Source organism: Acromyrmex echinatior, chromosome 8 (genome assembly GCF_024713525.1).
Source record: "Acromyrmex echinatior isolate Ae372 chromosome 8, ASM2471352v2, whole genome shotgun sequence".
Taxonomy (NCBI): domain Eukaryota; kingdom Metazoa; phylum Arthropoda; class Insecta; order Hymenoptera; family Formicidae; genus Acromyrmex; species Acromyrmex echinatior.
Genome location: NC_141859.1, coordinates 14087661 through 14231839, shown reverse-complemented (window position 1 = coordinate 14231839; position 144179 = coordinate 14087661). Strand labels below are relative to the sequence as shown.

General features: G+C 31.5%; 2 protein-coding genes and 3 long non-coding RNA genes across 8 annotated transcripts in view; 3 read left to right on the top strand and 2 right to left on the bottom strand.

Moving 5' to 3' along the window:
* LOC147908847 (uncharacterized) overlaps positions 1 to 17624 on the top strand; it is a 21605-nt gene extending 3981 nt beyond the window's left edge. The window contains exon 2 of the long non-coding RNA XR_015545982.1: positions 10021 to 17624. This is a non-coding gene — a long non-coding RNA (uncharacterized LOC147908847). The remainder of the gene's footprint in view (positions 1 to 10020) is intronic.
* A 23727-nt stretch (positions 17625 to 41351) lies between these two features.
* On the top strand, positions 41352 to 81274 carry LOC147908846 (uncharacterized). Its single transcript, XM_087408808.1, has 3 exons — positions 41352 to 42712; positions 73127 to 73961; positions 77917 to 81274. Exons 2-3 carry the CDS (start codon positions 73306 to 73308, stop codon positions 77972 to 77974), a joined length of 714 nt encoding a protein of 237 aa, XP_087264934.1. The 5' UTR covers positions 41352 to 42712; positions 73127 to 73305; the 3' UTR covers positions 77975 to 81274.
* Positions 68325 to 73116, bottom strand: LOC105146287 (uncharacterized). Its single transcript, XR_015545983.1, has 2 exons — positions 68770 to 73116; positions 68325 to 68703 (listed from the first exon to the last, which is right to left on the bottom strand). It is a non-coding gene; the product is annotated as an uncharacterized LOC105146287 (long non-coding RNA).
* A 4237-nt stretch (positions 81275 to 85511) lies between the features above and the next one.
* On the top strand, positions 85512 to 132251 carry ATP8B (ATPase phospholipid transporting 8B). 2 transcript variants are annotated; one of them, XM_087408805.1, is made up of 17 exons: positions 85512 to 90994; positions 91027 to 93874; positions 109907 to 110491; positions 115314 to 115836; positions 122570 to 122628; positions 122775 to 122987; positions 123200 to 123405; positions 123485 to 123640; positions 123821 to 124463; positions 125052 to 125222; positions 125790 to 126531; positions 126626 to 126818; positions 127874 to 128025; positions 128089 to 128441; positions 128678 to 128903; positions 129001 to 129236; positions 129865 to 132251. In XM_087408805.1, exons 3-17 carry the CDS (start codon positions 110348 to 110350, stop codon positions 130282 to 130284), a joined length of 4437 nt encoding a protein of 1478 aa, XP_087264931.1. In that variant the 5' UTR covers positions 85512 to 90994; positions 91027 to 93874; positions 109907 to 110347; the 3' UTR covers positions 130285 to 132251. The 2 variants fall into 2 exon arrangements, with proteins under 2 accessions (XP_087264931.1, XP_087264932.1); XM_087408806.1 differs by lacking the exons at positions 85512 to 90994; positions 91027 to 93874 and having other exon boundaries at positions 110362 to 110574.
* LOC147908845 (uncharacterized) lies at positions 102569 to 110208 on the bottom strand. Of its 3 annotated transcripts, none has more exons than XR_015545981.1 (3): positions 110106 to 110208; positions 103234 to 109919; positions 102569 to 103164 (listed from the first exon to the last, which is right to left on the bottom strand). It is a non-coding gene; the product is annotated as an uncharacterized LOC147908845 (long non-coding RNA). The 3 variants fall into 3 exon arrangements; XR_015545980.1 differs by having other exon boundaries at positions 102569 to 104469; positions 104531 to 109919; XR_015545979.1 differs by having other exon boundaries at positions 102569 to 109919.
* Positions 132252 to 144179: the final 11928 nt, after the last annotated feature.

Here is a 144179-nt window from a genome sequence, read left to right as displayed (position 1 = left end):
TATCGCAATTTCTCGTTGCGTTTATCTACCAGCTAATTATTGCTTAGGCCAATGTTAAAGGCTTCTTATTAATTGTTTCAATTATCTCATTGTCTCCAAAGTACATGCGTTGCATCAACATCCTTTAGCGAAAACATTGATAAATCGTGGACACAGCAAATGCATCGTATTAGTGATGCCATTTATATTATACCCACGTGAAATATCGAGCACTTAAAAAATACCCCATATTATTTTTCAATCTTTAATGGACTTTTTACAATAAGCCATTAAGTTGTAATCACACTCACTTACTGATTGGATTACGATTGTGATTAGCGATTGTTGATTACTTTTCAATCATACAAAGCAAAACTGTCGGCGATTGCTTTATTTTTATTAGTTGAAAATTAATTATTATTCACAATCACAATCGGCAATCGCTAGTTTGATTACAGCTTTAGTTACCATTTATATCACAATGATAAGTATAAGTCATAAAAAAATCTTAGGAAACTTGCATTCAGAATAAATTTTATTAGATCGTTGTGTCACAATATTTCAGTCAATCAGATAGATGGTAGTTCTCAGAATAAATAACAAGACATTATGTTCGTACATTTGATTTGTCAGTCATTATGTAATCTACGTTTTAAATCTTAAGAAATGGAATTTAACTATCCCTTCACGCAATTTCTGATTACTGACTTATTATTGACTTATAACACTGTACTGACTCGCTTATAATTACGACCATACATCCTTTATTGTAAAAGACAGTCCTTTATCATAAAAGATAGTCCTTTATTTTAGGTAGCTGTCCTTTAGATTTATTTGTTTCTTCAAAACTCAATTTTATCAGTTATTTTTCAATATTGTTCTTTATTTTATTTTGACATTACGAGAAATTCTTTTCTAATTAGTTCCAATGTCTAATATTACATTAACCTTTCATGGTCACCACGGGTTAAAACGAGCATCATCTTTCTTGCAAGATTTCAAAACCTTCCTGGCTTCGGAAGGTTCGTATACCTCCCATCTACTGAAGGTTTGAAACTTTAAAACTATTGACAGAGATGCTTAACTTTCTAATTGGACCGTTAGTATTCGCGTCATTCGCGCAAAAAACGTTTATTTTTCTCGAATCAAATTGTCAACAAGTGTGATACGTTATTTTTGTTTAAAAAATATATGATTTATATTTTTGCATTAAATTGCAAAAATAAACAAATTGTGAGTTGCGTGTGTTCTTCAAGTAAGAATAAAAAAAACGATGAGGGAAGAATATCCGTCGTGCCTCATCCATATGTAATAAACACAGACTCTTATAGATGAGATTGCAGCGGCAAAGAGGAATGTTTTCTATATATTCTTTGTATTTTACGTTTTTTTACTTATATTTGTCTTCAATATTAATAATAATAATTTTTACATTAATAATAACTTAAACCAATAATAAATAGCCTCTTATCAGAATTTAACATCTTTTTTTACACCCAAAAAGCGATTATCTACTGTCAAAATAAATATCTTTTTTAAACGCGTATAACTATACTATTTTTTTGAAGTACATCATCTCAGTATTAGAGGTTAAAACTACATTTGAAAATATTAGAAATTTAAAAAGTTATAATTTTTTTAAGTAAAAGTACTCATTTTCCCGAAGTTAACACGTTTACGATTGTTTTTTTAGTACTAAAATTACATTTTTCACTACAACGCCATTGTTTCATTTTTTTTTAAAGAATGAAATTATATAGTGTAATTTTTGGAAATCAATGGAACTGATATTATTGATTTAGTAACATTTCAGAAATGGTTTAGGTCATTTTAATCCAAAATAACTATCGTTTGGCTTTTTTTAAGTGTGATCAAGAAGTGTTAAGGGTAATGAGCAAATTTTTATCAAAAATATTTTACAATTTTATGCATATAAATGCAATTTGTTTCTGTTAATTATATATATTTTTTAATTTATTCAAACTATAGGTTGTTTTCATTTTTTATTATTTCGGACCTTTTATTATTTCAGATCAAGGATTTGTTCCAATGTAGGTAGTCGAACCAATTTCAAACTATCAGAACACTGCGAATTATTTCAATTCGATTATATTGCGCTATAAAATTGTATAATGCACAATTTTTTGACAGTCACAAATTGGGTATCGATTATGTAACTTTATCTAAAGAGGAAACGCGAAAAGTGAAAATTTTTATGTATGTATGTTTATATGTATATACACACACACACATACGTACAAAAAATTTTCACTTTTCATATTTCTGCCCTAGACAAAAAGTTACATGATCGACATTCTGGTTTGAAAACATATAGAAGCAAAGTCCTAAAATTTTCAAATTTGTCCTTTATTTTTTTTTTAAATATGATCATCGTATTTATAATTCGCTTTTGACTTTTGATCTATTACTAACAGCTTTTATTGTGGAAAATTCATTATACATCCTTATCGATATATCGGCAAATTTAAATAAATTTGAGGTATTTTATAAATTAATATGTATTGTGATACATGTTGTATCATGTACAATGAAATTGTGCGTGCAACAGTCATAACTTCCTCTAGATTTTAGTTTTTGATTGACATAATAATAACCTTTGATAAATTAATTAAATTAAATTTAAATCAAAGTAGCAATACAAAATGGATGTGACCATAGATTTTTCATACATGTACACGCATCGGCAGGAATGGTGTCCCCTGGCATTCGGCGCGCGGCGCTACATACTTGTACCGAAGCGCATACGTACGTGTTACTGGAAACGAGGAGGCGAGGAGCGCGAAGGAAGAAAGTAGTAGGGGATACTCCGATATTTTGTCCTTAGCGCAAGACGCATGATTGAGAGAGAAAGCGTAATTGGACGTAATGCTGGCTTGTGGTGCCCTTCCGCTGTCTCATATATATGTTACTGGTACAGGTGAGATACCCGGTGTCTCTTGCTTACCAATATTCATAATAATACTTTTATTATGCACAAAATGTTGTAATTATGCATAAAAATGTTTAATATTGTAAAAAAATTTTGTTCGTAATTACAACATTACATGTAATTTTGAAACTCATTGTAATAGCTTTATATGCATTTATAAATTTGCAGTGTGCAAATGAAATTAATATTTTGTATCGCAAGATTGCAAAATTAAATTTACAGTTAAATATAAGAACATATAACAAAATAAATAAAAAAATATGATATAATGCCGCGCACCAAACACTAGGAGATACCATTCCTGCCGGTGCGTATACAAGTATACGATAAAATATGCGTTTAAATATCATGTTGACATTTTAAAATATTTTCGCGTAGACTACAACAATATGAAAGGCGATAGTCCTCAGAATGATTTTCGGCCGGTATCTAGTACATTCCGAAGTATATGTACATTCCGAAAGCGGCCTCGGTCTGTTTCGTACGGAGATCCTTTCTCCCTGGCGAAGTAAAGACGTCGCATGACCTCGGACTCGTCACGTGCGTTCTCGCTGAGCCATAGATATGTCTCGTCCTTATGCAAATCCGTCGTCGCGCAATCTTTGTCGTCGCTGTCCGCCTTCGTGAACAAACCACCTCCACTCACGAATCTTCGGCGAGCGCGCGTTTTCGCTGGCGATAACAAGAAACTTCTTTGTTGTTGCTAGGTGAATAATCACAGAACAAATATAGAGATAAGTGACTCGAAGAATAAGATCGCGACTGGCACATAGGCAAACAATCATCGATCTGTTTAACACGAAATCCTTGTAACCTTGAGGTCGTCTACAGATTACTCTATATTTTTGCGAAACTGCAGAAAATGGGAACAACCGCCAATGATCTTGACCTTGACAACATATGTTCAAGGTCAAGATCGTGGAATGGAAGTCGTTTTGCATAGAAGTCATATGCTTCCAGGCAGGAAAAAGTGAGGGAATTGCTTCGCATGAAAATTTATTACGTAAGCAAGGAAGAGTATAGGATAATTTTTAATATTATACATAACAGAAATAAAACGATTTTTCAAACTTTTTTTTGTTAATAACTTTTTAACGAATAACGAGTGACGATTAAAACGATGTTGCTTAGAGTCATGACCTTGACAACATGTCAAGGTCATCGGCGGTTCTCCTTTTCTGCAGTTGCCTTTTACCATAGTTTCTGCAGTTTTGTATATTTGTACATTGATATTGTTATTTTTGTTATCTTTGTTGTATTTTTTTGATATATTCATTAAGAAAAATTTCTGGTTAAAAATAAACGAATCAGTAAATTCCGTTCATATAAATCAGAATTTTAGTTATTATAATTGGACATGTGCAATCTCAATTACAATAGATTTAATTATAAAATTCTGATTTGTCCATTTTTCACTGAAATTCCAGTTAATGCAATCAGACTCTTTCCAATTTTGTATTAAGGTTTATAATATACTATGTTAGAATTAATACAAATAATAACATTATAATAATAACTAAACACTTTGTTAATCTGTTTAACACATAATCGTCATAGCTTTAGAATCTGTAAATTACTGTGATTACGTCATATTTTTTTATATTTGTACACGCTTTTTCGATATATTGCGTCGAAATTTACAGTCATTACGTTCGAATTAATACAAGTATAAAACAATAATTAATAAATTTGTGTTTATTTATTTCATTGTAATTTATACGATAGAAATCATTTCGTATATAATTTGTATAACATGACCGTTTACAAATTGATCACGTGGCCTTATTTTAGTAAATAAGGCCTAAGGGCTAAATAACTGCAATCTCTTTGATTGTTACTTTGCGTCGTTGAAGAAGTATACTCTTCGGTCTGCAGTTATCGCGCCTAACGATCGCACGGACAGCATTAGGTCACACATCGATCCCCTTCACCCCTGGCGTTCCTGAATAATGGATGCATTTATACTACTCGTCCGCGTTAGGGGTGCAATTCGCGAAACGCTTATCCCACTGTCGTTTTCGCACGGCTTATCAAGAGATTCTTTATAACAAAATTATTATGATAATTTTCATGCACGCGCCACTTGACCTAACACGTGTTCTTTTGTTCCTATGTACGTAATATCATTATTTAATTACATACTCGGACGTTAATTATTATAATGTAAGGTTGTTAACGCGTGCGTTATAAGCAAAGTTGCTTTATCGTTGTTCTCATTGTTGCCTCTTTTAAATGAAAATTAAACGTCGAATATTTTATATTTAAACAATATTAAGATTAAAAAAAGATAAATTTATTTGAAACACGCACACACACACACACACACACACACACACACACACATGTATATGTATTATATATATATTAATATCTAATATCTAATAATTTTGATCATGATTCACTTTTCATATTTAGTTGATTTATTTTTATATTTAATTTTATTATTTTTATTTTTCCTTTTATTTTTGACGTTAATTAATATATGAATTATTTATTTTTAAATTTAATTCTAAAGAGTTACGAAGCGACACTTCGATTGCTTATGAAACAGTTTTGACATCTCTCAAGAACGGTCCAGCCATAAACTATTTTGTGGTACAAATCGAGCTTGAATACTTAATATGTCGAGATTAGCAGCTGTTGTGAAAATTTATATAAGAGAATAAGAACACTATGTTTCGCATAATTATCAGGAATATGAAGGCTATGATTACGATTTGCAGCGTAACAAGCATAAAACGCGTCACATTGTTTACATTTTCGAGGAATGAAATTACAATTTATCTGATTTATATCTGTCACGGAAGTTGATTTACGAATTTGTCGAGTATATTCCTATTTTGAAGATGCTAGATTGTTAGAATGTTCGCCGCCATACTCTCAGAGATTATCAAATATAAAGAATATGTTTTTTAAATTTATAATAAATCTGTAGGTAGGTAATACATTTTTTTATTATCATTCAATAAATATATTCAATTTTGATAAGCCAATTTATCAATAATATCTCGATCTATAATTTTCTTTTTAACTTCATATGCAAGTAATTACAATGACTTGTAAAATTCTGTATTTTGGCCTTAATTACTCACTGGATCTAAATGTATAAATCAAACATATTAAAGAATCTTATAAGTTGCAAAATTGTGCAAAAATTTTCTTTTTTTTTTTGTTTAGAAGTATGAAAGTTTTAATGTCTGACCAGTACGTAATGTACTTTCACAGTTTGAGTAAAAGGAACGATGAAAGCAGGCAATCGTTCGCTGTGACGTAGTTCAATCACTTTCTCATGTCTACTATCGGCCTTGACCATCATTAAAAGGTCGACGAAAAGTCTCTTCTAGAGAACTTAACTCGTCATGTATTTTTTATTTCACTACTAAGTACTGACTTTTTCGAATATATTTTTCATGTGAGAGTAACGTATGTAATTTAACAATTGTTTATAATTGCTTCTTGTAAAACGATTGTTAACATAAGGTATATTCAGCATAAGTAGTTACTTTTATATTTTAAGACGAAGAAATAGCGTCGCTGTACGTAAGAAAAAGTGCTTTTTCTTCTTATGTATTTTACCTGTTTATTTATGGCTCAGCATAGCCCAATAGTATTTTCATACACATTGCAGTCGTTAAGTATTAGGTGTTGGAATTAATTCGTAGCGTTTTACAAGTGATGGGAAGTACTTTCATTAATGTATTTTTTAATGCTCATGTGAAATAAATAACATTCTTTCATTAAAAACGCTACGAATTAATTCCAACACCTAATAAATCACGAGATATTCTCAATCAATACAAAACGCATTCGAATGTAAGAACTTTGTAAAAATATCTTACTTTATTTCTGAAAACATTCTTAGAAATTCGAACTGATATATCAAACGGATCAAGTAATTTGAAACAAGGTATACTCTTCTCTTTTGTAACGACTATATAGTCGTAAAGTGCGATTACATAGAGACAAGATGCGTATATGACACGCTTGTCGTTACTTATAGAGTAAATGTTCACGGCATAGTTGTGAATTCTTCGTAGAATTCTCATCGCGCAATGAAACCAGTTGTCTCATTCTACCAATTTTCAATGTCGCGAACCTTTAACTCGACTCGATGATCTTGCATATTGCATTCTTTACGTAATCGTTTTTGTACAAAATATCTCTGATTGAATATGGAACTGGAATATTTATGGAACTGTTTGATTACTTTAGATTTTCTTTTTTTTTTTCTTAAAAAATATTGAAGAAATTTAGATTTTTTTTTATAAATTTTGTAAAATGTTATAATCGAGAAAAATATCAAATTTTATCAAGGAAGATATCAAATTTAAATCAAACGTACGTGAAGATATATTGTTTGTTTTGAAAATATTAAATAAAATTACATGTGTCGATATACAATAATATCGAAGGAAATTAACTTTCTTATCACATTTTTCTTGAAAAAATTTCATAGCATTTCGCTCTTTCGAGTCTTGACATTGCCTAGCACAATGAAGATATCGATCCCGCAATACAACGTTAAGGGGATTAATTCACCCTGAAACTTTAAAAAAATCGAAAATTATTTTTTAAATCAATAGTTTAGGGTCTTAAAAATATAAAATTTTTTATCTCAAAATTCCCTATATTAATGAAGATACAGTTGATTATGTCGAGCGGTGGACAGCAATCGATGCCTCCTCGCAGCCGTTGAACTATTTCGTTTATGAATAGTTCCGTCATTATTTGACGTTAGAGTTATATATCAGTACTGTAAATGACATTAACACACAATTTTAATATAGATTATATCGGTTTTTAGAAATCAGTAAGTCCATGTGCTTAAAATACGATGAAAAGGGATTGTTATTGAAACTTTAATCGCGTTTTTTTCATGGTGTTTTTAAAAATGATGGACTACCACAAAATTAATTCAAATGCTTAGAAATTTGGCTCAGTTATTATCAATTGAATTATGTAATGAAATACCTGATTTTTGTGATAACTTATATACTTTTTTTGTTATCCATATTTTTATGTCGAATTTTTACATAAAAATTGAAACTTTTCACGCATGCACTATTTTTACATTTTTCAATATTTTTTAATTCTGCCAGATATTTCTCTAGCAAATTTAATGTAGATTAAAAATAATTTTTTAATTTTTGGCTACAGCATACCTTGAACCTGTTCTATTGTCCACCGCGAATGCCTTTATTACATGCAGGTCTCCAAAAAATGTACTATGTTTTTATATCATGTACAGGGTGCATTATCAAAATCCGGACAAATTTCAATTTAAATTTTCCGCTATATTGTGCCTCCGCCAGATGTTGGCGTCCGAGAAAACCTGATGCTTCTAGTAAACAGTCATATTCTCAAAATGGCCGCGATGTTGAAACCAAGTGCGGAGTATAATCGAAGAACCGCGATCATGGACGTGAAGGCCTTCGCGCTGGGCGCTCAACAACGGAAATAATACGGTTCTTTGGATACCGAGATCAACCGTTTATCGCAACCGTTGTGGCAAAATACACGGCTTTAGAACAACGAAGTATGCCAGCGAGGAAGAATCACTCGAAAGAACGCATCGCGAGGACCCCCGCAATCGTTGAAAGAGCTCAAGCGTTGATTTCGGATGACCCAGGGCAATCATTGCGCGTTCTGATAGATGTAGTGAAGCCGTGGATGGAAACTGACGTCTGGAAGGTCATATGTTTTTCAGCAGGATGGTGCACCAGCTCATACGAGTCATTTGATTCAAAATTGGCCCTCTCAGACAACGTCGATATGTTTTGGTCTAAGGAATTCTGGCCTCCCAACAACCCAGATTTAAATCCCTTGGACTATTACATATGGAGCATAGGGTCACAAACAAGTTCGGGCATTTCAATGTGACGTCATTAAGGACCACTATTGAGACAGCATTCGTCGGCATGAACAGCACTACATTACAGCGTGCGAACGCTTCAGACCGAGAATAGAGGTCATTCAAGCTAATGGGGGATATATCGAATAATTGTGCTCTACAAGGATCCCCCAAGTGCCATGTAAAAGGATTTTTTGTAATATTTATTATAATTTTTCATTAAAAATATTTTGTTTAAAGAAATTGTTCGATTTGTCCGGATTTTGGTGACGCACCCTGTATAGTTTTTTAATAATTACCTCTCAAAGTAAGGTATGATTTTGAGGCTTTCAAGATGGACTAACCCCTTAAGATTCATTAAATTCGCATGATACGTACATCGATAAATCCTTCTGTGGTAATGAAAATCGAGTTAAAATCTATTATTAATGGCATCGCGAATACCGTTAAGACATCGATAGAATAAAGCACAATAATAATGAGAAATATAAATTTTCTGTGGTTGTTAAAATTATTAATTTTTCCTTGATAAGTATAGCATTCCTGTCAAAGTAAATGATTTTAACTTGATAAAAAATGAACTAATAAAATATTTCAGGTAGTATTAGATATCTCTGGTAATTTATAACTTATTATTTAATTATTTTAATTAACCCTTTGAGGACGGGACTGGCCAATATACTGGTCAAATATAGGAATTTATTTTATCTCTCATTTACAAAGTATAAATATGCATATTCAAGTTATAAAAACCAAAATTTACAATGAATCTGATTTGGCGGATTATATTGTAAAGCAACTTTTATCTGACAAACACTTCAGTATTACTAAAAATACTGTAGCGAACATGTTTTTGATGCATATTTCCGACAATATCTCCAGGGATATCTTACACAAAAATTAAAAAAAAAATATTTTTTCGAGCTCCTTACAACTAGCCCTTTCAAATTATATAAGCTACACAAGTCAGAAATTGAAAAAAAAAATTTTGGGTACCATAACTTGTCCCCCCTAAAATTTCCATGTGGATATTTGTGAATGCTTACTTTTGTGGGTCAATATGATTTACTATGCCAAATTTCAAGTTTCTACGTCAAACAGTTTCAGAGAAAAACGGTTGTGACAGACGGACGGACACGTGAGTGATCTTGTAAGGGTTCCACTTTTCCTTTTGAGATACGGAAACCTGAAAACACCTAAAAACGGTTCTATTGCGATTTACGAAAATTTTTTCTTTTAGACTTTTTCTTCTGGACGGGACTGATCAGTTTTCTGGCTATTCACAAACTTGGCGACTCTACGCAAAATGTACATTCAATATATAGATGAATTTTCTGTAGAAAAAAGGTCAATTTTAAAGGAAAAAATCTCCGTCTTCAAAAGGTTAATAATATTTAGTTACATAATTTAATTAACATAAGAACTTATTATTTAGTATATTAATATATTAGTTAATTTTTTGATGTTTTTTATTTATTAATATTTTTCTAATCATTTAATCGAGTTTAATTAGAATGAAATCTTTACCAGGCGCTAGTGTCGCGAACTCTCTACACTTTCGGTACACGCGCACTTACACCACGCATTCCATTCGTATAGATAAACGTGACTGGCATCATTAGTCTCATGGAATCAATTAACGGAGCAGCCGAGCGTCTCTTGCGATAACCACTAACGAATACCGATTGTGCACTACTGTGTTAGCCATTACTGTATGTTTTATAATGATCCGTTATTTTTCAATAGACAAAAATAACAATAATTTTATTAAAACAATGAGAGCTATATGAGCCAAGCAAAGGTCTTGATGTTACATTATTAAAAAATAAACAGTTTATTACGACGTTTCGACCCCAATCGGGTCATTCTCAATGTTAAAATATTAACGCAATTTAAAATCCAACGGAATTAATTAATCATTCCCATAACAATAAATTATAAATACATATAACGTAATTATATGAACAAGAATTATAAAAATATATTAATTAAAATCATCGTTATGGCTGTAAAAGTTCATCGCTATGACTGTGCAATTGTAGATACATTACTAAATTGTTTAGTGTTCGTTAACGGTTGTCTTATAGTAGAGTCAACAGTAAAAAGCATAGTACAGATTTTGTAGTATAAAAAATGACTGACAATTAAACCAAATGCAGTTCAATCTAAAAAACAATTTTAATATTAAATAATAATAATTTTATTATTAAAATTTTAACATATAATTAATTATACGCTTTGGCTAATTCTGCTGTTTTGATTTAAAAATTAAATTAATAGGATTTTCTTTCTGCGAAAGAAGTATGGAATAGAGAAAATGATTTTTACACAAGATAGCATAATGAAAAAGCTCTACTTTTTATCCGACTTTTATGAAATTTCTACTTAAAAATTTGTTTTTATGAAATTCATGTTTTTATGATAACATGAAAGAAAATTTTAGTTTTGAAAAATATAATTACTTGAATCTTTCTTCTATATTCAGAAACAAATGCTGAAGTAGTAAACACATGCATCTTCTCTAAACTTATGCCTTAAAAGGAAAAGCTGCCGTATCATTCGTCTAATCGCGATAAGGTATCGGCTGAATGAAATTGCAATGTTTTAAGGTGACTACACGGTCAGTAATATTGTTAGTATTAACAAAGACTGATAACATTATTGATCGTATGCGATTAATATTATTGCTTGACGTAGGGTACTGACGACGATCTAGATTTTGATTTTCAAATATTAATATTGCCTTACTAGTATTTATGTCACAGTATATGTCACAATACAATAGATAATATACGTAAAACTAAAGTAAAATATATTGTATATATACAATAATACTATTCATATAAGGTTGTAAAAATATTCATATATAATGTCAATATTATTAATCCAATATAACTGATCAATGTATTATGAACATCTAGGATCACTTTTACGATTTTCATGTTGAAATTAGAATAATATTTTCTTCTTCTTTTTAATATTTGAATTTAATTATCTAGTCTTGTTTAATAAACTGATCGACATAAATATGTGGCTTATTTTTTTGAAATCCGGCTATTGATTGATTAATAATTGAGAGAAGCAGTTGTATCAGAGCTTAATAATAATTAGTAGCACAATTTTGTCGTGAAATTCTCGTTTTATTAATCGACCATCTGATGAATAATGTTCTTAAAATCATAGAAGAAATATCTGTTACATTTTTTTCGTGGCCGATTTTACATTCAGAGTAATATTAAGCAAATGCATATAAGTTGGAACATTATTCTTTTACTCCATTTCAATTCTATTTTATTTTACTTTATATGCTTAGTAAAAAAGTTTTTTTACAGTAATTTTTAATTTAGAATTTTATTTTTTATCTTTGTTGTACAGAGAATCGAAAATCATTTCGCGAGATATAATTCTTTATTCTGTTAATGCTCCATGGAACTTTTATCATCCCATCGACGTACAATTTATCTTATCTAGTAGGCACACCTCTCTCCACTGAATCCTCATAAATATCTCGAATAATCATTGTCGAGAAAATGTGCATTGTCATTTCGTGCATCAAAATAGATAACTACTGTGTTATGAATTTGATGTTAAGGTTAAGTCATTCTGGTTTAATGCGATACGTATTTAAAATATAAGCATATAAAAAATGTATAAATTTATATATTACTTGCTATTATAGATTCTAATTATGTTCAATCTTTTTTAACTATTGTATTTAATCTTCCTCGGATATTTCTGCGGAAATCTACGCGCAAATATTAACACGTGATGTGCTTAAGATACAGAGCAAACAACTCACTATAAACACATTTATTTGAACTAACAAATTCAATGTTGCCACAGACCTGGAAAACCAGGAAAAGTTGGGGGAAATATAAGTCTGGAATTTTGAAATTTGCTCATAATTTCCTTAAACTCCCTACTCCTATTCTAAATAATTATTATAATTTTTTAAATATGTCTGACTTCTTTATAGTCAAGTACGTTTAAAACTCGCGAACTTAAATTTTTAACGATTTTTATGAAATAATTAAAATTTATACATACTTTGTTCAGAATTTTTATTTAATAACCCATTTCCATTATAACTTTATTCTTTTGTCCAATACTAATTTATTTTTTTGTTGGTTTGAATTTGCACTCAAAATTTTATTACTAAGCTTTACTACTAACCTTCTTTTACATTGTTTTTAATAACATAGACTAGTTTTCCTATAATTCTTTATTCTAAATGTTACAATAAGTCAAGTAAGAGCATGGTCGGCCTTACTCAAAGCTATTATTAATAAAAGATATCGCTCTAAATCTATCATGAATCCATAGAGGGCACCTTTGTCCTTAATGCACTATCAAGGAACATTCAGTTGTCATTGAACTTTCTTAAGAGAATCACATTAAGCGCCATGAGAATACGCATCACACTGTGTTCCTCTGCGAAACTATTCGAACCTATCTCAAGGTTAATAACATGAAAATGGTGCAACACAGTTTTTTATAAATTAACTCGACTACGCTCTTACTTGACTGTAAAATTTACATATTCTATATTGATCATGGAAAATTTTCCATCTAGAAAATCTGGAAAAGTTAGAGAAGTATAAATTTATTTTCTAATAACTTTCTAGCAACTTCAAAATTTTATAAGGCAATGTTTATATTATTTTCTTTAAGTTCTTGACACGATAACTTTGGCCCCTCAAAATGAAAGTAATTTTCGAAGACACTTTTAGCAAGAAAAATAATAAAAAAGTTCTCCAACTAACAATTACAAACAAAAAAATGGGGTAGATCTTGCTTCGCATGAAAAGTCGTGTACCCCTTGACAGGGGAGAGGGGGGGGCGGGAGAGGTGGGATGAAATATTGCTTAACAAAGAATTTGATTTTGACAGTAAGAACAATTCTGATTCAAGCTTCGATCCATAATATTATATAACATATGATTTATAATATACTTTATAAAATATATGTGATCTATAATATGTTATCAAGTTTATCTTCCATGCTTTCGCTTTTTATTTATGGACTGAAATCCTTTCTTTTCCTTTTTTCGGTTTGTAATTGTTAGTTATTTTGGTATTTGTAGTTTAGAACATTTTTTTACTGTTTTTTTTTTCGTGTTCCTCGCTAAAAATGCTTCCGAAAATCATTTTCATTTTGAGCGGCCAAAGTTATCGTAATCATCTCAAGTTCCCTATTTTAAAAAATTTATGTGCGAGCATAGCATTAAATTATTATTATGTGCCTATTGTGGATGCGTTCCAATATTCACCAGCCAATGCAAAAAATCTATAGCGCACATAACGTATACTATTGGGTGAAAAAGTATCCGCGGTTTTTTGTCACTAGATGGTGTTGATGATCAATATATAACTTCGTCTGTGTGCGTGCGTGCGTGCGTGCGTGCGTGCGTGCGCGCGCGCGCGCGTAATGCGCGCATTTTGCATTATGAAATTATGAACCTTAAATAGAAAAAAATAGAAAATTGTTATTTTATTACATGATATAATATTTCGCTCAAGCCCACTTTTATTAAAATATATACAGGGTTGGGCCATATTCGACGGAAAGACCTTGAACCCTATTAAATGATTTTTAAAATGAACAGCAAAAAATGTGTTTTTTCCCATGATTGAAAAAAAAACATCTTTCCGTCGAATATAGCCAACCCTGTATATAATTTTTGATTGCGTAGTAATGTTAGCATTTTACAAATTGTCGATGAAATCTTTATTACAGTAATAGCGCACATTAAATTATCGCATCAGTGGAATCTCATTTTTAATCTATAATGTACGTTCGTGACTAAATTAATAATACATGTTTCATGACCTCCTTTACGAGAATCCCTTTAATAACATTCGAGTTATAATAGCAAATTATTCTTAAAATATGTTACTAAACATTTATTCAATGTTATTAATATTTAATATCCTTAAAATATTTGAAATATAAAACGACTAAATAACTTCAGAGGATTTTGATGCTATTTTTAAAAATTTTAAACAAATATATCGGAATGGTGGAATGGATATGCTTTACATATGTCATTCTTTGTATCATAAAGAGTTTCTCAACTTTATTTTTATTATGATGCAATCGAAGTTATGTTTGTATGAGAGAAAGAAAAGAAAAAATCCAGATAATTCTTCATTTACATTAACTTATTGAAAAATCGCTGGTATAAAACTAATTTATGCGCAGTAGTAAATTCTGATTTAAATCAGACGCATCGCGTGAACTTTAGACTCACATATCGACGTTTATAACACTAGGTATAATATTATGACTTCACAATGAAAATATTATTTTTTTTTTGCGTTGTGGGCAATAATATGAGTTCTAAACTTGATGCTTCACTTAAAAGAAAAAAGTTGCGAAACTACTAATGTGATTTAAATAGAATTTTATCTTTTCCTTTCCAAAAAGTTTTTTGTACATATGGGAAGCATTATTAAATCTTGAGGAATTTGTAGATTAAAAGAGTTTAAAGATTAAATTATTTTTCATTAATAAATTACGAATATCTAACTGCTGTGTTATGATTGTTAGTATACAAATGATACCATGTATCTTTGCGATTGCCTTGTTCTTCTGATGCTAATCTTTCGTTATCGCGCGTGTAATAAAGAAACCACAGGTTAGGTCGCATTTAGCTTGAATAAAGTGAGTTAAGTTAAATGGGAGAATACTTATCATTGGCTGCCGCACCCTTCCTATCTCCGGCCCTACCCTTTCTGTCATCACATAGGGGGTTGTCCCGATTACTTTGAAAATCGCCACTTTCTAGAATCTGATATTCTCACATTACCATAGGATCTTTATTGAATACAGTCACGGCAATTTGAGACTTTCTGATTACCTATATTGTATTAAAGATTTGAACATTTATAAAATGTTTTTATTGCATAAATTTTATAAGTTTACACGAATTACCATACTACGAGGGTCGTTTGAAAAGTTTTGAGCCTCAACATGGCATTACTCGTCAAAATTGATATTCTGGTACTACAATCGTACATGTTTTGCAAGATACCTATGAAAATTGTAGCCATTGTGGACGCTCAGTTGTTGTTTGACAGTTATTTGTGCCAGTCGATGTCATTTTTGTAAAAATGGAAAAAATCGAATATCGCCATGACAAAAATTTACAAATTGCGATTTAAAATGATGCGATTTGAATTAACTACCCACCGTATTCACCATCCCCAATGATTTTTTCTTGTTTATCCTAAGCTCAAAGCTAGGCTCGGAAGACACAAATTTTCAAATGAAAAATTGACATCGACTGGTATAAATGACTTAAGCAACAACTGAACGTCCAAAATGGCTACAATTTTCACAGGTATCTGTACTTTCACAAAACATATACGATTGTAGTATCAGAATGGTTTTGACGAGTAACTTTTGACGAGCCCCACAGACTTCTATATATACTACTAGACTAACTCCTTAGGACAAGCTTATGTGAAATAGACCCCGAAATTCTGCGCATGCATCATGAATATAGGAATGCAGTATGGCTGTGTTCTGCATCAACTGTTTACATGCTAAACGTATAACTTTATGAAAGTGATTTGATCTCATAGCGAAAAATATTGTTTCTTCTGAAAGAAAAAGAATTCAAGTAAAAAGGTAAAGGTATTGGAAAGATAATTGAATATTAATAAACGTAGGAGATATGATGATATTATTCAATTTCTTATAAATTAGAATAATTTACAATAACTGGATTATAGAAATAATAAGTATTTAATGGTTTTAATAATGTTAAATAGTTTAATAGTTTTAATACTGTTAAATATTAACCTGTCAAAATAGTTTGCTGATGTGTGCGCACGTGCAGATATACGTCACGCGGTCACGCGGAGCGGTTCTCGATACATGCGTATATATAATGTTACATCAAAATTGGGGACCAAAATTTTCAAATAGGTTAGCAATTTAATATTAGGTGTTGGAATTAATTCGTAGCGTTTTTAATGAAAGAATGTTATTTATTTCACATGAGCATTAAAAAATACATTAATGAAAGTACTTCCCATCACTTGTAAAACGCTACGAATTAATTCCAACACCTAATAGTATATATAGAAATAATACCATCTTTATGTTGAGGCTCAAAACTTTTCAAATGACTCTCATTACAATATCAAAATTAAGTTCAGATTAAAAACTCTATACGTAGTGATGTAATTGTTGAAAATATCGCGATAAACCAAATAGTTTAGAAAATGATACAAATTAATTTAATAAAATATATTAATAATTAATGTTAATCACATGTTAAAAATAAACAAAATTAATAATATTGTTATGAAAACAATTACTAAAATGTATTTTGGAAGTATTATAGGATAAACTATAACAAGTGCAATTTTCAGGACAGATGATTCATGAATATTAAATCACAATTGATTTATTCGCATTCCTGCGATGTATTGACGGCTTACTTTATAGCCTGTATTATAGGATTCGCGTGCTTGGCGTCATGACGGACGATTGACTCGCTATCTATAAATCGTACATTAAGGGTAGATTAGCACTTTTTCTTACTATTAGTAACGCGCCGAGGTGCTATTTACTACGCAATGATTCGCTGGCGAATCGCCATTTTTTCGTCGTAAAGCTGAACTATCGCGAGCGTTATCTCGCGCAGGATATCAGAGTGGAGATGATATTACTTTGCAAGGTTGTATTATGAATGCGTGAGAGTTAGGGGCACACCTCCGTTACTCGCATCATTTTTTGCATCGATTCGATGTTGTATGTGTCACTATTACTTTATTTTCGACGCGTTAAAGTCTTATTTTCGAAAAATATCACATACAAAAGTATTAGAAAAATTTGTAACATAATGTATACTATAGTATTTTCATATATTTTTATGTACAATATTTTTATTTACGAAAATATGGCCTTTGGTCGTAAATTTCACTAATTTTGCAAACCATATCGTTTGCTAACTTTTTCTAAGTGAATGACGTGCCTTTCGATGTCCATTATATGTATAATATATGGATGTGATTTTAACATTACACGGAAAGAACGATTTTGCTAAAATATATTTAATTAAATAAAGATCTGAAAATAATTTTGTCGGATTATTACAATAATTATGTAAAACGGTTAAAATGTCAAAACTTTTCGCAACGCGAGATACAGATTACTAAAGCAAGCCATCTATTGGAAAAATAATGGATTTCTTTTTACATCTAATAATTATTTTGATGATTCAACAAAATTATTTTCAAACTTGTTTCTAGCTAAATTTTTGTTATTATTTTCAGATCTGTATTTAGTTAAATATTTATATATTTCAGTAAAATCATTCGTTTATACACGTCCATTTATAGTAGGTTTATATATTATATTAGGTGTTGGAATTAATTCGTAGCGTTTTTTAATGAAAGAATGTTATTTATTTCACATGAGCATTAAAAAATACATTAATGAAAGTACTTCCCATCACTTGTAAAACGCTACGAATTAATTCCAACACCTAATATTATATATTATATAATATATTATATAATATAAACATACTAAAAGATTTTTAGTTACACTAGTTAATTTTAAATATAATTAGTTGGTCTAATTTAATTATATTAATTAATATTACATCACATTAATCATTATTACTATGATTTTAGTACGTATTCCGAACTATATATGCTACTGATGGTATTAAAATACTATGTGTAAAATGTTCTGAAAGTTGCATATCTCATTATTAGAGGGAGAATTAATGCGAACATTGTTACATGCAAGAGATCGACATAAATATTATGTAATAACATTCTATCGTCATATTGAATATATGTGTGAATAGATCATAAGAGCTCTAAAGCTAGTTGGTCTATTATATACTTTTGTATATATATCTTGTCGATTTATCTGCTGTTATATACGTAAGACGATAGTATCTATCTGCATTGATAATTCTGAAAATTCTATGAGACAGTATTCTGTATAGACATTAAATGTTTGTTTCGGATATGTTCTCTTTCAAATGAAAAAATTGTGTATTCATTGATTATCACTTTTCGTTACTTACGCTATTTATTATGTGAGTAAAAAACGAATCAATATTCTATTAAGAACACAGTTTTTCGCACATTTAACTTTTTATTTCGTTTCACATGACATTTCATTTAATCGTTCACTTTGTACAACGTAAGACTAACAATACGCGTTTTTATTGAATAACTCTTCTGTATTATTTGCTAATTGATACAACTAGTTTTAACTGATATAACTAGTCCTTCAATTGAGAGAAAAATTTTTGTGACTATAAATATATGTTAAATAGTTATGGTTAGGAGCTCCATTTTTATAGTTATTACTTTATAAAATTATAATTGTTTTTGAGGATAATTATATATTCATTCACTCTAAAAAATACCGATGTGGATTTAACATCATGGATTTTAAATTTACACTGATATCGATATAAAATCACCAATGGTTTATAAATCCATGTTAAGGATACATTCTGGTGTAAAATTTAATTAAAAATCGATTTTTTTCGTATATTCCGATTGTACAACATTTCCAGAATACACTGTCAAAATTTCAGAAAGAAATTCGAAGAATTCTATAGCCAAAAGTTCTTTTTTTTATAGCCAAATGTTTGAAGAAGTTGAAGGCTTATTTTGTGGTTCAAAAATCGCTGATTAACGCGATAATAGTTTAATTATCATTTTATTTAAAAAAAACTAATCATTTTATCTGTAAAAACAAACTTTAAACGCATTTTTCTCGAAACGATTTTTTTTCTCGACACGTTTTTTTGGACGGTTGACACGATTTTAGAAAAACTAACCGATCGATTTAAAAAATTCTTGCAGCGTTGTATTCGTAGATTGAATAGCTATCGCGTAAACCAAAATAAATCGGTTTCATTAAAAATTAAATTTTTATCCAACTTTTTTGATGAAATATTTGTTAACTCGCGAATTTTCAATATTTTTCAATAATTTTGGTTTACGGGATAGTCACAAATAAACTTTAAGAAAAAAATTGTTTTTTATTTCGAGCTATTGATTCTCGAGATATCGTGTCAACCATTTGGTCATCTTATTTTTTCAACGCCTCTCATCTAATTTCTTGGAATTTTGAAATGAAAATAGTGCTGTAAAAATTTTTTTTATATATTGTGTATTAATAAATATGTCAAAAATTAAATTTGTACGTCTTATAGTTCTCTTTACGAAAAATTTCAAAAAAAGCCTTATTTTTAATTGTGGTTGCATCAGAATGTATCCTTAATATGAATATTAGCATGATTAAAATTATATGACATTGCATAGGGTTAGATACACACTGAGTTTTTTTAGAATATATGTAAAACTATAAATATATTAGGTGTTGGAATTAATTCGTAGCGTTTTACAAGTGATGGGAAGTACTTTCATTAATGTATTTTTTAATGCTCATGTGAAATAAATAACATTCTTTCATTAAAAACGCTACGAATTAATTCCAACACCTAATACAAAATCAAGACTATAGAAATCTACGTTGTACTTCATGCGCTAACAATTGACAAAAATATATGAATATAAAAGATGTTAGGTCAATAATAAAATTAATAATACAATGTCATCTCTTAAAACGAGACGAATAAAATTTCGGTTAACTTCTAGCGGTTAACTTCTAGCCTTCTTCATCATTATAAAAATTATCCTTGGTCTCAGATGATGAAATAACATAATTGTCCGCTCACTTCTTCACGCAATTGTCAGGCAGAAAAGAGTTCATCCCAAACCAATTCGCAAGCTGGATATCTGTAGTAATTAGTTTAATGTGTTAAGTTTATTCGGAATGAAACAAAATCGCAACAACTAACCTGAGAAGCGCCGACGGATGCGGTCATTTGAAATATATCTGTATGAATTATAAAATTTCTCCAAAGTAACATGATGAGTAATATGTCTCGTAATAAGCGACAGGACCAGAGGCTCCAAGTCTCGCAGTTACATTTGAACTAACGGTGACAATCTAACATAATCGAGTCCGATATGTCAAATACATAAACATATTAAAAGTCCAAATAACAATGTATAGTTAAGTAATTCCGTGTTCAAATTGATGCCGTTCCTTTGTTATTTGATTTCAGAAATTAAACGCTTCTTATAATTTACTAAGCTTTCTTATAGCCTCTACATCTAAAATTTCAACTTCGCATTTAAAATCATGTCCAAATTGCAATCGGTGATTCGTTACGACAGAATTAGTGGTATCTTTTTATGTGATTCTTATGTTCAGAAATTCTGGTCTTTAACTGTTTGCCAGTTTGCCCGACATAAGTAACGTCACAATTATTGCAAAAAATTTTATATACTACATCTTTATAAGAATAAGTGAGAAGAGGATCTTTCTGTGCTTTAATAAAACAAGATAATTTGTTGAGACTGTAAAAAGACAATAGGATAAATTTGCATAATTTTTGAAAAATATTGCATTTTATTTTTATATATATATATATATATATATATATCAGTAAAAAATATAAAAAAGCCCATCAAAGCTGTCATCAGCTGTTCGGAACATGTTTCTGTTTTGCACAGAAAATTCTTTATTTTCATGTGAATAACAAAACGAATAAGATATATACTCATCAATTCGAGTTCTTATCAATATAAAATATAAATCGAAGTTACATAATTAACGCAAATTCCAAATTGATAATTCCCAACAATTTAGTTCATTCTTTTCTATCCAACTGCCAAATTAGCTATGTAATGAATTAGCCCAATGATCAAAAATATTATCAAAAATATTAACTTATACAATAATATTATAAAAACTTACATATAGTAAAAACGAAGTCATATACATTGCGTCACTCGATAGAATCACATTGCTCATCAGATTGTCAGATTGTCAGCTGTGTAATCATTCAAAAGAAACACGAAAACGAAAAAATTAGAGAATTATTAAAATCATCTGTCTGCGTTTTTTATATATCACCTTACATGTAAGCGTTTTCTCGCGACTCGACGTTAAAGGTCTTGTGATATCGACATTAGACATCAGAGATACAATGAGAGTCAAAATAATAAAGTTAAGTAGTTATTGGAATAAAATAATATAAAAATAAATATAAAATAAGAACAAAGGGGGGAAAAATCCATGTCACACTTTCGCAAAAAAATCCATGTATAGTGGATGTCCAAAAAATACGTATTATTCTGTAAATTCAAACTTTTGATGCTTTATATGGCTCGCTTCCGAAATCAATCTTTTATTAAGTACCTTTTGCTCGTCTAATATCTTAATATTTTCCCAATCAAAATTATGTTGATGGCTGATCCTGTGTTCTGTTACTACGGAATGCTATGTAGTTTCCAATTTATGTGATTTCTATGTTCACTTATGCGTGTCTTCAAACATCTACCTGTTTGGCCCACATATGATGCTTCACAATCTCGACAATCAATTTTATACACAATGTCTGTATGAGATAGCTTAGGACGAACATCTTTGTGATCCCTGATGAATCCGCTAAGATTATTAATCCCTTTATATGCCATGTATATTAAGGCATCTTTTTCAAAAAGTTTTTTATCTTTTCTAATAAAAGTGGTATAAACGGTATAAATTGTGAAAAACTTGTGATTAATTTTTTTCTTCGTTATTATCCGTTATCTTGTCTGTAGGTGTGTTACCCTGTTCATTCCATTGTTTAAATTTTTTTGGCAACCTATTTTTTATTTCGGAGAATATGAGTTTCAGTGACATCCATTGTTTAAAAGAATTGTAATAATTAATTCAAAATTCTCTTGATGGTAAATAGAGTGGGACAAAGAAAAAACTCTATCATTTAAACCGACGATTGTTCCCATTTTTTGGCATAAAGGATGTCTGGATTGTCTGGAAAAATAATTAAGATAACGATCAGAAAAAATAGATTTGTGGTATCAATTATGCGTCATTTAGAAAAAAAGTTGATAAATCATCTTCCACTCAATATTTGTAACAGATTTTTTAGCACAATACAAGATTTTGCATAGATTTGTAAGGAGTAAATCTCGGAGATTAAATAAAAAATTTTTATGGTTACAAAAAAGACATAATTGTGATAAAGGAAAAATGAAGAACATTATTACGTAGTAGACAATATAGCGGAGACTAAACTACCTGACATTGTTAGCAGCAATTCTCAAAAAAAATTTCAATTTCACGAACCGAAGAATAAAGACACAAATAACGAAACGATTAAAGTAGAACTTTCTGCTTCTCAATTTAAACACATTTCTTATGACATCTTTGAAGTAAATGATAAATAGTTTAAAAATCTTAACAACGCAATTATACCATGGGAAATCAAAGCACTGTTGCAATTAGGTGACAATTTCTGCTTGCCAACGTTCAACATTAGAAACACCACGAATTTGTAAAACACATCGAACATAATTTTGTCAGATTAAAATTACCCAACATTAAAGAATTTAGGAACAGAATTTTTCCTTTAATCAAGGGGATAAAGCAGGCACGTGCTAGTAGGACTGACATAGAGATGAGTATTTTTTCCTTAATCAAGATAACGAAATCATTTGTTAAAAACAATCTACATATTCTTTTTACAAGGGTAACGTGGTGGCACTTGACAAGACAAGGGTAACGTGGCACTTGACAAGACGGAATACGTACAAAAAATGGAAACTTTACTGTCTGACACTGAGACTTATAAGGCATTGACACATAATCCAGTTAATAAAATGTTAACACAACTTAGACGTTATTAAAAGGATGGAAACAGCACGGTTTCGTTGAGGACTCTGTATAACAAATTGAACGCTTCTAACTTTTGTTGCGCCTCTTGCATATGGTCTTCCAAAAATACACAAGAGAGATTTTCCACTTCGTATTATAATTTCTTCAGTGGGAGCCCTCTATATAATCTAGCCTCTTTTTTTAAATGACATACTTCACGACAGTGATAGCTTATAGTGATCAGCAAATAGTTTTATCAAGAACAGTTTTCATTTGATTAAACACATTTCTAATTTGACAATCTCTGACACTGAAAGTCCTTTGATGTGTTCTTCTTATTCACAAATGTACCTATTGATTTGGTTTTTGAAAGCATAGAGAGGAGATGGCACCTCATTGAAAGAAAAACGAGCATTCCCAAAAAAGAATTTTTTAAAGCGTTGGAATTAGTTCTTAATTCAATAATTTTTAGCCTCAACGATTTTTTAAAATATATTAGGTGTACAAATAAGTTTCCGCCGTTTTTATAAAAAATTAAGCATTTATTGTGAAAGAACGATACATAATGTTTTATTGATGTAAGTCAAAATGTAAGTGCAAGTTCTTTTTGCGTTTGGCACGAATCTTCATTCAATAATGCTTCCAATTCCGCATCTTCGTACACTTTCGGCCTTTCGCTACGTTCTTTGTCTTCGACGTCAAATTCACCGTTCTTAAATTTTTGAAACCATTCACGACAACTTCTCTCACTTAAGACAGCCTCACCATATGCTTCTACAAGCAATCGATGAGCCTCAGATGCAGATTTCTTCAAATTAAAGAAGTAAATCAAAAGTTCCTGCAAATGACGCTTATTCGGCTCAAAACTCGGCATTTTCGCACAAAAAAAATATATGATGCTGATACAAAATCGCTAGTATTTCAAGGTATGTTGTTGACAGATATCCAATCTTACGATATAATGTTTTACATCAGACAATTTTAACCATAGCTTGCTAGTGGCGCCGTCTTTTGTCAAACGGCGGAAACTTATTTGTACATCTAATAAATTTTTATGAACAGACCTTTGGTATTCCGATGGGCTCACCATTATCACCCATTGTGACGGATATTGTTAGGTAAGATCTTTTGAAATGAAAGACTTCCAATTTCATTATCCATTTATGTGAGATATGTTGATGATATTGTGTTAGCATATGATGCGTCATTGATACATTGGTAAACACCTTCAATTCATTCCATTCTAGACTAAAATTTACAACTGAAATAGGTGAGGACAAGTTAGATTTTCTGGATGTCAGTTTAATTAAAGGGAGAAATTCATTTAGAACCTACAAAAAAAATTTTTTTATTTCATAAAGTAAAAGTATCATATCTTAAAAATATGTATCCGAAATTTTAGAGCAAAATTCCAAATATTTTTGAAGTTAGAGTCTGTGACTCATCTTCGCTCTGCGCCGCAGCACGCTACAGACATATTCGGGCGCTCGGGTAAGGAGACCTGTTCTTTGTAATCCCCTCTTTTTAAATCTTTAAACTGTTATTTCGATTAGAGCAGATGTTCTGACAAGGATATATGTGTAGCATTTCGAGTGAAAAAACCTTTATACATAACAAAAAATGTTTCCATTGCCTTTACAAGCAAGCCAGTTGCAATCAGTTTAGTCTCAGAATTCGGTGTGTATACGGATCGTTTTTGACAATTTAAAATACAGTCTTATCCTAAAGGAAGCAAAGAAGTAGCTTCTCGAAACCACATAAAAGACATTTCCATGATAATCAATTCACGAATAAGCAAGGCGAAACAGTTGAAGCAAGTGCAAGTACAAGAAAACTCAGTAGCACCAGCAGTAATCGTTTAGAATCCTTTGCACGCTTACAGATTGATTGAATTTTTTACTGTATTCACGGCTCTTTCAGATCTCGTAATTTGTTCTGAATGTAAAAAAAAAAGTGAAGTTTGAAGAAGATGGAAAGGAAGAATCAAAGGCTCGGATTCAAGCTTGTGATATTATGTTGTTGTGGTCGCCGAGATATAAATTCCGGATCGTTGATCAATACTGAATATGAATTGAATCGTAGAATTGTATTTGTTATGTATCTCTTAGGTGTTGGCAGGGAAGGGATTAATTTATTCTGTAATCTCATGAATATTGTGACGAATTATCTGAAAGTTCGTATAACAACATTATAGAACAAGTATACTGCTACAAAAACAGGCAAAAGCGGCGCAGCTTGGATAGCACTAAAGAGGCTCGTATAGTCCGAAAGGAACAACTTTTGCAGCAAAATGAGTTTTATAAAGAAGTAGAAGGATTATTGTATGGACCTAGGATTGCTGACTAGTCGGTAAGTTGATGAAAACATTATCTTTCTACTACTCGAAACTTTAAACTCATTTTTCTCAAAACTCTTTTTTCAAAATTGGCGGAAAATCTCACTCAAAAATTATAGAACTAATCACTTTGAAAGTTGGCACATATTTTAATAATATTTATAATTCATAATTAAACCTAAAAGTGTCACAAAATAATTGTTTCAAAGTACTTTTTCAGAGCAAAATTGAGCAAAAATTTGGCTAAAAATTTTTTTTCACGAGTAAGTTTCTTCAATTTTCAAATTTTTTCATTTTTTTTAGGTTTAACGAGAAATTATGAATATTAGCAACAATACCTCTTTTGCGTTTTTGTTTCAGACATCACAAAAAATTAGAGAAATCCCGCCATTTGACAATTCGCTTCGCGACCTTCGCCATAGACTGGCACGTACTGTAACTCCGCCATTTTTTAATTTTTTCCGAAAAAAATATTAATGTAGAAAGTAACAATAAATTATATCTTAAGTTTCAAAATAATCGGATGACTCTTTCTTATTTATATATATAAAAAAAAAAGAGAGAGAGAGAGAGAGAGAGAGAGAGAGAAGATTGTCTCATTTTCACCCTAAATGAATTTCCCTCCTTAAAAAGGGAAATTCTATTGTTCATAATTGGTACACAAACTTACTTTTTCTGGTCGTTATCTTAATTATTTATCCAGATATCCTTTATGTCAAAAAACAATCGTCGGTTTAAATGATAGGGTTTTTTCTTTGTCCCACTCTATTTACCATCAAGAGAATTTTGAATTAATTATTACAATTCTTTTAAACAATGGATGTCACTGAAACTCATATTCTCTGAAATAAAAAATAGGTTGCCAAAAAAATTTAAACAATGGAATGAACAGGGTAACACACCTACAGACAAGATAACGGATAATAACGAAGAAAAAAATTAATCACAAGTTTTTCACAATTTATACCGTTTATACCACTTTTATTAGAAAAGATAAAAAACTTTTTGAAAAAGATGCCTTAATATACATGGCATATAAAGGGATTAATAATCTTAGCGGATTCATCAGGGATCACAAAGATGTTCGTCCTAAGCTATCTCATACAGACATTGTGTATAAAATTGATTGTCGAGATTGTGAAGCATCATATGTGGGCCAAACAGGTAGATGTTTGAAGACACGCATAAGTGAACATAGAAATCACATAAATTGGAAACTACATAGCATTCCGTAGTAACAGAACACAGGATCAGCCATCAACATAATTTTGATTGGGAAAATATTAAGATATTAGACGAGCAAAAGGTACTTAATAAAAGATTGATTTCGGAAGCGAGCCATATAAAGCATCAAAAGTTTGAATTTACAGAATAATACGTATTTTTTGGACATCCACTATACATGGATTTTTTTGCGAAAGTGTGACATGGATTTTTCCCCCCTTTGTTCTTATTTTATATTTATTTTTATATTATTTTATTCCAATAACTACTTAACTTTATTATTTTGACTCTCATTGTATCTCTGATGTCTAATGTCGATATCACAAGACCTTTAACGTCGAGTCGCGAGAAAACGCTTACATGTAAGGTGATATATAAAAAACGCAGACAGATGATTTTAATAATTCTCTAATTTTTTCGTTTTCGTGTTTCTTTTGAATGATTACACAGCTGACAATCTGACAATCTGATGAGCAATGTGATTCTATCGAGTGACGCAATGTATATGACTTCGTTTTTACTATATGTAAGTTTTTATAATATTATTGTATAAGTTAATATTTTTGATAATATTTTTGATCATTGGGCTAATTCATTACATAGCTAATTTGGCAGTTGGATAGAAAAGAATGAACTAAATTGTTGGGAATTATCAATTTGGAATTTGCGTTAATTATGTAACTTCGATTTATATTTTATATTGATAAGAACTCGAATTGATGAGTATATATCTTATTCGTTTTGTTATTCACATGAAAATAAAGAATTTTCTGTGCAAAACAGAAACATGTTCCGAACAGCTGATGACAGCTTTGATGGGCTTTTTTATATTTTTTACTGATATATATATATATATATATATATATAAAAATAAAATGCAATATTTTTCAAAAATTATGCAAATTTATCCTATTGTCTTTTTACAGTCTCAACAAATTATCTTGTTTTATTAAAGCACAGAAAGATCCTCTTCTCACTTATTCTTATAAAGATGTAGTATATAAAATTTTTTGCAATAATTGTGACGTTACTTATGTCGGGCAAACTGGCAAACAGTTAAAGACCAGAATTTCTGAACATAAGAATCACATAAAAAGATACCACTAATTCTGTCGTAACGAATCACCGATTGCAATTTGGACATGATTTTAAATGCGAAGTTGAAATTTTAGATGTAGAGGCTATAAGAAAGCTTAGTAAATTATAAGAAGCGTTTAATTTCTGAAATCAAATAACAAAGGAACGGCATCAATTTGAACACGGAATTACTTAACTATACATTGTTATTTGGACTTTTAATATGTTTATGTATTTGACATATCGGACTCGATTATGTTAGATTGTCACCGTTAGTTCAAATGTAACTGCGAGACTTGGAGCCTCTGGTCCTGTCGCTTATTACGAGACATATTACTCATCATGTTACTTTGGAGAAATTTTATAATTCATACAGATATATTTCAAATGACCGCATCCGTCGGCGCTTCTCAGGTTAGTTGTTGCGATTTTGTTTCATTCCGAATAAACTTAACACATTAAACTAATTACTACAGACTATCCAGCTTGCGAACTAATTTGGGAACGCTTTCCTGCCTGACAATTGCGTGAGGAAGTGAGCGGACAGTCACGTTATTTCACCATTCAAGTCTAGGATAATTTTTATAACACTGAAGAAGACTAGAAGTTAGCCGAAACGTATATTTTTTTCATTTCGTTGTTAATTTTAAGAGATGACGTTATATTATTAATTTTATTATTGACTTAACATCTTTTATATTTATATATTTTTATCAACTGTTAGCGCACGAAGTACACGCAGATTCCTATAATCTTGATTTTGTATATTTGTTGTATTATGAATTGAAGGAATCATTAATTAATTTTGTTTATTCTTGGGTTAAAACTATAAATATAATTATTATTTACTAATATTAAGGGGTTGCATTGAAAGTTGCTGTTCACGTCTAGATGGTTCTAGCTGCTGTGGCCAGAGAGTGGCATCTGTTATTTATGTCGTTTTGAAGTGTGAACATTTTCCACTAAAATATAGACAAACGTCATCTTTTATTCACACATGTGCTTTTCCAAAATGGAATGTAATAAGTTGTTTATTTCGATGTGTACTTCTACATTATTTTGATTTGAAAAAAAGTTTCAAGGTTCAATCCTATTGATTTTTGATATAGTATTATTTTTCTTTTTCTTTTTTATTTTGAATTGATCCTGCCAGCTTAATATTAAGCTAGCAGCGCCACGATTTTTTTCGGAATGGCACACGGTACAAAATTATCATTATGGTACAATTTAGTACGTAGACTGCTGGAAAAGTTTCTGCAATCTAATACTTTCAGTGGCGCCAACGTTCTGTTACTATCATATCCGTAAAATTAGACGTTTTTAACCTATAATTCAGTTGACAGTTTGTATCCAAGCCAATTAGTTTTGTTTGCATAGTATTTTAAAAGAAGTTATTTTGTGAGAAAATGAAAATTTTCGAGCAATGATTTTTTACGATTACAAATGTAATCTAACTCCGAAACAATGCATCAATCGATTTCATTTAGCTTTTGGGGGCCATCCAATAGGACTGTTTACAATTGATTTGCCGAATTCCAGCGTGGACGTACCGTTCTTTGTGACGAATTCCGAAGGTCGTCCGTCTATTGTTGCCACTAATGTTGATGCTGTGCGTGAAATGATTGAGCGAGACTGGCATATGACATACCGCGAGATTCAGGCATCCTTAGGTATTGACATGAAAGCAATACAATTTTACATGATCATTTGAGCGTACGGAAACTTTGCAGTCGTTGGATCCCACACAATTTGACCGAAGCTTAAAAACAGGCTCGTGTTAAATGGAGCAAAGAAATGCTCAAGAAATTCAACCGAGGTCGGTCAAATTTGGTCTACAACATCGTTACTAGGGACGACGTTACTACGAAACATGAATCTATTCATATGAGCCCGAAAGTAAACAACAATCCACTGTTTGGAAAACATATTGTATTTCAAAATGAACCGAAACCAACAAAAGTTGTTCGTTCACGCAGTGCTGTCAAGCAAATAATTGCTTGTTTCTTCAGTTATACCGGACATGTGGCAACCGTAGCTTTAGAGGATCGAAGGACTGTAAATACTGATTGGTATACAACAATTTATTTGAAGTCATAAATGAATTGCGTAGAACAAACCGAAATCGTCACATCATCCTTCATCATGACAACGCCAGCTGTCACACAGTATGTCAAACCGTTGATTTTTTATCCAGTAAAAATGTCGAATTGAAGACTTATTGTCCATATTCACCTGATTTATCACCTAATAACTTCTTTTTGTTCCCAAACACTAAAAAGAAGATGCGTGGTGAGCGATTTTTCGTCTGAAGCAGCTGAAACATTTCATACACTGATTTCTGAGGTTACAGCCTCAGAATGGAAAAAATGCTTCGAAAATTGGTTCGAGCGTATGCAAAAATGTATCGATCTTAAAGGCGAATACTTCGAAAAATAAAGCCATTTACCGAATTTTATATGTTTTTTTTTTCATATTGTTTGCAGAAATTTTTTTAGCAGCCTACGTACAAAATGAGTACTAAAACTTCCGATAGGTCCGATTTGATTCTGCTGATTTGGTCCTGCTAGCTTTATAGAGCTGCTCGAATGAGAGATTCTCTCGCACCCAACGAATTCTTCAAATTTGACACCAAGCGATTATCTACTCCGATTGATACAACATGCTCTGGAAGATACACACTTCCGTAATTACAGCAAAGTCGAAAATTGGGTTGCTGAATGAATTGGCTCAAAAGACAGATCATTCTTTCATCGCGGAATTCAATTTCTGCCAGAAAAATGAGAAAAAGCAGTTTCTGAGGACAAATACTTTAATTGAGGTATTCATACATTTTGTTATTAAAATAAATGCTCAAAAAACACAAAAACGTCTTTCAATGCAATCTCCTAATATTATAGCAGTAATAAAAATGGAACTTCTTGGCAATTATTATTTAATCATGCAATTATAGTCACAAATGTCAAAAACATTTCTCTCACGCAACTAATTAACGTCTGTGATGTTGGCACTCTCACTTCCATAAAACACATATAGAGTACTATAAACAAAAAAATTTTTTGCTATTTTTTTGTTCTAAGATTTTTTTGTTCCAAGAAACATCAAGAATTTTGAATAATTATATTTATACCCATCGGTCATAATACGCCACACCTCTAGTGAGATTTTTTAACTTAAACGGCGAGCAATAAATTCGGAATTGGGATATTCTCAGAGCAATTTCAGAAATATTTTAAGATCGAACTTAGCCTAGTGATTAATTGATGAAATTAATAAAATAAATAAAGGGCATATACCACAATGCAAGTTCTTGATAGCGGGGTAATATTTTATCATGTTTAGCATATAATTCAAGTAATAATAATTATAAATGTCCTCGATGTTCTTTTTCAGTATGTAAAAATAACAGGAGGGGAGGGGGGATTAGTCACTAAAGTAGATTTTGTATAAGAACTAGGTAATTCAGCGGTAACCCAACGAAATTTTGAGTAATCCGAGATAATTTTTGAATTTTTTAGATAATTTATATCTAAATAATCTAAATAATCTTTAGCGTTCTCAAGTACCTTTTTATATTTAACTTGATTAATCGCAAAATTTTTAATTTGATACTAAGTTGTGATATCGTTTAACAAAGAATCTGTAATTTAACACTAAGTTGTGGTCGTTTAACAAAGTGTCTGTGTTACTACTGGTTTTTAAATATTTTTTTATTTTATAAAACATTTATTAATTTATATTCAATTATTATTTAGTATTAAAAAATCTTAAACATTATGAGTAGTCGAACTTGTTACTATCTACACATACATATAATACATATTCTGTTAAAAATTTTTATATTTTTGTGTTCCTGTATGCAATAAATAATTGTTTTATAAAATTGTGTTTTTTTTCTTAAGCAATGAAAGTCTAAAATCGATGTTCTCGAAGATACTTATTATAGTGATTTATAAAGATATGACTGATCTGAAGAAATACTTTATATACTTTAATATTTGTATAAGGTAATCATAGGGTAGTACTCATAGTCCGTTCTTATTTCAAGACTGTCTTAAATAATGTCTCAAGACGCTAATACGGTCCTCTGATTGGTTCGTGACTTCTTAAGATTGTATTTATTCGACTACGAATATCGGCCTTAAATGAGTAAAGTAAATTTGGAAAAATTTCTGGTAATCTCAAGAAAATATGACATAATTTTAAATACTCTAAGGTAATTTTGGGTAAGTAATATGAGATGGTACTTGATAATCTGAAATAATTTGAGGTGGTATTAGGCAATCTTAAGTAATCCGAGGTAATTTAAAGATAATCCCGACGTAATCTGTATCAAGGATAATTTTTGTACACTATAAATGCTCGTGACCAAATCCTCCCGAAAAACAACAAATATAAATGTCGGATAATTGTACAAATTACTTCGCAAAATCAGAACATTAAGAGTTCAATTAATTGCAAAATCGAATTAGATATGAATCAAAAAGATGATAACGCAAAACGCGCTTGTTAATAAAATTTTTTTGTGGTTCGTCAGTGAATTTGGCAAGTTTTTATTTCTTCTTAATTGTTAAATGTATTATTTTTTCACTTGATGGAACTGTAATTCTTGCGAGATACAAAATTTCCAGATTCTATTACATTAAATAAATCATTTCTTATTAGAAATTCACTAGCACAAATAAAAATTCCGTGTCTCTACCTGTGTTCAGGTTTCTTTACGTTAACAACCAGATTGTGAACCGAGAATGGAGTTATGTGTAGTACTGAAATCGTCTACGAATATTCATTGCATGGGTATCACATATATTTGAATCAGAAAAAGAAAAATTAGGAGAAGATAAAAATATTAAGTGGGAACAGAAATATTCAGTACAGGTAATAAATATCAGGTATGTAAATATGAAACCGGAATTTTTTTATAGAAAATACACGTTTATTGCATAAAAATGATAAAAAATATAAGGAGTATGACTTTGCTCATGCGGTTTTTTTCCGAAATTCGAGGCTTTATTGTAAAAAACTGATTATACATTTATGATTCAAAGTATTGTCCATCGCTGGCCACTACTTTTTCCCATCTTTCGGGCAGCATACGAATCCCGCGTCGAAAAAACTGGTCATCTTTTGAGGCGATCCACGAATCGATCCAATTTTTTACTTCTTCATAAGACCGGAAGTGCTGGTCAGCCAGGTCGTATGCCATTGATCGAAACAAGTGATAGTCAGAGGGAGCAACGTCTGGAGAATACGGCGGGTGGGGTAGGACTTCCCATTTCAACGTTTCCAAGTATATCTTGACCACTTTCACAACATGGGGTTTCGAGCATTGTCATGCTGCAAAATCACTTTATCGTGTCTCTCGTTGTATTGCGGCCGTTTGTCTTTCAATGCTCGGCTCAAACGCATCAATTGCGTTCAATACTGATCGCCTGTGATTGTTTCAGTCGATTTTAACAGCTCACAATACACTACGCCGAGCTGGTCCCACCAAATACAGAGCATGACTTTGGAGCCGTGAATATTCGGTTTGGCCGTCGACGTGGAAGCATGGCTGGGAATTCCCCATGATTTTCTGCGCTTGGGATTATCGTAATGAACCCATTTTTCGTCCCCAGTCACAATGCGATGCAGAAAGCCCTTCCGTCTTTGCCTTTCAAGCAGCTGTTCACAAGCAAACAAACGTCGTTCAACATCTCTCGGCTTCAACTTGTACGGCACCCAATTTCCTTGCTTGTGAATCATTCCCACGGCTTTGAGACGTTTTGAAATGGCTGATTGAGTCACTCCTAATGATCGTGCCAATTCTTTTTGATTTTGACAAGAGTCTTAATTAAGTAATGCCTTCAATTCTGCATCTTCGAAAACCTTCTCTCTTCCACCGCTATGCTGGTCTTCGACGTGAAAATCACCGTTCTTGAAGTGTTGAAACCACTTATGACACGTTCTTTCACTAATAGCGGCTTCACCATAAATATTTAAAAGCATTCGATGAGCCTCAGCCGCAGATTTCTTCATATTGAAGCAGAAAATTAAAACCTCCCGCAAATGACAAGAATTTGGCTCGTAAACTGACATTTTCAATCGAGAATAACTTTATGATGCAGACACAAATCGACTAATGTTTCTAATGGGATTATGTTGACAGATGCCCAAGTTTATTGTGACGTCTATGATCTATTTATTTCGATCACCACTTACCGCTAAAGCCATCTATACGAAAACCAAATGAGCAAAGTCATACACCTAATATTTTATCCGAAGTATTGCCCATCGCTAGCTTTTTCCCACCTGTCTGACAATTTGTGGATATCACGCCAAAAAAATTGTTGCTCTTTTGAGCCAAACCAGTCATCTAGTCATTTTCGTACATCTTCGTAAGAAGTGAAGCGCTGCTGAGCAAATGTCCCATCGATGCAAATAAGTAGTAATCGGAGCCAAGTCTGGTGAGTAAGCCGCATGCGAAAGTATTTCCCAACCAAACGCCTCAATCATTTCCTTGACCAGTTTTGCTGTGTGTGATGGTGCATTATCATGAAGCAAAACCACTTTGTGTTGCCTTTTTTGATATTCCGGTTGTTTTTCACGCAAAGCTTGATTCAAATTAATTATTTGTTGTCGGTAGCGTTCAGTATTAACGGTTTCGCCAGATTTTAGCAGGTCATAATAGATCACACCTTTCTGATCTCACCAAACACAAAGCTTCCGTCCATAGCGATTTGGCCTTGCAGTCGATGTCGATGGTTCGCCTGGAGTTACCCATGATCTTTTACACTTAGGATTCTCAAAATATATCCACTTTTCATCGCCAGTCACAATTCGATGGAGAAATGACTTTCTTTTGTACCTGGCGAGCAGCATTTCGCAAGTGGTTTTTCGATTTTCCTGCTTTCATTCAGTTCATGTGGAACCCATTTTCCCATCTTCTGGATCTTTCCCATGGATTTCAAACGTATAGAGACGGCTTCTCGTGTCACATTCAATTGAGCCGCGAGTTGTTGTTGAGTTTGAGCGTCATCCTCATCCAACAATGCTTGCAATTCGCTGTCTTCAAACTTTTTCGGTGGTTTTCCACGTTCTTCGTTTCTTACATCAAAATCGCCACTTTTGAATTTTTTAAACCACTCAGAGCACTGTGATTTACCAAGAGCATACCCACCGTAAGCATTCGATGCGATTCTGCAGCAGTTTTCTTCAAATGGTAACAGAAAATCAATGCTGTCCGCAAATCGTAGTTTCCAGGCACAAAATTCGACATGTTCAACGCTATTACAAACTATACTGTTGTATGAAACTTGTATTGTTGTGAGTTGAAAATCTTTGTCAGATGTCAGAACAAGGAAATGGCGTCAATGACGCGGTCTGACGGCAACTACATTGACAGCTATGGCCATCTATTGGTAAATTTCGCTTTCGTATTTACATTCGGTAATTTCTCTGTGTCGCTCTGCTTGTTAATGCCATCAGATTGCTTCTTGATGAAAATCATCTCCGAAATAATTCTTTTATAAAATAATGTTTTCAAAGTTTGAATATTATTCCAATCTATTTGTAATTCAATCTGTGTTGCAACGCTATAGACAAAGAGTCAGATTTTTTTATATCGGACATATGCTTTTTTATTCTCGTTTTCTCTTTGTCTGTCTCACATAAGAAGCAACAAGATAATCTACTTTATATTATAAATAATCTCATTTCGTTCCATCTTATCCAATTTATCTTTCCCTATTTTTATAAATCAATCCAGACAATTCATTAGCTTATAAGCTGAATTGAAACTATTTTTTTTAATGATATTTTTAAATTTATCTGATATGAATTCCATTTAAATATGAAATTATAAAGAATTTTTTCATTTTGATTTTAATAGTTGTTATTACAATTTCTTTCATTCTCATATTGGTTATCCCTTCTTGATAATGTCTTTATTCTATTATTTATTGCAGTTAAAAAAATTAAATCAAGATGACAGTTCCTAGTTAAAACATTAATCATGAGTTCAATGTTCTTAACATGATAGACTGGATGTAAAAGAAACATGATTCTATCCAATTGCCCGATTATCAATTGCTCCTCTTTTGTATTCGAAATGTGTTCTTATTATTGTTTGAATTATATACAAACATAATAAAATGTCGCTACTAAAAACTTGCGTTGTGGCACATGCTCTTTGTTTTATTAATTAGAATTAACTACTTGACTCTTTTATTATCCTTTAATGTATAACCTTGTACACGAATTAACATCACGCTATTGTTTGAATTTTTTTATTTAAACAATGAGCAATAAATTTAGAATGGGGATATTCTTAGAGTAATTAATTTCTTGAAACAACTTTTAAGATCATTAAATAAAATATAAGATTTAATTAAAAAATAAGATTTTTAAGATCATATTTAAATAAATTGTACGTGATGGTAACATTGCTGATGCCACATTTTTAATAAATTCTATTAATTTAAACAATGAATAATAAAATTGGGACTAGAATGTTCTAAAAGCAGTAAATAATATAATCATTTTAATATTAAGACCAAAGTAACAATTAAATTTTTAATATTCCTTAGTTTCATACGTGACATATAGGAGTACATTAAAGCAATTAATTGCTGGGCTAATTTTGGTCTTAAAATGTTTCTAGAATTAATTGCTCTAAAAATATGTCGATTCCAAATTTATTGCTTGTTATTTAAGTAAAAAAATTTCACCAGAAGTGTGGCAGTGCTAGCGTACGTGATAACCGTGATATTGGTATAAGTATAATTATTCAAAATTCTTCATGTTTCTTTGCAATATCTTAAAGCAAAAAAGTAGCAAAAAATTTTGATATATATATTTTTTTGTTTATAATATATGCGTTTTACGGAAGTAGAGGACTAGCGTAACGTCAAATTAACATCTCCACGTTTGAAATTAATTTCCTGCGAATGGAAAAGAGCAAAAAATTCAGGCAATTTTTCTTTGTGTTTTGTCAAATTTGCTAAATTATAGCAATAAATTAGCAATAAATTAGCACTTAATTATAGTATACGGGCAAATTTTTTTTAATGGTGAAGGTTTCATCTTCACAGACGTAACTAATTATTGCACATTGTAAATGTAAAGGACTGTCAGAAGATCAATAAAGTCGAAATTTTCACAAAATTTACGCTTATTATTTATATATATTAGGTGTACAAATAAGTTTCCGCCGTTTGACAAAAGACGGTGCTACTAGTAAGCTATGTAAAACTTAAAATTGTCTGATGTAAAATATATCGTAAGATTGGACATCTGTCAACAACATAACCTTGAAATACTAGCGATTTTGTATCAGCATCATATATTTTTTTTTATGCGAAAATGCCGAGTTTTGAGCCGAATAAGCGTCATTTGCGGGAACTTTTGATTTACTTCTTTAATTTGAAGAAATCTGCATCATCGATTGCTTATAGAAGCATATGGTGAGGCTGCCTTAAGTGAGAGAAGTTGTCATGAATGGTTTCAAAAATTTAAGAACGATGAATTTGACGTCGAAGACAAAGAACGTAGCGAAAGGCCGAAAGTGTACGAAGATGCGGAATTGGAAGCATTATTGAATGAAGATTCGTGCCAAACGCAAAAAGAACTTGCACTTACATTTTGACTTACATCAATAAAACATTATGTATCGTTCTTTCACAATAAATGCTTAATTTTTGATAAAAAATGGCGGAAACTTATTTGTACATCTAATATTATTAATAGAACCGATGATGTGCAATATGCTTACATCAGGCTATTTCGAATGCTTTTCTTTGTAGATAGATCAGTGCTTATTTTCACCTATTTTTAAATATGTCATGTATAAATCACATTTTAGAAAGAGCATGTAATTGCGAATCTTAAGACTGACTATATGACTTAATTGAAACGGCTTCATTCTTTGTCAGACAAATAAAACTGTCGGCGATAATGTATCATCTTTGTTATGCTTAACGCATCTTTCCTAACATAATACCCGAAACATGTATACACCCAATCGTATGACCGAGAAACCCTTGACATCGTCGATGTTTCCTTTAGTTCTTTCATCACGCAACTTTCAATTACTCTATCTCTACCGAATTATTCATAAATATTGTATCAGCTAGTTGAATAATATAACTATGGCGTTCGTGGACGTTTCCAGAGGAACTTAATGAGCATCAACTCGCAAAAGAGCGACGTAAAACTCAATGTCACGTACGCGCAGTACTTATCTAATTCCCAATTACTGAAATTAATATGCTATCATCTCACATATACACGAAAGAACGAGTTTACTGAAGTATCTAAAAATTTAAGTAGATATAGATCTGAAAATAAATTTTATTGAATCAAAATAATTATGTAAGAAACTTGAACATGATGAGCAATGCTGCAAAATATTTGATAATTATTTAGTATACGGAACTATCCTCTAATAACCTTGACCTTGATATGTGTTGCCCCCGAGTGACCTTGAACAAATTTTAGCCGTCACTCGTTGTTCGTTAAAAAGTTGTTACCAAAAAAAGTTTATCAAAAGAATGTGATTTTAAAGAATTTGTGTTTGTAAAGCAGATATTCCTAGAAAAAAAAACCAAATATATCATCATACACATCAGTTAACTGAACTAACTTTTGCAAAGAGAATAATTCATGTAATTTAATAACTTGGTAAAACTACATAAATGGAGAACAATGGTAATTGTTTGTAAAGCAGGAAATTTGTGTTTTTGAAGTAAAATATTAGTAGTTTTGAAACAGAAAATTTGTACACTTATTTAAAAATTCTCTACTTTAACAAATATTCAATTACAACAATCTGGCTTCTCAGCTCATGAATCAATGATTAACAAACAATCAAAGTCAAATTGACGGAGAAGGAATTATTGTCGAAATCGATAAGACAAAATTTGGACATCGACAATATCATCGCGAACGACTCGTTAAAGGACAATGGCTTTTCGGCGAAATAACACGCAATAGAAAGAAAATGTTTATCGTATTTGAATCTCATGACGCACAAATATTACTACCGCTCATTCGAAAATACATCATTCTTGGATCAATAATTCATACCGATTGTTGAAAAGCATACGGCCCAATCGATCCAATGTATCAACATAAAATAGTGAATCATTTACAACATTTTGTTGATACAGATACAGGCATTCATACTCAAAATATGTACGTACTCAAACGTTTGTGGAGAAATATTTGCGGAATTATACCTCGATATTATAGTAAACAATCCTATTTCGCCCATTGCAGAATTCATGTTCAAAAAAGCATTTGATACACACATGAACAATTAGATAGGTTTTTTAACATAATGGCTAAAGATTCCACATATAAGCGTAGAAATTCGGACAAATTCTCTGCTCTAAAGACACAAAAATTATATTGTATAAGAAATTATATAAGAAAATATTTTGCGCTGTTAAAGTAGGGAATTTGTTTCATCGGAGCGCAGTCGTGTTCTAAAGTTAGGTTTTATTGATGAATTTTTTTGTTAATAAAGTTTAAGGAACAACAAACGCTAAAATTTGTTCAAGATCACTCGGAGTCATGACCATGACAACATATATCAAGATTATTGGAGGATAGTCCCCTACAGTAAATGATTAATAAAAATTTTAATATTCTCAGTTTAACCGTTTTATATAATTATTTTTACAGTCCAACAAAATTTATTTCTCTATCTAACTAAATTTTTAGATGTTTCAATAAGAAATTGAATTCTTGTGTCCGTTACATAGCTTTAGCGGGTTACAATATTTTTTAAATCTTACTGTATTGTAGCACCCATGAGATTGAAAGATATAGATTTAAACTGTTGATGTATACTGTTTTAATATTGACATGCCATAATATTTAGAACATTGCTGAATAAAATGTCGCGGATTGGTATTTCTAAAATGTTAATTGTGTCATTAGCATGCTAGGAATGATATTTCAGTATTTTCAATGACCTAAATAGCTTTGATTCTATTGTATCCGAGATGTGTATCAGTAACTTTATTTCTTATAATCAATTAGTGCTTAATATTTTTAAATGTTCCATTCACAGTTAATGAAATAATACATTTATTTTTTTTGCAACAATATTTTCTTATGTGGAAAATATGTTACATCTGATTCAGAGAATTGTGAATTTATAATTATGTAACTCTTCATATGTTTTATATGGTTTATCAAATTTCTCAAAATTATGTATTTATCGCTTATAATGAGATAATATTTAATTTTACGTTAATCAGATTTTGAGATAATTCTTCGTCAAAGGTGTCATTATTTCTTGGTACTGTCAGTTCCTATATAAGATAAAAAATGAAAAGATATGAAAAGATATAAGATAAAAAATGAAAGATGTAATCTTGCTGCAAAAAAGAGATGAAATTTTAATTTGTTTCCATGTAGTTTAAATCTATTCAAAATATCGTCATACCGAATGCGAATCTTACCAATTGAGAATTTGTCTTATTTTTTGTATTTTAAATGAGTAATTGCCTGCTATTTTTCAAGTATACACTATAGGATAACTGATTATTTAATATGTTAATTGTAGTACACTGAGAAAGAGAGAAAAGTTTTACATTTACATAGTACTATAATTATAATTATTACTACTGTGTTATTAATAGTAATTTTCAATTTCAATTTCAATTTATTTATTGTGCAATACAGGAATTACGTTTTGTGTAGTACATTAGGTACACAAATGGTGAGGCATCAGCAAACTGCTGCTACTACGCCCCTCTCAGAACACACAACATACAAAACATACAAAATATTACAAAATAGTAAATAAGAAAATAAAGGAACATAATAGTTTACATAATTCTGACTGCTAAAGCATGAGATAAAAAGCATAGTTGATATAATTCAGTTAAATTGTGTAAATGACAAGAGTTCAGTAGGCATAGCCATTACAGTGATGTTACAATCGCTTTAATTAATAATAATGACTGGAAATTCGTAAACAAAGTTTTGATAGAAATTGAATTATTGATTGTTCGCCGATATGAATTTGACGGCGGCGCGGTGGGACGAAAAGAAAGTAAGGAGGCAGAAGAATGAATGGAATGTGATAATATGTTGTGAAATTAGATTTATAATTATATGAAACAAAATTAGTACTGAAACTGACTTAACTATAAATTATAATTAATTAAATTATAGTAATTGCAACCATTTTTTTAGTAAAATATTATTACTAACATTATAGCAGCAATAGCTATTAATTACGATATCACATAATTAACTAATCACAAATATCAAAAACTTCTTTCAGCATATTAAATAAATTGCCTTTAATCATTTCATTAAGAGATTTTTTGATAATTGTTCTGTTGCGAAATCACACCGGTTTCTACCGTCCGCGTCATAAAGGCCGATGTCACGGCGCACGGTGCTGCGGCTCCGGCCTTGTTCGGCCGCCTTCTCAATCGTCCCGCGTCGCGTTCGCGATGTTCGCGATGTTCGCGATGTTCGCGTCAGTCGAGCAGGGCGCGCGCCTCCGAACGGTTTGTCTGGTGTATCGCGTGCACAGCGAAGAGCGAGTCACTCTGCCACTCTCGGCACGAGGCACGAGTCGACGCCGACAAGCCGTCGTGACATGCGATCGACACTCGCCGCGCCTAACGTACGTGACCGGATGCGAGAAGCAGTGACGAACGATAAGAAGTGCCTCTCTTGTCCGCGAGGATCGTCGCTATCAATTTTGACTGAGGAGCGATCGAGATTTTTATAGTAAATTCATTGATGAACGAACGAACGAATGAACGGATCGGACGTGGAGATTCACGAAACATTTAATAAATCCTGCTGGGATTCATGCTGCAAATATCGAGGAACATGCTGCTGTTGCACTGCTGCCGAGGATTTATATTTGGGATGATAGAGGAGAAACGAGGAGAACCCTGATCGCGGGTCTCTCGATTGACCGGCTCTCAAAGCTTGCGGAGCTTTTCTTAATCGAGCGATCGCGACGTGCAAGGTCGTAAGCTTTTTCGAGTGGCGTGATATCAGTCAACTTTTTACAACTAATAATAATTGGTGTAGTTTTCCTCATCTCGTTCTTTTCGTCGTGTGAAAAATGATCTCTCTCCTCATAATGCGAAACGCAGTTCCTCATATTCGAGCATCTCATCCTTCTCAACGTTGATCACTCGATCGAAGATCTTTCTACACTTTCTTGACTCTGCCGGAAAGTTCAATCGATCGTTGAGCGCATGTCGGATATGCCAAGAACACACACGGAACATCGATAAATATGCATGTTGAGAAGAAAATGATATGAGCCGAAGACAAAAGTCGATACGAACGACTGTCGAGGACGTTAAACCGCGAGCGAAAAATTTCCGCATGGGAATTCCATCATGTCGTCGTGATGACGTAGAGAAGAGCAGTGATCGAAGAAAGTCATAGATTGATTGAGACTCGGTTTGCACCGACTGTCTACCGTGTGGGTAGACGAAGTGTGCGAGGAGAAGAGTGCAAAGGGTCAGTTTCTTCCGACAATTTCAAAGAGCGAAACACGCTAAATGAAAATCTTACTATGCTAAGATATGACGACGTAAAGCCATCTGCAAGGTGAGCGTTTATGATCTCGCCTATCGCTTTCGTGAAGAACGCCTGACATAGGGAAAAATGTTATGAAAATGATTTGCATTATAATGTTTATTATTGCAATGCATAATACTCATCAGTTCTACTGTTCTTTTTATTTCAGTACGTGGAATTTTTATAAACTATAATTTAATTTTATGATATTAAGAATGGGGGAAGGGGAATAACAGATACATTTGATGTGTATATTCTATTTTAAATAATTATAACAATTTTTTAAATAATTATAGCAATCTTTTCTTTTTTTACGAACTAAATGCATTGTAAAATAATATAACAAAAATAACAAAACTGTATTTCTCTAATTTTAGATTACAGAAACTACATTTCTGTAATATTTTAAAAAGATTTCGACTTTTTATGTAACATGAGTATTAATTAGGTAATCCTGTTAGTCTGTTCGGATCTATTTGACCCAAAGTAATTAATTTTCTTCATAATGTATATATATTATTTAAAAATGTTTTTCTTTGATATTTAATCTGTTAATGTAAGATGTTTTGTGTGTGAAATTTTTTTATTTTATAGATTTTTAAATTATATTATATGTGATATATAGTAAATTTGAACAGATCAGCAAGGTTAACTTTCCAGAACTAACAGTCTATTGAATCTCAATTATAAATCTCTTTATCAAATGTATCTATAATTTAATTTTCTTTATGTTACATCTGTAAATTGAATTATTCTTATTAAAATATACGCAATATTCATTTTTTTTCTTTTTTTTTTACGAATTTTAAGTATGTCATTTTGGTTCTTTGAAATTAATTAGTGTCTTTGAATTAACGTAAATTGAATTAATTAAATTCTCTTCACACATTTAGTGTCTTTACACATTTAGTGTTTGTAATTGTTTTTTTGGCGTCTGAAGTTAAAATAATTAAAAAGTTTGAAAAAGAATTGTGTTGCTCTGAATTATGTGGGAAGATCATTTCAGTTTTCAATGAAGAATATTTCGTTCTATTTATTAAACGCACCTGTTACCAAATGTCTTAGAAATATTCTCCATTAATATTAGAGTGGGAGTCTTTATAGTTTAGTTGACAAAAAGATCAATATCTTCGTAAAAATGATCAAAATTTAAATTTAAAAGAAGTGTTTTAAAGCTTGAAATCTCTACTTTCGAATAGTTGTCACATTTTTTTAATTTATGTGAGTTTTGTAATTTTTATATATAGAAAACTATGAGCTGAAAAAAAATGAAAAATTTTCTTTTTACTTTATAGGTCTAGCGTGCCCAAAAAAAATTTGAACATATTTTCGACTATCTATCGTGAAAACTTGAAACTTTCCCTACAAAATTGTTTTTTAAAAAACAATTGTTCCTACAATTTTTGTTCCTGAGTTACTCGCGGATTAAGTAAAACGGAACATTCTAACTTTATTGCTCATAACTCCGTTAAAAATCATTGTATCACAATTAAAAATACAGATTCTTAAAACTGAAATGTTGCACTATCAAGTGTGTATGGTGTAATTACCAATTTTTAAAAAATAGAATATATAGGTTGCTTTTTTTACTAATTTGTAAAGGGACTTTTTCCCTCACCCAATACTTTCCTTGAATTCGTATTTTATAAAAATGAGTTTGCACAAAATAACCAAATATGCTCGTATTTTATAAAAGTGAGTTTGTATGATAGAGCCGAATTTTTCTCGTAAATTAAACGACTTATTTTTGTAACGTTCAGGGAATAACAAATTGCTCGATATTGCTCGTGGCCACGATCAATGAAAATGACGTTACAATGTCGTTGTTCACGCGTTACATTACCCTTTCTTGGATGCTATACGTCTGCCTCTTATGGAAAGTTAGATATACATACAAGAAGTGTAAATTTACATAAGGATCGCTAGCGAAGACCGTGTTGTATAAAGCGGCTAACTAATGGAACTTTAAACTTTAAGTCTTAAATTATAAGAAATTAAATGATTGACTAATCATAGTCGATTATTCTCATTACATTCGACTGTGAATTCGATTGATGAATTTTTTGTAGTTCAAGACTTAATGTTTAAGTTTTATATCTCTTTAGTCCTTATAATCTCATTGTACACGCCGTTTTAATTCGCCCATATAAAATTCTTTTTTAATTACTACATTGAATAGATGCACGGAAAGAATGATTTTGCTAAAATATCTAAAATTTTGTTGGATTCAGAAAATAATAATTTTGTTGGACCATCAAAATAAAATTATATTAGAAACTCAAAAATTATGAGTATAATTCTGCAAAAAATTTTGGTATTCTATCAACCAATTGAGTTTTCAACAAAATTATTTTCAGATCTGTATCCAGCAAAATTTTAGATTTTTTAACAAAATCATTCTTTTCATATAGAACTTTATATTCTTATTATCATATTACTCCATCTCCTCTTTCTTCCTTTCTGGAAGATACGTTTATCGCTATGTAATACTGATCCTAGTTTTGACCGATTACACATTACATAATTGATTATGTGTTATACAATTGCTATTATTTTTCTATTGCCATTTCGCTAATTATTATGAGTGTTTGAATAAGTTTCCGCCGTTTTCTAAGAGACGTCGTCACGAATACTACATGCAGTAGAATTCCAGTGGCAACTGTTGTATTTGAAAGTACTATACACAAGATTTTATATTTAGTATATGACATTTGATGAACATTTAGTATAAACGACATTTTTGTCATTGCATTGAAAATGTCGACTTTTTTGTCAACAAAATAGCATTTGCAGGAAGTTTTACTGCATTGTTTATTGTTAAGAAAAATACAGCTGAAAGTTATCGTTTGCTTGTGAAGGTGTATAGAGAGCTCCATCCAAAAGAATGGTTTCAACACTTTAGAAGTGATGATTTCGATAAAAAATAAAGAACGTGAATTTGCACTGAAAATTAAAAAATGAACAAGTAGAAGCATTACTTGATGAAGATCCATGTCCGCTGAAAGAATTGTTAGAGGCATTAAATGTTGATTAATCAACTACTAGCAAATTTTTACAAAAAAAAACAGCGAAAACTTATTCAAACACTCAATATAAATTATTTACGTAAGAATTAAAAAAATAATGTTAATATTTGCACTGAAAAACTGAAATTATTTTACATTTCGAAAATGTGTTCACTTTTTGTCAATTTCAGAGATCAAAATTTTACAGCCTGTAAAATTTTAATCTCTTTTGTAAAAATTGTGTGATTAGAAATGGATATATTTAAGGAATAACAATTGATCTGCGGAAAAGTTAACAGCGATTCTGGCCGAATGCCAGTCATGATCTCACCAGTGTGCGAGCATTGATATGGATCGCTTACCTTTTCAATAAGCTCGAATATAAGGAGAATAATCGACTATGATTAATCAATTTCTTAAAGCTTAAGTTATACGCCTTGAAATCTCATGTAGGCAACACTTTATTTGTGTAATGTGTTTTCATTTCAGAAAAAAAAGGAACATTGTACAATTTTTGCACACGCTTCATTTATATTTTTGGCACCTTTCACATACGAAATGATGATTTTATTAAAAACTTGGCTCTAAACATGAACTTTAGTTTCGCTCAAAAACAAAATTAAAATTTCTGTTTAAATTTTTAAGTTGTAATTTTTCTGCAATAAAATATATTTTAAGAGATTTTGTACAAGTTATTTGAAATTCGATGAGTTACGTAAACTATGCTACGAAATGATAACATTGAAATTACATACAAAAAAATAATTATGTTTTACATGTAAAAAAAAACAATTTTCTCAATTTGAATGCCTGACATGTTTCTTCGTCATTTGTCGCAGGAAATATGATTTACTATCAGTTCTACAACTAGCAACTTTTAAATCCCGATTTCAGACTGCACGCACCCAACTTTGTTCTTACGAACGTGCCGATTGCATGTTGTGGCATTCGACGTGACGAAGTCGACAGCTTTTTCCTAAATTTACGGTCAGAATAGGCTATATAATAATTTGAAACGGATATCTGCTTTAGCTTTAGCGCGGTTGCAATACACGTCGATGAATTTGAATGTCTTTATAATCTGATATCTTGCTGTTCTCGTACTTTCGCAACTACGAACTATTCTTAGTCAATAGTTGCACAATTGATGATCTAAAATCTTAAATCAGCTCCAGACAACATGGTCAATGTACATCAACACTGGCCAATGTAACATTTTAACCGTACCGTATTATGTTATGTGTATAAATTTCATATGGCCAATTAGAATCACACATTGCTAATGTCGAGGTTGGATGGCATTCGCTGTGAAGATTTTTTTAAATACATAAAAGGAGATCAGTGTTGACCTACTTAAGCCAAATGCACAGTTTGATAGTTATATAAGTTGCAATATAAAATAACGTATTTTTTTCCAATATAACATCATAATATAACGTAACGTTTCCATTTTCTTTTTTGTTGCTTTTTTATTATGTAAAAACTGCGCACAAAAAAATGACTGTAACAGTTAATTATAAGTCTCGATAATTATTTCTTTCTCACTGTCCATCTTTTTCAATGATGGCGCACATTCTCTAAATATTGATCCATATTCGGATAACTAATTATACATCAAGTAGATATCGTATTGCATATTATATATGGTTTAGCTTTTAACATTAGCTGCGTTCAGCGGAGAAAACATATTAATCATAGATTAATCTTTCCTTTTTTGCTCAGTGAGCGATTTTCTCTGCTGAACGCAGCCATAGTTCACTCAGCACTTTATAGTCCGAGAGATGATGACACAAAAATCGTCATTTGTTACCGCTTGAAACTGTCATTAATTCGTTATTTATTATTAGATAAACATGAAGGAAACCAACTGCCAAGTATGGCAGATTTCCCACGGTTTTATAATTGATGACGTGTGATTGAAGTAAAAAATTTTTTGCTTTTTTCCTAACATGTTACTGTAACAGTGTTTGTTTCTAGTGATAATTTACGTCAAAAAAACCAATCAGAAAATGCCATACCGTTTCTGCAGGTCAAAAGAGCTGCCAAACTAAGCTAAAGTGGTAAATTTTTTAGTTAAAAAAAATGATTTGTTACTGGTTGTTTTTTTTTACACTATCTATTTTTACTACGAAACATACACAATACATATGCAATACCGTTTGAGTGGGCCTAAGGGATTCCTATGCTCGTCGTGTCGAATTTAAAACGTCATGATTTGTTACTGTATAAACTTCGTTTTTTAGTCGATAACAAATCATAACGTTTTAGTTTAAAATTCGACACGACGAGCATAGCAATCTTTTAGGCCCACTCAAACATATATGGCACATTGTATATAGTAACGAATTATCTTTTAACTAAAAAATTTACCACTTTAGCTTAATTTGATGGCCCCTTCAACCCACAGAAACGATATGGCATCTGTTTTCCAATTAATTTTTTGACGTAAACTGTCTCTAGAAATAAACTAGCAAGTAACATATTAGGAAAAAAGCAAAAAATTTTTTACAACTTCAATCACACGTCATCAATTTTACTTGCGTTCCCTTCATGTATACCTAATAAATGATGAATTAATAACGGTTTCAAGCGGTGACAAATGAAGACCATTTTTGTGTCATCTCCCGGACTATTAGCTATTGGCCGGCTTTAAGCTAATGTTGCTATTACAATTGTTATAATTATTTATGCAAGTTTCCAACAGCATGATTTTGCAGAAAAAAAATACATTGAAGAAATGTTTTTATTATTAATTTGTACAAAAAAAAATAAAATAAGATTCTTATTGAAAAAAATTAAGTTATTTAGAATTGATATAAAAAATAAATTGAAAGAGTAGATATTATCATCGTACATATTTGATATTTAAAATATCAAAGTATTGAATTCAACTGAACATAGTTTCAAGTTTTAATGAGTAATCGAAATTAGACATATTTTATTTATTTTAATAGGATTGTATTAGGCTATATAAAGTTGAAATCAAATTACGTATTGAAGATTCAGATCGAAGATTGAAGATTAAAATTCGACCAATGAGGACAAAGGAATTTTAGCTCCCATTATTTTGATTGGTCAAATTTCAATCTTTCAATCTTCAATCTTAATCTTCAATGCATAGTCTGATTCCAGTCTAAATATAGCTTATACTTATTATTATTAAAATAAATTGATGATTAAATTTCATATAAAAATTTATAATTGATATTATGTAATAGAAGTGTGCATGCGTGCGGTGTGTGTGTGTGTGTGTGTGTGTGTGTGTGTGTGTGTGTGCGCGCGCGCGCGCGCGCGTGTAAATTCGGATTTAATGCAAACTCAATTTGAATCTCATTTCGAATCTCAAATTGATAAATATAAAAAATGTCCGTGTGTAACTATATACTAGTCACGTTAAAGTAATATGTTTCGATATTTAGTAAAGGAAGTACATGAAATATTTACATGACAATTGTAATAGGTAATTACCATGACAAAATAACAAAGCGGGGATCCAGATTGCGCACATACATAGTCGGAATATAGGCGTGAGCAAACAGGTGGTACATGCATCGTAATACATGCATGCATTTCTGCATGAGACTCTCGAATATTTAGAGAACAATAATGAACGATAGTTTATATACGAATCATCTTATCATACATTCATATCGCATTTCTTAAGATAACTAATGTAAAAATAAAATCTGAGTTAATTTGTTCTTATTTTGGCGCGGATCACACAGTTTATATTTTCTAAGATTTCTCTCGTGGCTACATCTTATAAAAACTGATGTCTTTTAATAATTAACATGTAATTTAATTGGTAAAAGATTGATAACGAACATTATTTTAATTAAAAATATGTATATACATTTTTTAGTTTAACAGAAAAGCTGCATAGGAAATGTACTTATAATTAAAGGTTGCTGGTATCGATGCCAAAATCTTGAAGTGAAATTACTATTAGAATGTATATTCATGCAATTCTCTCACAAATGTAATTATTGAATATATATTATATATAAAATTCATATTTTGTGCGTATTCTCTCTTTTTCAGTCGCGTGTTATAAATTCTTACTGGAAATGATGAATGCAAAGCTTGTTCTTTATATCAGTTACTCATGGAATACGTGAGCAAGATGTAAGAAATTTCCGTACGTGCCATATGTTTCAGCATAATTATTTCAAACTTATATTTAAATTTGATTAATCATTTTATGTATTCATGATTATATCATGTTCGAAAGTCTACACTTTTATCTTGCAGTACTTTCTCTCTTCGCCTACACTCTAAACTATTAAGAAATTATTCATTGAAACAAAATCGGTACACGAAAGGATGCGATGATTAGAATGTTAGCATGTTGATTTTGTTATCTCGATTGCTTTATGACCAGAGCTATATCTTGCGCGTTATGATATACGCGCTGTTGGGAAGTATACATACTTACGTATCTTATCGTCATGCATTTATGATACGTTTTGAGGTATCGATGCGCGATTATCAATGTTTCATTGGATATAAATGTTTTTACGGCCTCAACAAATCCTGCTTTCACATTAGAAAACGCAATTTGACATTTAATGATTCTTGTAAAAGAATCTACATTTTATCGCAATATATACACCTTGATATACACTTACGTATAAATATACTTTTAAAGAGAAATTTAAATAATTTTAAATTAATTTGTTCAAAAGAATATCTACTTGACGAGAATGTCGAGATTTGATGCTGTTATGTGAAAAGAATCGCGCGTATATTTTTTTATACTTGTCTCATATTTTTTAAATGGAGTAATATAGATGTTATCTTTTAGCTTCAAGATAGCTTTTCTGTCATCAACGTACACACTATTTATACGCTTTTAGCAAAGAGACATTTGCATTAGCTATAAAACTTAAATGTGTATTAGTATTGTAATTGTAGTAAATGATCTATTATGATTATATTATATTAATATGTTGATTTGACTTTCTTACATAAGTTGATAAATATTTAATAAATTTTTTATTTATTTAATTTTTACCATGATATAATGTTACTATTATTTCCCTGTTACGATATTGATCGACGAAACCTCTAAATATTCGGCCACTCGAGCAAAGAAATATTCCAAGTATTGATCCAAAGCGAGTTGTACCTAGTTACACGTGCTGCCATTACTTTACAGTGAGTTGAAAATGGATTTTATTATTAGTATTTTGTTTGACTACTATGATAAATTCGTTAATAAATTTATCTGAGAAAGAATTATACATACACATTTGTCAAAAATTAAAATTAATTAAGATTAATAGATACGTATTTCTTGGCAGAGCTAAAATTTTAATTTTGAAAGTCTTGGCCAACATGAATAAATCCGTTCTTATGTAATATCCCATTTTAAATCCATAAATTTTATGTGACCTAAAGAAAGTTTCATATTGCTTTCTATATGAATGATTGATACAGTAAAATACGAGCAAAAAAGATCGATAATAAGGATATATACATATTCATCTACTCTACCGCGTGATTTATGAAAACTAAAAGAATTCCCATGGTCGGGTAAGACTATGTTTAATATTAAGTCATCCGATCTTTATTATTAAGTCAGCATTACTTACTGGCACACACATTGATGCGAGAAGTACGTTAACCGTTAATTCATTACCATAACTTAATTCCGAGTGTGAGCCAAACGAGCTCGCATAAGTTGCTACCCGATACGATCTCAAGTTGCAGATTTCATTCCACGTACGCCACGCACGGCGTTAACTCAATTATCATCGTATAGACGATAAAGCATACGTTAAGACCTCATTCATGCCGACAGCTGAAACCTTCAAACGACGTCACCGCTACCTATCCAGAGAAGCTGACGCGATTATTTGTCAAACGTTTCCGACGCATACGAGATTTTCTAAAATCATTTATGAAACGTAATTATCTTCTGACGAGAAACGTATCACTTATCGAAAACAGAGAAACTAGATAATTTAGAATTAATATATTTAAATTATTAGGTGTTGGAATTAATTCGTAGCGTTTTACAAGTGATGGGAAGTACTTTCATTAATGTATTTTTTAATGCTCATGTGAAATAAATAACATTCTTTCATTAAAAACGCTACGAATTAATTCCAACACCTAATATTATTTTTTTATTGCGATAAATAAATCACGGGTCAACACATACTTGATGTTAATGCAATAAAAAAGCTAATTTGTCGCTAAGGCAACAGAGAGTTAAAGCAAGAAAATTTTGCATAATAATCTTCTAAACTATACATTTCTTAGCTTCTATTACAATCTTCCATCAAACGTGCACATGACTCTTCTAAAAGAACTACGAAACGCACGCGAGGCCTAAAGCCGTCGTCTATGCAAGGCCATAACGCGAGCCCTTACTTATGTCATCAAAAAGGAGTGCGGTTTGCGAATAAACGATTCCTTGCCGTTCGCGAACACGTCAGACGCGACAAAACTTTGCTGTGAATCAAGGATATGTGAATACGTAACGAGGGTGGTAGTTGGTGCGACTCTGCTTCGATTGACCATCGGCCTGTGTATGTCGTTGGTCATATGGTCGGGGGGTAGTGTAGCAACGCCGCAAAATACGGCCTATGTCGATGTGTCCTTGAGATACGCGATTGAGAATTGGATTTCATACGTTCCATATTTCACGTATATCTAGCTTACTTTACTCTCGTGACTAGTCGCCATTAATATAATTCTTAATTATTAAGTATCTGATACGTAATTTGATTGCATTGTTAATTTTATATTTTATTGTTATATTACGTAACAATAATAAATGTTGAGACTAATGTTCTAATATAATGAATATTCTATTACTAAATTCTAATTACTAAATCAAACGCTACAAAATTTAGGAATTTTATTGCTTTTATTTTTTAATTTCCTGCGGAAATTACGCAATGTTCAATAAGCTCATTTGTTTCAATTCGCAATGACTTATCTGACATAGTAAAATCGTTTATTGTAACAGAATACTTTTAAGTCAACTGTAACTTAATACTGCGTTTCGTGTCGATCGACAATGAAAATATTTAGAAACAGTAGAGCTTATGTCGTATATCTTGTTACAAATGACAGATATGCGAATAGAAGTAAAATTCAATAAACAATAAACCTAATAAACATGAATGATAATCGATATGATTATACTATTAATGTATATTTCTCTGTTTATCGTAGATACCAGGGGTGGGCAAAATTAAAAAAATTGTATTCAAATACAAAATATAAAATAAATTGTATTTAAATATAAAATACAAAAATGTATTTAAATATGTATTGTATTTTACATACATGTATTTCAAATACTGCTTACCCTTGAAGATACTCAAGTAACTCGCTGCGGCAGCAGTGATGGGCTTTTGATCCCGAGCACCATCGAGAATTTGCCCTTCCACTTTTGCCAATTGGCGCCCGGCTAGCTGAGCGCGGCGTCAATTGGTGGGACAAAAAAGACCGTGTAAAGTTAGCTGTTTATAATTGTCATATTGACAACCTTGTAACCGGCAGTTAATTTAGATTGATAAAAAAGAGTCTTAGGCCCGTTTCTACCAATGTAAATTAACTTTATTTACTCTTTATCTTTTTCTAATTCTCAGAACTGGAAAAAGATGAAGAATTAGTTAAATTGAGATTAAAATTAAATTATATTGGCAGAAACGGGCCTTAATAAGAAAATAATGCTGAGACACAATGCTAGAGATGTCTTCCGTTTCATGTATGATGTGCATAATGCATAATTTATTCTTGTGTTATTCATCAAATGTAAACAAGGATAAATGATGCATTATGCACATCATGCGTGAAATGAAACACACTTTAGGTTGAGTCAACAATGATTGTAATTTTTATCAAAAAAATGTTTACATAATTTATATGTATTTAATATATACAAAATTTAAATATAAAATATTTAAATAGGAAATACAAAAATGTATTTAAATACGTATTTTAAATACATTTATTTCAAATATACTGCCCATCCCTGGATATAAGCAACATAGGTGTCAATATGTAGAGTATACATCTGGAAATGATATAAATTATTTCTATAGTATATTACATATTAGTTCATTTATCGACGGTGAAATCGTTATAGAAACAAATATCCAGGTTTTTAAGCGATAAAAACATAAATTAACAAGTATCTTATTTACATCACGATGATCTATCAATTTCTATTTCCGAAAAGAAAAACAAACATTAATAATAAGAATCTTATTTCAGACCACATATGTGAGAACACAATCAATACTAGAAATTAAAATGTCTATAATTGTCGAAGCTGGATTTTTAATGCTTAAATAATTCAATGTGAATATATATATACATATATACATACGTATATGTATATATACTATATTCGTATAGTTATTTAGTATATATATTATATTCGTATAATTCGTCATTCGAACTGCGCGCCAAATTGGTTTTCCGGATTTATAAACGTAATTAAACTATTGTAATAATATTACTAATTAAATTAACAAGCAATTATTAATAATTTTGATACTCAATCAGGCATCATATTAGAAAGTTGTTAATGTGCTGAAAAACTGTAAATAAATTTATTGCGAAAAATATTACCTCGGCCGGAAATCGAACCCAGGTCTCTTTCATTCGAATGAATACGAATATAGTTGGTATAGGGTAATACCGGTATGTATGCTGCACTTAACAAAAACTAAATATTATTTAATATTATTAAATATTATTTGCTTTTATAAGGTAAACGAATTATATCAATAAAAACTTTGTGCTATCTACACTATAAAAAAAATATTAGAAATCCTAGAAAATATTAGAAAATACTTATTTTTCGTATTAAAAAAAATTTTGAAATTTTTGCATTTTTGCCGTATATCTCATAAGAATGTGATATACAACTAGACTACTCATAGAGAAAGAAGGGCGGAGGTATGTATAGCTCATGAAAAATTTACAAATAATGCTTATAAATAAGACGTAACATGACACAATAACTTATAAAATATGTTTACAAAGTTTTATTAAAGAATAAGAATGATAAATATATATATGAAGTAATAGATAATAATCTTATTATAATATAATATCTTCCTATTATACATATATTACAAGTGGAATAAACAGACAAAATGACACAGAGTCTTTGCCTGAATTCTATTCTAAAATTATATATTCTCTTTCTCCTTCCTAATATCTTCTTTCCTTTTCCTCCTTGTTTTGAAAAATTTCCCGTTGTTCCGTTCTCGATAAATGTGTTTCTTCTCGACATTTCGTTACCTGACATCGTGAAAGTTCATTACTTTTGCAAATTTGCTTAAAATAATTTATATTATAATATAAAAAAAAACCAATATATTGTACCACGAAATGGACTACCATTTACTTGCGTTTTTTCTCTCTTTTTATTAATGGACTCTCAACAAATTTACTGATATTACTGACAAGGTACATTATTATATTACTAATTTGTATGTATTAAATATTAATTTTTTTGTTCACGGTCACTTTTCCAGAATTTTTTTACGACTACTTTGATTTTTGATAAAAATGACTCGCAGTATTCTACACGGAATGATGAATACGGGATTAAAAATTGTAATAGTATTGTAATATCATGTACATATTTTTAGAACGATGTTGAAATATTATGACTATATGATCGATCGGAGTCGTTTGTTGTCAATTGTAATTGTTTATATGAATTTTTAATATTAATTTAAATTAAAATTCTTTGCTACATTACTGGCTCTTTGCCCTTCTTTTGCACTACATTGTTTTATATTTATAAAACCTTATTACTATTTATTAATTTATATTACAAGTGTTATTACATAAGGTACATATTTGATGTAATGCATTTATTGCATTTAGTGCACTAAATCCAATCTGTGCACTTTGTATGCTTTGGGCATAAATCTTGCCCGTTAAAAATGTCATAAATAAGTGGGATATACAAGACAACTAGACAAAGAATACAAGAGCAAAACACTTGAATTTGTTATACAGCATGCTTTATTATTCCTCTATATTTATATGTCACAAAATAACCACTAAGTCTTTTACCCGTTCTATAATAATTATTTGATACATTCTAATTTATGATGGCGCTATTTATTACAGTGACAAATCGATTCAACTCACAATAATTTTATTAATATTAATAGTAAGAAACTGAAATTATAACACAACACTAATATAACACAAAGACATGTAACAGAGTCATTGCGGGAAAATTATCCCCATTTCTTCTATTTTTTTTTTACTTCTGCGACGTAAATCCCAATGCGGCATATTTGCCGAAGTTATCCTATATGCATGTGTATAGAATAAACTCCGACAAATACGCCGTGCTGGGATTTACGTCGCAGAAGTCAAAAAAAATAGAAGGAATGGGGATAATTTTCCCGCAACTACTCTGTTATATGCCTTTATGTTATATTAGTATTGTGTTAAGATTTCAGTTTCTTGCTGCTAATACTAATGAAATTAAATTATTGTGAGTTGAATTGATTTGTCACTGTAATAAGTAACGCCATCATAAATTATATTGTACATAAAATGATTACTATAAGGTGTAAAAGACTTAGTGATTATTTCGTGATACATACATGTAGTGGAATAGTAAAGCATGTTGTGTAGCAAAATACAAGTGCTTTGCTTTCGTATTCTTTGTTAGTTTGTTGTCTTGTATTGTATATCCCACATGTTTGGGATATATGACATTTTTAGCGAGTAGGATTTATGCCCAAATCAAAGTGCGCAGATTGAATTCTGTGCACTAAATGCAATAATAAATGCATTATACAAAATATGTACCTTATGTCATAACACTTTGTAATATATGTAGGAAGATTGTAATTATTACTTCATATACATATTTACCATTCTTATTCCTTAATAAAACTTTATAAACACATTTTATAAGTTATTATGTCATTATATGTCTTATTTATATTTGTAAATTTTTCATATATAGCCATACATACCCCCCCCCCCCCTCCCCCATCTACTCCTATGAGTAGCCCATCCCTATATACGGCAAAAATGCAAGGGTTTAAAAAAGTTCATTTTTTAATATGAAATATAAATATTTCAGATTTCTAATATTTTTTCATAATAGACAGTATAAAGTTTTTATTGATATAATTCGTTTACTATAAACATAATAAATAATATTTAATAAATTAAGTTTTTGCTAGGTGCGGCGTATATACCGGAGTTATATATATATATATATATATATAAAATATATACAGGATGTCTCGTAAATTTTTGCCCAGCGCTTTTGTGTAAATAGAGTGAATTAAACTGAGTCAAAAAGTCCTCTACTATTTTGCAATTTTCGCAGTAGTTAACAAGATATTAATTAAAATTGCCGAATATTAGTCTTCAATAATTTTTTACTAAAATATTATCAATTTTACAGAAAAACTGTAAAAGATAAAAATCGTTTATTTTCTTCTCAGAACTTTAAGAATTTTTTCAGAATTTTTTATCAACTTTTTGCTAGTGCTACACTTTCTTATTTTTACCAATATGAGAAAATATGGTATTAAAAAATTCTGAAAAAATTCTCAGAACTTTATGAGAAAAAAATAATCTTCGTCTCGTTAGAAGGAAGCAGGAATTCTAATTAGAACTATTGTATCTAAAAATTGTATCTAAAAAATTTTTGAAAAATAAAAAGAATTAAAAATTGATTTTTCAAAAACTTTTAATTTTTTTTTATTTTTTAAAAATTTTTTTATGCATCAAGAAACTCTAAATATAAATATTTGCAGCGATCTTTCGAAATATATATTCTGCATTTAATATATAATATGATTATATTCTTCAAGCTTCTTTTGGTATTACTATGAGATCTGTTGTTGTATTGCAAATACAATCATATCTGTACGTTGAATTTGAATTTCAATAAATTCAACATTTGAAGAATTATCTTCTTCAATTTTGATATCCCAACTAAATGTCGATGTATCATAATTTAAATGTGAATTAGATAATCGAGATGTGAAAGATTTATTAGATAAATGAACTGACAAATAATGTAACAATTTTCTAACTTTATTAAATGATGCTGCTAAATCATGTTCTAATTTGAGTTTAGATTGAATTTTAAGCATAGATTCAGCTTCATGTTGTTGCTGTTCAATTTTCTGTTTTTTATAAAAAGCAACGCGACAATTATCGTATATCGTATATGACCTACATTTATATTTAGATCGAATATTTGTGAAAAATGTGAAAAATTGTGAAAAAAATGCTTTTTTCTCCGTTTGTATTTCCTTTGTTTTTTCCAGCTATTTTTTTACATAATGATCACAAATTGCACATTATGCGCTTTCGGATAATTAATCAAATCGAATTTCGGCACGTATTACGAAATGTTATATAAAAATATTTTAATCAATAACGGAAATGAGAATACAATCCATCTAGCCGACAATTACAAAGTTATATGTAGATATATCTAAAGGTCGATTTATAAATCACATAAAATCTCGAATCGGTTTATAATTCATATAATTTCGAAGCAGTGATGTCAGACTAATAACACAGTGATACCAGACACTTAATAAGTCTGGCATCATTACAATTGAAAAAAATAGTGATGACGATTAAAACGTAATGTTTATGTATAAATATATGGTAAATATCGACAATAGAAGACTCAGCTCCGATGACCTTGACATATGTTGTCAAGGCCTAAGTGACCTCCAACAAATTTCAACCATCCCTCGACCTTCGTTAAAAAATTATTAACAAAAGAAGTTTGAAAAATGATGTCTCTTTTCTACTATATCAACAGAAATTTTCTGCTTTGAAGTATATTTTACTTTCCGAAGCGACTCCCACTCTATCTTCTGTCTTGCTTGGAGGCTTCCACGAAGTGGCTTTTAAAATCCTGTTGGAGATCACTCAGGAGCCGTGGTCCGATTCATGTTGACAACACTCATGAGCATCATTCGTCTTTGCTTAACATTTGAAAAATAAAGAAATGATTTTTAAGATTTGTGAGCGTGAATAAGACCGCGGCCAGGGTCACGCGTGAAAAGTCATTACGTAAGTAAGGAAGGATGTAGAAAGAAGGATATAGTTTTTGATATTATATATAGCAGACTGCAGAAATAAAAAAACGTTATTTTCCAAATTTTTTTTATTAATAACGGCTTTTTAATGAATAACGGCTAAAACTTATTTAGAGATCACTCGGGATCATGATCTTGTCAAGGTAATCATATCAAGGTCATCGGAGCTGGATTCCCTATTGTCGATATTATAATAAATGTGCAATGTTATGTGGATCAACCAAGAAAATATATATATATATATACTAATTTTTATTTTTTTAATTATAAAATACTAATTTTTAAAATTTTTAAAAATATATGTTAAAAATATTAACGTATTTTATCAATAAATTTTCAATGGTACTCAAATAATATCACAGTAAAACATTATGTTATTTAATGCTAATTGCAATATTTTATTTTTTTCAACAATGAAATACCAATTTTCAAAATTTGAATAAAATATATGTTAAAAATATCAACAAATGTTCTTCTACCAAAAAATCTCATGAATGTATTTTAAAGATATCATTATGAATGAATTTTACGTTAAAAAAATATTTTTTTCTTTTACTCTTAAACTCCGCCAACTCTTTTTTTTTCTAAGTCAGTCTCTTCTTTATAACCTTAGAACATACATACTGAAAGGGCCTTGCTATATCTGATTAATGTAATAAAAATGTCTTCAATATTTATCTGTCCTTGTCTGAAAGCTTATTTGCTGTGCGCTTGCGCACGATTTATACATATGTGAGCTTTGAACGTGTGTATGTTCTAAGGCGAGAACGGGAAGATTACAACACTTTTAAACATATAATAATAATAATAACAACATAGGCCCACAAAAAAAAGTACCTTGTGCTAGGATGGAGGCCCAGCTATTATTATGTATTTTGAATCATTGAATACGAATCTGACATCAAAATAGGACATCAATATAGAGTAAATTTTCAATCTAGAGCGAAAAAATGACCCATTTTTTTCCATTTTTGACCCATTTTTTCGTCTCCACCCCAGCACAGAGTATTTTTTTTTGTAGGCCTTATTATTATATGTTTAAGAGTGTTGTATTCTTCTCGTCTTGACGCATACGCATTACGATGAAGCACAGAGTAAAAAGGAGACCAAACGCAAGCGACCAGTCTCGAAAAAAATGGGCTCGAAACACGGTGTCGGAAAAGCGCTGTATGGAAGAACAAATTCGAGCGCTGTCAGAGAACTGTCAACTTAGAAGATTTGATAAATATTTTTCCTTCCATTTTCCTATAATTCTTTAAATTTGTGTATTTTCATGCATAGATATATTCTGAAAAGAAAGTTGTCGTCCCGTTTTTATTCTTTTTAATTTCAAAATTTTTTGATGTCGATAAGTTAAAAAACGATAATTTAATAATAATTTGTGACTATACATAAATGTATGTATTTTTCAATAAATATTGATGTATTTATTATTTAATCAAATAAAATTAAATGTTATACAAATTCGAATTTCTGTATTAAAAATAAAACGTGCATACATGTGTATTCTGTTCGCATTATCATGTGGTATATATTATACTTTCAACTTTTCCCGCAACGGCACTAAAATCGCATCGTCTCGATTTTCTATGGGTTTTCCGATATCGTGTTTCAGTTCCATTTTTATCCTCAAGTTTGATCTCCTTTTTACTCCGTAAGTGAAGCATTCAGACAAGGACAGATAGATGCTGCCATCACAGGCAGAAAAATATCATTCTATTACCAAGAAAAGCAATTATTCATTTTATTTTTCTTCTTCTAAGTAACGGTTACTTTCAATAAAGAATATTTTCTCGCTAGTAGTCTTAAAATGTATTTATCCCAAGTTTTAGAAATACTCAATATCATATGCTCTCAAAAATAAGAATTTATTCTCTTTTAAAATATATTATAAAGTTTTGTCGAAAAAAAGTCAGATTAGATTAAATTGAATATTTAATAATTGATGTACGAAAATTTATTATTTGGTCAGAAAAATTTGATATATTATATTTCTTTCAATTCTATACAACAGATTTACAGGAAAAGTTTAGAAACAAAAAATTTTTTCTTGTTTAAAGTAATTCATATTTTCAACTTAAATAAATATTTATTTTGAGACCAAATGAATTTTATATGACTTTTATATTGTTCTATAATGATGTTTTTTCATATAATATTTCATATAATATATCCTAATTATTTTGAATTAATAAATATTAGGGTATTTCGTTTTCATATAACCTCTTCAAATATTAATAACATGAAACTGTCAACAGAGGCATGAAATTAAGGACAGTTACAGTAGGAGGTATACCGTTGGCAATGACTCGATCATAAGCGTGCGATTAGCTCAGCGCAAATGTATTAGGCTTACCGTTCTAGGGATCGTAAGTTCAAATCTTGCCGATACGCGACAATGCATTTTTCAATAATTAATTATAGTTAATAAGAAATATAGGTATGTAAAACAGTAAAAGTATAAATTGAACTGGAAATATAAATATAATAATAAGAAAAATTATTTTTTTCGTTAAGATATAACTGTAATTTTTTTTACAAGTAAATATGATATTTGGTTCAAGCAAAAAGAAGAATTCTTCTTAAGTAAATCAATTTTTGATTTAATTTATTATTCTTGATTGAGAAGTATTACATTTTCTAGAATTCAGAATATATTCTGAATAAATCGGAAGTTTGTGATGAACTTATAATAGATTTGCGGAATATGAACTTTTGAAATATTTGGAAGAAGTCATTATTACTTGCGTACAGTATAAATTTTTCTGTGTGCATCGACAGTCACTTATGGCCCTTCCAGTATGTATGTTTTAAGTAGAGATGAGCGATGTTGAAAAAAATAATTGATTTTAAAAAATCGTTTAATAAGTTCATCGATATTCCATAATCGATAATATTAAAAAATAATCGAAATAAAAATCGATGAATCGAGCTTTTTGAGTGTTTTCAAGAAAATAGTAGCTGTTTTGAGCTGAACTTTTTGCACAATTTTTTATCTTTTCGCTTCGCCTTTTCCTTATATTGGAGATGAAAAAATGAAAAGATAAACTGTGCAAAAAGTTCAACTAAAAAGAACAAGCCTAATGTAATCAGAGAGAAACCTAATGGTATGTTTCCACTGAGCGCGTCACGCGTCGTCCGTCTGCGTCAGTTAACCAATCAAAACATCCGATGTGTCACGCAAAGAATCGCGCGTCAAATGATACAATAAAATGGGATGTTTTGATTTTGGACGGACGATGCGACGTGTGACGCGCTCAGTGGAAATGTACCATAAGAGCGCCATTCTGGCTGTTTTCATGTAAAAGCTGCCAGAATTGACTTTTATTAGCACGGACACGCACCATATCCATTTTGGAAATGTTAGTATATAAATCATATTATATCTAGTGTAAATAAGAAAACAATTTATTCGTACATACATCTCTTCAAATTAAAATATTATGTGTACTTACATACAAGCGTTATACTCAATTTATATATTATTAAATTGTTGGAGAAATTTGTATTCTTGACAAAAATAGAAATCGAAACATAAGTCGAAAATAAGAAGAGAGTAATAGAAGTGTAAACGAAATTTCCAGGAGACGTAAATGGGAACGAAGACTTAAAGAAGCGTAAACATTTAAGTTTTCGTTGTTCCAAGTTACACCTCCTAGAAGCTTCGTTCATGCTTCTGTTATTTTCTTCTTATTTTTGATTCGATTTTTATTTTTCGTCAAGGATAAATTTATATACCTATTAGTATGTATGTTAGTATGTCACATATGTATATTGTACTATAAGTTATTTAGTTTCTTAGATGGCTAGATGAATATCACTTACTTATCACATATATGGTCGACATATACTTTCCATTTCGTGACACAAATCGACACAAATGTCGTTCTTTTACTCTCTGAATACTAAAAAAGATAGACTGATGTTTGTATCAACTTATGTCACGAAATGGAAAGTATATATCATTATACAATATAGAAGCTATGCGTTTCACACATTTTTATAATAGACATTCTAATAATAGATTTGCACATAACTCATGGCTTCGAAACTCATGGCTTCTGTACAAAATGAAAACACATGGAAGTCTCAATTATTAGATACATAATATATATCACATACATACGTATCTGTGTATACAATTAGGTGTAGTAAAAAGAAATCCATTATTTTTCCAATAGATGGTTTTAGTAATCTGTATCTCGTCTACGCGTGATACAGATTACTAAAGACATCTATTGGAAAAATAATGGATTTCTTTTTACTACGCCTAATATATAGAAAACTAAAAAAAAAACTAAAAAAAAGGGAAATTTTTCTTCTCATTTTGTGAGTCTGTCATATGCCAAAAAAAATTTGCGAAAATTTTTAACTACTTATATCGTGAAAGTTTGGAATTTTTTTTACAAAATCATTTTTTTTTTAATGTTTCTACGATTTTTTGTTCTTGAGTTATTTGCGAATTAAGTAAAAAGGAGCATTCTGACTTTGATTGCTTATAACTTCATTAAAAATCATCGTATTAGAATTAAAAAATCAGATTCTTGGGATGAGACACTTTTGTCCCCCTTATTCAGCTACGATCTTTATATGCAAATTTATGCATGTAAATATCTTTCCAGAATGGCTGTCGATCTATTACTTTTTTGTGATCATTAAAATCATAATTTTTTAAACTTATATTATAATCTCGTTTTTTTGAAAAAAATCTATGGTAAGATTTGTGTGCAGTTAGTCAAAGAAGCATCTGCAAATCTTATCTGTCACTAAATTATACGCGAAAGGTTACATTTTCAACATCTTTTTTTTCTCTCTCTCTCTCACACACACACTCTCTCTCACTCTCTCTCTCTCTCTCTCTCTCTCTCTCTCTCTCTCTCTCTCTCTTTCTCTTATTTCATCAGAAACCTATCATAGAATTTTGCACACAATTTCGGTTCAACTTCATTATACAAAAAAATTAGACATTTCTATGGTAACTCGATTTATTAAAGAACCATCTTAAATAGGTACGTGGATTACTGTTGTTATTACTTGTAAAATATTAATATTGTATAAGTGATAATTTCAAGATAAATTTATCTTGATTATTGTACAAATGAAAATCGGTTTAATTCTTTTAATTTAAATTTGATAATATCTACTTACTGTATATAATTTGTATTTATTTTGCGATAATTTGTAGCCGCACCGTGCTTTATCATAGTACTATAATGTTTGATGATTATTCGCAAGTTTGCAATCACGTTTGTCAAATATATTATCTGGCCGTGCTATATTGGACATGCATGGCGTTCTTTTAGAAGGAACGTCAGCGTGTTTGATGGTGTATATATCAAATGTTATTAAATAATTTTTTTATATGAATAGATACCTCATCGATAGTCCAGAGGTTCTTATCATGGCTTTTCATTGCATTCTTCATTTCTTATCATTGCATTTTCTCTTATTTTATTGTCAAGTATGATGATATTTGACCGATCTTCTTTTTTGTTGAGCATAACAATTCTTTATAGCAATACAATACGTCCAAATATGTATATGCGTCATCATAAAAATAAAAATAAATTTATATATTGTGTTAGGAAAAAAGTCTCTTTACAAGTTAAAAGGCCTTTTCTTATCAATATCTTCATTAAAAATGATCAAAGTTTAAATTTAAAAAAAGGGTTTTAAAGTTTGAAATCTCTACTTTCGAATGGTTACCATATTTTTTTTATTTTTTGAGTGAGTTTCGTAATTTTTACATATAGAAAATTATGAGCTGAAAAAAAATAAAAATTTTTTTTTGTAGGTTCATGCTCAAAAAAAATTTGAGTAAATTTTCGATTATCATGAAAATCTTATAATAATTTTTTGTCAGAAATTGAAAAACAATTTCATAACATTGAAAACTATAAAATATTAGCATTGCTACGATATTAGATGTGTTTTGATACTCTGATTATGATACTCTGGTTGATATTCTTAATATCGAAGAGATTTTAGATACTTTGAACTCTTATTATTCAGGACTAAAATTCATTAGGGAATTTGGGGGTAATACATTAAATTTTTTGGATGTTTGCTTGATTAAGAAGGGAAATTCTGTCATTTTTTATTGATATCATAAACCTACTTTTTCGGGCCGATTTTTAAATTATTTTTCTTGGCATCTCCCTTTCACAAAAGATAGGCACAATAATCAATCTAATTGATAGAATATTACTACTATCACATCTTAGTTTTTACTATGATAATATCATTAAGATCTACTAAACAACGGTTATTCTTTGAGTTTAATCTTTTCAATGATTAAGAAGAGACATTATAAAAAGTTTGATCAATTAAACCACATAGTAACTAAATGTCAAGAACACAGTGAACAGACTTTGGAAGTAAACAAAAAACAATAATTTTTCACAGTATCTTTCATTCTCTATATAATATCTGATGAAATTAAGAATTTCATTAACAATGTTTCTCTAGTACACATGGCATACAGAGGTATTAATAAGTTAAATCATTTTATTAAGGTACAAAAAATACTCTCTGCCAGCGTTGTTTCATTCCAATGGTTTATAAAATCAATAATAACTATTGTAACATATTATACATCGGCCAAACGGGCAGATGTTTAAAAACGCGCATTTCTGAACACAGAAATCATATTAATAAGAACACGACTCAATCTTCTTATTACAGAACATAGAATTGAATTATTCTGATTTTAATTGGGACAATATTAAAAGATTAGAAGAAAAAATTTTAAATAAAAGATTGTTATTAGAGATGATTTACATAAAGAAACAGAAACGAAGTTTGAATTTATAAAATGATGCATTATCGTTAGACCCATTATATATTAATTTATTTACAGTGACGTAATGCTTCCTGTTTGTTGTTTTGTTTTTTGGTACTCTGTGCGATTTGTTTTGTAATTCATTGTGTATTTATTATTCGAACCATCAGCATCTCCGGTAGAAGTCTCGTTTCTTTTGTTATGCGAAGAGTGGGCATGAAAGAGCCTTTTTTTTCAAAATATGAAAAAAAAAATTTAATCTGATGTTAAACAAATATAATCGCTTTCTTACTTAAGTGTACTCATTTTTCTATAAAATCCATTTAACAAAAAAATAATATTTAGTTATTAATAGAGATTTAATCATCATTTTTCATAAATAAGAAATTCAGCTCTTTCAAAACAATGTGTGTTTTGAAAAAGCCATTACCTATTTTGAAAGAGCTAAGTACTAAATTATATAAGCTTTAATATAAATAAAATCAAAATGTCATCCTTTAACAAATATTATTTTTTTAGAAAATTAATAAATTTGTGAAAAATAGAAAATATAATATTTCTAATTAAAAACATTTATTGCAAAAGAAATGAAAATTTCCCTTATTCTCACATTAAGTATGCACCCAGTGTATGCACAGTCAGAGTACAATTTGCACTGATACCAATCTTCATTTACTTACAAAATAATCTATTAAACATGATAGATGATTAAAAAGAGTGGAAGGTGAGTCGGTAAAATGCTTCAGTATAACTTAACCTAGCAATAACATAATCTACGAACCAGAATGTATAAAACAAAAATACATGAAAATCTATTTACCTATAATATGCACAGAGATGCTTCTTAAAGAAGGAGATTGCATCTGAAGATAATCTTATACAGAAGTGTGCTGACAGGATCATATATTGACGCTATATTAATGACGATATATTAATACTGAGCGAACGAAAATGGACTGATCAGTATGATGTATTTCAAAAAATATTCCTAGTGAAAATTTTTCTCATAATTTTTATACGAATTGGAACATTTTTCAGAAATACTCAGAAATATTCGGAAAATTTACATCTTCTCTCAGAATTTTTCGTACAAGTGAATTTTGAAATATTCTGAAATTTCTTATCTCATAATTTTTATAAAATATTTTTTAATTTTTTAGATTTTATAACATTTCATCAGAAATTATATTTACAAAAAATCTTAAAAATCTTACGATATTTCATAATTAACACATACGAAAAATTCTGAGAAAAAAATGTAGATTTTCTGAGAAATGTTCCAATTCATATAAAAAATATGAGAAAATTATAAAATTATAGAGAAATTCTGAAAAATTATATAGAAATTCTGCAAAATTATATGAAAAATTCTGAGAAAAATTTTCACCAGGGACTGACGTTTTAAAATTGTACTAAAAAAATAGAAAATCAATTGTATTGAAAAGAACAAATAACACAGGTCAACATTTGATCTAAAAGGATACTCTGGAAGCGGACTGGTCCCAGTAGGTTTTTTGGGTCGCTGATTACGATGAGCGGGTTGGTTAAGCTTCATCACATCAGGTTCAAGGTCATTTCAAGGTCAAGTGGAAAACCTTCGAAAAAATCCAAAAAAATTCATGGATATGTTTTTGAGGTCCCTGAATCCGAATCCGTAGTTCGTTTGAACCCACGACCCCTCCTAGAGGTCATTCAAGGTCATTCGTAGGAAATTTGTAGGTCAAGTAGAGAAATAACCATCTGAAAAATATGAAAAAATGCATGGGTATGTTTTTGAGGTCCCCGAATCCGAATCCATAAATTGTTTAAACCCGCGACCTATCCTAGAGGTCATACAAGGTCATTCTAAGGTAATTTGAATATAAAGCACAAACAAAATGTATTCATACATATCTTTTTTGAGTTTAGCTTTCTAGAATTTAGGTTTGGTTGCAACCAGGGCACCCCCCGTGGTGACGGTGTGCAACGGAGTTGTCTCACTATCCGGCGAAGTCCCTGGGTTACGGTGATTATGCCGTCATGGCAACTAAACGTAGAAAATTTACGAGACAGGGTTTCGGATACCCAGAATCGGCGGCTGGTCAGGGTGGGGAAGCGGGCCCGCAGGCGTCGTCATCAAGCGACCGTAGCTCTACAGTGGTGGAAAACTTGCCTCTGTAGAATCGAATGCTACAAGACATTTGTCATGTATTATTGACGTGAACAATTTTTGTATTGTTTGTGGGGAGTTTATTCCACAAAAGAAAAAATTTGTATTTTCAGATGCTTTGAAAATAAAATATAAACAACTTTATAGTATTGATACAAGTTCATTGGACAACTCATATACTCCCAAAACTATATGTTCGAGATGCCGTAGTGTTCTTAATGAAATTAACAAGCAGGTATTTTCTAAACCAATGATATGGAGATCCCCAACAAATCATGCTACCGACTGTTTCTTCTGTTTAACAAACGTGAAAGGTTACAACCGAAAGAATAAAAATTTAATTTCATATCCACAAGTCGAATACTAATTGGTATTCGTGTGAATAGGAACTGGAAAATTCACAGATCTGACTTGTGGATATGAAATTAAATTTTTATTCTTTCGGTTGTAACCTTTCACGTTTGTTAAATAGAAGAAACAGTCGGTAGCATGATTTGTTGGGGATCTCCATATCATTGGTTTAGAAAATACTTGCTTGTTAATTTCATTAAGAACACTACGGCATCTCGAACATATAGTTTTGGGAGTATATGAGTTGTCCAATGAACTTGTATCAATACTATAAAGTTGTTTATATTTTATTTTCAAAGCATCTGAAAATACAAATTTTTTCTTTTGTGGAATAAACTCCCCACAAACAATACAAAAATTGTTCACGTCAATAGTACATGACAAATGTCTTGTAGCATTCGACTCTACAGAGGCCAAGTTTTCCACCACTGTAGAGCTACGGTCGCTTGATGACGACGCCTGCGGGCCCGCTTCCCCACCCTGACCAGCCGCCGATTCTGGGTATCCGAAACCCTGTCTCGTAAATTTTCTACGTTTAGTTGCCATGACGGCATAATCGCCGTAACCCAGGGACTTCGCCGGATAGTGAGACAACTCCGTTGCACACCGTCACCACGGGGAGGTGCCCTGGTTGCAACCAAACCTAAATTCTGGAAAGCTAAACTCAAAAAAGATATGTATGAATACATTTTGTTTGTGCTTTATATTCAAATTACCTTAGAATGACCTTGTATGACCTCTAGGATAGGTCGCGGGTTTAAACAATTTATGGATTCGGATTCGGGGACCTCAAAAACATACCCATGAATTTTTTTGGATTTTTTCGAAGGTTTTCTCTCCACTTGACCTTGAAATGACCTTGAACCTGATGTGATGAAGCTTAACCAACCCGCTCATCGTAATCAGCGACCCAAAAAACCTACTGGGACCAGTCCGCTTCCAGAGTATCCTTTTAGATCAAATGTTGACCTGTGTAATCTATTATATAATGTCTCTAGGTATACAATGAAGGAGCCAGGCAAAGCAATAAAAGAACTGGCTTTTTCATAGCTCTCAGTACCTTCTTTCATAACATTATGTGTAAAAAATCTAATCACAGAATATCTGATAAACCAAAATAAACAAAGAATTTGTAATTACATTCTTAGTTGTGTTAATGTATATAGTATTTGATAAGAAAATACTTTTTCCAAAAGCTAATCGTAAATTAATAAAAAAGATTTGGAAATTTAACTCAAGGAATGTACTTTTTGTAATGATAATTTTGCGTCTCTCATTGAGGCAACGCCATTTTGACGATGACTGTCAAATGTTTATGAACAACATAATTTTAGTACTGTTGTAAAATGAAAACATTTTTAAATTTTTGACAATATTCAATTGGCTGAAATATGAAATGACTCTTTCTAAACATGTTTCTTTTGCCCACTCTCCTCTAAATTTAAATTAATTTATTAAAAATGTTTTTTAAAAAATGTTAACATTGACCAATTTTCTTAAATTATAATTTTTTTAAATAGTAAATCGGATAATTTAATAATAATATGGTTACTCATGGTTCACATAACTTTATGTAAGTGACATTATTTTACATATACCTCTCTCTAATCGCGTTTCTCAGATACAATAATAAAAATTATTGTAATTCTTATGTAGTAAATCAACCAATTTGATGACCAAATTCTGACAAGTATTGATCATTAACTCATATATCAGAGCATTCTTTCTTTATTGCGGTTTTCTCAAAATAATTTGTTTTGCATTATTAATTATGATGAGGACCCGAACCGAGGATTGAAACGTATACGTGATTTACTTGCTTAATAAATGATTCGTAATTTACACTCGAACATCCTATGTTGGTTCATATCAGCATATATACTTACCTTATTAATAAAAAGTTTGAAAAATAATATTTCTTTTACCAGAAACCAAAAATAACAGTCATCTTAAAAATTTGATCTAAAAAAAATCATTGATTAAAATTGATTAAAGTTCATGATCATTGATTAAAAGTTGATATTTATTCACAGGGAAGACAATCATCAATGAATTTGAAAGAAATTGTTTGAAAAATATAATTTTCATAAAATATCAATTTTTATGTCATGTTATCAATTATTCTGGTTATACCAATGGAATAACCAGTATAAATAATTAAAATTATTTTTGGTTGCGAATAATCATTACTGATGTTGGAAAAAACTTTTTCATTTTTAAAATTAATGCTTATAATAAAAAGTATAATTTATCTCGAAAATTTATAAAAATTTATGTTTGTTAAACTAAATGATAATTAATTACTGTATTGTTATGTAACGTTATCTGTTATCTCTCTAATCTTAATTCGACGGTCCTCCAGTATTTGGTGAACTTTTTCAATATTATCGGTGGTGGAGTTATTGGCCGTCTTGAATGCTCATCATCAACCAAGCTGATATGACCACATTTAAATTCATCTTTTCACGATGACAAATTATGGGATTTCCATAATCCGTAAATATGTAGCATCCAACTTGGCTTTAATTTTGCGCAAACGTATTGCCTATCAAAAACTTAATCACGCTACGATATTTGATTTTTTTCATTTTCACGGAAACATGATATCGACTAGCACAAATGATTGTTAAACAACTGAGCATTGTCCAAAATAGCTACAATTTTCAAGTATCTTTCAAAGCATACGATTGTAGTACCAGAATGGTTTTGACGAATAATGTCATGTTTATGTTAAGACTTAAAACTTTTCAAACGATTTACGTAATTCCATATTAAAATATAGTGTCTTTTATTTATTTTTTTTTCTCTTCTTCAAATAATATCTTTTATTCTTTAATAATTTTATATTTGTGATAATAAAATTGATAATAAAATTAACATTGGCCATAATAATAATAAAACATGTTCGTTATCATTATTGCTTGCCAACTAGTTTAGAGACCTTGAACAACCAAAATAAAATTCTGGTCATCGATAATGGTTATTAGTAACTCAAACAAATTTCGACAACAGAACATATTCAATATGTTCTCAAACATATTCACAACTGAAAATTTTAATATTTATAATGGTTATTCGTAACCAGAATTGCTTAAAGAAAAATATAATTGTTATGCTTTTTATTTTGGTTATAATAGTTAAGATTTCTGATGTCTATAAAACAAAAATTTTTTGCTTTAAAATATTACATATTTTATGACTGTCCACGCGTAATGAGTTCCACTGTGCAAATCGCTTCGCGTGGAAAGCCATTACATACGCAGGGGAGTATTTAAGATAGTTTTTAATATTGTAGCAAAAATAAGACGTTATTTAAAAAATTTTTTTGTTAATAACGTTCTTAACGAATAACGAGTGTTGGCTAAATTCTGTTAAAGGTCAAGACCTTGATAATGACATGGTCATTGTCAAGGTCATCGGAGCTCTCTTCATCGGCATATTTACTTATTATATATATTTTATTATATTGGATAGATTTTATATACAATTAAATGCAAACAATAATGAGAAATGTTTTGACACTATGCAAGTGTCTAAAGTGTCTCGCCAATCTCGGTTGTGTCGACTCTGACCGAATTCCACGCCCATTCGTCAACTTCAATATCTCACCATTCAAATTTTACTCGTCGGATTGTTTTTTGTTACAGAGACTTTTCGTCTTAGAATTTCGCGGACAATACGTTAGTAACTGGCGGTACGCGAGTTCTGAGACATCCTGTACATAGTATATATACGAGGGATTTTCCAAAGTTCTGAGAATCGCGCAAATAAATAATTGATGGATAAATAGCATCCTTTAAAAAGCTTTTGAAGATAATCTAAGAAAAATAAAAATTAATGAATGAAATATATTCAAGTGATTAAATCTAAAACGATAAATAATGCTGATGATATGAGTCAACATAGAATGTTCAAGTGTAAATTACAACGCCATTTATTAAGCAAGTAAAGACATATATATGTTTCAACCCTCGGTTCAGGTCCTCATCAGTACAATGAATCAACACCAAACCACAATACCAAAATAGGAAATTTAGTAATAACTCTCAAATTTAAAAAAAAAATTAAAATTTCAAGGCATATGAGAATAAGGTGTAGTAATTGCGCAAATTCAATCATAAAACAAAATTATAACAAATTTTTACATAGATATATTAAAAATTAGACAAAAATATAATATATATTCAAATTGTGTTAAAATTCAGACGTTTTTCAGCCAAATATTTGGGGTCATCATTAGCGAAATACCAGAAATTAAACATGAAGATTTCTTTGCACACTATAACAGATCGAGTGACCACCCAGATGCAAATTCAAATTCCTTCAAATTGATTGTGATGATATGTAAAGAAATCTTCTAGTATTTCGCTGATGATGGCTCCATATGTTTGGCCGAAAAGTTCGAATTTTAACACAATTTGAATATATATTTTTGTGTTAATTTTTAATACATCTATGTAAGAATTTGGCATAATTTTCTTTTATGATTAAATCTGCGCATCAATTACTGCGCCTTATTCTCATTTACCTTGAAATTTTAATTTTTTTTACGCAATACCAAATTATTCGGAAAAAAACTGCGTAAAAAAAAATGCTCTAATACATGGGTTAATGATCAAAACTATTAGATATCCACTTGTCGAATTTTTTGTCATCAAATTATCTAATTTGATGAAGTCAAAGAATTGTGCAATGCGCAACATTATTATTATTAAAGTGTCCGATTTTAATAATAAAATGAACGATACTCATAGAGATGTTGATGGTTCGAGCAATAGATATACAATGAGAAAAATAGTTTCACAATGGGATAAGTATGTTCAGTTAAAAAGGAAAAATATTGAAAAAAAAGTACAATATAATGTTGACAAAATTAATAAACTAAAAGATTCCCTAGAAATACATTCCTTGGATATAATATATGTATATATATATATATGTGTATGTATATTTTAGAAATAAATCGTAAAGCGAGATTAATATTTAAGAAAAATCGAAAGAATTTATTGATGGTTTTTCATCGAATGAACAATAAAATAAAGAATTAATGATTGCGGTCTCTTCTTGTTACAGCTTGCATCCACGAGACCTAATAACGTGGGAGCTGATCGGTAAGATTTGGCGGCGTGCGAGGGTGGTGTCCGCGGGCACCACCGAAAGCTGGGGCACCTCGAGGACGAGGAGAGAATCCTGGAGGAGAAAGAGGTGGTTTGCAGGTGGGAGAGAAGGCCGGAGGTGACTATCTACCCCACATGGACGCCACCCCCAAAGAATCATTCGTACCCCCCACACCGGATATCCTGTCGTCATTATCTCGCCGCGGAATATCCGACTTGAGCGTGGTCGCAGTATCGCCGCATCATACCTTATATCGCCATCAACACCGTCGAATATCTAGCAGGAGATATCTTTCATTGCTTGTCTTCGGTGGTGATTGTTGTACGTCGAGAAAACCATCAAGAACATCACCCTCGTCGTCACCTACGTGCCTCGATCATCTTCATTTTTTGCATCCTGTGGTGGAAGAATTATCGATTTCGCGTCGTATTTTCGACGTTCTGGAAACGGGACGTTGTGCTCCAGAATCGTCTATCGCTGCTGGCAGTGAAACGATCCTATCCGTGGACAGTCCCACGTGGCACTTGAACACGACGACGTCGATCATTCACCAGGCAGAGGGAGAATTTTTTACGCATCGCGTTTTTACACCGCGTCAACGCGCGTTTGATGCCTATTTTATAACATCTGACCAGCGTCGCGCCGGAAGGTCGCTCCATTTAACGGTTATCATCTTCTGCGTCGACGAATATATCGACAGATCCGTCCACAAACGCCTAACTCAAAAGTACAGCCTAAAACTAAACCACGCAAACAATGTCACGCAGCGCTGCCACGCGGCCTATGCAAGGTGAGTAATTCTAGATATTGATTTATAATTCGCGATGCCCATTATTATCTTGACGCACCGATGCGCTATGTTACATTAACATTTGTGAGCATCAATGATTCTTATTAGAAATAGTGACACATATAGATGTAAATGATTACATAATCAGGAGACAATGTCTCGAGTATAAAGTGTACATTTTATTGTGTATATATATATATATTTCTACATAAACATATTAGGTGTTGGAATTAATTCGTAGCGTTTTTTAATGAAAGAATGTTATTTATTTCACATGAGCATTAAAAAATACATTAATGAAAGTACTTCCCATCACTTGTAAAACGCTACGAATTAATTCCAACACCTAATACATATATATATATATATATATATATATATATACCTATGAATATAAAACAAAACATGAATAAACATTTTAAGAATTTTAAGCGCGATCGTATATGTACGAATATATCAAATACGATAAAAAAAACCAAGAATGATCAAATTAGGATGTTTCAAATATGTGCTTAAAATTCTTAAAATGTTTGTACATACGCGGTTATACGACGCGCAGACATGGGAGTGGCTTACTTTACTTTTTTTCATTTTTTTAGAAACATCTTACTTTTCCTCGCTTTTCTATACAAAATTCACTTTCCTCACTTTTTCCTATAGAAATAAATATCAACAATAAAATTAAAAAAGAGAATAAAAAATCATTCAGAACGACAACTGAACGTTCAGATGACGTTATGATGTAAAATATTGCAAAAATACAAGGTGAAATCATCAAATCGACATCGATTCGACATCGATTTTTTATTGTTATTTCTTGGGATAAACCGTCTCTGATTTGGCATCTCTGATGCAAACAACTCAAGCGCAAGCAAACACGAACATATCTTGTGATTCAATGAACCACAATATTCCTAGCGCAATCATTACGGTCTGCTTAATCAGGATAGAAATTGGATTTTACTCTACGATATAAGTTACAAACAGTCATAAGTTTTTCAAATATTAAATTTTAAATAACAAATAGTTATAGTTTGTACGAATTAAGGTATAGAGATTATAAGTTATAAAATATTTAGCACTAAAATTTGCTTTGACCGAAATAGACTTTCCATTCATTAATGTAATAGAGGTTATGTTTACACTGGCTTTGAATTCTGTAAAAATGTTTCTATTTTTGTTATTATCAGTATAATATTAAACACTATACAGTAATAGAGAGAAAAATGATCTCTGAGAAGAGGATAGATAAGAATCCAAAATGTACTATTCATGCAGAATGGTTATCAAGGATTGATGCACTTGGTCATCGAATTGAATTGTGGGGAAGAAAAGTTGAATCTTCAATCTTATTCTATGAAATCTGTAATACGAGCCGCATCCATTGTGCAACTAAAGGATATCAGGCTATTTTTCAGCATGTAGCCTGAATGCAAAACATAAACAGAATGCGGATATTAAACTTAATACTAGTTAATTACATCTCGGTTTGATATCACATTCAGTATCACCAAAAATTGATAAACTTCAAGAACCAAGTATTCAATCAGTTTCATCTAGCAGCATTTCAAGTTTTTTCCTGTGCCAGTTTGATATAGTCTAGTATAAATGGAATCTGTATGCATCACATGAAAAAGGAATTGTTGCAGAATTATTTTGGACCATAAAATGTGTTTTGAGCAATTATTCTTCATTATCATATGAAGGAATTACAAATTTGTTTATGTTCAGCATAAGTGTTCCTGACACATTTTCACTCAGTAAGAAAAAAGTTGAATATTTGCAAACTGATTGCTTAGGCCCTTATTTTCATAAATTAGTAAGTGAAGATGCACAAAAAGTCTTTGTGGTTTGTTATGATGAAATTACTAAATCAGAAGGAATGAAAGTATTACAAATTTCAAAATATATATATATATATATATATATATATATATATATATAGATATATAGATATCAAGATGGCTATCCGTGTGTGCTCCCGGTAAAAGAATGTTAGAACAGTGGCCTGCTCTTTGTGAATATTTTCTAAAGTTCATTCCACGTAAAATGCCTTTTACTCAAGCATCACAACTGAAGAAATATTCTGAAATTAAGAATTATTTAAAATTCCTATAATGAGAGCAGAAATTGCGTTTGTAATTGACTGCTAGTATTTTTGAAAAATTCTCTCATTTATTTCAAAAGAAAAATTCAAATACTATACTCTGAAATGAAAGATTTAGCAGATACTCTAACAGGCAGATTTTGCAAAAAAGAGACTTTACACCAAATGTATAGCTATAGTAATCTTTTCATTCCAGAGAATTTACTTTTAATTAAAGATGTTAGATATGGAGATTTAGCTGAAAATGAACTTTCTTCTCAAGATATTAAAGAAGTTGACGTCTTCAATTTTCGAAAATTGGCACAAGGTCATTATAAAGTGGCAACAATATATTTACTTAAGAAATCTATTTTAAATTCGTCAACAGCAAAGCATTTTCGTTGCCTTCTTCTTTCAAAAATCAAGAAAAATAGAAGTTTCTTAAGCGTAGAGAAAATAATTAAAATGTTTTCTCTAAATCAAATTTCAATAAGTATATTCTTAGATGAATGCAAGATTCAAGAAAGAAAAGAGAGAATCTTTCTGTATGGGACAATGGCCAAATAGATCATTACTGGAGACAAATTTTTAATCTAAAAAATAACTTCAATGAACCAAAATATCCAAACATTCAGAAAATTATGAAGGCTGCTCTATTTCTAGCTCATGATAGTTCTGATATTGAAAGGAATTTTTCAATCTCAGCCCGTGTTTTGATAGATGATGAATCTAGAATGACTGAGAGAACTCTTAATGCCAAATTAAATATCAAGACTTGGTTTGAAGGTACTTTAATGGTAAACCTGAAATGATCAAAGATTTAATAATCTCTACTAGATTTGCACACAGCAAATATCAGGAATACTTGGAAAAAAAAGAAAAATCAGAAGAAGAAAAAAGAAGATAAAAAGACAATGAAGAAGAAGCGGAAAAGATCAGAACTTTCTACAAAAACAAAATAGAGCTAGACAAGATATAGAAGAGCTTGAGAAGAAAGTAAAAGAAGCTTAAAAAACTGAGGCACAAGAAGAAGCAGCAAGACTCACTTCTTCAAGAGGCAAGAGAAAGACTGAAAAAAACATTAGATAGTAAAGACATATATGGGGCTAAGGTAACATATGCAATTCTTGAGGATGCAGTGTCAATTAGAGACCAATTACAATCATCTGAAGTTGAGCTGCTTCAAAAGAAACTCAATAATAAGAAATCATGTTTGATAACTTCTTTGCGAAACCGAAAGAAAATAGAAAATAATGATGATTAAGCATTATGTCATTATTATTTTCTATTTTCTTTTTTATGGCATAAAGTGAAAAACTATGTGATTTAATTTAAAATAAGTCAATTAATTAGATCTATTTTAATGGAAAAATCCTTAATTTGTTTTTATTTTGAGAATTTATTTTTTAGAAGATATATCTTGATATATTTCTTGAAATATAATAGTGCAATGCAGCTTAAATTTTATTTTTTTTAATGCGTTTGACTAATTTCTGTGTTTGTGCAATGAAAGAGTTTTTATTATTAACTTGAATACTTATTATGCCATTTATCTAAAATTTAATTTGAATTATATTTAATAATAAAAAAAATTTGTAATAAATTTTAGATTCTGTGTATACGTACCCTTATGTCCTGAAATATAAATATAGATTTTTACTATTAGATTAGTATTTTTAACTTCATAGAAGATGTAAGATGTAATTTAAATACAAATAGCATGTCATAGGTAAACTAATTTTTGATAAATTCTTAGAAACATTCATTTTTTTACTTTCAAGGAAAGATTTACCTTTTTTTTAACCGATTCAGTATTTTTTCACTTTTTCGAGAATAAAACTCACTTTTATCATTACTTTTGATACTTAGGGTAACTTCGACAAATACGCCGCGCTGGGATTTATGCCGCAGAAGTCAGAAAAAATAGAAGGAGTGGGAATAATTTTCCCGCAACTCTGTTACATGACTTTATGTTATATATATTAGTATTGTGTTATGATTTCAGCTTCTTATTGTTAATATTAATGAAATTATTGTGAGTTATTATTGAATCGATTTGTCACTATTAAGTAGCACTATCATAAATTATAATCTATAAAATGATTACTGTAGGACGTGCAAAAGATTTAATGATTATTTCATGATGCAGAGAAATAGTAAAGCATGTTGTATAACAAAATACAAATATTTTGCTCTTGTATTCTTTGTTTAGTTTGTTGTCTTGTATATCCCATCTATTTTGGATATACGGCATTTTTAACGGGCGAGATTTATGCACAAAGCGCGTAGATCGAATTCAGTGCACTAAATGCAATAAACGCATTACATATACCTCATGCCATAACACTTGTAATACATGTGGGAAGATTTTAATTATTATTTATTACTTCATGTATGTACATATTTATCATTCTTATTCCTTAATAAAACTATAAACCCATTTCATAAGTTATTGTGTCATTTTACGTTTTATTTATATGTATTATTTGTAAATTTTTCATGAGCCGTACATCATCCTCCCCCTATGAGTAACCAAATATCCCATACTATACCCCTATGGGATAGCCAAATATACCCCCATGGGATATACGACAAAAATGCAAGGGTGTAAAAAAGTTCATTTTTTAATATGAAATATAAATATTTCAGATTTCTAATATTTTTTCATAATAGTAGACTGTATAAAGTTTTTACTGTATAGTTTGTTTACTTTGAACATAGTAAATAATACTTAAATTAAGTTTTCGATAGGTGCAGTGTTTATACCAGAGTTACCCTATACTCGTTTCCATGCCTGAACGCGTTCTTTCTATACATATCAGTTATTGCGAAGAATATTTCTAAAGTCTCAATGGTCGAGCTGACTAAGACACTCAGAAAATTGAGAGGTCTCAGGTTCGAATCCTGGCTGAGGTATTGTAATATTTTTCGCAGTAAGTTTCTTACTTTTTTTCTGTCTATTCTAATTTAGGAGAGGGGTTTATTAGCGTTTCAGAATGATTGTGTTGAAACCGAAAGTTTTTCGGCTCTCAATCATATCTGAAATAAATTAATTTAATATAAGAATATATAATGTATTATTTGAAACATCCTAATTTGAAAAAACAATCAAAACATGAATACATTACACATGTATCCGTATATTTCAATACACGCGTGTAATCGTATATATCGAAATTAATTCATATACGTGCTTTTCAAACCATGTGTATTTCGATATGTACTTGAGTATTTCAGTACCCGTGTATTACATCTATTGAAACACAGATATATTAATTACACGTTTAGCTCCAGTACATGTTTAAAATGATCTCTAATTTATCCCATTTGTAGTTTTGAATTGTGCGCTGAATTGATTTTCCGGACTTAGAAACGCAACTGAATTACTGTAGTAATATCACAAAAAATATTGACAATTTAATAATTGATATTTAATCGGCATCATTTTAAGAAGATGCTTTAAAAATCTGAAAATTTATTGCGAAAAATATTATCTCAGGAGTCAAACCCAGATTTCTAACATTCCGTAGGAGCGTCCTAAGTCTTTAGACCATCGAAGCCTTAGTAATATTCTTCGCAATAACTGATATGTAGAAATATACACATCTTTTGAGAGACTACAAATGTGGTACATAAATTCATATGAAACTATTTAAAGCACTCAAGATCCAGCTTTGACTACAGGCAAAGTTGCTGTTGTTTTTAATATCGTGTATATATTCTAATACATCATTCATTATTGTTTATACACACTGTCTGAAAACGGTTACTAAGACCTCGGTGGTTTTATACGATGGTCTTATACGTCTACAGGTCATAGCGATTGTAGGGTCTTAAATCGTGGAAAATTGACGAATCATAATTGATTATGCTTTTCGTATTCGACTGTGATTAGTTAATGTTCTATGACTTATGACTCTACGACCACTACGACTTCTATTGTAGACTTCGCGTAAAGCTTAGGACACTCGCACAGAATGCTAGAGATTCGGGTTCAATTCCTGACTGAAGTAATATTTTTCGCAATAAATTTATTTAACAGATTTTCAGAACATTAACATCTCTCTAATTACTCTAATACGATATCTGATTGAGCATCAAATTATTAAATTACTAATAGATTTAATTTGTAATGATACGAGGGCAAGTCAATAAGTTTTTAGAAAAACAAAGTAAAACACATTTTTTTTGATCGATTCATTTTTTATTTCTCAACATAATCTCCTTTCAGCTCGATACATTTAATCCAACGATTCTCCAACTTTTTCAAGCCGTCCGAATAATATGATTTGTCCAACCCTTCAAAATAAACTTCTGTTTCGGCGATGAGCTGCTCTCTGGTGGTGAATCTCTTTCCTCCGAACTATTTCTCAGGTTTGGAAACAGGAAATAGTCGCAGGGCTAAATCTGGCGAATATGCTGGATGGGGAAGCAACTCGTGACGGAATTCGTTGAATTTGGCACGTGTGAACCCGTGTATTGATGGAAGAGCACTTTCTTCTTCGCCAAATGGGGACGTTTTTTCTTTAAAATGTTATTGAAACGGTCCAATAAGGCTGCGTAGTAATCGCCATTGATCGTTTGCTTCGATGAAAGGTAATCGATATGAATTATACCGCGTGTATTCCAAAAAACTGTGGTCATCACCTTTCACGATCTTCGCTTTCTTCGGAACTGGTTCACTCGGTGAAGTCCATTGTTTTGACTGTTCTTTCGTCTCGGATGTGAAGTAATGGATCCATGTTTCGTCCACAGTAATGAATCGACGCAGAAATTCATCTGGATTACATTGAAACATCTCCAAACATTGTTTTGAAATCGTCACACGGTCGCGCTTATGGTCCACAGTGAGCAAACGCGGCACCATCTTGCCGATAGCTTTTTCATACCCAATTGTTCGTGCAAAATTGAAATCACTGTGTCATGTTACATGAGGCCTCAATAAGCTCGCGCATTTTCACTCGTCGATCAGTCAAAACAATATCGTGGACTTTATCGATGATTTCTGTAGCAGCCTCAATTGGATGTCCCGAACGAGGGACATCCCATGTGGATGTACGATCACGTTTAAATTCATTCACTCAATTGTATACAGTCGCAAACACTGGTGCAGATGTGCTATGAATATTATCCAACTCGGCTTTGATTTCTTTTGGCGTTAAATTTTTCATATGTAGATGGTGATCACTGCACGGAACTCGTTTTTTTCCATTTTGCAAAAAATAAATTATTCGCTTTAATCGTCTACAGAAATGAAACCACGCGATGAATTCCGTTCAAAATTTGACAGTAATCAGCTGAAAACTACTTGTCAATAAGTAATGTGATACGACACTGCGAGTGCTCTCTGACAGATTTTTTAAGAACTTGTCCTTGTACTATAATAGTTCAGTTTCTAACATAGCATACATTGAACAAAATATTTGTGTGAAATTACATGGGTTTTTCGATGTAGCATAATCATGCAATATTGCAGCTTATGGAAAATTATAGATCATATTACTTTCACATGCAATATATATTTTTGAGATTCCATTGAACATGGAATTTTACAAAATAACATCTCGCGCTGAGAGCATGCGTACAGTATTCTTGGTATGTTAGACTTATATGCCTATATAAAAACATAATTTTCATTTCTATGATCATCTCGTATATACTAATATCATATACTAATTTTTATACGTGTATTAAACGTCAAATGCATAGCAAACCTGAAGCCGCGCTGCACATTTCGATCGATTTTGTCTATCATCATCTTTATTCTTTTGTTTCATACATTTAGACTACGCGCGGAGTCATAGAGTAATGATAGAGTTCAAGAACATATTAAGATATATTATTTGTCATACAGGGCACTATAGAGTGTAGAGCTATAGGACTTTGAAACATTGTTTCGCGTTCATCGTTTACAGAATTTTATTATTATTATTATTATTTGGATGTTACAAAATAAAAAATAATACTTCAAAATATATTTAAATATATATCTATATTTATATACCGAGTGCTTCAGACCATCCGTACATTCCATTTATCTTCGCAGGATAAAGTCCAATCGTAAAAGTGTTCAGACAAAAGTTGTAGGGTTTAAAAAGATTTATTTATTGTTCTTAGTTTGATCTTGACAAATATTATTGAGGACATGATCCTGAACAACATTCAAGAGATTTTTAACCATCGATCGGGCATCTTGCGTAATGCTAATGCTTGCGACACTGTAACTTTCGAGCCCTATAACTCGAAAAGTACTCAATGAAAAATAATTTGATTATAGTATTTCGAAAAGCTCTCGACATCGGCTATTAGTTACTGGAATAAAAAGTTGGGTATCCTATTTAAAAAAAATTGACATGACCTTGACTTGACCTTGGCGACGTCACCTAAGATCAAGTCGATAAGATCAGTAAATAGATCTTTTTAAAAGACCTACAACTTTTTGAACACTTTTACAATTGGATCTTATCTTGCAAAGATAAAAGGGGCCTACGGGTGGTCTGAAATAGCCGGTATATTATATATATTTATATATAGGGTATACAAGATGTAATCTAGAAATAATCGCCAAATATTTCATGGACAAGTAGAGAGAACTAAACTGAATCGAAAAGTGTACCATTTTGCAATGCTCACAATAATTAACGAAATATTAACGTTTAAAGATAGCCGAATACACGCATCTTCCCGACCTATTATTGCCGAAAGTACGGCCCACCGAGTTCACGGTACACGGGCTGTGAGGAGCGAAGATGACCTAGCAGGCGCGCCGCCCCGTTCAAGCTTAGAGGCAGTGAGCCCCACTCCTCGCGGCCCGCGCGCCGTGACGCCCACGGGTCGTACCTTCGGCAATAGTAGGTCGAAAAGACGCGTGTATTCGGCTATCTTTAAATCTTAATTTAAATTTAATATCTCATTAATTATTGCGAGCATTGCAAAATGATAGAGGACTTTTCTACTCAGTTTAGTCCGTTCTACCTGCTCGGGACGAGTGGGGCCGTATATTCATGACACCCTGTATATAATATACCGGGTGTGTGTGTGTGTGTGTGTGTGTGTGTGTGTGTGTGTGTGTGTGTGTGTGTGTGTGTGTGTGTGTGTGTGTGTGCGTGCGTGTGCGTGCGTGCGTGCGTGCGTGCGCGCGTGCGCGCGCGCGTGTGCGTGTGCGTGTGCGTGTGCGTGTGTATACATATATATATATATACATATATATATATATACATATATATATACATATATATACATATATATATATATATATATATATATATATATATATATATACACTGTGTTTGGTAAGTCTTTCACAGAGTCAGAACTAAACTGAGAAGAAAGGTCTTCTACCATTGTACAATTGTCCAATTGTCGGAATGATTAACGAGTTATTAACTTATGAAAATAGTCAAATTCGCCCAGCCCACCGCCAAATGCAAACGCATGACAGAATAGTACCCGCCTCGCGTGGCGAGGCGCGCGTCCGCCGTCACTAGGCACGTTGTTTATAAGTGACAATTGCCGTCGCAGATATTGCCTAGCAATGGCGAACGCATGTCTCACCGCGTTGGGCAGTCCTATCTTGTCGCGCGCTTGTATTTGGCAAATGTTGTATTTGAATTGGGCGAATTTGGCTATTTTCATAAGTTAATAACTCGTTAACCATTGCGACAATTGTAAAATAGTAAAGAACTTTTCTTCTCAGTTTAGTCCATTCTACCTCTGTGCGAAAGACTTATTACTAATTTCCAAACAGCCTGTATATTTATATATACTTATACAGGGTATTTGGAAATTAGTGATAAATCTTTCGCACAGGGACAAGATGAACTGTGTTTGGAAAATAATGATAAATCTTTCGTATAGAGGCAGAATATATTAAACTATAAGATAAGAAAAGTTTTTTTACCATTTTACGATTTTATCAACAATAGTTAATAAGATATTAATTGCTAAAAATTGCTGAAAATTGGTTTTCAATAATTGTTTACTCAAATGCTATCAACTTTACAGAAAAACTGTAAGAGACAAAAATTGTTTATTTTCTTCTCATAAAGTTCTGAGAATTTTTTTCAGAATTTTTTCAGAATTTTTTAATACCGTATTTTCTCATGTTGATAAAAATAAGAAAATGAGTCCTAAAAAGTTAATAAAAAATTCTAAAAAAAATTCTTAGAGTTCTATGCGAAGAAAATAAATAATTTTTATTTCTTGCAGTTTTTCTGTAGTTGATAGCATTTGAATAAAAAATTAATAAAGACCAATTTTCGACAATTTTTTGCAATTAATATTTTATTAACTACTACTAAAATCGTAAAATAGTAGAGGACTTTTCTTCTCAATTTAATCTGTTTTGCCCCTATGCGAAAGATTTATCATTATTTTCCAAACACTTTATATACATTTATAGGTGAGTTTTTTTGAAAACTGACATGACATCTCGCTGAAAGTGTTCTTTAGGAAAATATAATGATCCATATTTTTTTATTTTTCTTTAAAGCGAATCATTTAGCCGTGATATTAATTGTAATTTCTCGATATTTTGAAAACATCAATTTTGTCAATTTTTTTTTACCTCATAATAAATATTTAAAAAAATATTAACGTAACAGTTTCCTATGTAAAAAATTCTCTATTTTTCAATAAAAATAGTCTCGATTGATTTAAATTTCATAAAAGCAGTGAAAATCTTAAATTTTCGAAAAAACGCGTTTTTTTTATGATCGTAGGCATTTACATTAAAATAAATATTTTTTTTAGAAAGCTGACAATTTTTTATATAAGGAACCGCTTTATTTAAGTTGGAAGCCAATTTAATTCAATTGTAATAAAATAATTTAATCAAAAGTAGTAAAAAAATTTATAATATACATGTTGTATTAAATGTTATTCATTACAAAATTAATAATTGGTCACATATTTATGTACAGAATTTTTAATTATTTTATTATTTTGATTTTAAGAGCTATGCTAGATATTGAAACAACTTTCGCTTCAGTAAATAATTATCATAATTGATTAATTATAATCATATGATAATCCTAAGTTCCTTTAATTTTAATTGCTCGAGACAATCGAGTATTTAAAAATTTCATTGTTTTATTATATATTTCATTGTCCACGTAAATAAAATCGATATTGTTGATAGAGATTGAGATGCTCACTGGTATGATTGGAAAAACTGATAAAATTTCCTCACGTGTTTCTAGTTGCAAACTTGCTCGATATGCGAGACGTTTTATAGTACCAGCCAAACCATCACATGCATCTTTTCTGTGAGCAGTTGCAAAGAAATATCATTCAGCTTCAATTTGAAATGTTCAATCATATTTATAAACGCCTTCTTGTTTTTAAAATGTTAAAGTATACCATAAAAAAAATAATAAAGTTTGATTATTTGGCTGAATTTGTTTTTTAAACATCTGATAAACTCTTTTTGCATCATGTAGATTGAGACTGAATCATGTTTAAGACAATCTGTTATCACTACATAACTACGATGCAATGAATCATTTTTCCGATAATAAAGTATGATTGAAAACAGAATGGCCTGGTCGTTGTTCCAGTTAAACGTTTGCGCGTGATAACAAATTGTCTTAAACACAATTCAGTCTCAGTTTACATGATGCAAAAAGAGTTTATCAGATATTTAAAAAATAAATTCAGCCAAATAATGAAACTTTATTATTTTTCTGATGCATCTCAACATTTTAAAAACAAGAAGGCGTTTATAAATTTAACCAAACATTTCAATGACTTTCAAATTGAAGCTGAATGGTATTCTTTGCAACTGCTCACGGAAAGAGTACATGTGATGGTTAGGCTGATATTGTAAAACATCTCGCGCATATCGAGCAAGTTTGCAACTAGAAACACGTGAGGAAACATTTGATCAGCTTTCCAGTCAATTATATTAGTGGGCATCTCAATCTATCAACAATAAATAACACAATTAACTCTAGCATGATATTCATGGATTCAACGATTTCATTGCTGTAACTTTTTTATAATATTGTATAATTTGAAGACCCGGATTGAGGTTAAAAAAAAATTTTAACTGTCCATAGATATGATAAGCCTGCAATGGTTTTTTTTTGCGTTGTTCTCGATGTGAGAATGCACGAAAATTCAAAGAGAATACTTGGGACTCACATGTGATTAGCTTGTAAGTTTTCAGGGTACCCTTTTAATTTTTATTAAATATATGTTTACTGAGTTTCATATAATATAAAAGTACACGAAAATGTAGAACTAAAAAGAATTATATTTTAATATAATAAATAGTAGAAATTTTATAATTTCTGTCAGTCTTCGGAGATCGTTCGGCCGAAGCGGATTTATTGCTTTGAAGTGAGCATCATCCTCTAAACTAAATCCTAATAAACTGAATTATACATGTTATAATGATATTTATACATCCTTTATCTGCTTATATTATTACTTTTTTATATTGTTCAAATAATAAAATTTTATTCATTAATTGTAAACTTAAAATATGTAGATTTTTCAAAAATGTTGATTTTCGATATTTCAAATAATTATATTTTTTTGTGCGATTCAAATCGTACCTTTTTTTTTATCCAAAGGATCTTTTTTTATCAACTAAAAAAATTCTCCTCGGGTTTTTGCTTGAACATTATATTAAAATTTGAGAATTTTTTATCCAAAGTAGTCATTTTTTGAGAATTTTTCCAATACAATTTCTTTGAAGCATTGTAATTAATTGAAAATAAAATATTATTTATTTAATTCATATTTATTTGTCTTTGTCTGATTTCAAGGTATAAATTTCACACGTTTTGAATTAAAATATACGTATTCAGTTTAGAATTATAGCGTGACAAAGGGTTTCACAAACCCTAGTGTTAGCAGGAAGGTAACCAAAAATAACAATATCATACTAAAGTTAAGGACGATAAGAATCAGCACGAATTGATGTTTTCTTTATTTTGAATGTTTCGACGCTCTTTAGAGTCCTCCTCAGCAAGAATGATACAAGTATAATTAGCTCACATGTCCATAATGCCTAAGTTACTCGTAAATTGACAAAGATGCACACAACAAAGATGTTAATCTGACATTTTTTTAAAAACAAATCTTATTAAAGTGATATATGCGTAAACAAATGACTTACCATCACGGAACATGAAGCATTGCACTGAAGCTTTGTTGAACATATTAAAACTTAAAAAGTAGAATTGTTAAAATTAAATATAAAGATCACACATTTTTAGAACACACGTCCGTGTATGACAACATGTCACTCAGATGTGAACTATTTTCGAAGTAAGAGGTCACACAGTAAACATTAAGGCAAATTTGCAAATATGACGAACAAAATATTAGGTGTTGGAATTAATTCGTAGCGTTTTTAATGAAAGAATGTTATTTATTTCACATGAGCATTAAAAAATACATTAATGAAAGTACTTCCCATCACTTGTAAAACGCTACGAATTAATTCCAACACCTAATACATACATATGTATATAGTTGTTAAGTCGATAAAAACCGCAATAAATTATTGTATAAGAATTAAAAACTGTCAAAATTATTAAAATTGTAAAATAAAAAATTACATAATAAAAAGAAAAAAAGAAAAAAAATTCAATATAAAATATAGCTCATTAAAATTGTTACATTTTTGTCAACTAATAAAACTTTATCAAAATAAATTAATAAACTATAAATCTAAAAAGGTTTATAACATCAGTCAGGGGAAATTTTCAAGCATCGCTGAATATTAAGTATGATGCAGACCTGTATCTGAACGTAAATTAAAGCTATTCCTTTGCATGTATACGAATTTCCGAAATTAATCTTTTGTTCAAAAATTTCTTCTTGTCTAAAATTTGGACGTTCTCCCAATCGAAGTCATATGAAAATTCAATACGATGTTCAATAATTACAGATTGAGTGTCAATGTTCCAATTTATATGTCTATGATGTTCAAATATTCTGCTGGAAAGTTTTCTGCATATTTGTCCCATATATGATGTATCTCAATCTTTACAAATCTTATAGCTCACATTTTTATTACCAAATTTTGGAAATTTTGGAATACTTTTGTGAATCTATTTAATTTGTTATCGCTGGAAAACGCTAATTGTATGTTGGTGTCTTTACAAATCGACGAAAATTTCACTGACGTAGAATCAATATGTGATAACAAAAACCAAGATACACGATCACTAATCATATCTTCATTTGGGACATTATTACTAAAAAAATTTTTGTTAAACCAATTTTAGACGACTATTGATCATGTCAAAAACAAATTTTGTCGGATAGTCATTATTTAGTAATGTACAAATAATGAACTTAATATTATTATAATGAAATTTTGGATCTAAGAGTAATATAGTTTTGTCCAACATACCTATTATGATATCTTGTTTGTGAGAAATAGGAGGTAAATAGTGAGGTAAATAGTTCAGTTATCGTTCTGAGAATGTTGGTTTGTGGTACCAATCTGAACAGTTATTGTTATTAATACATTGTTATATCTAAGAAATTAATACTATTGCCTCCTATTTCCCAGGTGAATTGCAATCTCGGATGAAACGAATTAAAAGTTGTCAAAATAAAATCAATCATATCAAATGGGACTGCCATCACGATATCATCAACATATCTGAAGTAAAAGGACAATTGAAAGCCTAACATTGCTATTGCTTTAGTCTCTAAGTCTTACATGACTAAATCTGCCATAATAGGCGATAAAGGCGATCCCATTGATGTATCAAAGTTCTGTTTGTATATCTCCCCATTAAAAGTGAAATACGTCGAGTTAAGTATTAATTCTAGTGCTATAAAAAATTCTTTTCAGAATAGTCGTTGATTTCTTTTATATAATTCTACTATTAGTCACACTCTCAATCGCCAAATCTAATGGAATGTTAGTAAACAACGAGATGATCAAGAGAAATTAAAGAATAATTAGTTTCCAACCGCCTAACTTCTCCGCCTCTTAATTTCTGTGCAAGATGAAAACTGTTTTCGATTTTTACTGAAAGGTTTAGGAGATTTTTCAGAAATAATGTCGTGTAAAAATGAAGCCAATGAATGTAAAGGACTGTCAATTGAAGAAATTATGATCCTAAACAATTAGGTTTATGCACTTTTGGAAGCACGAGATAAGTTACCTTCACTACATGATATTTTTTTGTACGTACTATTTGAAATGTAATTTTTATTTTGCCAATGTGATAATAGTTGAACTTTTTTTGTGAGAATATTGATAGGATTTTTTACGACTTTAGTACGTAGATGTTAGAATCATCAAGCATTTCTTTGACTTTCGAAATGTAAATATTTTTATTTAGAGTTACAGTAATATTTCCCTTGTCTGCCTTAGTGAAAATGATGTCTGAATTATTAGTGCAAAATTGTTTTGTGTATCGTACTAGTTGAGTTAATCGTTTACTAATTATGTTATTTTGAACAAAAGATAAATAATTTTTCAATATAGATGTGGTACAATTCCTGATACTTAAAATATGATTAGGTTTAATTTTCTCCTAAATTTTTTTTTTTATAATTTCTAATAAAGTTCTTTTTTTATTAAATGAAGGTAACGCGTTTCCCCTAACAAATATCCCCTAACTTTTTCAGGAATTTTAAAGTCAGAAAATTAATAAATTAATAAATTTATAAACCAACTTTCTTTGATGTTATTTCAATAAATTCAATAGAATCTATTTTAATGTTAAAATGATTGTTGGACAAGAATTATCACCGTAGATAAATAACTGATATTGAGTATGGAAATCCAAACTAGTACTGATACGGCTGATTATTCAATACATGATAATGAATCGGAAATATATCATTATAAATTCTTCTTTTATTTTTTTGCAACATCCATTTTATTTTTTTCGAGAGAATGATTTCCTCTTTCCTCATATGAGATTGAAAGGTATTTTCTTGTTTTGCAAAAAAAGAATTACAAATTGATGTAGGAATATATTGTTGAGAATGTTTCTTCTGAGATTCAAAATTTGTTTATACGAGTTATCATTAGATCTATAAGCATCATTAAGCTCTATTTTTAAAATTCATATATTGATTCCTAAAATAGTTCATTCTTGTTATTGTTCCCTTGTAAATATTATGAAACAAAAAGAATAGGGATGACGGTAGGCAAAATCGGTCGAAATGTGCAACCCGACTCCAAGCCTGATATAGGAATTAAATTCATATATAAGAAAAAAAAATTTTTTAATATTTAACACGCTACTTTTTTTATTATTTATATGTAGAATTAATTTATGATTTTAAATACAATTTATTAATTATATAATGCGTCGCATATTTTATTTTACAATTTTTGAAAACGCATTTATAGTATCGATGGAATTCGAACCTATAGTTCTTCGATTTCTGGAGTAACTTAACACTAACGCTGAGCTATAATCGCATGCTCACTGAAAAAAATATTTATATGATTATACTGAATCTTTTGCGATCTTACTAGTATAATCATATAATATTGCAATCTACATGGAAAATTACAGATTATATTAACTTCACGTGCAATATGTATTTTTGGAATTCCATTGAATATGAAATTTCACAATACAAAAATTCACATACAAAATATAAAGGCGAACAGAAGGCTAAACCTAGTAAAAAGTAGTATTTTCACATATATTTTACCATTAATGTATATTTTTTTAAAAACTCTAGAAAAAAATTCCAGTCATATTTAGATAATTTTCCAGTCATAAACATATATAACTTTCATATAAAATTACATGCATTTTGTTTCAGTATATAAATTCACATGAAATTGAAGCACTCAAGATCCAACTTTGACCAATGTAAGCATTGCTTCTTATTGTATAAAGCATTTGTCGATATTTAAATTTTTTATAAAATATTATAAAATATTTCTAGCCACTAAAATAATGCGATCTAATGAAGTTTTAATAAAAGATCAAAGTAATAATAAAAAGTAATAATAAAAAAAAAAGTAATAATAAAAAGTAACGGCTGAATTCATTACTATAATGATGTGACAACATTATCATTACAGACAGAAAAAAAGTAATGATCATTACCGAAAAAAGATAAAGAAAACGATAACAACATTACAAGTAGGGAGTAGTTTATTTGCACATGCAATTGTTGCAATTGTCCACTGGTAATCACAGCGACTTTTGCATAGAGAGTTTTTTTATTTTTATTTTATTTTATTTTATTTTCTAACGTTGTGACGGGTTGGCTTGTACGCAATTAATATACAATCTTAGGTCAATATTACATGTGTCCGTTTTTTATCGTACATTTTTTAAGCCTGTTGATTAGCTATAGAACAAAAAAGTCCAAAATTCTCTGTCTTGCAACCAATTAAGTAACACGCTTGAAAAATTCGTCGTACAACAAAAAACATACGCATGTAATATTGGCCTTACAAGTAATTTTGCGTTATTTCTTAAAAATACAAAGTATCTCATAACTACTGAATTTCCTCTTAAGGCTATATTCTTGAGATAATTTTGAGAAATGTCGAAGTTACAATAGTTTTTGAATTATAATGGATTAAAGATAATGTATAATTCGCAATTATAGCTTCGATATTTTCGTATTAGGATTTTCATCTTAGAATGTTCAAAAGAATCCAAAAATAATAATAAAGGCTCTAAAAAAAATGATTTTATACTTGTAAGCATTTAAAGTTAGCTTATATAATTCAAAAAGTTATTGTATCTTCGACATTTTCGTATTAGAATTTTCGTTTTAAAATTACCTTAAGAATATGTCCTTAAGAGAAAATTTAGTGATTGTGAGACATTCTGTATATGTTATATGACTCCCGAAACCGGTATACGTGTTTATAATGCATTATATGAAGAAGTTCCATTGTATGTATGTGTGTGCGTGCGCGCGTGTATAATACGAAGCATCAAATATATAAAAGACTCGAGATACTCGCATGTATATTGATCAATTTCGGTTGACTCATAGTTGATTTATCGACCGGTTAATTCTAATTTTACTTTTTTTGAAGCTTTTTAAATCAAGTAATTGAACGCTTTTATGCCTTACGTCATTTTTGCTTTCAACTTCCTCGAACGACCAGGCCATATTTCCACGAAAAGTAAAAAAAAGTATGGACAAAGTTTCTCCACCTACGCGTTTATTCCGGCAATCTCTCGCCATTTAATTACTCGATAGTTGATCTGTTATTTTTTTCTTTTATGTACATATTGTACAAAAGGAACAGTTATAATAGCCGTGTTATAATTTCCTATTTTTAATAAATAACATTTTTCGAAAATTGTAATAATATTTAATATTCCTAAATTGATCCTAAATTGATCTAAATTTATGAATTTTGTTTATTCAATGTTTGTGTTTAAATGATATAAACGCAAAATAATATCAATTGTGCTTATATAAAATTCTCTTATATTATTCAGACACTTGCTCCACAAGTTTAATATTATTCTATGTTCCTTACTTCTTCTATAACGCGTCGCAATTTCTGTAGATCAGTAAAGAGCTGCTGTTTCTCTTCTAATGAAACAGTACAACTTTTTTTCTCATGAAAAGTTGTTCAATGATTTTCATTAAAATTTAAAAATAAATTATATAATAATAAACGTCACGTTTAAAACTATTCTGCTCTTTTAAACGAGATACAGTTTTACCAATTCGTATCATATCATTTTCCATTAAGCGATTAAATGATTTGAGTTCTTCTTTCTTGGATTGTTCGTATCAACTGCGTAGCGTATTGAATCAAACGAAAGCCCTAGTAGCCATAGCTGCATTGGCCACTGTCAGTGCAACAGCAATCCTCTTTATCCCCATGGTCGTCGACGTTATCATCGTCTCGAATTTTCGCCGCGCCATCAACGCCGGCGTCGCGACGCTGAGCGGAGCGTGGCGCCGTCGTTGGACGATTCCTCGAGATTGCGCGTCTCGACACCCGAACGAGCCAGCCAGCCAACCCTGCCAACCAGCCAACTAGCCAACTAGCCAGCTCTTGTACGTGCCGTGCGAGACTTTCGTTACGTCGCCCATCGCGGTGAAATGCGCCGTGATCCTCCGCCGGAGGGAGAAAAAGCGGACACCCTTAGTGTGTGCTACTGTTATTTGTAGGCGTGCATACGCATGCTGTACGTGGATTCGTTGTCAACCAGGTGTCCTTTCGCGCGCCGGCTCGTCGTCGTCGTTGATTCGCGCTCGGTGCGCTCGTGAAGTGATAAAGGTGACGACGACGACGACAACGACAACGACGACAACGATAATAGTGATGATGATAATGATCATGCTGATAATGATGGTATCAGTACCGCTGCTATGTGAAATGAAAGACAGTGCCCGCCCAATCACCGGCTGATCTATTTGTGACTCCCATTATATCCCAGGGGAGATCTCGTGTGTCCTGTTAACTCGACGATAATGACGATGTGATCATTCAAATATCCGTTTCACCAACGTTTATCAACGTCTCAAGCGTGTTTTCGTTTTGATCGTAAATGATGCTACGTAAAACGTAACGTGATCGCGGACATTCTCGGTGATACGAAACGATGATGGTGTGATGACACGGATTTGCTATCACGCATGCCGACGTCATCACACCCACATCTACCTTTCCATTCTGATTTGTGAGCAATCGAGGGATTCATTACGGCATTGATACAACGCTACGACGATCGCGCGCTGCCGTCTGCTAGCTACGAATTTCCTTCGCGTTGGTCCGCGTATAACCAGCGCTCAGGATAACCAACGTTGACCTCATCGCAACGGCGACGATCGATTGCCATTTAAAAGCTTCACGGGCGTTCGTACGCGCCTCGTCGTCGCTACACGCGCTTACGCGGTAAGGCTCCTCTTTTTCAACTTCCGTACTCTTTCTTTTTTCACAAATCATATGTATCATATATTTTATTCGAGGAAAGATAGATAAATTAATTAAAAAGACAAAGATCAATTAATCGTAAAAATTATACGGAAAGTTTTATTTATTGAGAAATATTGCTAAATTTTTATGGAATTTATTTTTATTATTACTGTGAAGTAACTTAATTAAGTAATGAAATTCATCGATACTAAGATTGGAAAATTAATCTTGATATTTTGGTTTAGCAAAAACGTCGATTAATTCTTTATTTTTACTGTTTTAATAGAGATAAATTATAATTCACAAAATCAATCGGTTGATATCGGAGATGAAAAATTAATTTAGTTTAGTTTGGCAAGAAACTTTAATTTTTGGTCAATTGAACTTTAATTTTTGTTGTTTTGATGGAGATGAAATTATTGGTGAATTCGTTTCGAGAACTGAAAAATTAATTTAGCCTAATTGAATGAAAAATATCAATTGAGTCTCTCTTTATACTAAATCGAACAGCCACCATGGCCTATTTATTTCTCTTTCTTTTCTTTCGGTCTGGAATTTCCTTTTTTCTTTCTGTATATGGATAACGATCATTAAAATAATGTCGGCGAGGATGCTTTTATGACGAGCTGATGAGAAATGAAGTTGTTCCCTCGAGGACGACATAATGAGAACGACGAGTGAAAAAGCATCGTGCTGAGTATTGAAATCGGGCAGATCATCCCTTGTGGTCAAAGAAATCTTCAAACTGTATTAAGAGATTTAAACATACATATCTCAGTAATATGACATCAATGAAATTTGGCTGGGAAGAGCAACGAACGTTAGAAACAAGTAAAAAGATTTTGTATCTTGTCTGCGACTTTTTTTTTTAATTTGTTATGTTAAAGACAGAATGGGCAAAAAGGCTTCAAAAGAGAAACGCTATTGTGTTAGCGTTTATCAAATGCAAAATGCATTTCCTTTTCGCTGCAAAATGAAAAGTAGGTTACTCAACCTTTTTTTCGATGTTGATTTTACAGCTGCATTCGCGTGCCTGTCGATCGATAAACCGCAGAGCAGAATGACGGGACAATGAGGTTCGCGTTTTCATTTGAACGCTCGGTGAAGTTTAATTAATTAGAAGTCTTTTCCAGCGTGTCGCGAAGCGCATCGTTTAACTTGTCTTTCACGATTTTATGGCGATATTTATCGTTCGGGCATAACCTGACTTTGGAAATGTATTCGCCAGGAAAGATATACGGTTAGCGTTACGATGTGAGAAGGAATACCTCCCCCCCCCCTCCGCCCCGAGGGTAACTTTTTCGTACAGCTGTTATGTCAAAAAATGTGAGCGCGTCGCCTATGCCACGTGTCGTTAATCATATCCATCAGTCGCTTTGCGAACGTACGCGCGGATCAATAATAAACGTGCAGACAATCAACTAGTGGCTGAATTATTGCAAGGCAAAAGGTAAATATGTGGCTCATCGAAAATTCTATTATATTCGCAGCATAGCATTCGATATGATCGAAAATTGCATATCTGGGCGTAAAGTCACGGAAGTAGCGGGAAAACAAATTGTCAATTTTGTGACCATATAAGAAAAAGCCAATTAAAGTCCATTTGTATTGAAAATTTGAGAAAATGAACTTCCATTTATCCTAATTCTATAAATTTCAGCTACATTGAATCAAATAAGTGCATTTGCAAATAATTTATGAACTTGTATTCGCTATCAAAGTTAAAAAAAATATGAATTTATTATTTCATAATAATTGAGAAATTTAATTGTCCGATCTTTTCATACATAGCTTTACTGTAAATGGATCAACGGTTGGTGAATCTTAGTTATGGCTAGTTGATTTATCGCGCTGATACTTTCAGACATAATAACACAAATTACTTTAATCCCCTATTGCTTAATCGCTTAGCTTGCAGTCGGTGGAAGTCTGAATAATGTAATGGATAGAAATCTGTATCTTGTAATCCCTATTACAAGAAGAAGTGTCACTTTATCAGCTATAATATCTATTGACATTCGTTGATAACTTTAAAATAAATTTCCGCGCAGAAATAATCTGACAGAATATCTAATCAACATTGATGACAACGTCAGAAATTATAAATTTTTGGCTAAACTTCAAAAATATAAATGATTCATCAAGCTTGTTTTTCGTCAATGTTTAAATTAGTTCTGTCGGTAACGTTTACTTAATTTGAACTTTGGTCGCTAAGAATTTTTAAGTAAAAAATTAATAAAGTATCGTAAACCTTTATCGATAGATCGTCTCTAGATCGTCTCTTCTTTTAAAGAATCTTCAATTAAAATGCTCGAAAAGACATCTGGCGATAGTAATAGATATTCTATATAGGGATGCTGATTTACGCAAGACGATGATACTGCTTGGTGGCCTCGAAAATTTTAAACTAGAGCAATTTAATAATTCAGCACTTATAGGGAATGAGCAATTCAGTTATTATTAATATCTTGTGGTTGACTTATGTATATGTACATTGACTAAATACAATGACTAAATACTCAATATTGCAGATATCTACATTGTGTCATTAATTAGTGATAATTAATTGGTGATAAGAAACTGTACAAATTCTTGATTACGTACCTGACTCCGCGTACACCGATTCCGTATTAATCTTTTATAACTTTCTTATAGAGTATTTATTCAGAACAAACAATTATGAGATCAAAAGATCTATCTTGAATTTTTTTTAATAAAATGTTCTTAAAGTTACCACTGGCTCTTTTTAAAACATAAGAACGAAACTCCATCAGCTTAATAATAAACATCATATATCAATATTCAAGATTACAAAATCGTGACACACCGAGATCATACTATTATTTATGTTATTGTTTATATTATCATTTTTTTTTTATTTGTCGATGGAATTAGGCACAAATTAAAATAATTCGAGAGCAGCCAGCCAACGATAATATCGATTAACCATCATAACTCCAGAGTAAAATACATGTTAATGTAAAAAAAAATCCTTTTTACACGTTTCTTACGAAATAATTAAAAAATTTTTTTCGCCTTTTAATCGAAAGATACTTCATTTTAGAATGTCAGATTACTGTCTTGTGATATCCTGTAAGAAATATTTTTTATTTATTTTTGGCTTTAGATTATATTTGCTAAAGTAAATTTCATTAAAGGTCTACGTTACGCTCTGATTATTTTCTAATGAATGTAAAAATAAAATATATTTTATGTATATATTTTACAATATACATATATATAAAGTAATCTTGCATAAAAACTAAATGTTTAATGTAGATAGGTATATTAAGGTTTGATATTTCATTTTTTAATTAACTTGTGATAACCTGATGATAATGTAAACATTATATTTTTCTAGCTATGACTAAACTAAAAGTTTTGAGTAACTTTTAAAATTATCACTATGAAACTATCACTTTAGTGTTTGATGACAGCTAGAAAAAAATGTCATAATGTAATTAAAAAATTAAAAATTATCTTCGTGATTTAATTTATTATTTTGAAAAATAAATTATTGCACTGAAAAAAATTTATTAAATCTTAATACATATTTCTTTGAATAGTACAATTGTGACTAAACATTTATTTACAGTGAATAAATATTTTTAAAAAATGACAAATCAAATTAATGCACTCAGAGAAAAAAGTCATATTAGTAATTACTATAAATTTAGTAAATAGCGCCTCAATTGTATATACTATATTATAAAATTCTAATAAGAATACTCTAAATTAAGTGAAAAGTGGAAATATAGTAACATTAACCGTATAGTAATATTAATCAATTTCAAATTATTAATACTATATTTTCTTAGTTCACTTAATTTACTTATTGTTCTTATTAAAACTATATAATACACAGTTACAAATGTATGCATTTTTCATTTATTTTTGTCTTCCAAATTCTAATCCAATGCTGCGTTTTTTACAGTAAACTGACAAGGTAAGATACCCAGATGTCCAATTATAATAGTTTTGAAACAGTTAGAAGTTATATATTCTACCTCCTGTTAACTGTTAAAATGAATACCATTCGCTCGAAAAATTTGATGCGTTAGTGAAATGGATTCAAAATCCGTTATAAACGATTCTGAAAATGAGTTTAAATGACATTTTTTCATAATTTTTTTTTTCAAGTTTTTCTATATACGAGAGCAAGTCAATAAGTTTTTAGAAAAACATAGTAAAACACATTTTTTTTTATTGATTCATTTCTCAACTCTAGTCTCCTTTCAGCTCGATACACTTAAACTCTAACGATTCTCCAACTTTTTCAAGTCGTCCGAATAATGTGATTTGTTCAACCCTTCAAAGTAAGTCTCTGTTTCGGCGATGAGCTGCTCTCTGGTAGTGAAGCTCTTTCCTCCGAACCATTTCTCAGGTTTGGAAACAGGAAATAGTCGCAGGGGGCTAAATCTGGAATATGCTGGATGGGGAAGCAATTCGTAGCGGAATTCATTGAATTTGGCCATCGGTGCCGGGCACGTGCGAATCCGTGCATTGTCTTGATGAAAGAGCACTTTCTTCTTCGCCAAATGGGAACGTTTTTTTCTTTAAAATGTTGTTGAAGCGATCCAATAAGGCTGCGTAGTAATCGCCATTGATCGTTTGCTTCGACGGAAGGTAATCGATATGAATTATACCGCGTGCATCCAAAAAAACTGTGGCTATTGCCTTTCACGATCTTCGCCTTCTTCGGAGCTGGTTCATTCGGTGAAGTCCATTGTTTTGACTGTTCCTTCGTCTCGGATGTGAAGTAATGGATCATGTTTCGTCCACAGTAATGAATCGACACAGAAATTCATCTGGATTACGTTGAAACATCTCCAAACCTTGTTTTCAAATCGTCACACGGTCGCGCTTATATCCACAGAGCAAACGCGGCACTCGATAGCTTTTTCATACCCAATTGTTCATGCAAAATTGAAATCACTGTGCCATGTAATATGCCTGTGGCCTCAACAAGCTCGCGCACTTTCACTCGTCGATCAATCAAAACAATATCGTGGATTTTATCGATAATTTCTGGCGTAGCAGCGTCAATTGGACGTCCCGAACGAGGTGCATCACATGTGGATGTACGATTATGTTTAAATTCATTCATCCAATTGTATATAGTCGCAAACGTTGGTGCAGATGTGCTACATCCATTATCAACTCAGCTTATCCGGAACATTATCCAACTCGGCTTTGATTTCTTTCGGTGTTAAACCTTTCATACGTATATATGTAGATGTTTGATCATTGTACGAAACTCGTTTTTTTCCATTTTGTAAAAAATACAAAGATTGTTCGCTTTAATCATCTACAGATATGAAACCACGCGATGAATTCCGCTCAAAATTTGACAGTAATCAGCTGAAAGACGCTACTTGTCAAAAATGACATGACACTGCGAGTGCCCTCTTGACAGATTTTCTAAGAACTTATTGACTTGCCTTCGTACATGTGAGTAATATATAAGTAAGTGGAATAGAAAGGAAAACTTAGATCTTGATTTCAATGGTGGGTGGTGTTAACATATTTTTATTTATTCCTCCCAAAGTTCGAATTGCGTTTGGATATGATACACTTATAAAGTTACACGAATGTATGAAGTATATGTATATACATATATACATTTACTTTCTTATTTATTATACATTTTCGTTAATGTATTATTATACGTTTTCAATGAATTGAAATTTGAAAAATTAAAAATATTTTATCTTTGCGTTCATCATTTAACTTGATTACAGTGAGAATACGCTTGGCCATAACAATTTCTTACGACTACATCACAAGACACAGCCACATGTCGTATAATTCGATTTTTCGTTCAATTTTTAATTGTATGATCCATCAATTTTTTAATTGTATTGTATTGATTGTTATTACGATATTGAGAAGGATCGAAATCGATCTGCAGTAGGATCGAAACGTCCATTGTTATATTATATATTAATTGAATAAATTTTACATGCGGACATCTAATGTTCGGCTCTCATAGGCATTACAATTCTTTAATTAAAAATATTTTATTGTAAGTTCTGTTTTCTATAAGAAAAATTAGAAATACATTTGAAGCTACCAATGGAATTGAAATCCAAGTTTTTTTTCTATTCTACTTACGTTATTACTCATACATATGTAGAAAAAACCAAAAAGTAAAAATTTATGAAAAAATTTCATTTACCCATTTTCAGAGCGAACTTTAATTCCATTCTTCTAACGAATATCAAATTTTCCGAATAGCATTCATTTTAGTTAATAGAAGATAGAGTACGATAGGATATTACAACTTCTAATCTTTTTCAAAACTAATTGGGTAACTTTCCTTGTGAGTGGTTTTCTTCTTAGGAGAAACCACAGATTTCTATATATATTACTAGACTGTTACATGTTTGCACTCTGAAAAAGTGGCTCCCAATTTTGATGTACACATGCGTCGAGAACTGCTCCGCGTGACATATATCTGCACATGCGCACACAGCACACTATTTTGACAGGTTAACCTTATTATTTAACAGTATTAAAATCACCAAATACTTATTTTCATAATCCAGTTATTATAAATTATTCTAATTTATAAGGAATTGAATAAAATCGCATCTTTTATACACATTTATTAATATTCAATTGTCTTTCCAATATCTTTACCTTTTTACTTAAACTCTTTCTCTTTCAAAAGAAACAATATTTTTCGCTATGAAATCACACCACTTTCATAAGGTTATACGTTTAGCATATGAACAGTTGATACAAAACACAGCCATACTGCATTCCTTTGGGTATATTTGTGATGCATGCGCAGAACTACCATACAATTTCGGGGTCCATTTCACATAACCTTATTCTAAGAAGTTAAGCGGGGAGCACAGACTTGCATGACGCATAACACATGAAGCATAAGAAGATGAATCAATTAAAGTCCTTCCTTTCTATTTTTTTTCTTTTCATGAAATAAAGGACTGTGATTGATTGATTTTCTTATGCCTTTTATACGTTATAGCATTATGCAAGAGTCTGTGCTTTTCGCTTTAAGCAATCTAGTAGCGTGTATATATATATATATATATATATATATATATATATATATATATATATACATATATATAGCGTATGTGTATATATATATATATATATATACATATATCGTATATAGAAGCTGTGGGAGAAACTAAACTCCGCTATGTCCCTCTGGTGACAGTACCGCATACTGCTGAGCGACTTTAGAGAAAAAATTTTGAATGTATTCCTTAAAATTATCTCACAATGATTAATTAGTTACTATGAAACAGAATGCTTTAATAAAAAAGTTTTTATCTAAACTAGAAAAAAATGTAATTATTATAAACAATATTTCACGAAATCCAAGTAACTACTGTAGTTGAGTCACTATTTCACTATCAATTAATAGTACTTACCTAATATTATTATTATGATTATATTTTTTATTGTATTGAGAACTACTTTAGTTACTATTTCTTTGTAAAACTAATTACAGGTACTTAAATTGTAAAAGTTGTCAAATTTATATTTGTCACAACTATTTTATTTTCTCTCAGTGTGATTATCAAAGAAATATTTATTAACATTTAGTTTTTTTTTCAATGTTTTTTCGAAATTCGGAGTCATAAATTCTAATCGATTTATAGACCTAATTATAAATGATAAAATGCTTCTGGTCATGCAAACTTTTCAACAGCGATATTAGGAGCTCTATTTTTTGCGTATGTTTCCTAGAAAATTGTGACTTCGCGTGGATTATTTCATTATTGTTTCATTATGTGATAATCCGACAGTGAGCTGGCAGAACTTGTGTCTCTTCGATATTTGCGAGTCCTGTCGTAATACGGTTTGATAATGTGTGATACTTTGTCCTTTTATATTTATAAATAATTCTTCTGGCATTTCATGTCAAATAAAAAAGTATTAACATAGTATTTCTCAATATTGTTTTAATATTTAATATGACGTCGTTTTTAACAACTAGATTTTTAATTTTAAAAAATTTATTTGAAATTCTGAATTCCAGCTAATAATAAATTAAATAAATATAACTCCATTTAGGAATTAAACAATATTAAACAATATCATGTCTAAACAAATCAGTTCGAGAAAAAGAAACAGAAATATAGTATATTTCTATATTTCCGCTGAAGATACTTGGTCTTGAACTTGCGTAGCCAAAATGATCTAAATCTGTTAATATAAATAGATTTGCATTATATTACCGTGCAAGACACAATCGCAGCATTTCTCATTACCATACAGCCGTATTGAATAAAGAGAAAGGAAAAAAGGCACTTGACTCAATATCGTTGTTCGTCTAGATGCAGAGCCGATTGTGTCACCAACAAAGCCAGATAATTGAAACGAATGACAGGACGCCTTGGTCGAGTGCCAATTATTGAATATACATTCGCCGTTACCGCGACTGAAGGTGCAAAAAAGTTCTGTGGCTTGGCTAGCGCCGTATATCGTCGTTCGTATTCTTCGAAGTGCTTCATCGTAGCCTCACGTGAAACGATACGAGTTACATAACGGACCTGAGATGTTGCAAATGTTCTGACGCGATAAGAACACGCGGGTGTGTTGGATTTATTTAATATTAATTTAATTGTCTTCAAATCGATATTTTCGAAGGGCTTATGTAATAAAGCGAATAGCATAAAAAATTACGGAATATTTTCATTTTTGGATTGTAATATTGTTTATTGCTATTACATTTTTTTCAAATAGAGATTTGGAACATCGACAACACCATTTTTATAAGACCTAAGATGCTGCAAAGAAGTTTTCTGTACTGTCAACGAGCTACACAACGCATCTCGGATGCTGGAAACGGTCGCGTATATACGACGACGATGCATCTGATACAATTGATAACCGAACGCATACTGCATTTATTTCGCGTTCTCACATCGACGGAATATTTGACGTTTCGTCATATTACAATCATCACTATGAAGACGTCGGCACTTTTGCAACGCATGCCGGAATATAACACGATTCCTATTGACATAATTGGCACGTATCGATGTCAGTCCCAATTGTTTTACAAGTATTCATTATTAATACTTTATTTTACGCGAGTCTTGTAAAATTCTCTCTAAAGAGAAAAATGAATAAATACATGACATACGCATGTAAAAAGAAGTATTATATAATTGGATGTACATATGTATTTCGATCGCAAGCCGACACTTCGAGATTGCTCCGAATTTCTTCTCTTTTCTCTTTTTTATAAAAGAGCATCCCTGATATGAAGTCTCCTTCTGTCTCTAGAAATAAAGAGAATTAATTATTTATCTTTAATGTGTATCGAGAAGATACATTATATATACACTTACACACTCCGAGGATTACACTGTCTTCATATTGACGTGATTATTATACTTTTTATTTAGCTTTCGGTATCTTTGATTCTGAGAAAATATACATAAGATATCCTCACTTATTTCAAAATTTTTGCGTTTCAGAAAAAATATGCAAGATCACTTTTGCTCGTTCAATCAATTTCCTGATAAATGACTAATTATTTGTTTGTGCAAATATTAGATAAAAATCTAACAATTTGAATTACTACAACAATCCTATATAAAAAAGAATCGTCACGCTACGTACTTGCTAACGGAAGTGAAGTACCGCGCGGTTCCATTATCGTTGAAAACTCCATGCTGTGCAGACGAAATCCAGACAAGATCATAAGAGCTCTTGTTATAGACTTCCACACGTCACTCCGTGCTAGAAGATCCGGGGCTAATTATGCCGAATGTATATATATTCACATCCGTACTCACGTTGCTCTATATTTAGCACTCTCGGGTATAAAATGATTTGTTTACGATTCCTCTCAGCGAACAGCTGGCTTCACTAATGAAGATTTCAGCTTTATCTTAAGCGCTTTTTTATCTTCAGATGAAAAGTGAAAAACATCATTTTATTCGAAAAAATTAAGTAAACGATTAAAGGGATGCTGAAGCGACGATCGAAACTTGATTAAGGTCAATAGTGTACAAACTTTTTTTTAATTCCAAATTCGGTAATAGTAGTCTTTCATTTATTTCTTATAATTTATTTATTATATATTTTGTCTTTCTCAAACGCATTCATCTGTCCTTATTTAACATATTGCAACACTCTTGCAAGATCGAGCATCTATTGTTAGACATAGTTATTGCTTTGTTTATCATTCCGGGTCGTCGCTCAGCATTCATATATACGTAATTTGCAGATCGATATAAATCTTTCTTTTTAAAAAATATTTTGAAACTAACGTGGTTCTAATATTAACACATATAAAAAATAAGAGCATAAAAAACCACAGCACAAGTTATAGTTTGTGATATTTAATTATTATTACATTCATTAAAACATTAAACGTTTCGGCCACAATCTGGCCATCTTCAGTAATTCAATAATATTCTTAAAACGCAGAGTTACATCTAGTTGACATTAAATTCAACAGTCGAGAGTTGTAATTAAATAAACATGTTCTTTTGTATGTGAAGATGCTTGCTTCATGCAGTAATGTTACACGGTCAATTGTCATATCAAGAAAAGTGTAGAACAAGAATTTCCTGATTCTAAATAAAATTGTATATATTAAAATCTTCTAGTCAGAATATAAAGAAAAAGAATCATTACCTGTTTTACAGCAAAAAAACCAAACGATGAATCTCGAATATTTCTTTTACACAGTTAGAATTTTGTCGTGACATTATGTGTTGTTATTTGTCCTATCATATATTTTACCACTATTTATATATCTGAGTCAAAATTTTTAGAAAGTTCTAGAATTGTTTATTAACAGAAAGAGACATCCTTTTTTAGAAGAGGAAAATAAACCTCAGGCAAACCTTCCGTGTCACTTTGCTTATTGATACCACTTGTTTGTCTTTTTATATGTATCATTTCCGAAATTCTTCTTTTCGCTAAAGATTGTTCTCTATCTAAAATTCTTATATTATCCCAATCTAATTCATGCATCTCATTCGTACGGTGACGTGAGACCACAGAAATTTCGGAAGAAGGTTTTCTTATATCAGCTTTATGTTCTTTAATCCGAGTTTTTAATTTCCTTTTGGTTTGGCCAACATAAGAAGATTCACAGTTTAAGCAATTAATTTTATAAACTACTCCGCATTGGTCATCCTTAGGCAAAGCATCCTTTCCTGTCTTAATAAATGTATTCAATTTATTCATTGGTTTATAAGCTATATTAAAACCGTACATATGTGAAAGTTTTTAAAATTTTTCCGAAACCTTGCCCAAATATGGTAACGTGAAAAATTTTTTAGAAGTAACATTAGAGTCACATTCATTATTAATTTCTTTAAGATTTTTATCTAAATTAGTTCTGTTTTCCAACGTTTTAATTCTATTATTTATTGTAGAAAATATAAACTTTAAAGGATAACCATTACTTAGAAACGTGTGAATTAATTCAGAGATGTTTTTTTCATGAAATATAGGATGGGATAAGAATAGACTTCTATCAAATTGCCCAATAATAACTCCCCTTTTTCTAACGGATGATTCGAAAAATAATTCAGATATCTCCCAGAATTGGTAGGTTTTTTATAAATATCGAAGATGATATTTCCTTCCTGTCTCATTAATTTAACATCTAGGAAATGTATGCCGTTATCATCGCCAAAGTCCACAGTAAAAAGTCCACAGTAATTTTCCTCTTCTAAAAAAGGATGTCTCTTTCTGTTAATAAACAATTCTAGAACTTTCTAGAAATTTTGACTCAGATATATAAATAGTGGTAAAATATATGATAGGACAAATAACAACACATAATGTCACGACAAAATTCTAACTGTGTAAAAGAAATATTCGAGATTCATCGTTTGGTTTTTTTGCTGTAAAACAGGTAATGATTCTTTTTCTTTATATTCTGACTAGAAGATTTTAATATATACAATTTTATTTAGAATCAGGAAATTCTTGTTCTACACTTTTCTTGATATGACAATTGACCGTGTAACATTACTGCATGAAGCAAGCATCTTCACATACAAAAGAACATGTTTATTTAATTACAACTCTCGACTGTTGAATTTAATGTCAACTAGATGTAACTCTGCGTTTTAAGAATATTATTGAATTACTGAAGATGGCCAGATTGTGGCCGAAACGTTTAATGTTTTAATGAATGTAATAATTAAATATCACAAACTATAACTTGTGCTGTGGTTCTTTCTTTTTAAGCTTTCAATCTTAATTTCATAAACTCATTGTCAGTATTGTTTGTGTATATAAAACGCTGAACTGTCGTTTTATCCATAGGAGCTATACAAACTTTTGTATTAAGAAAACATCTACGTCAGATAACAGCTTTATGAGTTGAAAAAATGTAAGTTTTGAACTATTTTTTTTTTCGATTTTAGTATAAAGTCTACTGCAGCACCACCAAATTTTGTGTCTACTTTAATTCTGTTAAAAAAGGATTTTTTATTCCGTTCAGTAAATTCGGAGAATTATATCGATCTGCAATGTCTCCACAGTTCCTTAGTTTTGGTCACTCCAGCATCCCCTTAACTTAATAAAAAATTAAAAGTCGTTGAATTATTTTGTTTCTTAAGGATGTATCAGAGTTTTACAATCTCTCCAAAAAATGACGAACTAGAAATTTATAGTTTCCATATAAAAATGAATATTATACGTATTTATAATTCAATGAATGAAAGAGAGAGGGAAGGGCGAAGGGGGTAGCAAGGAGAGAGAGAAAGAGGGGGGGAGAGGAAGGGAGGTCAATATTTAAATTTAACAATACTATTTTATAATTTAAGTGAAAATTTTCGCATTTCATTTTGATTACAATATTTTTTAAAAACGTGTCTGCTTTTTATTGAAATAATATTTGAACTAGATTTTAAATATAACCACACTTTTCACACTTTTTGTATTACTTTCAAATATAATGTAGAAAATCATTTTTTTATTTTTTTAAAAAATATAATACATTCTTAAATGTAAAACCTCAAATAGTATACTATTTGTCTCATTTTCTGAAACCATGAATCCATATGCTAATTATGAGCAGAATGATATTTCAATCAATGGTATTTCGGCTAAACCGGAATGATATCTTGATTAAGCATTATTATCTATTATCTTATTATATCAGAATTTCTTCTATATGTGTTTCCAATGTGATATCGAGGGATAAGTATGGCGTCGGCGGAAATTTCCGGGCTCGAACGCGTGGCTACTGCAAGATCCGTTTGCCATATTATTTCGGGAGAAAGCCCAAGTATTTTTGTTGCTAAAACAAATGTAGCAGCTTGGGCGAACGATGACTTTATTCTAGTATACGGCATCAAGGATGGTGAAGAGCGTGCCGAACGCTGCTCTTGAAGGATCTACTCAACACTAGTTCGAGTACGCGTGTACTTAATACGCAAGAGTGTTCTTGTTGCTCTCAATAGTAACTTTGAAGGAGCGTTATCTCACGCACTATGTTTATTAGTTGAATATACGCTGATATACCTTCATATTTTTTGACGGCTTCTTGAAAAATGAATGTCTACTTTTAATTAACACCTAATGAAAATTGGCTTCTTTATTTACTTTCTTATTATCTCAGTACCCCATTTCTGTAATTCTTAATAATAATTTGATATCATTACATTGTTTTGCAATTTTTTTTCATATATAAATCTATGTAACAATTATGGCCTGGTTCCACCAATGCAATGTAAGATTAGCTTTAACTCGGTCCAACTTATTTTTTATCTTTTTCTAATTTTAATGCCCCTTTTTACCAATATAGTTTAATTTTAATTTCGGTTCAATCAATTGTTTATTCTGAAAATTAGATGAAGAGTAAGTTAAACTAAGATTAAAGTTAATCTACATTGGTAGAAATGGGCCTAGATCTGTTTGCGTTGCTTTTCACATCCAAAATCTTCGCTTTTTTTTTTTTTTTCAATGTCCGAATATACATTTTTCTCGTTTTAAATTTTTATGGATTTTAAACATGAACAAAACTAATATAATGAGATATTAGCATTGTTGTTAAGAGTTACAGACTCATGATACTGGAGTCATCTTCGAATGAATAATCGTAAATTGTTAGCGTTTTCAGTATTCTCGATAAGCTCATTATGGACGAGACGGAAATGCAGATGCATTTTGCGATGCACAGTTGTTTTATTACCTGCTCGATTATTCTGGTCTAGAAACGGAATAAATGCGCCGCTTTCCGTGCGATCAATTGGTATTTATGCATAAATATTAAAAGTAATTGATTTCATAGACGTATCAGCTATAAAATTAATGAGAAACGGACGACCGCCTCTAGAAAACGGGGTACCATACACTGTCGTTTGTTCATTGCGAGACATCTCCGATTACTGACAAAATGATAATTAACCTACACGTGGATAAGTATGTATTACAATCTTTTTCTATGACATGTTCGAGAATGGGAAACGTCTACTTAAGAGAATAATCCGACATATATGCGACGATATATGCGGTTACTATTTCGATATGTATATTTTTGTTGTACTATACTCACAGTACTATTAATTTTTTTATTAATTTTTTTATATATTTGCTTATTAATTTTGCAAATTACATCATTTTATAATATTTTATAATATTTATTATTTATTATACATTGTAATTACAATAAATAATTGACTTAAAAAATGATAACTCTTAAAATACCATTTTTTGTGCATTAAAAAAATCTTTAAATTTTTTATGAGAAGATAAAGAGAAATTGCTTATGCAGAATGTCTACTACCTAAAAAAAACCTGAAATTTTTAGAAGACTTCTTTTTTATCCTTGAAAATGAGAGATTTTTATGGAACTTTATCAGCATAAAAAAATTTTTGGAATTTTACTTATTTCTGTTTCTTTCTGATCATATTGTCTTGCTAATGCAAAATGTTGACAATCGGTTAAGCAATAATGGCATACATATCCGTGTATATTCACGATTATATTTGCATATCTCGCGCGCGAATTTAAAAAAAAAGGCGAGATAAGTATAAGACAATATTCAGCAAAAGAGTGTAGCTTACTAATATTATATTGTGAATATTTTCCATTGTTCTATAAGTTTCATTGGTCCAATTGTAGAAAATATAGATATACAAGTATCTCGTGGAATTCTTATCTTCTATTAATTTAGTATATAATTTGTTTTCATTACTTGCACTCCTATTAGGTGTTGGAATTAATTCGTAGCGTTTTACAAGTGATGGGAAGTACTTTTATTAATGTATTTTTTAATGCTCATGTGAAATAAATAACATTCTTTCATTAAAAAACGCTACGAATTAATTCCAACACCTAATATATTTTGAAGTTGCATTTAAAACATCGTTTAATCTTATCTGGAATTTTGAACAAAATACCTGGAAAATCCATTAATTCTCAGAGAATGTTATTTTAAAGAGTTTTTCAGTAAACACTCTGTTGTATTATTTTTAATATCCGAATAAGGATTAAATAATAATTAAATTCTAGTCTCAAATGAGTACGATAATCTAGTGTTTTCCTATTTTCTTGATAACAGAATCAAGAAAAGGCGTGTTAGATAACGCGCGTCTAACCATGAATAAATCGCATTATCGCATGTAAGGAGAGCAACGATATAGCAATATGCCATTCCTTTTTTTCTTACACGTGGCAACTCATTGTCAGCTCGAATTAGCTCCTATAATTTCAAGGTTGTGTAACAATGAAAAGGATATAATTTGTAAGTTGATGTTAATTGCGATACTAAAACATATTTTTATCGATATAAACAAGTATAATTTTTCCAGAATATTATATTTTAAATAATAAAAATGATGAATTTTACTACAAGATTCACTTGTTATTGTAACGATCAATCTCTAGTTGAAAAGTTTCTAAAAACCAGACTACAAGGGACGATTAGCGATGTCGTAACGTTCTCATTGCGAATAATTCAAATGCAGTCTTCCACATCGTTATTCTTTTGATCTTTTATCCGTGCATGGATTTTGATGACAGGATTGATGATTTCCTTGCAGAATTTCGTTACAACTGCAAACAAGACGTAGCGATTACATCGAAGAAGAAGAAGACTTTAAACGTCAAAGCTGTGTCGCGGAAAGAATGCCTATCGTGTCTTGCGAAAAGTAAAATTTTTGTAAATCGAAATTTTCGTGACTCGTTTGGAACACCGAGATAAGTCTCAACGAAATTTTCTCACATTTTCTGGTTACTTACCACGGTGGCGAACAATTGCACTCGTTCTATCGGGTGAAAGACGTACGCTTGGGTTGTACACAGCATCGTCGGATGTTTAGACCCTACGGGAGAATGTCGATTGGACAACCGAGTCAGTCGGGTTATCAGAACAGTCGAGAGAAGCAGTCGAGTGGTAGGAACGGTGGTGGTGCGGTGACCAGATACAGCAGAATTTGGATCGTGAGATGTCATTAATGCTGCCGGACTAATGCGGCCCCGCGATGATCGACGGGGACGAGAAGACGGTGGTGGCCCCCAGGTGGAAGAACTATGTAAGAGACGAAGCGCGAAGCGGGGGAGAGGACGAGGTCGTCGTCTCTCCACCGGCAGCAGCGTGGCTCAGGTGCCAGAAGGTGGCAGAAGAGGTTGGCCTTATAGAGGGTTTATAGTTTGCGTAGGATAGACGATGAGCGTCGAGGTCGACACGCTGGAACTCGAGGTCTTCGAGGTGAGTCCTCAATCCCTCTCGAGGATGCGACGAACGGGAGTCGCGCGAAATACACGTCGTAAAAAGAAGCGGTTATATCTCCGTTAACAGAGAGATCGTGCTCGAGAAAATACGGAATACTCGACGATTGTATTGCCGAGCGATCACTGGCGAAATTTTAATCCACGTACCTATCCGGACAAAGTAATTGCTTAACATTTCGTTACCATTTTATGTGATGTTTCCGATTAAAGGAGAAATCTGGGATTTTCCTTTTCATTAAAACAATTTAAAAAACAAGCAGAACATTTTTTTAATATATTATTTTAGACCTTTAAGATTTTTTTATATTAACAGCAATCAATCTTTATTGTTTAAGTTTTTAATTAAATATAGATGACACGACATTTCTCATAAAAATAGATTGTCTTGTGTCTGACCTGCAAGTTCATATTAGCAAGCAGGAGCTTACATCTAATTTTGTAGTTACATAATTTAAGTATAAGTGGCAATAATAACGCACTGCAGCGTAATCACAATTATAATGTTGCCTGTTGTGTAACATAATATGCTAAGAAGCTAAGTATGATCTCCAGTAGATATGTAATGTAAAGTTAGATTTTTCAAAAACATTAAAAAATTATTTCTATTAAACGTAATTTAATAATTTTTTTCTTTTACAATAACATAATGATGTATGATTCTGCTTTTTTTCTGATATAACGCACAAAATATGCGTTTTAATTTCGTCCGATATCGAATCGAAAACAATGCTTGGAAGGACAATTTGACTTCCTGAGTACACAACAACGAGACTGAAAAGTTACGTAATTTTCGATATTATGCAATGGACTTCCGTTCGCTAGCCCGCGTTCCGTTTGACAAGTAATGCGCTTTGAATGTGACTTTATCGATGCGAATGAGCTATTACCGTGAAACATATATAGATTTGTCAAGTTTTTTGATTAACATAGACGCATTCCTATCCTTATTCATTTTTTATTCCCATAGTGATTGTATTATTCATACTCGACATTCATATACTTGTCCAGACAGAGAAAAAGTTTTTAAAGATAATTGATTAGTCTTATCATGGCGATATATCTACTCGTAAATGTTTTATGGAAATTATGTGCACGCGAATTCTCAGCTAGACAAAATATAATATTTATATAAAATATATATAAAGCTAAAATTATATGGACACACTCAACACACACGCACATTTGTATTTTATAATAAAATAATTTTTTAAATCTATAATTCCTTAGTGAGTGAAACATTTGACTTCACTAATCGATATTCTGTTACACTTTCTCGAATGCAAGTTTAATCTTGTTACATGTGAAATTGCCATCGCGTGTAGCTTAAAACCAGCTTGCAAGAGTAAATTGGAGCATTTGAGCCAATCGGTCGAAACATTTGTACAGTTTGGTCAAGCGAGCTCCATACATATTTTGAATTATTATAGAAGATTTCAATATGATTTCACACAATTAAAATGTAAAATGACGTGAATGCTACAAAAATAGAATAGAATCAAAAATATTTCTTATAACTCAAGATATGGAGTAATAAAGAGATAATTATGATTAGATTTTTATTCTTTTAAGATTAGAATTTTAATTTTCTAGAATTATAAAAATACGAAATCATTCGCTGTTTTGCTATTTGCGCTTATATGTATACTTGGAGAACAATATGTCCGAAATATGGACATAACATGTCTTTAAGATGTCATGAAGATGTCTTTCACGAACATCATGTCATAAAGATCTCCTCAAGACATTTGTAAAACGTTTGATGTGGATTCTTTTTGGACATGCATGTTATTTGAGTATGCATTTTAACTAATTCGTGCATCACAGTACTGATCATCAACATAGACTTTGACATACACTTTCTCGTGCGTGTACGTCATCCGCGAAGAGAAAAAAATGCGGCGACATACGGTCGCAGCTTATAACAGCCAATAAAGCTCTTATAGACGTTCAACTTTATGTTCATCGACATGCTGAAGCTTTGTCGCGAGTACCGGAAAAAGTCTCTATTCGCTTTGTCCGTGACATGTTTTCACGCACGCATGCCGCGCGATCTATACTTGTATGCACCGCGCTGCTTTTTACGCGTTTTCTAGAACACCCTCGATCTTCGGGATTTATTTTACGCGGCCTACATAAATGATAAATTGCTAGCAAAGTGGAACACACAGTGCGCAATCGTCCTTCACGAATCAGTTGCAAAATTTCTTTACAATTAACAAAGATCTGATTTCTTTTTTAAAGTTTCTGATGTTTGAAAAAGAATTTCAGGATCATTATAACACGAACTTTCTTACTTAATATTCATATTAATTAACATAAAATTTTTGGTCTTCGTAAATATTTTTCACCAAATAACATTGCAACAGTAATTGATTGTTGTGGTAATACATGGTAAGTTTTTATAATTAAGTTACCTAATAAATTATATTACCTATTAAATTAAGATAATAACTTATTTAAATTTTTTGTCAGAATTTGGCAATCCCGTGTTAACATACAGCGATCAAGAAATAAGATTTAATCTTATGTCAAAAAAATCAAGGAATCAGAATAATTTTCGGATATAAACTTCACTTCGACATCTTAATCGGCATTTTATTATTTAACATCTCGCATTCTTTTATTGTACTGATGATGGCCAAGACTTGGCCACGGTTACATTTTTAATTTTAAATATATGACTTTGGCAAAAAATATCTTGCGTATGCAGCTGTATTAGTTATGCTTCTTCTTATTTATGTTTTAGAATTCCAAGGATTTTCTATTTTTTATATTTAATTGTTAGAGCTTTTTTTAAAACATTTGGGTCCGATTTTTCATTATTTGATTAACCTGTGATTAAGCTTAATCTAATATTTTATCCAATGGTATTTATGATATCATCCTAAATGAAGCCCATTGGATAAAACATCAGGTTAAGCCTAATCGCAAGTTAATCGTGCCATAAATATATATAATGAAAAATCGTGCCATAAAGTTAGAAATTTATCAATTGAGGTATCCGGGATCTTGTATGACTTAACTAAACAATTTTTTCTAATTCTTTTCTATTCAAAATTGAAAACTGATGATCAAAAGAAGAAACATTTGAACATTAAAAAAATATATGACTTTTTTATAGAAAAATATCAGAAAAATGAAACATAAAGTAATTCAAGTGTTCCAGTGTTGCTTTTATAAGATTATTAAAAAAGATATACTGATATGTAAGAATGCACGAAGAACTGTTTTCCATACAATTGACTTATTTATTATTATTTTCACAATTTTTAGCAGGTAAATTAGCAGGTAACTTAAAATTCAATTTGAAATAACAAAATCCAGGATTTGGAATAATAAAAAAAACGTTACAATTGATGCATGTACGTTCAGTATAATCTAGGGGTTAACTATATCAAGAGACACTGGTAGTGTCTTGGCGCAAAGTCACGCGTTAGTTCTACTTTGCAAAGTTTTTCTCTCTTTAGTTATAAACAAAAATATAAACTAAATACTTTATTCTCAATACATATATTACATGATAAATACAAAGCTACAATAAAATGTATTACTAACAATCATCTCTTGATAATTATGGAAAGCAATTACTTACTACGTAATAGTTTTCAATTTTGGACTTGACAAAAAAATAACAAAATATTACATCGTGATCACAATGTTCTACATTTTGTTTTACTAACAATAACCAACTGAAGAATGAACCAACTGAGCAATAAATTAATGCAATCGAGTCAGATGGACAATCTGCATGCATACTTTATTAATGCTATTTGGTAAATTCATTGTATAATTACTCACAAACAGTAAGTAGGTAGGGCATATAAAGTGAGCACTAGGTCACATAAGTTATATCGAAATTAAAAGTTATATGAAAATGGCGCTAGCTTCACCGAAATGTGTAATCAATATTTATGCTTATGAAGAGTAGATATATCGCAACAAGTTTCTTTTGGACTTGAGACGTACGCGTGCAAAATTATTATATCAATCTAAAATTATTCTTATTTTCATGTTATGAAGCAAACGTGTGTGTGTGTGTGTGTGTATATATATATATATATATATATATATATATATATATATATGCATTTATGTACATTATTCATGACTTAATTAGCTAAGGTTAATTGATTTAAATCGATTTAGATCCCTTTTATAAACAATTTTACACTTTACGCAATCCTCATAAAAATGCAATATCGTGAAATGACGTTGAAGTTTCGCGAGGCTTCTCAAAGTGGTCAATTTATTTTTAAGCATTAACAAACAAGATCTGCAGAAGCAGATAATAGCGCCTATTTTAATCCTATTTTATGCTTGGAAAATATTAAATTGAACAGTTACCAGTAGAGTCGCCTAGCCAATAACCTGACTATATAAATGGAATGTTTCATGAAATGCCACATCTATTCTTAGCACAAATTTTGAAGAATTTGCTAATTCTTTGGCTTTTTTAGCAATTCTAATAACAAAATAAAGTCTGCACATCCTTGCCACTAATCTTCGATTACACCTTTAGCTTGTATTTCTTTATACTTATTCGATGTTTTCTGACGCGCATCGCGATCAATGAGAATTCTTGCCCTCGTCCATGATCGTAAACAATAGAATGAAAAAGCGCATCTCTCGTACCAAACGGTGTGTCCTCGACCGATCGTTCCTACCCACCCTTGAACGTGAGTTAACGTAAGCGTTTACATGTCGCGCAACTAAAAGGTGAAGGACTATGACGGCGAGATCGAGTCGACGGATGCGACGACGCGTCGAGATACCGCGAGGACAACGACAGTGTCCAGGGGCAGCGAAGCAGATGGACAGCGCAGATACTCGATGCAGGAGGTCGAGGAAGACGATGATGGCGGTGGTAACAACCGCAGGAAACGAAAGAAGCGACGGAAAACGCAGCGGAACAAGCAGCAGTTGCAATTACAACAACCGCAGCTGGAGGTAACGACTAGCGGCGGTCTGCAGCGATCGCACGCGCTCGCTCTCGCTTCGTCGTCCGATGAGGTGGAAGCGGTGGGCGAGTGCTCGAAGAGAGACTCGTCTAGCAGCCTGGGCGGCGGCAGCCGGCACAACACCTTGCGCGAGTCTCTGCTGACGGTGTTGGGCAAGCTAGTGATTTGGAAGGGCACTAGATACCGCTCCGCTACCGCCGCGTCGTCCTCCTCGTCGGCGCCACCGAATTCACCACCCGCCACCGAGTGCATTGGTCGTAGCACGTCCTTCTTCTCCAGTGGTGAGTTCCCACGAACGAGATCATCGGATAGTTTTCTATAGGAGTTGCACTGTTGGCTTGAGTCAAGGTTCCAGACGTTGCGATATGCACTTATAGTTGAACCTGTCAAGGCAGATTTTTTTAATCACTCACGATACGATTGTCGATATGACAATTTTTTTTACTCAGCGATACTAAATGCTCAGCGATAACATTTTATGATATTTAATAAAGAATACAAATAAATTGATATAGTATTAAAACATAATACTATTATGTATCTTATTTTGTGTTATGGGAAGAATAAACGCGAGCTTCCTTGACATAGTCATGATTTGACATCGATCGTGCGCATGTTCCATTTAACTAACATACCGCATTTATGTTTATGTCATTTTTTATTTTGACCGAAATCCATCGCAAACAATAATGAGTGCATACACAAACTATGGATACGGCGATCAATATTACTAATTTTAGGTGTAATGCAAATTTTAGCGACTTACATACTTTGTATGACTGACCAAGGCTCCGCACCTTGGACACTTGAATGACTTATTAAATTCCATAAATAAGCAAACGGAGTATCCAACACCCACGTAGTTTTCATGAACACGTGACGATGGTGCCTACTACGCAAGGATCGATTCGATCGTTTTTCATAGTAATGCCAATATTGGATTTCGCCACAATTCACATGACGAGCCAATTAATATTAAAAGTTTATCCAGTTATGTGGAACTACACATACACACTCAATATGTACACACACACGCGCGTGCGTGCGTGCGTGCGTACGTGCGTGTGGTGTGTGTTCAGGGTGTCCCATTTTTAATGACGATCTCAAATTTCTCTTGATTAGTGCATTTTAGAAAAAAAATATTTCAGACAAAAGTTTTATGACTTCGAGGAGGACATAAGATAGTATTATGAGTTTATCCTTGGGTGGCGATGCCAAGGTTAGGTCAAGGTCATATCGATTTTTTTTTATGGAACACTCTTGATTCCAGAATCTAATAGCTGTTCAGAACTTCTCAAAACGCTATAAGAAAATATTTTTTATTAAGTACTTTTTGAATTATGATGCTTGAAAATACTGCACCTCTGTGAAGAGCTGGTCCCACTTTCTCCAAAAATTGAAAAAATAAGTAGAGTTCTGGTTACCTCCCAAGAGTTCTAGAGTTCTCTATCAATTTTAAAAATAATTCCATCTATTAAAGGGGTGAAAACACCATTTGAAGTATCGGAAGACAACTTCATGATTCCGAAATTTTGAAGGGCTATAATTTCTTAACGGTTTATTTTAGCACTTTTATCCATATAGGACAATCGATAGAATTCTTGGGGGAGGGGGGGCAGAATTCTAAAGAAAGTACTGGATTTCCGAAAAAAATTTTTGACCTGTGTGAACTTGGAAAAATTTTAAAAGTTGAAACTTCAAAGCCCTAAAACTTTTTAGATATCGGTTTCAACGCATTGATTATTAAGGATAATCATTAGAATTCTTGGGAGGGGGGGCGCAATCAGAACTCTAAAGAAAATATCGGATTTCCGAAAAAAAATGTTGATCTGTGTGAACTTGGAAAAATTTCAACTTTTGACTTTTTCAAGGCGCTATAACTTTTTTATTTGCGATCTCAGCTGTTTTATTATTAAGGATAATGATTAGAACTTTTTGGAGGGCTCCCCAATCAGAATTTATAACAGAATGCCGGAAATCTAAAAAAAAATTTTTTTTTAAAGTTAATTTTTTTGAAATTTTGGTCCGGAAATCCGGTATTTTCTTGAGAGTTCTGTTTGCCCAAAGAGTTTTATTGATTGTCCTATATGAATGAAAGTGCTAAAATGAATCGTTAAGAAATTATAGCCCTTCAAAGTTTCGTGAAGTTGGTCTCTCCCCCCTCCTCTCCCCCATACTTCAAATGATGTTTTCACTCCTTAATCGACGGAACTATTTCGAAAATTGATAGAGAACTCTAAAACTCTTGGCGGGGGCAACTAGAACTCTACTTATTTTTTCAATTTTTGAAAAAAATGGGACCAGCTTCACAAGAGGTCAGTACTGCCAGCATTAGCATTAGGTACGCGAGGTGTTTGAGCGACGGCTAAAACCTCTTGAATGTTGTTCAGGATCATATCCTGGATAACATTTGTTGAGATCAAGGTCATTGGAGATTTCTCTTATTTTCATTTTTTCACTAAAAATTCATTTTTATATAAAAATTAAAATAAGAGAAACAATCTCCAAAGACCTTGATCTTAACGAATGTTGTCCAGGATAATCCTGAACAAAATTCAAGATATTTTAGGCGTCGGTCGGACCTTGCGTAATGCTAATGCCGACGATAACATTCAAACATAACTCAAAAAGTACTTAATGAAAAAATATTTTTTTATAGCGTTTTGGAAAGTTCTCGAGCTATTATTAGATTCTGGAATAAAAAATAGGGTTCCATTTTAAAAAATCGATGTAACTGACCTAACCTTGGCAACGCCACCCAAGGTCAAACTAATAAGATCAGTAAATAGATCTTTTTGAACCCTACGACTTTTATCTGAAATATTTTTCGGTAAAACTTATATTTTTTGAGATATTCAAATGTCCCAATCTTTTTGGGACACCCTGTGTGTATACAGGATATTCGAAAATTCAACTAACAACGCTCGTGGGCAGGTAGAGCAAACTAAACTGAGTCGAAAACTCCTGTACCATTTTGCAATTTTCCCAATAGTTAACAAGATATTATTTACTAAATATCGCTGAATATTGATTTTCACAAGTTTGCTGTAGAGTTGAAAAACCGGAAAAAATCAAGGAAATTGAAATTGGTCATGGGAACCGGTCACAGAAAAATGTATTATAAAAAATCTGGAATTTCTAAATTTGCTCACTCAATTTCCTGAAATTACTCCAAATAATTGTTATGTCCAAATTATATGTCCAAATAATTTTTTAAATATTATATCTGACATTTATAGTCAAATATGTTTAAAACTTGTGCACTTTAAATGATTTTAATAAAATAATTAAAATTTATATTTTATTTAGTATTTTTATTTGATCCTTCTTTTTCATCATAATTGTATACTTTTTTCCAAAACTAATTTATTTTTTACTGGCTTGAATTTGTACCTAAAAATGTACTATGTTACTAAGTGTTTTTTCCGTTGTTTTTAATATTATAGACTAGCTTTCCTACAATTCTTAATCTAAATGTAAAAGTTTATATATTTTACATTACTCATGGAAAATTTTCCATTTTCGTCTGGAAAAGGAATTTTTTAATTCATTTTCTGTGGCAATCCTGTCTCAATAATTTTTTACTCAAATACTATCTAAAAAAGCGAAAGCAAATATTGTTTTTTTTTTCATAGAGCTCTGAAAATTTTTTCAGAAGTTTTTAATAATTAACTTAACTATTACTATATATGGAAATTTCAAAATGATAGAAGATTTTTCGACTCAATTTAGTCCGCTCTACTTGCCCACGAACGTTGTCAGTTAAATTTCCGAATATCCTGTATATATATATATATATATATATATATATATATACACACACATGGTGTTTCCTTTAACTTGATCATTTAAAATATCTCCGTTTTTAATGAAACGGGAAAATACTACAAAGAAAAGTTGTTCGATTGGAAGGGACACATATTATGACGAGAAAAAAATTTTTCTCAGGGTTATAGTTTTTGAAAGTGGTTATAGTTTTCCAAAGTCATCTATTTTTTTTATATGGAATAGCATATTTTTAATGTAGTACAATTCATAAAAAATCAAATTCAATCATATATCATATGTTGTCCTTCAGATGACTTTGGACATAAAAGAATCACATTCATATGGGAAAAAGAAGAATTAATATATTAATATATAAGTGAAGATATTATATTATAATATTTATTTGATTTATTTATTTTAGTTCAAAAGATGTTCGAAATGATTGCCATTAGCTTCCATATATTTTCGAATGCGATAAATAAATGATTGTTTCGCATTTTCAATGATTTCCGTGTGATTCTGATTTATGTCGATACATGATGATGTGTTCCTTCCACTCTTTTTCCTATAGTATTTTCTCATATCATCAAAAAACAACAGAGATATTTTAAATGATCAAGATAGAGGAAACATCTCTGCATATATATATATAAGGGTGTTACACCACACACACACACACACACACACACACACACACACACACACACACACACACACACACACACACACACATACTACACACACACACACACACACAGAGTGTTTATATACCCAAAATTCGCGCATTTGAAGTACAGGACATTATATTTTATGTTAAAACAAACAACTTTTTCCATTTGCAAAATTACAATAAATAATTTTTGCGCTTATTTGTTAACACATATATAAAACAAGTGAATGTAAAGTAATACATTTAATTATATGACTGATTAGCGAAAAGCTGATTAGTGAAAATATCTATTTCACGACTGTGAAATTGTTATTTTTATTATTCTTGTATATGTGCGAAACATAGAAAATAATAGATAATTAAAATAATTTTGTTGTTTGTCTAATTGCTGTGTAAAAAAAACGTTTTTCTTCTTTAGTATCTTATTATTTATCTTCCTTAGTATTTAATTGTTTATTGCAACATCCCGTATTATTAGAACACGACTTGAAAATGACAGGCATTATACATATAATAGTCTACCATATAATCTAATAAGAATCATTGATTACATTCTTGCACACACATACACACACGCGCGCGCGCGTGCGCGCGTATATGTGTGTGTTTATATGCATGTGTGTGTGCGCGCGTGCGTATATAATATACACACACGTATATATACACGTAAAAAATTATTGAAGACCAATTTTCGGCAATTTTTAGCAATTAATATCTTATTAACTATTGCTAAAATCGTAAATATGGCAGAAGACTTTTCTTCTCAGTTTAGTCCATTCTGCCCCCCTGCGAAAGATTTATCATTATTTTCCAAACACCTTGTATATAAGGTCAACCGATGTGACGAAAAAACGCAAAGTTGGAATTCAACAACGTTCTATTTTCCTAATTTTTATTTTTGTATTTAATTCTTATACGAATAATTATTTGAAAGCTTTTATTATTAATAAGAAAATGTTAGTAACCGAAATTATTTCTTGTTTATGTATAAAAATAAATTTTCTAACCTCAATCATATAGTACCCCATATAGCAGGATAGTATGTGACAGTCTAAAGTCTAAAGATTGCGACAATGACGAGATTTTATTAAGATATAAATGAGATCTATTGTAAGGAATGAATAAAAAAAACATTAATAATAATTACAAAATGCAAACGGTATTCATTTTTATTATTAAAATATATTTAATCAATAAAAATGAACATGTCTTTTTAACATTTAATGTATTTTTTCGTTCATTATATATAGATAAGCAAAAATATAGGAAAATTCTTATCACAAATAAAACTTTCTTTTCCTTCGGAATACAGTTTCGCGGCAAGATCTGTAAAATAATTAAATATTTACTACCAAACCTTATAATACACCAAAATTATTTATTTTATATAAGATAACATTGAAAGATAAGGAAATATCACAAGAAAATATGTTTAAGGTTTTCTTATTTATAATTAATTATTTAAAATTGTTACAAATCATTAACATGAAATTTAATATTCATTGGATAATGAAAACAGATTATGAATATTATTGTTGTACAAATATAGTACTAATTATCCAAAATATAATATTTAAATTGTACTGACATAAAACACAGGCCTATAAAAAAAAGTACCCTGTACTGGGGTGGAAACTCAGCTATTCTTATGTATTTTGAATCGCCGAATACGAATCTGACATCAAAATAGGAGCATTCAGGGTAAATTTTCAATCTAGAGCGAAAAAATGATCCATTTTTCCCATTTTTGACCTATTTTTTTGCTCTAGCAAATTTAAAAATTTACCCTGGATGTCCCTATTTTTATGTCAGATTCGTACTCAGCGACTCAAAATATATAAGAATAGCTGGGTCTCCATCCCAGCACATGATACTTTTTTTTGTAGGCTTGTATTATTAACAAACGCACAATCATTAGTATTTCAACGTATCGCATTCGTTATAACGGGCAAGCCATTACTTAGCGCAATCGCGCGCGAAGCATCATGATTTCCTCGATACTTATCGTCACAATTATGCCATACATTGAATTGACAGTTGTAATTGTGATGTTCAATTAAAAAAGTGCATATATAATGCTATTAAATGTACTGTAATCTTGACAAAACATTAATTTAGAATAATAGTAATCTTAAAGAATATCATATTTAAAATAGCTCCATCTGAAAAAGAATTGACTTTGAATAGATATCTGCAAACTTCGATAACCTAACTTTTTTTACAACGCTGTACGGATTTGATAATTATTATATTAAAAAATTTTTATATTTAGGAAAACTTGTGTCAATTTAAAGTAAAATTACCGTTGAACATAGAATAATATAAAAAGTCTTTTTGAATTTTAATACATAAAACTAATCATCGTCGCAATTATCCCACTATCACAGTTACCCTGGTTGACCCTATATATAGTGCGCGCGTGCGTGCGTGCGTGCGTGCGTGCGCGCGTGCGTGCGCGTGTGTGTGTGTGTGTGTGTGTGTGTGTGTGTGTGCGCATGCGTGTGTATACTACATAGATACCAATATACAGAGATACACAATAAATGTTTCACACATTTATTGTATCATTTTTACAGAAACAGAGAGGCGAATTCGCGCCAATAATCGCGAGTACAACTCACAATTTAATTATGCGGTAAGACAAAACCCATCTTCTTACTTTAAGTGTTATTAAATTTGAAATTTAAATTTAAAAATTGTGTTAAGGAATGATATATTGTTAGAAATTTAATATACAACGTATTTCTATTGATATATAAACGTATTTCTATCGATTTGCAGAATAATTACATCAAAACGTCCAAGTATTCGGTTCTGACGTTCCTACCATTGAATTTGTTCGAGCAATTTCAGCGGCTCGCTAACTTTTACTTCCTATGCCTGTTGGTGCTCCAAATGATCCCCGCCATATCTTCTTTAACCCCTATCACTACAGCCATACCGCTTATAGGGGTACTCACGCTCACTGCCGTTAAAGATGCCTATGACGACTTTGTAAGTATCCTATGATCAATGATCTTATTTTTTCCTACATTAATAAAAAATACAAATATACTATATTAAACTAAATATATAAACTTGAATGTTTTTTAAAAAAATATTTAAATAAAATAGATTTTATAATATATACATATATAAAATAGAGATTTTATATAGAAAGCAGAATGTGATCCGCGAAAAAATTAATAATACAATGTAACTTTCAGCAACGGCACAGCAACGACTCTCAAGTAAATAATAGAAAATCCCGAACATTGCGGGGTACTAATCTTCGTGAGGAAAAATGGTCGCAGGTTCAAGTGGGCGACGTAATCAGAATGGAGAACGATCAGTTTGTCGCAGCGGATGTTCTACTGCTAACGACGAGCGAGCCGAATGGCCTTTGTTACATCGAAACAGCAGAATTGGACGGGTACTTTTTTATATTATAAAAATTATTCAATTACGCGCTTTAACCGAATCTGTGAATGCAATCTATAAAATTTGTGTAGGGAGACGAATTTAAAGTGTCGTCAATGCTTGCCTGAAACTGCCGAGATGATGGATAATCACGAATTAATCGGCCAATTCGATGGAGAGATCGTTTGCGAAACCCCCAATAATTTATTAAATAAATTCGATGGAATACTAACATGGAGAGGAAAAAAGTAAGATTAATATTATAAATAAAGCAGAACGAGAGCCAGATAAAAACAAAATATTTTAATGCTACAGCTTCTTAGAGAAGCTAAAAATATGTGATTCTCGCTTTGCTGCGTTAAATTTACTTAATCACTAGTTAGCAGCAATATCGACGTTACATCATAATATTTCGCAACTAATTGCAGGTACTCATTGGATAACGACAAGATTATTTTACGGGGCTGCGTACTTAGGAATACGCAGTGGTGCTATGGCATGGTGATCTTTGCGGGCAAGGATACCAAACTGATGCAAAACTCAGGGAAGACCAAATTTAAGAGGACCTCTATAGATAGATTGCTGAATCTTCTTATCATCGGGATAGTGTTTTTTTTACTTTCCTTATGTATGTTCTGTATGGTCGGCTGTGGTATTTGGGAAAGCCTTGTAGGTCGTTATTTCCAGGCGTACCTACCATGGGACTCGTTAGTGCCGAACGAGCCGATTACTGGTGCCACAGTGATTGCCCTACTCGTGTTCTTTTCGTACTCTATTGTATTGAACACGGTAGTACCAATCAGTTTATATGTGAGTGTCGAAGTTATTCGATTTGTTCAGTCATTTTTAATAAATTGGGACGAAGAAATGTACTATGCGCCCACAAAAACACACGCTAAAGCAAGGACTACTACGTTAAATGAGGAGTTAGGCCAAATAGAATACATATTCTCCGATAAAACCGGAACGTTGACGCAGAATATAATGACTTTCAACAAGTGTTCTGTGGCGGGCAAGTGTTACGGCGACGTCATTGATGAAGTTACCGGCGAGGTCATCGATTTGAGCGAGGTGAGTCGTTCTTTCATTGATGCAAAGATTCCTGACTCGATGCTGGTGACAGGGTATGTGCTACAACATAAATTTTCACGTTATTAACAAAGTTGTATATATATTTAAAATAAGATAAATACGTTATCCGTATTATATTAGCTGTGCTTTTAATGCTGCGTGAAAAAAATATAATATTCTTATGCTTCCGCTGAAAATTCTTTGTTATTGTATGGTGGGGTTATGCATTTTTACATTTTATATGTTATTTTTTTTTTATTACAATCTGTACTCTATTTTATTATGAATTAAAGCTGATAAACAGTGTTCAAGTAAAAAGCTATAGAAACATCTGTTTTTTCCTTCTTGCCATCGTTTAGTAAAACATATTAAAAACTTGTTTACATTAAAATGCAATTATCATTAAAAATATCCTTATATCCATGCGTGATTTGTTGAATATTCCTGAATGTTTATAGTAACGTGATTCCTTTTTTAATCATACATGATAATTCTCTTTAGTTACATATAAATATGATTTCGATTTGTGATCGTATCTTTGCAAGAAACTTCATACACATCACTTTAGCATGTGTGTGCTGCATGTAGACGGACAGAGCTGTTCCAACGGCGACGATGCAGTGGAAGAGCGGGCAGGAATTTGTACGTCCAGTTTACACACCATTAAGTGGTCCGAATGTAAGACTTCTGGAACAAGCAGACAGGGTGTCTAGTACAACACCAGAACCCGGCATCAACGGCAGTCCACACAAGTCTTCAGTACGCATGCTGATAATTAGCACCTTTTGTCACCAATTTGTACACGCTATCGCTTTTATTTGTATATCCTGTTGTTCGAATCGTATATATCATATTCATTATTATCTGTTTAGCGTTGTAACTTATCACATATAATGTCATAAGTAATAGAAGCATTTCTGTTATCTTTATTACGCTCAATAAATGTATTCGTAGTGTTTATGCTTGTTAGAACTTTATACTATGCTATAAACTATAAATAAATAAGCTACACTTATTTCTTATATCATACAAATATTAAGCCTAATTTCTTTCATAACTAATTTTCTTATAATGTATATACTTTGACAAAGTTACAACTACTAGTATATAATCCAATTCTTCCATCAAATCTATTTTTATGGAAACAAGGTACATTACTCAGATAATCTAGCTTTCCGTTTAGCTTTCTTACCTTTCTTTTTTAATAACAGCGGATTTCTCGATCTCTGCAAATTAATAAGAATAATAAGATTAATTTTCTTCCACATTAACGTGATATGCCAACAAAGTGCGAAGTTTCTGAAAAATCATCGTACATTTTTACAGACAATGCCACCTTTGGATTTCTCGTTTAACAAGGATTACGAACCAGATTTCAAATTCTACGATCCCGCGCTGCTCGAAGCCGTGAGACGGGAAAATCAAGACGTCCACAGTTTTTTCAGACTGCTAGCACTTTGCCATACTGTTATGCCGGAAGAAAAACATGGCAAGATTGAATACCAAGCACAATCGCCTGATGAGGCTGCCTTAGTATCTGCAGCTAGAAACTTCGGTTTTGTTTTCAAAGAGAGATCGCCCAACAGTATAACGATTGAAGTAATGGGAAAGAAAGAGATATATGAACTTCTCTGTATTCTGGATTTCAATAATGTGCGAAAGAGGATGTCTGTAATTTTAAGAAAAGATGGACAGCTCCGATTGTACTGCAAAGGAGCAGATAACGTTATTTATGAGCGATTGAAAAAGGATAGTGAAGAGATAATGGCAAAAACATTGGATCATCTAAATAAATTCGCAAGTGAAGGCTTAAGAACACTGTGCCTTTCTGTAAGGGATTTAGACGAAAGTTTTTTCAATAATTGGAAGCAACGACATCAGGAAGCGGCGTTAAGTCAAGAGCGTAGAGACGATAAGCTGGATGCGATTTACGAAGAAATAGAGAAAGATATGTCGTTATTGGGTGCTACTGCCATCGAAGATAAATTACAAGACGGTGTACCTCAGACCATCGCCAATCTGAGCCTCGCTGGTATCAAACTTTGGGTGTTAACTGGTGACAAACAAGGCAAGTTTAAAAAGTATATAAATATGATAAGGACGAAAAAGCTTGTTCGTATTTGTAGAATAATATTTTCACGTCAAACTTTTTACTCGTACAGAAACAGCTATCAACATTGGATACTCATGCCAGTTGTTGACGGATGATCTCACGGATGTCTTTGTGGTAGACGGCACAACTTACGATAGCGTGGAGTCACAATTAATGCGATATTTGGATACCATTAAGATGGCCTCGACCCAACAGAAACGGCCAACTCTCTCCATTGTCACATTCAGGTGGGACAAGGAAAGGTCAGGCACATGAAAGAGACGGAGTACAATCTATCAATTTCTTCTATTGCTGATTCTAATTAACGCATTCTTAAGAAAGGAAAGGAAAATTATTTCTCACACTGAATGTGGCACTATGTTTCATGTAATGCTTTCTATGTCTATACATATAGTCTTGCCTAAAAACGTATCATATTAAAGAGAACTCGTACGCTTTATATTCAAGCTAGCGAATCTCGCAACGCAGTTCAAATTAAAATTATTTTATAAGAATGGAAAAACGTTTTTACATAGAGTATAGAGGTATTTCGGATGATACAAGGATGCAACAATTGTATTTTGCTAGTAGCTTGATTCTTCGTACGTGTATTGGTTTATACATATCCCATTTTTTCTATTTATCCCTCGCGACATCCGACTTTGGAATAATGATCTGCATGCACATGATAGTACTTATACCTTCTGTATTTAAAAAGCATTACAAAAAAATTATTTTTCATTTTTTCCAATTATCTTCTTCTCAAAAATATCAATACCAGTTCTTTTTTTTTTATAAAATAAAACAACGTGGCTAGAGTGGTAGATTAGATCTGCCTTTTTAAATCACTTCAGATATTTTTCAGATATTTGCATATATTATATCTGAAATATTCTACGATTTAGTAATATAATATAATATTTAGTAATATTATAGTTATAGGTAACTGAGATTTACTATGATGCTTGATACTCACTCCTTCTCTTTCTGTATGCTTAATAATTAATCTTAGTGATAATATTAACACAATTGGTATGTTTGTGTCACGTTCTTGTATATAGTTATTAATACAATGCACTGTGTATTGTTTAGAATTAACGTGCATCATTTCTTAATGGCGAGAGAAGATAATTTCAAAATTTCCTGTCATTTCGTTAATGATCACGATTTATTATCTTCGGTTCAATTTTTGCTATAATTGTGTTTGTTATAATTGTGGACTAAATAAATTTTAGAGTTGAATTTATTACGTAAATACCGGGCGATCATTTATATGGGAAGCGATTCTTTTGCTTGAAAACATATTTTCTCTGCACAGCAGTGATACCGAATACAATCCTAGTAGGGACGAACAGGATGAACACGAGATGGAGCAGTCAACGGGATTTGCAGTAGTTATAAACGGACATTCTCTGGTTCACGCGTTACATCCACAGCTGGAACAGCTTTTTCTAGAAGTGTCCAGTCAATGTAAGTCAAAATTGATCACATCATGTTTAAAAACAATTATTCAACAGCTCGAATTTTTTGCAGGTAAAGCTGTAATATGTTGTCGGGTGACGCCATTGCAAAAGGCGATGGTCGTTGAGTTAATTAAAAAAAATAAATTTGCGGTGACACTCGCAATTGGCGATGGCGCCAACGACGTTTCGATGATAAAGACGGCTCATATTGGTGTTGGTATCAGCGGGCAGGAAGGATTGCAGGCGGTGTTAGCCTCTGACTATTCGATAGGACAATTTAGATTTTTAGAGAGGCTACTTCTGGTCCATGGTAGATGGTCGTACTATAGAATGAGTAAATTCCTTAGGTATTTTTTTTACAAGAACTTCGCGTTCACTCTTTGCCATATCTGGTTTGCTTTCTTCTGCGGATTCAGCGCACAGGTAAGTTCTTCAAAAACTTCACGTTGCCGTATTATATTAATATGAAAATAATAAAAATATGATGTTTCGAAGGCGAATATTATTCATAATTTTCCTTTGTAAGAGCTTGCTCCAAAGTTGAAATTTTGAATGTGTATTTAATTATTCTTCTGATATATTGTAAAAAATAGCATAAAGTAAATTGCACTGCACAATTAAAGTTGCAATTATTATCTTCCACATTTGTTTTCTTACAGACTGTATTTGATCCCATGTACATTTCCGTCTACAATTTATTTTATACCTCATTACCAGTCTTGGCGGTTGGTATTTTCGATCAGGATGTTAACGATAAGAATAGTCTAATGTATCCGAAATTATACGCACCAGGATTACAAAATTTGCTCTTCAACAAAAAGGAGTTTTGTTGGAGCGCTTTACATGGATTTTATGCTAGTTGTGTATTATTTTTAGTACCTTACGGTAAATATTTTATATCTATACTTATTAAAAGAATGTTAATGTCTATTCTTAAATTACAGCAGATTTACAAACACACATATCTTATGTATTTCAACAGGGACATACAAGGATGGGGTGTCACCCAAGGGTTATGTACTTTCTGATCACATGCTGCTGGGCAGTGTAGTAGCCACTATATTAGTTATAGTCGTGACTGTTCAAATAGCTCTCGACACATCATATTGGACAGTTTTCAATCACATTATGGTGTGGGGCTCGCTCATCTGGTATTTTATTTTAGATTACTTTTACAACTTCGTCATAGGAGGTAGTTATGTCGGCAGTCTTACGATGGTATGTATTATGACAAATTCTTATTCATATTCTTCGTTGCAAGTATTTGCAATACTTTTAATCATGGTGTTAGGGATAACATGATGTGCTCAGTTTGCAAGCATTTCTCTCTCTAAATCTCCGTCGTCTCTGCCTATGAATGTCGCGTAAGGGGAAAAGGCTGCCAACTGTGAAACGCTAAATGTGGAGCGATATTCATAATCCGTTTTTATTTTAAAACCGTCTTAAATAATGCCTTAAGATGCTAATACAGTCCTTGGATTGACTTATGATCTTAAAATTGTATTTAAGACAGTTCTAAATGTAAGAATCAACTATGAATACCGGCCTGTTTCACATGAAATTGGTACTGAATCTTTCCTTGTTTAATACACTTTATGTTTCTATAGAATGATTCTTACATTTAACACTGTCTTAAATACAATCTTAAGATGTCATAAGTCAATCCGAGGATTATATTAGCATCTTAAGACATTATTTAAGACAGTTTTAAAATAAAAACGGACTATGAATATCACTTAGCGTTTCACAGTTGGCAGCCTTTTCCCCTCACACAACATTCTTAGAGAGAGAGAGATGCTTGCAAACTGAGCACACCATGTTATCCCATTATAATTTATGTTTGCAGGCCATGTCAGAAGCGACCTTTTGGTTCACTACAGTGATATCCTGTATAATTCTGGTAATACCAGTACTATCATGGCGATTCTTCTTCATGGATGTTAGACCGACACTGTCCGATAGAGTCAGACTGAAGCAGAGACTGGCACAATTGCGTTCTCGTCAAAGTCAGGACATATTACGTACACCATCTACGAGACGTACACGGCGATCTTTACGCTCAGGCTACGCCTTCGCTCACCAAGAGGGTTTTGGCAGACTTATCACGTCTGGAAAAATTATGCGCAAATTGCCAAATGGTGCTGATTTTAAGTTTTCTATGCCGTTTACGAACAATGTTACGAAGCAGGTTAATGTTGCTACAACATCACCAAAGGACAACAGCGCATCTAGAAATTCACATACGTTGGACACGATTAATTTATAATATCTCGAATGTTTTAGTCAACTCAACGGACACTAAAGTGTAGATAATTAGTGAGGTTCTCTTAATTTACTTAGCTGAACATTGAGCCAAAATGAACTCGTCGAATTTATTGATTCTGGTGTATCCCATTGAAATCGTGTTTCTAATTATTGTTTCTTCTTTTTTGTGTTAATTAAGAGGTGCAAGTGTATTGTATGTAGTATTTGAGAAGATCTCGTGAAGCATTGATGTCTGTGATTATGTTATATTTAATTTAAACATTTATTTATTTAAGAAAAATGTTAATCAATTAGAAACTATTACGATTTATAACACATGCCTATAAACAACGATAATAATATTAAAACACAAATGTATGTAACTTTGTTAATACATTTAACGCAATGAATTCCAGTGGGATACATTGAGTTATACTATAATAGAAGTAGCATATGCTATTTACGTCTATACATCACTGTTAAGCATTTATAGATTTATTATGACTTAAATGTATTTACGTGTTCAATATTTTAAAAATCATATTTTTGCACTTTAGTCAAGTAAGTGCACGAAATATACATACTTGATTTAACATTTTGTTGACACAATGGTTATGTACGTAAATGATGTTTTATGATAATTATATACTTGTATAGAAAAATAGCTTATGCTACAATATAGACTACGATATGTTTTATGGAATTTCGTATTAATATTTTAAATTATGTGAAAATAATCTTTTATCATGTTGTGAATAATTTTTTATATTGTGTTTGATAAAAGTTGAAACATGATAATTACGCATCTTGATTCTATATATTAATATAAAACAATGTTAAAGCAAGTATTAATAGAAAATACAGAGAGAGCTATATGTTTTTTATTTCATATAAAATTATAATATTAATTTTCAATCAGTTTGAGCACATGATATGATTTATTATGGAGTACTAAGATATAAAATATTAATTTATAATTTACTACAGAAAGTTGAGATGATTATTTTGTATAATGTACATACTTTAGAAACCATTTTTTTCTTCAATTAAAAACTCTAAACTAATTGGTAAAGTATGTTCTCAGCATTTAATACTATTCGTAATCCTGTGGATATAAATCTCGGTCCATTTTATTAAAAATTATAACACGAAAATCAATAACGATGGAAGAAATAATTTACATTGTCAATAGCACTTGTACATATAATAGAAACATTGCATAGAGGTGTCAAAATCTTGTAATGTCCTATCTTGTATTATATATTATCCCAATATGAACATGATTATTGTAAAAACAAAATGCGTTTACACGATATGATACTAAGAATTATAGTTACATTGATAATTGCCTTTATAAAATATGAATATAACAAACGATTTAAAATATTGTATTATAACATTTTCTGTAAATATTTTAAAGAGATATATATTATATTAAATGTTAAGTATACACATTTTTTAAAAGAAAGTAATATATATATATATAGATAGATCGATTTAAAATAATATGAAAATAGTAGCTATATTGTATTACACTATCGCGGATGAAGTTTGCCTTGGACTGACTATTGAATACATATAATATATATTAAAGCGACAAAAAAACAGTAGTAAAACAATAGAGAATATGTATTTCTACTTTTAATATTACAATGAAATTTAGAGAGAAATAGTTTGTACGGAAAAGATATGTTTCACAAATTATAATTTGAACGGAAAATATTAGAATTTTATTTGCTTTCAAACATCGTGCCTAATCGTCAAACTACACAGTTTCTCGAGCTCCCGTGATATTTCGTTAGTTTAGATTTATATGATGTACACTTCGTTTTCTATGTTAATAACAAACAATTATAAAAAATTAGTGTATTAATTTAACTTGCTAGTTCCAGGCGCAGGCATTCAGTAGTTTATACTGTAGTCTCTTTTTTGTATCACATGATATGCTCATCCAAAGTTTACAATACAAAAGTTGATTTTTTCAAACCAGTTTCTGAAGTCTTTTTTTTGCTTATCATAAAATGTCGATTTTTTTTTGCAAATGTTACATTATTCAAGAAAATAAATTACCATTGATATATGAAATATTAGCATAATTACGCATTTTTCATTTGAATGCTAATTGATGAGTTTTATATAACATATCGATATATCCCATAGTATTTATTACAAAACAAATTTTTATTCTAAAGAAATTTTGTGTTTTTTAAATAAAGTTACTTACAATTAATAAGATATTACTAAATAACTCTTGCATACATGATAAAAATGAAATATTAATAATATAAAAATAATATAAAAATGAACTCTAAGCAAATATATAATTTGGAAGATATATTTATATAAATAAAAAAAAAGAATTGTATATTATTATATACTATATAATGTGGAATTGTATATTTCATTATTGAAACTATATTATACATCTTTTTTATGTATGAATTTCTTTATATATGGAAAGTACGTAAATTTATATAGTCACATAAATGTGCAGATGTAAAAATTACTTTTTTTTTTTGTTGAAAAAAACTAGTTTATATGCGCAAGCATCGCGTTATACCGGTTTTTCAGACCACCCGTACACTTCATTTAAAAATGAGAGAAGTGATTATTTTGAAAAATGTTTCAGACAATAATTGTTGGGGATCAAATAATGCTTTACATGTATGCGATTGACTTTGCGTGACATCATGAAGAAATTTTTTAAATGGGGACCATATCTTTTATTACATATTCTTGTAGCTATCAAGAAGTTTTTGACTGTTTAAAAAAAATCGGTTTTTATGAGACTTCAAAATTTCAGTACGGCTAGCATTAGCATTATCCAAGATGTATTGCGTGGAGGTCGCAGTCAGAGACTTTAATCAAGCACTCCGAAGAGGTGAAAATCCGACCATGAGATTTCCACGCAATGGAATACATCTTGGATAATGCTAATGCCGGTGATACTGAAATTTTGAAGTCTCATAATTCAGAAAAATCTCAATTAAAAAGAATTTGTAACTATAGCATTTCGAAAACGCCTTGAGATGAATTACAAGAATATGTAATAAAAGATATGGATCCCCTTTTAAAAAATTCAAATCGACCTCGACATGACCTTCATGGCGCCACTCAAGGTCAATCACCCATGTAATACATTGATTCCCAACAACTTTCATCTGAAATGTTTTTCAAAATAATCACTTCCCTCGTTTTTAAATTGGGTGCATAGATAAAATATTTGCAAAATTAAATATCAAAATTCTGAAATATTTTGTTATGTGTGCTATATCAGTATCAGAAATATTAAAAATTAAATAATTTCTATTTTAAAGAAGTTAAAAAGACTAAATTTTTTTGTTAACATCTAAATTATGTTGATTCATCACATGTAAAAAAGAGAAATGTATAGATTTTATTTGAAACTTTATAATTAATATTGATGTGCTTACTTAATGTAAGACGAATGAGAATTATAATACGTAATCATAAATTGATGCTTGCATAAACTGTTATAATACGTTATAAGTCAATGTTAAATCAAATTTGGAAACAAATCGTATTTGTCTGCTGCATGTCTCTATTATGTACTAAACATTAACACATACTATAGATTTGAGAAACATAATTTATAAAAATTTCATTAATTTGTATTTTTGTAGCAATTCGTGTTCTATTTTTCTGAATACTTCATTTGTACATGTTTTAAATATTCATTTGTACATGTTTTTTATAAAATATTTGACAATAATATGAACAAATATGATACAGATATGCATTATATTGTTATTATTAAACAATCAATCATATTTCAAAGTAAAGTGTATTTAAAAATATAATATTAATATTTTTTTCAGTAAATGTTGACAATAATGGAAACAACTCCGATGACCTTGACATATGTTGTCAAAGTCATGACCCTGAGTGACCTCCGACAGATTTTATTTGGCAGTCGCTTTTCGTTAAAAAGTTGTTAACAAAAAAAGTTTTAAAAATAACGTTTTATTTCTGCTATACATATATAGTCCCTGCTGCAAATTCCTATGGAGAATTTTCCTATGGGTTTGCCTAACCATAAGTACCCATGAGAAGAGGTTCCTATCTTGCTATAAATTCCCATGGGTTTTTTTATGGGTTCTTATAGAAGACTAAGAGGCTGCGCATAATGAAAGGAATAGGGAATAGGAGACAGAGAATAGGAATTTCAACCTATCAGAAACTATGTATTCCACAATACGTGATTTCTGATACGTAGTAGGTTGAAATTCTTCTCTGTTCTCTATTCCTTTCATTGTGCGCAACCCCTAAGATTCTGTAGGAACTTATATAGTGTAAACAATTGATGACAACAAAGAAAAATATCAGAGCGCTCCTCGTCTCTCCTCCGAGTTGGTAAATTTCCGTCCTGCCCACTGAGCCACACAGCTCTGACACTAATAGCTTCTCTGTTGTGCCTTTTGTGTATTTCCTCTAAATTTTTTACAATAGATACCTATAGAATTTACGCAGCATGTATATATAGAATAACATAGGAAATTTACAAGGTCTTCTACAAGATTTTACATAGGAATCTATGGCATCAGTCCATGAAAAGAGGCTCCTATAGGATTGCATGGGAAAAAGAATAATGTGCACGTTGATGCAATCGGACCTAAATGATAAATAGGATGTCTCGTATTTGGGACTATTTTCATGTGCGGATAAAGTAGATTAAACTGAATCGAAAAGTCCTGTATCATTTTGTAATTTTCACAATAGTTAATTTCTAAAAATTGCCAAATGAGCGGGTAAAATCGACAAGATATCGGCATAAGACAACTTTAAGATATTTTTCAGAGTTCTTTATGACATATTTTAAAGAGTTTTTTCAAAGAACTCTTAAGCCTATTCTACAATTCTGTGCTTTTGTTTTCAATTTTTTGCTTTTTGCTATTTTACATCTTTTTGCTTCTTATTCGATTTTTTGTTTTATATCGCCTGAGATAAGAGTTAACGAACTTCAAAAGAAACAAGAAATATAAATAATAAGAAATACAATTGTCGATAAAACGGTTCCAAAAGAATTAAAAGCAAAAGGTAAAAAACAAGAAACAAAAAGTACATTGTAAAATAGGCTTTAAAAATATCTTAAAGTTGTCATGTGTCGATTTTATTACATTCTGCTCATTGGGTAATAATTGCAAAAATTGCAAAATGATAGAGGATCTTCCGGTTCAGTTTAATATTTAATCCATTCTATCTGCACATAAAAATAGTTTCACATCCAAATATTTTGAGATACCCTGTATAGTCCCTATAATACATATTAGAGTGTGTACGCAAAATGCTATAACAGCCGATTGATGTAATTTCATGTGAAAATCTAAGATAATTTTTCCATATCTCCAAAATTAAAAGTCACGTGATAAACAAAGTATGTTTGATGATTCAAAAAAATCATAACAATATATTGGGTCATCTAAAAAGTATCCGCGGTTTTTTGTCACTAGATGTGTGTTGATGGTCATATATCTAGTGACAAAGTACCGCGGATACTTTTTAGATGACCCAATATATTTTCCTTATGGCAGTCAGGATGTTTTTTCACCCGACATGGAACGTATCTCATTTGTTATCATGGCTTCCAGTTTTTGAGAGTTACGAATTATTCTCTCAAGTTGATATAGGTACTCATAGAAATGCGGAAGAAATCTCATGGGAACTAAAAACCTATAGGATACTACATTTTAACGTACAGGAACATGTAAGTTTACATAAGAATTAGAATATAGGAGATATGCATACGTCATCCTATGATAGCCTAGGCCGGTATTCATAGGGTGCGTTCGGGAAGACGATATTTGAGCTATTTAGTGCTATAAACTGTTCGCGGAGCTGCACTAACAAACACGATTATGACGTCACTAATGGCGTGTTACATTACACTGCGCGCTATCAACGCTATTCCTTTCGAGATAGTGTATTGGTAGCGTTAGCATTTACAAATCCGTGAATGACCCTAGCACAGCGTTGGTAATGTTTAACATTCGTCAAAGTTAGATTAATGTTTGAGGAGATTCTGTTCTCCAAGTGGTACGAAATTTTTCTCTCTTAGAATTTCGTAAAGTAAACATACGTACGTAATGTGTGAATTTCAAATTTTATCATAATGAATGCAATCTCAATTTTAATATATGCTGATGGCTTGCCAGGTTAGAGTGAACGTAATTCTTGCTTGTGTATCTTTAACTTTTCAAAGTTTCTACGAAGTTCAACTTGTGTATTTGATTTCATTATAAATGTGAAAGTCAAAGGTATCTTGTTACTGGCAACTTTTAATTCCCGTGTACGGAAAAAAGTTATTATTGCGGTATAGCGTGGCAGGGTATTCCGCGCATGGTCCTTATTAGATGTAGATATGCTTCTTCTTCTGAAATCGACTACGGATGCACAAAGGTTCTTCCTTTTATCTGATTAATTTGCTCAGTATAACTATTAATGTTTTGATCTAGTTTACATTGTTCACTCTGGTCTAGCGGCAAACTATTATAGAGATTGCAATTCAAATTGCATTCTGTTATTCACTAGAGAAAATAAAAAATTTACATTACAAATACTTTACAAAATCTTACAAATTTTAACTATAGAGAAAAGTTTGGTTGGTGATTGAGAACAGAATTCCCTACATTAACTTAACTTCGACGAATATATTGGGTCATCTAAAAAGTATCCGCGGTTTTTTGTCACTAGATGTGTATTGATGGTCATATAAATATCTAGTGACAAAATACCGCGGATACTTTTTAGATGACCCAATATTTCTCTGGTTAAACGCTACCAACGCTATTCTAGGATCGTTCATGGAGCTTGCTAACGCTATCGCGTTATTGGCTCCAAGAATAATTGATAGTGTTTGCGTCCATAGCGCGAATACTGTCTCCGAACGCACCCATAGTCAAATCTTATATTCAAGACCGTCTTAAGTACGATCTTAAAAAGTCACGAATCAATCAGAGGACTGCATTAGCGGCATTAAGACATTACTTAAGACGATCTTGAAATAAGAATCGACTATGAATATCGACCCTAGAGGCATTTTTAGTTCCCATGGGGCACTTCTTTGTTTTACGTATGCCTACATGTTGCTATACGTCAAACTGGTATCCTATAGACCTTTTAGTTCTCATGATGCATCTGTCCACAATGGCTGCGTTCAGCGGATTCAACAGTTGAGTGAGCGCTCACTGTTATTAATGTATTCTTCCAGATCTAAAATGCTGATTGGATAATCTAAAAGAATACACCAATAACAGTGAGCGCTCACTCAACTATTGAGTCCGCTGAACGCAGCCATTCCTGTGGGTACCTCTATTACCCTATTTGCATTCCTATGAATGTCCTACGTATATCTGTGCATGCTGCGCAAATCCTATGGTAATTACACAAACTTCTACAGAATCTTATAGTCCTCTATAAATACCCATGAAAAAAACCATGGGAATTTGCAGCAGGAGTATTAAATACGATTTTATATTTTCCCCTGTTTTTACGCAAACTGATTCTCATCCCCTTCCTCCTTACTTGAGCACGACTTCCACGCGAAGCGACTTTCATCCCCCCTCTACTTGGGAGCGCATGACTTTCATGCGAAGCGACTTTCACCCCACCTTCTCTCCTGTTTAGAGGCGTACGATTTCCACGCGAAGTGACTCTCACCTCCCCTCCCTCTCTGCTTGGGGGCACACGACTTTCGTGAAGTGACTCTCACTCCACCTCCTCCGCTATAAAGGGGCGCAGAACTTCTATATAATTGTACCGTTGCACATGGATTTCGATTTTCCACGCGAAGCGATTTTCACCCTATCTCCGCTCTGTAAAGGGACGCACAACTTCTATAATTATATTGTTGTACATGGGTTACTTATTATAATTAAAATTTAAGTTGCACATTTAAATTGCCAACTTTTTTTTGTTAATGATTTGTTAACGAAGAGTGTCCACCAAGTAAAGTCTGTCTGTTACTCAAAAGGCTCCTGACTACTCAGCTAAGAACTCTGCGTTAACGGTGGCGACACAAAATCAGACGGCAGTCTAGCGAAGCCATACACAAGCCCATGTCCGTCCCGTCGCGAAAAGTGTCAATAGTATTATCATTCAGATCAATAGTAAAATCATTTGAACTAAAATTATACAGACTCAACGGCATTATCGAATGATTTTGCTACTTGAAGCGTTCAATAAGAAAATCAATCGAACAGTGGTAAAATATTTTATCATTGGATGTAGTCAAATAGGAATATCATTCGATTAATGGTATAATATTGGATCTAAAAAGTATCCGCGGTTTTTTGTCACTAGATGTGTGTTGATGGTCATATATCTAGTGACAAAGTACCGCGGATACTTTTTAGATGACCCAATATTTTGCCATTGGATTATTGTCAATAGAAATATCATTCGCATTGAAAGCTACTCACTTATACAATCCAAATGCTTTCAATGGAATTTTACCAATGATAATATTTTACTACTGAAGATTTTATCACTGACCAATGATAAAATTTTCAATAGTAAAATATTATCCCAGATAACCAAGCGTGCGATATTCCGCAATACCCGCACAAAATACCGCTACCGTACTGTACTGCCACGAGATGGCGGTGTACGGCGTAACTATATGGTTACGTTGTGGCTACTATGCCCGTGGCGCCGAGCATGTCTGAGCATCGGCGATGACTAACTAATGGCGAAAGACAATTGGCGGGAAATCATTAAGTTTGCAAATAAATATTACTCATTGATTCTGACTCATATGCTATAAGGCGATTTAATACAAACTCAAAATGATTATTTAGAACGTACAGATTACAAAAGTAGAGACGTGGTTGCGTGCGTATGACGGCTCGGTATCGCATCACTAGGTTAGAATACGAGAAATTAAGAAAATCTACAATATAAGCATTTATCTGACGCGAACAATTATCTAATGACATGAGCAATAACCGATGTCGATTTTGTAATGAACATAAAGGGATGATTAATCTCACCGAGCACTAACTTAAAATCTATTGCTGAGACTTACAAAAGATCCGCACGCAGAGCGTCATGACATCAGAGAGAGAGAGAGAGAGAGAGAGAGAGAGAGAGAGAGAGAGAAAGGAAAACCGGAAAAAAGAATTGACTCGAGCGCCGCAACTAACGCTTGCAACGCCACAGTACTCCTCTCTCAGTGTAAAGGAAAATAATACTGATTAAATTATCGCTAGAACAAAAATAACAGAAAATAAAATTAAATGAAACAAGCAGAAACTTATGCTCATTGATCGCTTAATGTAATATTGCGTGAATTAATCCTTAAATCTAACAGTCTTTCACTTGGTTGTTGGATCAGGATATGTCTTTCACATTGCACTGGAATGTTAGTTGAAGACGGAGACGCAGTGGAGTAGTTTCTAAATCTTGAATTGTTAAATAAGCGGACTTAAGTTTATCGGCAGTGACATTGATACATCTGCCGTCGATTTCTATAGCAAAGACTTTGTCCGAAATGCATTCTAATACTTTATGCGATCCGGTGTACGGTTTGTCTAGGGGACGTCTATTATCTTTTATTTTGAGAAAGACGTTATACAAATCTGTATGGAAAAATAACTTAGGTCTAATGTGATAAAAAGTTGGTCTAAGCCATAACTTTTGCATAATTACGCGAAAATCCTCGACGAAAATTCGTGTGGCTCGAATTCGAAAAATTCGGATCGCTCGGTATTTCTTCAGAGGAGAAAACTCACCCGATACTTTGAGCGTAGTGCCGTAAACTAATTCCTCTACAGAAGTGCCTAGATCCTCTTTGAAACAAGTTTTTAGTCCGAGTAATATTATTAGCAGTGTATCAGTCCATTAAGTTTTACTGTGACACATTAATGCAGTTTTTAAAGAGCGTGATGCCATCGTTCGATGATGCCATTAGATTCTGAAAGGTATGCAATTGTCCGACAACGTTTAGAACCGACGAGTTTGGTTAATGCGTCGAACAGCTGCGCTTCGAATTGCGAGTCCTGATTAGTTGTGATCAGGCGTAGAGTTCCAAATCTGGCTATCCAGTGAGTAAAAAATATCTTCGCCACCGTGTCTGTAGTACAATCCTGTAATGGAATAGCTTCCGGCCAATAAGTAAATCGATCAATCATTGTTAATAAATATCTGAAATCTTTGGAAGATAGAGGACCGACGATATCAATATGTACGTGTATCTGATATTTTGGTTCAGTTCGAGTATCTGGTACTGCTATTTTGGTAGACGAGGTATGGTTATGCCGATGAATTTTAGATTACTGGCACGCTAGACAAGTGCGGGACTACTCTTTAATGTTTTTAGCCATGGAAAGCCACACAAATTTTTGCGCAATTTGCCGATGAGTTGCTCTGATGAGACATTTGATGCATATGTCAAAAATTCGTTTTCGTAATGATCCAAGAATGTATGGTCTGATTTCTTCTTTTAAAGTATCACAAATGTTGGATACTTTCCGATAAGATAAACTTTTTGAGCTTCAAAAACGTTGATGTAGATTGCTTCAGTTGTTGCAATTCGTCGTCCGAAGCTTGAGCTTCTACAATCTCTTGCATATCGAGACTAGTTGACATCACGATAGTGTCGAGATAATGCATCTGCTATAATGTTTTCAGCGCCTAAAACGTGACGTACATCGGTTATGAACTCCGAAATGAAGAGTAGTTGACGAGTTTGTCTTGGCGACATTTGATCTGATTTCCTCTTGAATGCATACACGAGGGCCGGTTTATAGTCGAGTTTTATTTCAAGACCGTTTTAAATAATGTCTTAAGACGCTAATGCAGCCTTTGGTTCGTGACTTTTTAAGACCGTACTTAAGATGGTCTTGAATATAAGATCTGACTATGAATACCGGTCGAGGAGTTTATGATCCGTGATAACGTGAAAGTTTCATCCCTCTAGCATATATCAGAAATGTTTGATGGACGCATAGATAATAATTCTCTATTATGTGCGCTATACTTTGTTTGCGTAGACGTGAGCTTCCTTGAAAAGAAACTGATTGTAAAAATCTGTTGCTGTGCTGTTGCAATACCGCACCGATTGCTTTGTCTGAAGCGTCTGTTTGTAACGAATGTTGCTTTGCTATCTGGAAATGCGAGCAGAGTGGCTTGAGATGTTCCTTAACTCGTTGAAAAGATTGTTTGAGCTCAGAAGTCCATTCTATTTTCGCATTGTTATTGCGTTTACTCCCGAAATTGCATTTAGCAATGGCATGCTTGCGAGATCTTTGAGAAAGTTATAGAAATTGAAGCATTCCTACGAAACGTCGAAATCCTTTGAATGTAACTGGTTTCTGAAATTCAGCGATAGTTTGGATTTTTTCGGGTAAAGGTTTGATGCCTTCAGCGCTGATTGTATATCCTAGGAAGCTGACACTTTTCTATCCGAACACGTATTTATTCGGATTGATTGCTATATCATGCTGAAGTCTGTCGAACAGTATTTTAAAATGCTCCTTATATTGTGTTTCGTTCTGCGAAGCGATTAAAATGTCATCAATATGAGTAAAACAGAAGTCAAGTCCTGCAATTACCCGGTTCATAAATCTTTGAAAAGTTTATGCTGCGTTACGAAGTCCATGAAAGGAAATTCGAAAAGTCCGAACGGTGTAATGACTGCGGTTTTCGGAATATTCAATTCGCAGACTGGAATCTGTTGATATGCATGCACTAGATCTATTGTCCTGCAAGAACGGAATTAACGGAGTAACGATCTGGCAAGGTTACCTCATTGAATTTGCGATAATCTTCACACGCGTGCCAATCGCTAATCTTCTTCTGCATGATATGTAGAGGACTAGCCCAAGGGCTATTAGAAGGCTACATAAGCCTTGTTGCATCATGTACTCAAATTCTTGTTTAGCTGTTTTGAATTTTTCTGGACAGTCATCTGGCTTTGTTTGACACGGGAGGATCCGTTGTTTCGGTTACATGTTCCATTCCGTGTACGACTTGTTTGTGTATGATCGAGTCCTAGTTATTTTAGGAAACTTGCTTAGCTCTTTGTATGAGCAGTCGTCGACCAACGCTGTTAAATGAGGACTAGCTTTGTTGACAAGCTGAGCAGAGACTTTAAGAAACGTATCACCGTCGATCAAACACTTGTGCCGTGTGGTAGCAAGTTGAAACGTGCTAGAAAATCTGAGCCAATAATGAAAGTGTCCACGGCGATTATGAAAGGTCATTGAAAAATACGACGGAACCCCAAATCAAGCTGGAGTAATTTTTGTTCATACGTAGGAATGGTCGTTCCGTTTGCAACATAGATCGCTAATGTGAGTATGATCACATCTTGAGACAGGAATGATCGAGACATCCGCTCTAGTGTCCACCAAAAATTTGATACTGGTGACACGGTCTCTGACTATGAGACGGCGAGCTGCCACGGCCAAACAATCTGCCGCTAGGGATAGTTCAGCCTCTAGTTTTCCTGTTTCGCTGGCTTCCAACTGCAGGGTTGCATATACTACTGGTAGTCTTTCCGTCAAAACGTCGATAATATAGCAGAACTCTCCGATTGTGATTTTGAACGGTTTCTACGACGAAAATTCCGCGAGGCCATGCGATAAAACGAGTTTTTAATTTCTCCAATTTCTTCCCGATCTAGAAGCGCAAACATTTGCGAATCTGCCAAATTGGCTTTTGTCGGTGTAACTGCTGCGATAGCGTTAATGCCAGCGGCATATCTGTTATTCGGTTTGCTAATTGCAATAGCTCTTCGAGTTCGTGCTTGATAACTATTAATATAGCTTACACTTGTAAGTGCCGCAGCTATAAAAATTTAAGCACTTCCTCTGACACGCCATTTTGTGCGAGATCTCTCATCCAACAGAGCAATTGCGACGGACGGCGGTCACCTAGATCTCATTTAATAATTTACGCAGTTTCTTTTCGGCGCTATTCGCGAAGCTTAATTAACCTGTCTTTGAGCGGCATATCTATCCGTCGAGGGCGGATTAAGTATGATATCGCTAACTTCGGTCAAAGAATCATCGTTAAAGCACTGTATCATAATTGTATTTCTTATCTACAGTTATACCCGCGGTGAGAAATTGAGCTTCCATTTATAAACCTTTGAGTATATAGACATGAAGGAGAAATTGCATTGTTTCTTTTAAGTCGAAAGTGTGTCCAAAGTCCATGTGAGAGAGAAAGTTATAGAGTGATATTCTCGTCCTCTCTGCGCATGTGTCAAAATCATTACTTGCACTACAGTTTCGACACTTTCTACACTTAATGTCTGAACTGCTTGGTGCTCCGTGAAAATCAGCGAACATAGCGATATATTGAAATATCAATTGGTGATAAAATGTTTATCATTTAAAATCGGTGTATTGCATTTTATGCGGAAATCGCAAGAAATCTGTTTCCTATCATGTGTAAATAAATATTTATTATGTAAAGCCTAAGATGTGATAAAATATAGCTTAGCTTTAATAAAATTAGCTATATAAAATATAGCTTTTGTGCCAGTTTAATAAAAATTAATAAATACAATGCAATATTTTTTCATGTATTATAAATTATATAATACAATTAATTTTGGATCGTATTACTAGATTTCCTAAGCGAAAGGAAATTTGTGCAGTGGCTAGAATTCTGTGAAATTGATGAATATATTCTGAACACGGCTACTAGACTATGTTAAAATCATTTTCGTAAAGAATTGAAGAAAAAATTTAATAAAGGTAATGCTAAAACTTAATGCTGTACCGCCTGTTCATGTAAAGAAGAAGACAATATCTGAATAATCAAACTCTGCTCTTAATGAAGTTTATGATAGTACAAAACAGAAATATAATACTGACAATACAAACATCCATTGCAATGTATCAGTTAGTAAGTAATAATACTGATTTTATGTACATATTTGCTTAGAAC

Bases quoted from the DNA above. Each gene is read 5' to 3' on its own strand.
- ATP8B (XM_087408805.1), top strand. From the start codon at position 110,348: ATGATCGACGGGGACGAGAAGACGGTGGTGGCCCCCAGGTGGAAGAAC. The intron at 110,492-115,313 runs GTTGGCCTTATA...CGCAACTAAAAG, and splicing joins GCCAGAAGGTGGCAGAAGAG to GTGAAGGACTATGACGGCGA. The intron at 123,406-123,484 runs GTACTTTTTTAT...AAATTTGTGTAG, and splicing joins GAAACAGCAGAATTGGACGG to GGAGACGAATTTAAAGTGTC.
- LOC147908846 (XM_087408808.1), top strand. From the start codon at position 73,306: ATGGACGCCACCCCCAAAGAATCATTCGTACCCCCCACACCGGATATC. The intron at 73,962-77,916 runs GTGAGTAATTCT...TTTGATACTTAG, and splicing joins TGCCACGCGGCCTATGCAAG to GGTAACTTCGACAAATACGC.